The sequence below is a fragment of the Pelecanus crispus genome, chromosome 2 (assembly GCF_030463565.1).
Source record: "Pelecanus crispus isolate bPelCri1 chromosome 2, bPelCri1.pri, whole genome shotgun sequence".
NCBI classification, from domain to species: domain Eukaryota; kingdom Metazoa; phylum Chordata; class Aves; order Pelecaniformes; family Pelecanidae; genus Pelecanus; species Pelecanus crispus.
The window spans coordinates 76,759,824-76,904,002 of NC_134644.1; the positions used below are offsets into that span (position 1 = coordinate 76,759,824).

A 144,179-nucleotide genomic window follows, 5' to 3' on the forward strand; every position below is an offset into this window, starting at 1 on the left:
AAGATTTTGCTCTAGGGAAGTATTCCCAATAAATACCAATGGACTTTTGATTTTTTTGAAGCTATTCTAAATGCACGGATTAATGATAATTAATAATAAGAGTGACTGCTACTTCTTAGCACAGGTCTCAATCACTACAAAATTTCTGCCAAAATCCTACTAATTGAATAGGGGAGCAACTGACTGCTGCAAGTAATGTGGGAGCCCTGGCAGAGAGTCGGCTACATGTGTGCCAGCAGCACACACCGGCAGCGATGAAAGCTAGCAGAGCACTGGGCTGCACCAGCAGGAGCACAGTCAGCAGTTACGGGGAAGTGGTTATTCCCTTTCGCTCTATGCTCATTAGAGCATATCTGGACACCATGTCCAGTTTCACACCCCCCAGTACAGGAAAGACACCCATAGCCTAGAGAGAGTTCAGTGTAGGGCCACCACGATGGTCACGGCCGGAGCACCCAACCTGTGAAGAGAGGCTGAGGGACCAGGGCCATTCAGATGATGGCTTTGGGGTGATCTATCAGCAGCCCTGTAGTACTTACGAGAAGGTTGTCATGAAGACTGAGCTAGGCTTTTCAGAGGTGCATGGTGGGAGGACGACACACAAAGGTTGTACGTCAAGACATTGTACGTCATTTTCCCCATGAGGACAGCCAAGCAACAGAGCAGGCTGCCCAGAGAGACCATGAATTCTCTATCCTTGGAGGTTTTCAAGACCAACTGGACAAAGCCCTGAGTGACCCAGGCTGATCCTATAGCTGGCCCTGCTTTGAGCGGGAGGTTGGGCTAGATGAGCTCAAGAGGTCCCTTTCCCACCTGAATTATTCTGATATTCTCATGCTGTAAACTGTCATTTGTCATTAAAGGTATAGAAACATTGCCAGTCATCACTGGATAGCTCTCGAGAGCACACAGGACAATTAAACTATAATAACGTGTGGGCCTTCTCTCCAACAGCATGACATCCATTTAGTTAAAGATCTTCTGAGGCAAGAACTCAAAGGTTATTGCATTATAACTACGTGAGCGGTCACGACTAAATGCTGATCCATCAAGACCTGGTCTGCAGCCAAGTGAAGTAACTGGAAAGTTTGAGGGTACACATCAGCTGACTTGAGATGCAGATATCCAAACCTGAATTCATTTTTGGCAACTGAATTACTCCCCATGAAAAGACATAAGTCCACATCTTTAGGCAGAAAGTGAAGATAGGTTGGACTGATTAGTGCCAAAACACATTTACTCTCCCCTGACTACGAAGGGATTCTGACTACTCCACATATAGCTGCGTATAGTGCATACCTGTAAAGTTAGATGAGATGGATCCTACCCCTATTGACTTAAGCAGGGGACTGGATTATGCTTGGAGCCTATCAAGGTCAGCAGAGTCAGACACAGAAGTAGAATGTACAAACTCCATGCAGAAATACACTTCCAGTGCATTTTCCAATTCAGAGTTTTATTCCCACAACTTTGCGATTGTAACAGTTATTTATTGGGGACATATTTTCCTTCTTGACTATCATGGGTGGAACAGTCTTGAAGACTATAAGAAGAGACTGCGTGAAATTTCATAGTGAAAAACATGAGGAAGCAGAGGAGAAACATACCTGACTCTAACAGTACATCTTACAAGTTATGAATGTACTATGGGATCCAACAACTTTTTACTGAAGCCTACGTACATTGTGCTGGGCTTCTTCCCAAGTCCACAACACAGGCAATACAAGCCTGTCCTCATGTCCTGTAACAGTGGAAAAGGCTGGTGCCATCTTCCATGTTACCAGAGGAGATGCTTCCAGCAGATGGGGATGAGCTGCCCAGGGTGAGAAGGGCTGTGGGGAGCCTGAAGAAGTTAGGGTTAACTCTGTAGTTTCACAGCCTGTTTCTGTTGGCAGAAGCAGGAGGCCACAGGGTGAAGTGAATCAAGACGCCAATCTGGGTTAAAAATAACAGTGTGGGAGGGGAGGGAAGTTGGAGAGTGAGGAGAGGAGGGCAGTGGCCAGCTCTGCTCCCAGCTGGGCAAATGTCTGGGAGGCGGCAGTGGCCCCGACAGGAGCGGGATGAAGGGTGGGACCACTGCTCTCAGCAGCCACCAACTTGCGCTTGGCTGGGACCCGCTGTGGTGGAAACCCAGTGAGCTGAGCCTAAGTGAGGGAAGGCGGAGGAGGATCCAGCTGCTGCCTGAAAACACACCCAGTGGGGAAATATGGCAGAAAAGAGCAAGTGACCGAAAATGAAAGACAGTGTAGTTCCCACACCCTGAAAATGTGTTTATCCTGGTCAGCAATACGTTTAGGTTGGAAATTAGAATGAGGTTTCATTTCCTCTTCATTTCACTTATTTTCTTCAGTCTTCAGCATTTTTGCCTCCACAAAAAAAAACAATGCGCAAACCAGAATCCCTTCGGCATCCACCCACTGTCAGTGTTCCCTGAAAACCAACTTCTCTGTCAGCATCCTAGTGATAGGCAGAGCCACAGCGTAAGGATGCAAATGATAAACAGGTCTCAGAGAGAAGCAATAGCTTGCATTAGGCAAACTGAAGCTAAGAAAACAACAGACAAGCTTTCAAGTATGCAGGTCTGAAGAAATGCTACATGCCCAAATCTTACTTGTCTTCTCTTAGCAAATACGTCAACCTACTAGAAATTGTGGACTACTCCTATCAGCCTTCCCTCTCTTTTCAGTGTTGTTCAGTTTCCAGCTCCCACTGTCCACATTTCCATTTTACTTTACTGAGTTTTATAGTGGCTGATCACTCCATTCTTCCTATGTTTACTAAGCCACCTCCAGGCACCTACCACCTCTGTACCTACATAATAGAGCTCATGGAAAAAAAAAAAGTGTTAAATAGGAGAGAGATGATCAGGAGGGACGGCATGAGCTATAAAGGTCCTCCATGCAGCCAAGACACCTGTCTATTGTACTTTGGAAATCCTTCAATACAGATCGGTCCCTCAATATTCAGGTCTCATCTCTAGCTTTCTCCCTGCACGTTCTCCTCCTCTCCTCCTGCTGGTATGAGAGCAGACTCCCCAACACTTGCTCTCTAAGTACTGGCAGCAGCCACACAAGAAACTGTGGCCTGTGCTGCAGACATAGCCACAGAAAAACACGCACTGACAAGCCAAACACCTAGAAACACCCCCCACCCAAAGGAAAGTATTACAGTTACCATCATTAGCCACTGCCTAATGTGGTTCTGAACTCCCAAACACCTGGCAGAAAATTCAGATCCATTTCAGACCCTCTCTTCCCACTTTTGGAAAGTAGCTTTGCAATTCTTGTGTAATTACTCAGGAAAAAAAAAAAAAAAAAAAAAAAAACCCACAACCAAACAAATTATCTTCTCCTTGAGTCATGCCACTTGCTGGCTGAGTGCTGCCGAGCAGCAGGCTGAATTCCTCGACTGACCCAAACGAGACGGCTCTGTGGAAAGCTGACACGGTGTTTGGGAATGCCAAGCCAAGCAAGCAAACAGTTTATCCAAACAAGCTTTTCTAAATCTGTCCCATGAAGCAGAACAAACATGTGGGCAATGCCATTGCTATGAAAGGAAGATATGCAGGACCCCAGTCCTTAAACCTACTCTATACTTTGGCTCTAGCATAGCTGTGAAAAAGAATACATTAAAAAAAACACCCCATCAAAAATTTTGATCGTAGTGAAGGCCCCAGTGTAGACACAATCATACTAACATCAGAAGTTCTTCTTCTGCTGGTAAAGTTTATTCCATTTGGGAAATTAATCTGAGCTACAAATGGATGAAAATTCAAGGTTCTTCCAGACTCCCAAGAAGTCAAAGTACATCAGACAAACATGAGATGTGTTACTTGCTGCCTGTCCAAAAAGCCTTGCTCTGCAGTGTTTGCACTGGAAGCCAGAGGAAGGCCTTACAGAAGGAATCAAGAGGCTTTCTGAGTGTATTTGTGCTGCAGGCACTTATTCCTGGCCCATGGCACCTTAAGCAGGGTTGTTCAGGTACAAAGCACTCGCATACAGCATGGATACTCACACACACAAATTATACTGCACCATCACGGCTTACACATGCCAGACAAGTTTCATAAACTGCCTATACTGACCTCTGTGTTGGTGGAGGCAGATCACTTATGAGAAAGACAGTTATCTCTACATTCAGTAATGACCCTCTATGCCTCTCTCATTCAACTCCTGTCTCCCTGAGCTATTAGTGAGCCCCTGCCCCTCACTCCTACTTTACCCAACCACACATCATGCTCTCCAGACTGCAATTACTTCATATAAACCATATCATGAAGATAGGTGTGCCTGCTAGCCTGCTCCTTTCAGCCGCCTAAGTTAGCAAGGAGTAGATTTTCAGGCTGCATATGCTACCTAACATAAAATGCCTCCTCTTGCATAAAAGTGCAGCCAAATGTCCAACATTTCTGTTCCTACTGCACCTATGGAGGAAGGTTGGGGATGGTGATTCTTACTTCACATGCATACAAGCCAGTACTTCCAGTCACTGACAGGTTCCTGCTGTCCCAAAACTAGGATTCAGATCCCACAGTAGACCAAGAAGTTCATCCTGCTCTGGACCTTCCTACGTATATACGTACATCTGTTACCTCTCGGTCTTTAACGTATTTATGCACAGTTTGCCTAATACTGTGTTCTACATTATTTATATTCTGATGATATACCAAATTCAAAAACCAGCTGTAAGTTGACATAAATATTCAGTGCCTCACGGACCCATGAAAGAGCCATCCTGATATTTTCCTTTGTATTAAGAAATTTGTCCTTTCACTGCCCTCTTGAAAGGCTGTCTTCAGCTCAAAAAATACAGTGAAAAAGCTTCACCTTTACTCAGTATTTGCAGTGTTCAGAGGTACAACAAACCCAACAGTAACATCCTGGCTGTGGGACCATAAAAATAATTGGCAGCCCTGAGGTGAAAGGGATTATTAGATCCTGATTTCGTCCTTGTGTTCTGAACAGATTTGAGATACTGACACAAAGTCTGGCTTACCCTCTCTCCAGGGAATTTAATCACTGGAATAAAGTGTCCACAAGGCCAGACTTTCCTCTCTCAAGGCTCCCACATTGCTACCACAGAACCACCCTAGTGACCTTGTGCTGGGTCTTCTCACACGTTACAGCTCCCTAGTGCAGGATGCCCTTCCTCGAGGGACTGAAGGAAAGCAGCACTAAGTTAAGGGGACGGGGGGTACCCTGCCTGCTTTAACACACACCAGAAACAGTGCTGAGTTAGCAGATGAAATAAGCTAAACATAGCGTACCGTACGGCTCGCTGGTGGTTAGTGGCAGTGTCCTAGAGGAGCTTCACACTGCATGACACTGCTGCCTGCTCTGCCATTCCTACCCGAGATGCTCGATCAAACCAAGTTTCCCTTTACCGCTGCCCGCAAGAATCGAACATTTGATCATTTCCAGGCTTTCAGTGTTTTTACTCCAAATTGCTAAAATTATGTGGGAGAAATCAGTTCTCTCTGTCTAGAGCCACTGAAACCAGTAAATTCACTTAGCCTGACCTGACTATACCAGCCATAGTATTTTTATCCCACCACTTGTGTCTCACACAACCTCTTGTTTAGCAGCATCCTAGCAGCTTGCTTACAGACTTCATGCAACAGGCGAGCCCCACATCCTCAGTTAAGTGGTTAGCTGTTGACACTGAAAGCAAAAGGCATTTAGTTGCTTGTTTTCTAATCTGAACTTGTCCACCTTCAGCACCTAACCATTACATCTTGCTATATCCAGAGATAGTTTTCAATTATTAATTATCTTTTTGCTATCAGATGTTAGTGAAAGAATATAAAATCTCATCTTTGACAAAATAAATAGATTTAGCTTCTCTTGTCTCTCTTTAGATGGCACAGTTCAACCTATGCTCGTCCTGTTTGGCCATTCTCTGTTCTCTGCCCATCTGTCAACATCCTTTTAAAAGCGTAAACACCAGGAGCAGACCCAGTGTTTCAGTAATGGTCTCATTAATGCTGTACACATGGAAATATCACCTCCTTGACCTTTACTCAGCAATCTGCTCTAATCCAAGACAGTAGCATTTGCTTTCAGGTATACTGTATCACACAGGGACCGTGTATTTAGCTGCTTATTCATTATAACAACGAGCCTGACTGAGTCACTGGCTCCTCACAGTCAAATGGCATGACTCTAAAAGTACATTTTTGGTCTGCAAGTACCCTGAATTTGACTGAGGATTTAAATACACATTTTTTTGCATGAGATTAGTTTACCAGACAACCCAGAAGACCGTGAAGTACAGTTCTGTTCTTGACAATGTCCTTTATCACTTCATCAGCGGTTGCATCATCATTGTTGCCTTTGCCTAACGAAATACAACATGTGCTCTCACGTCAAACACCAAGTGACTGAATAGCTCTGAGCCTAAGAATGAGCTCTTTGGTATATCTGTCAGGAACATCCTTTCTGAATGCTTCCTCCTTTATAATTACTTTAGAAAGTGTGACTATTAGCCAGATTGCAATTCATGTGATGTCTTTAATTGGTCTTATATATTTATAGTTTTGGGTTTTTACTCAGAACATCACGTGGAAGAAAATCACATGCCTTATAGAAATTTCAATAGATGTATTTTTAAGTAGATATCAAAACCATTACCTCTACCAACCAAATAGGTGGTATCTTACAAAAATTACATTGCAATTATTTGGCAAGACAGTTTTCATAAAACTACATTGATTGCCATAAGTTTTGTTACCTTCTTCTAACCCCTTAAGTTCAACTCCCTATCAGCCTTCCTGTGATTTGCCCCAGAATGTATCAGATTACCACCTGCTCTTCAACTATTTGAGTCATCCCTCCCATCTTTTCCTTATTTGACTCAGCTGGCTGGTTTGGGCTTCAATGTCTTGACAACTGACTTCATTATTTTCCAATTCTTGGTGCTGAAATACGACAGAGGTATGGGTGCAGTAAATGAGAACACATTTTTCCTCAGACGGCAGTAGAGAAAATTGTAATATTGTCTTGGCCATTCTGACTTCCTCTACAAGTTGTCCCCTCTGCTGAGTTAGAAATAAAATTTCTACACACAAGGACAAACACAGTTGCTTTAAAAAAAAATAAAAAGTAGAAAACCTGGTTGCAACTCTCAAAACTTTCACCTTTGCCCTTCTTTTGGTCAGAGGAAGGAACCTGCTGTAAGAGCTGCAGGTGCAATCTATCCCTTCTCGCATCAACCTCTTACTGAGTTTACTTGAAGTGATGCAACTCCATCACTTCAAACCACATCATTTACTAAGCTTTGTGCAGCACCTACGACAAACAAAGCCCAATCTGACAGATCCCTTCACCAGCGTTGCAGTGCACATGACCAGTAACAAGAGGAAAACCCTACTGTCCTCCTTCAGCACCTTCTTTCCCTGAGAGGAGCAACAGGTTTACTCAGGGCAAGGAAAGGTGGCAGAAGCATTATGGAAAGAAAAAGCTTTCCTCTCTAAGCATCTCAGCTCTTGATTCCTCTGGTTCATTCAACATAACCTCTCTGTTGCACACACTAGGCAAAGGCAGCCACTGATGGTGGAAGGAAGGGACTACTGACCTTCAGGAGATGTCCATTTGTGCTTGGTGCATCTCTGTGCAATGTCATTACTCTGGGTCTGCCCAGTTTGTGCTATTTAAGGAAGGGATAAAGCTATGCTAATTTGAGATTGGCTGACTGTAAAATGATAGCGAGTGACAGGAATGTCCCAGCCTGGGCCCAGTAAGATGGATTAATAAAGACCAGTGTCCCAAATTCTAGGCCGGAGTCTGCTGCTGTTTCTAGTTACATAAATGGTAATGCAATGCTATGTATCAATTCACATACCGGTTAGCACTGCTACATCACACTAACTCACTGCTCAATGCCTGCAACAGGAGCTCAGGTGACCTTCCAAATCCAGGTGGAAGGTTTTAAGAACTGAATTATTACTTAAGGGAATAGAATACTCGGGGAAAGTAACTGATACCCTGACATGTCTTTGACTAATGTATTTTGTCTAACATTTCATCTGCTCCAAAATTGTGCCCAATTTATCACTTCTGGCAAGAAATAGGATCACTTGTGTGGCAAGCTTTACTGATTAAGGTTGAAAACAATTTGTACAATGTTATTGCCACCTGTATTGAAGAAGGAACAGCTGCTACCCCTCAGACCAACTTTAAAGGGTAAAGACAGGTTGCTAGAAAGCTGCATACACATTTGTGTGGGAAGCATGAGGAAGGGAAAATGCTGGCAAAACCCATGCTATAAGCACATCTGGGCTCAGAGAACAGACATCCACTACTTAAGGAATGGCTCCCTGATGCTCAGCTTTGAAAGTGGAACAAATATTTAGTGCTGGCTCTGAATTTTCCAGCTTTTGAATTTAAAACAACATGAAACAGCCTTTGCAGCACGGAGCCATTCCACACCGATTTGCTCATTGGGTTTAGCTTATGGGGCTACTCTGGGGATGGCCAGCCTTCGAGAGGTGATCCACTGTGCCTTGGCTGGCTCCAGAGTCAAGCCAGCAAAGATCAACTCAAGGTTTCTGGAGGCCCCAGTAAAACATCGTTTAACCATGATTTTCTTACTGACAGCAATACTTAGTAAACTAGGTAAGAGTTAAGGACTTCCTGGAATTAAACAGGAGGCACCGGGGGTGTGACAGAAGATGATTAAGGGGCTTTTGGGAGGTGGCCTTGTGCAAAGTCTTGGTCTCCACCTTCTTCTTCCTCTTCATCAGGGATATGCTTCCTCTCCCACAACCTGCCCTGGCATTTTCTCCTTGATGAACATGCTCACTCCCAGCAGGAAGGGCAGCGACAGCTATCGCAACAGGAGAGCGGCTCAGGGGCAGGGAAAACTTGCACTGAGCTAAGTTGTTTGACCTAAAGCATGTTTATCAAGAAGCAGCAGGCATGCTGACCTGCTGGAAGGGACCTCTTTGGTCAGCCCTTTTTAATTCAGGAAAGGGTGAGGACCAAGTGTCAGGGGAAGCTGGAGAGAGCATTATTACATGAAGCCTCTTTCAACCCAGTCCATGCTGTCTTCTCAGAGCAAGTCCTCCGGGACTTCCCCAGCAGCTCTACTGCCATCCCCCCAGCCTCTGAGATACTCCTCCAAAACTTTAAGTTGGAAATTTAAAAACTTCAATATGGAACAAGCGAATAATAAAAAAAATCGTGGAATCATAGACTAGAATCATAGAATCATTTAGGCTGGAAAAGATCTTTAAGATCATCCAAAAAAAAGCCTGTGATTGCAGCAATGGATGGATTTGCTCAGGCTCTGTTCATAGCAAGTCCTAGGCTGTGACTGTTCTCATCATTGGCTCTCAAAACACAAAAGCATTAGAAAGCAGGGGGGATAAAAATGGTAAGAACAAAACTCTGAAGGAGGGAAACACAGGGGAATAAAGCACAAAAGCAAAGGGACAGAGAGAAGAGTTCTTGAAATAAAGTCCTACAGGAGGTAGGAGAGGAGTAGGTCAACCTCCAACACTTACCTCCCCATCAGCAAACTAATCATCACTGCCAGAATCTCATCAGGATTATTCACAAGCCTGTCTCCCAGTGGTGCCAGCAGCCCTACAGACCATAGAATCATAGAATCGTTTAGGTTGGAAAAGACCCCATGTAGCATTACAGGTGGCTGTGGGACAAGCAGTGGACAGGGAAGGTGAATGAATTCAGCCCCACTTGGTGATCCTGGATTGATGGAAAAATCCTTAAATGTGGAACACCACTGGGCACTACAGCCTACTTGAAAAGCCTTATGTCCATCACAAGAGACCTCAAAGATGCTTCACCATACTGATAGACACCTTTTGCGGTGTGTGGGGGAAACAACTCTAGTTGTTTCACCCCACTCCTCAGCATGGCAAAAGAGGGTCTGGGCACAGCTATCGTGGCTGGACCCCCAGTTCCTCCCTCTCTTCTCCCTTCCTGTAGGGTGAGGATTTCTAAAGAGGCTGGAGAGGGAAAAAGACACTAGAATAAAGCAGAGGAGGTAGGAGGGGTGGAGCTCAACAAAACTCAGGTTTCATTTTGTCCACCCTCTGGGTACATGCTCACACATTCAATGGCACTCCACCACACAGTCCTCACTTCTCCATACTCCTCTGTTCAGAGATACCATGCCTTTTCTTTACGAGTGTTGCCTGGAAAGCATCAGAGAGAAAGCAGGTACCTATAATATCATGCAGGAATGGCCTCTGGTTTGAGTAAAAGGCTGACTGAGTCAGATTTCCTTTCCTCCTCAAACAATATTTGTAAGGTTATCTATTGTGGAACATGCAACTTTAGTACTGAATCCATAATAAACTGGACTAGAAAGAATCCTCCTATGCAGGGGAAAATATTTCAGGCTTTGGGAGAATTATTCTAAAGAAAAATCCAGATTTACAAAAAATGAAAATCTGAAAAAACTTATCCATTCTTTCCACCACTATATTTTTTTAAATCTCTGAGCCCTTCAAAATATGTTGATTTTCTTGTTTCAGGGTTCTTATAATTAGGTTAAGCATTAAAATGAAGGTAATTTTGAGCTAGTTTTTCTACCCAAAAAAATATCAAAATGAGTCCTTTTGAATAAATAAATAAAAAAACACTGAAGTTTTTACAGCTAAGTCTCTTAAAATTATTAATTCTCATCAAAAGGGCTCATTTTAGACAAAGTAGGATTATTTTTTTGGTTACAAAAAATGATCTGGAGAAAAACATTCCCAAACAACTTATCTCTAACAAGGCTGTCAAATGCCTTGTGTTCATGTCCCAGGGAAATTGTTTTGTAAACTGAAATTTACTGCTATTGCAAAAGCAGGAAGAAACTCCTCTGACCTCCACAGCTTCCACGCTTAGAAAAGCACGTTCCAGTGCCACCAAAAAAAAAGACCTGTCGTAATACTCCCTTGAATGCACAGTCTCCTCCTTTGTCATCTGTCCAACAACAACAAAAAAAAAGCTTATATACAGCTGTGAGTTTGTGACCACTGGCAAACTGAAGCCATCTGATGAACAGTAAACCCATCCTCTCTCCCAAGGTTTGAATCTGCTGCCAGATTTGATGGAACTGGCACAAGCCATGGGATTCACTCTTCTTAAGGTAGATGGTCCCTATGGAACCAGGGGATCGATTCAGGGAAAAACTGGGAAGTGGTGTTTTAGATCCACTTCCCATCTGTTGCATATAAGGGCAATCACACATTTATACAGGTGCAGCGAGGGCAGCTGAGACAAGCAAACTCATTACCATCTTTTCATTTGCTACTGACATTTTTCCTTTGAGATCAGTGTCAGCTGCAACTGAACACACAGTTTCCAGAGGCAGATCTCTGGAGGAGAGAAGCCACAACTCTCCACAGTGCTCCAGTAAGTGACTTTTTCCTCCACTGAACTATTTGCAATGAAGACATGACAGCCTGTTTGAAGTCTGCCCAGATTAGTTCTTCGCAACTATACTGCAATGCACCAAAGTGATCAATTACCAGATTTGTCTGTAGCCATGAGCCACAGTGCACAAAATAACTCTTCCACACATAAATTACTGCTCTAATTGAGTCCGAATGGCACAGAGGTCAGAGCAACACGTACGAGAGCTCCTATTCCCATTCTTGAAATAAGGTGGCTGCGTGTGGTCCTGAACACAGCAGGTGAAAAAGGATGGTCCTTCCCCACAAGACAAGCGGAGGACATCCAGCTCCTGGTCAGAGCTATGCAGCATACCACTGGACTGAGCCCTTAAGACCACTTTCTGCCATGCACCAACATAAACGTGAGGTAGGCTTAACAACCTGGCAAGGGAAATACTCCGTTTTGATTATTGGACTCTCTGATTGATTGCAGACTTGCACCGCTGTGGGCGAGAGCAGTCCCAGCCCCTTGCTGCGCCATGGCCAGGGCTCTCATGGGCTGAATTCCCCTGGAGCAGGCCCAAGTCAAGGTCAGGCATTAGTTCCTCATACCATCTCCCAGAGGTGGCACACTCTGCAGCAGAGCTGCTGGAGCATGAAAGTCTCTAGAGTTGCTTTTGTACATGAGAAAACTGTGAAAACCACGGTTATTTGCCCAGGCTGCTCAGCCACCTAACATGCCACGTTTCCTTAGAGGGCGGGCAGCCCCGCTTGCCTGCTCGTGGGTGTTCAGCCTGCACACCACCTTCTGCTCACTTCACCATCTTTGCCATGAGCTCATCTGACCCCCAAGCCAGCGCATTCCAGGCAAGCCTCAAATGCAACAGTGCAGACATTGCTACAAACAAATGTTTTTCATTATTGTTGGAGTTTAAGGAAAATAGCTTCCAGAACTTTGAAAAAAAACCCACCTTATATATATATAAAAATTTATGTCAGAGGCTTGCTGAACTCTGAGAAATGTTTGCTGCCAAGTGGTATGCCCTTCTTTCTGTCAGCAAACCCAACATATACATTTGGGCTTGGATGACTGTCTAACTGGTATGCTAGTGAGATGTTTATCTAGGGATGTAACTTGCTGTGATTGGGGGAATAAAAAAACCCACAAAACCAACAACACAAAACAAAAATGAATGGCTTAAAATGTTACAAGTGGTGTTTTTGTATTTATATCGATACTGAAAACAACTACCCTTTGGCAAATTTTGAAATTCTGATTATTTGATAGTGCGGCAAGTAAGCCAGGGGAAAACAGGCATGAAAGGGAATGAACTGATATTCCTGAAGCAGAACTGGATTGGCACCGAGACGAAAGCATCCCCAAGATAACCTCCAACTATCATATGCACATCTCATAACACAGAAATGGATGAAGAACTATTTATAGCGCTTCAAATGAGTAGTTGACTACTGACACTTAACTATGCACATCTAAATACGTATCTTTCTTAGGTAACTCCCACCTTTCACATAAACACATTTGGTTTCAATAAAAAGGTATGCTTGGGATTTTTTTTTTTTTTTTGAACAGATGAGAATCCAAACCAGTCCTTTTGTCTGTAATTACCATCCTTACAGCTCAAACCATGATTTAATTCATTAGCAGTCATTCATCTCATGAGACAAGTCACTAATAAACTACTGTCACCTGGGATGCAAGTCCCTTCCACTAATATTACAGTCCTTTAGGCAGTCCAACAAGTCTCAGCCTCGAATGGAAAATCATTCATGGCAGCTGAGGGAAACAGAATATTTTTGCCAGCCTGCAGGTATAAGAGCATTCAGTCAAAGGCAGCTCCACTGTAACATATGGTGTTTAGAAGACTGACTTTGCCGGCCAAGCCCCTTGTCCACCTTGTATAACATATCCCATCACTATGGCAGGCGTTTTTGTGCAAAGCAGGGGTGGCAAACATCTTGGCTAACAAAGTTACAGCTGAACAACCATCTGGCTTGCTCAAGTTCAGATTTAGAGCGGACCCACAGACTAAGACTTCATTTGCCTACTTTGTCCAAGAGGCCCAGATTAGTAGAGAACTAGAGCTAGTACTCACAGGTTTGCATAAAACAAAACTGGAGGAGGTTGTGGTTCTCCTCGTACCCTATAGCTCAGCTGCAATGCAAGGAAACCAATGTTTAATTCTGTTCCTCTGTCTCACTTGATCACCCATGCCTCAACTCTTGTGAACGTACTTAAACCACCCAGTTGTAAAGTCTCGCAGGAAAAGGAGGAGGGAGTACTCATCTGGCCTGCTTTCAGCTCTTCAATATTAGCTGTCTGCAAGTCTAGCCTCTCAACCCACCAGTGCCCTAGCACTCAGGCCAGAGTCGCAGAGCAAGTCATCACTGACACAGTACAAAACCAGGAGAGCCATGTTGAGCTTCCCAGTTCACCTCACGTGGTGGAGGGAACGTAGGCACCAAATTTAAATACTGTCAATTAGCCAAGTGATGAGATTAATCATTATCCTGCCAATTGTGGCAGTTTCTACATTTCTTTATAGTTGTAATTTCATGCTCCTTCGCCTAGAAAGTTCACATTAGACCAGACCACTACCCAACCCAGCATCTTACAAACAAAATAGTTAACGAGATTATTTGCCCTCCTCCTGTCAAGTCCAAGTGACATTTACAACTACTAATTCAATGAGCTGATGCATCATTGCCGAAAAAGAAATGAGTTGCAATGAGCTTTCCATGGCAATTGTAAAAATACTTCTTGAAGCAGTGCAATTGCTAATTACTCATCCAAAGCACATGATAAATTTTAAACTTGGATGCTCTGCTGTGGTTTTGCTAATTTTTCTTACATGCTCTGTTTAGAGTGTGGACTTAGGCAGCCAAGAAATCCCAAGAAAGCGGGAGAAGACAAATAAAAACAGGAGCTGGGAAGAGGTGAAGTCATAATATGGGAAGTAAATGGACCAGGAGGTCCACAGGAGTTTAAGATCATAAAGCTTTTAAGGCAGGATGAGGGGCTGGATCTAAGTTACATCTCCTAACACATGGCTTTTGAGCAGGTATGATGAACTGGGTGCCTCAGAGCTGTGGAAGAGGTCTGCATAGCAATTATTTTACCTCCCGTAATATAAAACTGGCGAGGCAAACCAGGCAAGGTCAGAAGTAATTTGCAATCCCTATGGACTGAAAGCTTCTTCCTGACTTGCCAGGGGCTGAGTAAACTTCAGCTACTACTGCTACAACAGAAATATTTGAAGCATGGCCCTCAGCCGCACACATCGGAGCCCAGCATCTCCCCCCTCGCACCAGCATTGACCTCAGCTGGCACCAGCATGTGAGGCTGTGAACTGCCTTGGAGAGAGGGGAGTGTGCTGCTTCTCTTGTCATCTCTGCTGCGGTGGCAGTAGCTTCTGGCGGAGGGGTCGGGCACACCAGCACAGGTGGCAAAATCATCATCTGCTGCTGCAACTAGACTTGAGAGGAATTGCAAGCCATGCCTCAAACTCCGTGTGGGGTAAATTTGTCTGGTATTTCTCTTGCCTTAACTCAGAATGGCTTGTTCATAATGGTTAACTCAAGGAGTGGGGTGGGTGGGAAAAGTCACTTCTTGGTAGCATCAGTTTTTGAAGCCAAACAGAGCTACTGACCTGTAACCTCTCCTGCCTTTAGCATAGCATAGAGCAAGCGTGCACTAGCACACGGTCAGGCAGAAGATCACAGCTGCAGTTCTGGGTTATGTTCACATAGGCAACAGACGTTTGTGATGATGACTTCCTCAAGGATACTGCCTGTATGCCGTGGGTGCCAGTCAGAATGGTCCCAATCCCCTCACAAACATGTGGGCTTGCACAGGATGGAACACCAACCTCCTAACGGCAGGCCAGGCAGAAACCAATGAGTGCCTGCAGCTCCTCTCCGCTGCCATGTCAACCTTTATTGCTCATTTATTGCCTGGGACCAAGCTGGTCCCTGATAAATTGAGCTTATGAGCCAGAGACTGCGGAAGGTTAGGGGCTGATGCCTGTCTACCCACTGGCAGACACCAGCGGGGCTCCTGGCGTGCTCATGAGAGTGGGGCTCTGGGAGGCAGCTACGGGCATTGTTTCACCTCTCCGAGACTCTGCTCTGACGCCCGTGATTAATTCTTCACTTCAGTTGGAACATGGGGACTCCTGCTGATGCACGCACTTCCAACAGGACAGCCAAAGCTTTATTTTCCTTTAGCATTTAACTACACTACTTTGCTTTTACATTAACTCATGTCTGCTTTGCCTGCTGTTTGTTAGGCTCTTTATTACCTCCTGTTTCATATGACTTACCTCCTCCTCCCGCCATACACAATTAAAGACTCGGTGGGTGGCAAACATCATACTTACAGCGCTGCGGATGGGATAACGCAAGTGTGTAGATTTGCCCCGGAGCAACTACGTGTATAGGTGTAATAATCTTCCCCAGGCAACTCATTCAGCAAGGGTACGGGTTTGAACCCTAGTGATGAGGTACGCCTCCAGCTTTTCCACTACGAGGTTGTGCCTCTTAAAGTGTGATGTGCCTGAACAGAGAAAGTGGCATGGCCTGTGCACACTGAGCACTTACTGGTGCAGTATTTGATTCCTATCAATCTCTTTAGCATAACTGTTAAAGGAGCAGCCACATTGCTCCCTATTTGCAAATCTGTTGAGACAGGCCCAAAGCAACAGATTATACCTGAAAGTTCACGAAACTGAAAATACGGAAGTGTATTTCAGAGCTTGCATCCATCTGTTGTAACTGCCCATGCTGAATTTCCCATTTCCGTACTGCTCTGACAGAAAGGAAAAAAGCTGCCAAACACTCCTAAGACTTAGCCCAGCTTGTTTTTTCTGAGCATTGAACCAGCGTTCCTTAACAACAGGCCCAGCATGGATTGCTCAGGGAGCCAACAGAGCTCAGCCCAGGAGCCACAGAGCACGCTGTTTACAGAGCGTCGACAGCACTTGCTGTGCCACACGGCATGCAGAGCAAGGCTGCAATGTCCACGCTCATCTGACATGGAAACATAAGTTTCATCCACCTCCAGGAGCAAAAGGCTAGAAAAATTAATCTTCAGTTTCATTTCCTTCCTCTTGCTCACCTCAGGCAAGGCAGTTCCCATACTGGGGCAAACTGTCACCAGAACCAAGCACCTTGCATCAGCAGCATACGTGCTGCCCACTGAGGGGTTTTTTTGTGTGTGAATTAACGAGGCTAAATAACACAGGCAGTCACCAAAACTTGTCCAAGTGAAGCTCCACTGCAAGTAGCTTGTCTGCCATCATACATGCCACACACAGCTGGTACCGCAGGGTTCTCCATCAGCCTTCTTGCTTGTACCTCTCAGGTCCAGGTCCCCACTCCCTCAGTTCTCTCCAGGCAGACAAAATACAGACCAATATGTATGTTTTAAATATGCATATACATCAAATCTCCCTGCCACATCTCAGTCCAGCACTCCTAGCAGCAAAAATTATTACAGATAAAAAGAACACTATAGCTACAAAGTCAAGTACTCTGAATCCAGACTGCGCAAATAGCCTTTATATCTGCATTTCTTAGCTCTAGTCTTCAGCCATATGCATTTTATCACATATTATTTTTCCATAAATCCCTTGCCTCATTCACTGCCAATAGTTTAAGTGTTAGGGGCTGTACCCTAGTAAGTACCCTGTCTAGAAGGCCCCTGCTTTATTTGTTGTAAAGTCATAACATGCTGCTGAAGTAGTGAACGCAGTTTGTTGAAAGAAAAATCACGGTCTCGTACAAAAACAGTTTCCATAGTCTCAGATTGCATCCATAACATTTGCATAGATCCTACAAAATGCCTATTACCTTATTTAACCCCAAGCTTTGAAAATAGATACTTCATATTCATCTACTTCCAGTTAATTACACTGAAACTTTCTTGGCCTGCTTTGCTGGAATGGTAAGCATGCACAACAGCAACCAAAACCAGAGAGCTATACTTAATCAAGTAGTATAAGAAAAATGTTATGTACACGTACATAACATTTGGGTTTCGGATTTTCTCCTCTCAATTTCACAGCTCGTTTTGACCTGAAAACAAATCTAGTTTTCAGTTAAGTGAGCCTGTGAGCAAAGTTGGGTCAAAGTAAAAAAATAGTTGTCAGCAAGTATTATCAGAAATTCAAAGATTTGGCTTCACTGTTTTCCAAAACAAAATTGTTTAAGAACACAGATATCTAAATTTTGGTAGAAAAAGCATGTTTTAAATGGAAATGAAAAGGAATATTTTGGATTGCATGTTCCATTCCCCCAGCCCATCCGTCCGTCCCCCCCAAATAATTACGAAAGAAGTAGACTTCAGCTGAAAAGAGGTTTGAGAAATGTCTTTCCCCATCCATTAAGAAGTGGCTCAGATAAGCTGCCTGATGGCAAGTGTAGCACATCTTGCTCTGGATGATGCTGAATTAACTTTCTGTGCTTCTCTGCTCCAGAATATCACCTCTCATCACTAGGCAGGTAAACGCTGTATGGGCACCTACAACAGCAGCACTACCTGACTGCTGAACATAAAAATAACTATGTAGTTCAGGGCTGAGGAGGACATACAGTATATACCAGATAATGCATGGAGCCACAGAGCACAAAAAAGAAACAGAAAAGAAGTGACTACACTGAATACTAAGGAGAAAAGTTTTATGATTTAAGCAACTTAACCTCAAGTAAAGGTCATACAGATGACTGCAACTTTGGCACTGATTCATTTTTAAAAGTACCATTAGTATCATCAAAAAACACCAATCAAATGAATAGGATGCTTCTAACATCACTTTCTTTATATTGTACAATAAGTATACTGAAACAACAGATTTTTGCTTGTGAAATGGGCTCTTGTGAGCAACATTTACACCTCTCTACTAGAGCTAGTGCAATAACCCATCATTATTCCCTTTACGGCCCTCCTCCCAGAAGGTGAGACAGACAGCTTCCAGTGGGTTTGCAGCCTGTTGCCGAGAAAGGAAATGCAACCCAGACCTCTGCTCCAAGCCCTGAAGGAGAATGACCTCTGGGGTAATTCTCTTCAAGCAGTTACCCTCCAGCTTGCTTAATAGATTGAGAGGTATTTATGGTTTAAGTATGGTGGTTAAAGTTGCAGTTCAGTAGCAGCCATCAGGTGAGGCCGATCCCACGCAGCCCCTGCAAGAGCAGCCCTTGGTTCAGGAACCGGGGCCCAGTACAGGATCTGTGCCTGTGGTTTGAGCCCAAAGCCATCAACCCATCTGGTCAAAGCCTGGCAGACACGTGAATTCCTTCAAGCAGGATCTTCCACGTGAGAAGCATCAGGAGATTCTCACTGCAGGTTACTCAGGAATTCGGGTACATTCCCTGTAGTTTAAATTAAATGCACCTCTGCAATCTCTCAGCTCCCACACACTTTCTGAACAGTGAAACTAAACACCCATTAATCAAGGTTTATGCCTCAGCCATCTATCCCAGCTCTTCGCCAACTTCTCCCAGCTCTCTTCACCCCTACCTACTAACACTTTCCTCTCCATTTCTGCATCTAGCCAGAACTCTTCTGACCAGTTCCCCCGTGAGCAGAGCAGGTTAGATGGTTATTTCCAGCTACAACATGGACTGTTTTCTGGGGTCCTGAAAATCCTGCCATCCAGCATTATCAAAGATGAGACCCTCCTATGATGCAGAAAATGTGGACATGGTTCCTAATGCCACCACGCATCTTCTGCCCAGCTCTTGTACAAGTCACTGCAGGTCCTCACAGCAGTGCTTGCTCGCTCACTGTTACTGCTCAGGTTGCAAGGGCTGCCTGTGTAGCCTGTCCCTCAGGCTGTAATCCCAATTAGAAACTCTCAACTTACTGTAGCACTTCATTCAGCACAGACAGGCATTTTTCAGTGCTAGAAGAGCAGATACCTGAAAGAGCAACTTTCAAAACACACTGGTGAAAATCATATAGCAAATAAAAGGGGAATTCAGTGTCAAGCAATAAATAATCTGTTTGTGAAGCAAAAGCACAGAGCGTTTGTTCATTATGGAGCAAGGGGGAGCCGGGGGGGAATGCCTTGTGGCAGATCTGGAAGGCATGTGGGTTGTACCTCATTTTCTTTCCTCAGTGCATGAAAGGGTACTAAGTAAAATCATGCAATACACAGAGCAGCAGTTAGCCCTTTCAGTACAATGTTGTCCTTCTTTAGATGAGAGGGGCTTAAGATTTTATGTTCGCCTTTCTTCCTTAAACACAGCTGACAAGGATTTCTTTAGTGTTTTTATTTTAAAAAGGATTTGAATTGGATCTGTCTTTCCATCATTTTTTAGTACTATGATTTACCCTGGTAAACCACGTCAATCACAGAAGGGTAATTTTGCTCTTGGTACCATTTGGCAAAACAAATGTTTTCTGTATGCCTCAGACTGTGCTACAGGAATGAACATATTAATTGAAATGTAAGGGTATTAATCCCAAAGCACTCATCTGAGAAACCCTGTTTTATTTCTGGAGTGCTATTTGGTTGCCTAAGCTATGAATTCAAGTGCTAACTGAAAGCTCAAGTATCCTGCAGCCTTTGGTTCACAGGATTTAGCACAAGCTTACTGCTGTCTAACATGAAAGCAAGTAATGCGACTCCCTTCGAGATTCTCTTAAGTAAGCAAGAGGGACGAATGCTGTAGGCACTTCATAGGCAGGTTTCATGCCTCACTCTGGGGCAGGGGAAAAAAAAAAACCAACCCATACCAACAGATGAAATAACATGCCAACAGACTTCAGACTCTTACCCGATGTCCTTTGCAAAAGGCCATCCTGCTTTACTCTGTTGTATGGATCCCTCAGCTAGTGACTCCCCCCAGCTATATAGTCCTTCCTGGGCTGACTACGCACCAGCAGGTCAGTAACACATCTCGGGAAAGCAGGGGAATTGCTTGGATCAAATACCTTGCCTGTCCTACCATATTTGAGAGTTATCGCTTCAGAAATAGCTCAAACAGCCTGAACTACACTCTTGATCCACAAGCAAAGGAACTGACGCTGGCATTACTGCAATGGCATAACTGCACCCTACAGCCATGCCTGTCAGATTCCCCACACCTAGACAAACCCCAGAAGCATCAGCATGTCTCCCAGGTCACAGGAGAGACGCACGTTCAGCAGGAACAAGAAATCCTGCATGAGTTGTTTGACCCCGTCACTCCCCTCATGGGAGACAAGGCAGGTACAAGACTGCCCTTGCTCAAGGTCGCACCTTGCAGAAGAAAAGTTGGCCTGGCAGGAAGACAGAGAGGGCAATAGCATTCCTGCCCTCCGCTCTGAGAGGAAGGACCACAGGCAGCGCATGGCTCACACCACAGGGGCTGGAGAGGAGGAAGAGGAGAGCAAAAGCGATTGCTATAGCTTCTACAAAACAGAGTCCAGAGAGACAAAGTAAGGCAAACACCGGCAGTCCTGCAGTGAGGCAGCACATACTGCTTTCACGAAGAGTCCCCCTGAAGTTGTCTCCCACCTGGCCAAACTCTTTGGCCCAATGTCTGATCAGAGCTCTGGATGCATATTGAGCTAATACACTGGGCTTGGTACAAGTCGCCTCTGGCCCCTTCGAACCTCAGGATACTTGCTGTATTTGACATACAGGGAAGTTTTTGATCCTGTTCTTTAAATCCTCTGCAGGTTGGATGAGTGGTGAAAAATTGGGTTCAACATGTTGACTGCATTTTAGAAGTTGGGGGGCAGGGGGAATAAACAACAACAAACACAAGCAGCAGCTGGCTGCTATTTGCACACACAAATATAATTCCTTTTTCTTCCCTGGGAAGTGCTGCTTCTGTGCTTAAGACCCAGACAGACAGGAAAAGTCCTTGCCAGGATATCAGTTTTCCTCATTTGTTGGGAGCAGAGAAAGGAGACTGCTGTGCAACCTTTACCAGCAAGTCTCGCTGTCAGCTGAAGGACCCTACAGCTTACTCAGTACCTTCATTATAAATCTGTTTTGGTTGGGAGTAGGGGCAGGTGTTAGTGCCATGATGTGAGCATATTTTAAGGCAGCAGTCATTTCTGCCTCATTTTGTGCAGTTGTGTCCTCTGTAATTTTTGGACAAGGCACCAATGTTGTCTAGAAGAATTTAGGGGCAGGGGGGACGTCATGCCTCCCAGGTTCTCCTCTTGAAAGCACTTTGAAGTTCAGGAGCCACTACCCTACTTCAGAGAGAGACACACACACCCCCCCCCAACAAGTCAAGAGAAACAGAGTCATTTGTGACAACCACTTTACTGGATTTGGAAGCAGAAATAGCGAAAGTTACTGAACTCTTCAAAAAAAAGTAAGTGTGCTCTGTTTCCAAGGTTTCCTTCAGATTGACTCTCCTGGCAAACGGAAAAGATCCCAAAGCCAAGTAACTCTACTCAACCTCTAGCTCATCCTGCATGTCGCATGCTAGGAGGATTACGTTATGGCTTACTGCAGCCGTACCCTGGGCCCATCTAAAACTTCACACCCTCCACGCATGGCATAAACTCTTTGCAGATTCCTTTAACTCACAATTTTCTCACAAGCTTGCTCAGCTATTTCCTGACAACTCTTATTGGTTGTTTTGGGTTTTTTTCCTGCAGTTCAGGTCTTTCTTTGAAACATGAAGTGTCTCAGAAAATTCACATGGAGGAACTGGTTATCAGTGGATAGTCACCTATATACCTGAATAGTCAGGAGGCAAATTCCACGCATGATAGCGTTTTTTGTGTTCCTTATCAGAATAAAGGCAGGGCCTCAGCAATGTTATGTTTGGGTTACTCAAGACAACAAGCAGGTTTAAAAAACAAACCAAAATGACCCCTGAAAGCATGACTGGTCATTTTAAAGCTAGATTAATGATCTCCAGTACAGATATCAACCCTTTGTTTTATGTTTGTATAATCCATATGGTGGTCTGGCTCTAGGCACTGTCCCAATATGAAGAGCAACAAAAACATTTTAAAAAAGGCTAAGCTATTCAAACATAAAATATTATATTTTCAATCCACAATTGTGGATTGGTTGTGTTTTGGTTTACCGGCTGCATTTCTCTCAAAGATTATTCAGTGAAGTCCACAAAGTAGCTGATTTTACCCTGGATAAGGCCTGTTTGACCTTTTGGTTCTCCAGCACAAAGCTGCAACACTAGGCTGCAGATCTGCAGATGAAGGAACTGCTGGAAGAAGCATTCCAGAGCTATTGAACAACTCTGTATATCACCCTTCCTGATAAATGCATTGGGAGCAGTAAAGTAAGGCCATGCAGTATGCATCAGTTTGTGATACCTGCCAAAATTCCTTAGCCCTTAACAGGGATATAAAAAAGGTCATGCTGCTGATTAAAAACACATATCACCAACAGTGGCAAAGTTATTTAATCATATTTTAGAGAGAATCAGAGTTTTTCCCTGAGGTCAGTCTTGTGCATCATCAGGGGAGGCGTGCAGGGAAACCCTGCACAGCGCAGGACTGTTTGAATTGGCAAGACAGTAAGTAAATGGAAAGACATTTTCCTCCTTTGTTCATCTCTGTTTCATTGACCTTTTCTTTCAGAAGAGGAACAAAAAAAAAACCCGCTACTAAGAAATACTTGGAAGAAGGAAATCCTGCAAGTGAAAGAAGTCCTACAACTGGGAAAGGCAAAAAACCAGCCGGTGTAACCACAGTGCTGGATTTCCTATGGAGATGACCATCACCGATGCACAAAGCTCCTGTGTTCCTTCAATTAACATACTGTAGGTGGAAGCCAAAAACACTGGATAATGGTAAGTTTCACTTTCTACAAAGTCAAAAGCTGTTTTATTAGAAGCATAACTGCCTTTCTTTTCAGTTCAGCAAGAAAATACTCTCTTTCTCAGAGGCTGACCAAACACCCACATTGTTCAGAGGTCAGGCACAGCATTCCTTGTTAGGTTTGGTGGCAACTAGTCTTAGTGCCAAAGCCAGCAAGAGCTGGTATCCTGGGTAGGGATAACGGTGCAAGTCTTGGTAGTAAATCTATCTTTACTGAACATATTGCCAGGAGGATTTTCTCTGGTAAAGAGGGGGGAGGCTTGTCTGTAGTAAACAATGTCTCAGGGGATTGGTACAGCCCATTGGGGTACAGCTTCCAAGTATTAAGACATGAGCGGCTTCATCCATCTCTCCATTAGAGGAGAACTTTTGAAGACTGCACTGATCACTTCTCATATTTAAGGGAAATTTCTAGATGTCAACAGGAAGAATTCCGCATCTCCTGTGGACAGACTAAGGCATTTTAGGAGGCCTTGTACCCTACCACTCTGAAACCTTCACAAGTTTCTAACTTCCACACACCCTGTTTGCTGGTCTGCAGCACCATAGCAGCAGAGTTCCCGTGCAGAGGACACCACCACAGGTAAGGCAAGTAGGCTCAGGGCTGAGACAGTGAAAGACAGGGAAATAAGAATGCTGCTGACCTACACATTTATGAAGTATTTCCTTTCTCTATCAGCATGACTAATATGCAAATACATAAGCATGTCTGTGCGTTACCATGCACCTACTCTCCAGTACTTGAAGTCTAGATGGCTCTTGAGGCAAGAGTCATATCACGCAGAACAAAGCACATGTCAACACTAACTCCATGCCATAATAAACATCTTATCAGTAATGAGACCAAATTGGAGCTGAACAACAAGCTTAACTTTGCTCCTTAGTTTTCACCCCCAAAGAAGTCTTAGAAGCTACATCCTTACATAGGCGATAGAAAAGATAAGGAAGCACATTTATGATGTAATTAAGTAAATCATGCCAACCTCCCCATAATGAATCCATTTCTAATTATCCTGGAGTCTTCTTATCTTGCATGTGCTGCTTGAACACTTGTTTAAGGTACTGCCAGGGTGCCTGTCATCAGTAGGACAGGGTTGCCAGTAGAAACTTTGCAGCAGAAACCTGAAGACAGGCTTGCATACCTGTCTCCTGGTCTCTAGCACCACATTCATCCTTGAGAAAACTATTTTAAAAGAAAACCACAGCATAATTTTGAAAGGGGTCTGGGTGAAAAAAATCAAACAAGAACTCAGAATCAATGATTTCATAGGCAACATAAAAGATTTCTTCACTTGTTATTGCTTTGAGAAAAGAAACATTTTCCAACTTTCAACATCAAACAGAGCCAAAGTCAGGTTGTTTTCTGGCTTGGTTTGATAAGGAACAGGAGGAATCTCGATGTTTTTCTTGGAACTCCTTAAGATCCCAAATCCAACCTGCATCTCTTCATATTCTTCAGGGATTCTTTTAACAGAGGTTCTTTTCCAGAAGCGATGCTAGTTTAAAGGTTTACTCCTTGTCCTTCACCGCATTTCTTTTCCTCACCTTTTACTGTTCCCACTGTAAACGAAAGTCATGGGTCTTTATGCCCCTTTTAAAGAAGATAAGTGCATAAATAACCACCAAAAATGTGCCTGGCATAAGTCATGTCAGTTATACAATTAAACATTTTCTCCTTCTCATGATGTGTTTTATTGAGGTATAAATCAGGACTAAAAGGCAATTTAGCACAGACAGGAATTTTATGGAGGGGGGTGCACATCCCCTGGGCTTGTCTGGAAAATGAGAAACATACTCATAGATGATACATCTCGCCGGGTGCAAAATTCACAGGAGCTAGAGAGCACTCCGTCTAGACTGAGATTTAACTTTCTCATTTAAATCAAGTGAAATAGGACTGTGTTGGATGCAATTGCATAAAACCTTTCTGTGTTGGATTAAGTAGGTTTTTGCAAAGCCCAGTCACACTGAAGAAATTGTGCGGGCAGAAAGGAGTGTTGCCAAATCACAGGGAGTAAGCAGGAGCTGAAAGGTAGCGAGTGACTCCCTACGTTTAGCAGGGTTTTAGCTGCGCTCACTTTCTTTCTTCCACTAAGCAGGAACTTTCCCTTCTCTCCTGTTACTAAGACAGGTAGATAGATGCTTGCGCAGACTTTGCTTTCTTCCAGTCAGGACTCTCAGATGCAGACCCTCCTCATTTCTCTCCAGGAAAGTATAAATTGAGGTCAAATAAGAAACTTAGGCTTGCTTGCATCCAGAGCATGCCTGGGAAGAGACAGCAGATACAGCTTTTTTTCTTACTCTCAGGAACCGACCAAAAACACTGCCCTGCACTTGGCCCAAAGTGCCCAGCTAGAAGAGAGAAGGGAAGTCTCTGCCTTGCAGTGCTGCCCAGCAGAGGTGAAGTACACATCTCATAGCCCACCAAAGACAGGAACAGGATCACTCCATCTTCAATTAGTCAACGGAAAGGGGGCAATCACATTTGTCTCAGTGTCTGCCCCTGCAGACATCCCCTCCCACTATATCCCCCAACTCCATATTCGGGATTTACAGAAGGAAGCATTGGTCCTTGGCTGTCTTGCTAGTGCCACAGTGTTTTATTTCTCCAGCCAGCCCTGCACCCAAGGATCCCGGCATCAGCATCCACCTCACCTAACTAGTAACCCCACCTGGGTAACCCCAGGTAACCCCACCTCACTAGCCTAGGCTGCTCTCTCCACAGTCAACAGATATTGGTATGAGACTGCATAAGCCCTGGAGATACCTAGCTCTCAGCATCTCAGCTAAGCAGGATAAATCTCAGCCTTCCTGCACTGAGAAATACAATTTGTACCTAACACTAGCGCCTTCCAAACAACAGCCAACTAAGCTCTGCTGCGCATCTTAGTGTTTGCATGGTAATGGGGCAAGGGCAACATTTTGCCCTCTGTGTACAACCCAACCCATTTGGCAGAGCCATGCCCATGCCTGGATCCAGGCAAGCTGCGTAACTAAATTAAATTGTCCTCTTGGCTGCTTATTTGGAGGTAGATGGCAGAAACAAGGCACAGCAGTTAGTAACAAGCTAAAACAAGCTGAGCTGCAGGCTCAGATGGCCCCCAAGCAAGTTATATTTGAATCAAGTACCTCCCTCTTGACATGCAGCACCTTAAAGCACACAGCATTAATATTTTATCCTTATGAGCCTTCCACCATCCAGCACTGCCAGCTCATGATACATTTTCTGGAGCACAAGACTCAGAATACGTGCTGGTTTCTATGGTACCCTGCCAGCTCCCAGATTTTGCAAGAATCCCAGCATTCAATTATTTTTCGTTTAGAGAAAGTTATATTCTTTTCACTCAGCCCTCAGTGCTTTTATCTGCTTCTCCAGTTCCGGCAACAAAGCCGACCCACCTGCTTTGTTCAGGCAGCTGCATCACAACATGCCCTTCCTGAGGATGTCCTCACCCCAATGCGTCATCGGGGATTTTTGCTGCACATGCCCTGATGCTTTGCACTACAGTAAACTGAACTGCTCTGTGACACTTGCCCAGCAAATCATCCCCATCCCCTGACCTCCTGCACAAGATCCTTGGCTTCCAGCTGAACACATACACCCTTCCTAATTATTAGGGTTTCCAAACAACAGCTAATCACAGGTTTGGCATCATCAGCAGGTTCTGAATCAGGCTTCAGTAGTATTGCCTGACCAAACACTGGCAAGGGGAAAGGCCCCTTGCCAAGAAGCGGGGGAAACTGGGATTCATGACTGTTTTAAAACCCACAAAGAAAGACTGGGAGGGCTGGAAGAAGTCCACATAAAGAGGGTGAGAGCTGACAAGAGAGCACAGTACCTTTCAACCATCTGTTTTGTTTTGTACTTTAAAGGTGCAGTAAAGCGTATTTATACCTGACTCCTTAGTTTACAAGGAAAGCAAGTTGCCTTATAGGTTTTAAAAGCAGCCTCAGCTGAGCAGCAGTTCTACTAGCCTGGATTTTAGGGATTACATGTCACTCTATGAATAATACTTTCATTCATGGAGCCATAGTTTTCCACCTATAGCCTCTACCTCCAGTTGACATTGATTGTTTATTTTCCACTCCACTGAAATATAGGAAGATGAAGGCCTGAAGTAGCAACGGCTTGAAATATACCCAGTTACAGAAATGTTGTGTACAGAGCTAGGTCACTAAAAATTACCATGGAGAAATTTGGGTTTAGTGTCCAGTGAAGCAGCAAGAAAAACAGAGTACCTCATAATGGATCTTGAAGAAAAATACCAAGTGCTTGGATTTTTTTATTTTATTTTTTTCAAAAAAAGAAAACAAGCTTCAGACTGGATTAGAAGTGGAGGCAGAAGAGATACAAACTTGTAATGTGATAGAGGTTTTTGTATGCTTTTCATTCATTTCCCATCTACAGTGCAAGTAGTTCATCAACACACATTGGCCATAGTTTATCTAAAGGAATCCTTCAAGGAAGCCTGGCCTTAGGAGCAGCTCCTGCATTTGCTGTTCTTCAATGCAGGAGTAAGGCTTCGGGGACAACTCATAAGCTGGAAGTCCATCCCCTAACAACCCTCACATGATAGAGTAGTCCTCAGGAGATGCAGACAGACAAAACAAAGCGTGGAAAAAAGCCTTAGCCCACCCTGTTTTACTCCCACATCCAACCCAGTAACTCCTACACTGCAGCCAGGTATGAGTTTAAAGCCAGCTTAAGTCCTCTCTCTTTTCCAAGTATGACAAAGTTTGAGGCACACCTCAAGCTCTAGCCTACTGCAGAGTAATGAGAATCAGAGATACAGCTAAAGGAGACATTTGGCTGAAGTTTGGATTATGGATTAATGCATCCTTGACCAAACAGAGAACGTATCACTGAGTTACAAGGATGAGTGCAGAAGGGAGAGCCCAGGGACCCAGATGCCATGTTCATCGGCTGCTGAGTAACCAGCTATTTAAGGGCTGGACCGTTCCAGCTTCAGTGACTCCTCATACAAGTGTTTAATATTACCTTGCCCAATTAAAGACAGCCTCTAGTCATTATGTTTCACTGTTGTATAGGGTTACCACAGTGTGTATGTGGATCACTAGGATTCGCATAAAAAGCAGCCAAAGTAAACACTCTTTGTAGCAATATATAGCATTTTTTGGATGGACATTTTACATAAACCCCTATTGCATGATCACCATCACTATTCTGTTGGAAAAGGGGGGATCCAGAATAGCAAGCTACATACAGATACATACAAAAGGGCTGGAATAGATCAGTGCTAACATTTAATGCTTGGAACCAACTTTTTCAGGGCCAGCAGCAGTCAGGCACAGGAGGAAAGTCAGAGAAATCCCTTTTGCTCTTCTCAGTTTTTATCTGGCTGAAGCCATTAGTGCTGAATAGCACGAACAGAAAACCAGAACAAAACAAAACCCCTTCCTTTCACAGTTTCTCTAACCTAATCCAAGCCAGAAATACTCAGATTTTCACAAGAAAGACCTATCTGTAACACGCCCAGCAAAGAAAGAAGCTAAGTGCGGTGAGGCAGGCCACCCTGCAAGCCTCCTGCGCGTGTGAGCAGGCCCATGCAGGTTAACAGGGCCAGCCACAACACCTGCAGGCTAGGCTCAGACTCAGGGTAAACATTTGCCTTTCAAAACAAAAACAAATGAAAGGCTTTGGGTTGCCCCAAATGAACATAAATATTTTCCTCCAGGAATTCTTCTGGTTTGGGTTTTGTTTTTTTTTTTTTTTTCCCCTTAACTAACAAAGAGCAGGCTAGAAGTGAAGGGGCTCTCTGAAAAGACCTGAAAGCTTTCTTTCCTTTAATCCTAAAGCAAGAGGATCTGACATCTACTTAAGTCCCATGAATACATGTATTTCTTATCAGCAGCATCTGAATGCCATTAAAGAACATAGATTCACCAGTCTGCCTACAAATGATAATGTCTTTACTTGCTCACAATGTCTGCTTATTTCCCAGAATATTTTTAAGGAGCCTTATTTAATTTTATTCCTTTTCTCATTCATGACATTGCCCTATGCTCATGATTATTTATTTGGCATGGCATTTTGTTGCAAGAGAACAGCCAAGCCCTGTGTGCATACGTAGCACAGAATTTCCACTTTAAGAGAGCTAGGTTTTGTAATTTACAGATGGCACAAACTCAAAGAGTGAATAACCTTAAGCCTAGAAAAGTTGTGAGGTATCTGTGTATGGCTTTTGGTCAGTCAAATCAAAGCCATATCATCACCTTCAGCTTTTGATGACTTTTGCAGTAGACCCTGATTCCAACATTACATCTTGAATATCTCTCTGCTATTGAGCCTGAAAAAACATCTTGACTATATGCAGCTGGCCTGCTCAAGGGGACTGCGATGCCATCAGCAGTTGCACCCCAAGCCTGCTCAAAGGAAGAGAGGAAACACATAAGGTGGCTTGTCTTGGGCTCTCTACTTGAGAGCTTAGAGGCAGCCCCAGCTCCATAATTTTCCCACAGACACCCCAAACTTCTCCCTGCCCCTGTTTGACTTTCTTCATGGTTGAACCCAAAGACATTTGCAATGGGCAGAAAGACTTACTCTTTTCACTGGGTTGCAGATCTTGCTTGCTGTTATTAATACACCATACTTGTCCAGGCCATACAGCAAACAGAGGCACGCTTCCCTTCGTCACGCAAGCAAAGGACGATGGCAGTAACACGGACTATTCCTGCCTGCCCACCGCTATGCAAACCCTCACAGCAGCTACTGACAGTGAGAAAAATAACTGGTGGCTGCTTCCCTCCCTGTTAATGAAACATTGAGCTATGGCCATTGTTTATTCAAGGACGTAATAGGAGATAACTGTGGCTATTTTCTACTTAATATCATTAGTTAAGCAAAAATTGATTGCAGATGGAGAACAGCATTGTGTTTTATTACCAATGATTTCTTTCCTGGCATTTAAGTGCAGATATAGGTTGGCAGATCTGTTCCCTTAGGCTGTAGTCACTGCAAGGTGTGGCCGCACTCTGTGTTTACAAGCTATTAGCACAGCTGATCGTTGGCTTTTTCATTTCCAGGCATGTCAGCAAGACTGAAAGGCACTGAGTGAGGGAACATGAGAGGAGTTTGGTTTGTCTGCTATCAACCAAAGATTGCTGACATGCTTTAACTATCTCTTAATAGAAAAGCTGTCCACCACAGGCAATCATTACTTGCTTTCAGCAGAAGACTTCAGCAGTCTTGAACAGACATGAGCAAAAAGGAACCTAAATGGCCTTTATACATTTTAAGTCTTTCAAATGAAAGACAAAAGATAGCCTCAACCTGCAAACTTTAGTTCTGCTGGGTCATGCTACTCCCCCTATGCTGAGCCAGACCAGAGCCATGGAACTATGCATGCAATAACTGGGATGCAAGCTTAAACTCTGTCAGGCCCATCTTTCTGCATTAATACTGAAATGCATGCAAAATCCCACTCAAAACTTTCAGCTGGTCCCTATTAAAAATGAGACCAAGCTAATTAAAACAAGCAGTGAGTGTTCTACCAAGCAAATATCTTCAGAAATCTTTACTGGCTCCCAGAATGTAGTGGGAAACAGTACAAAATACCACTGCTGAAAGTCTCTCAGATTTCTTTGCCATCCGATTTCCTGGTTTTTCTGGCTTTTCCATTTGTTCCTCAAATGACAGGTGCCCCAGGTTCCCATTCTGCAAGGTTCGCTGTACTCTTCATTTACAAGGACTGCAGTAAATGACAGGACTGGTAGTGTCTTTTAGGTCCTGATTCTCAGCATTTAACTACACTGTATATATATACAGCTATTGTAAGAAGTTACTGGCGGATCTTTTTCATGGTGTGCTTCCACCATCTGACAAAGCTTCCCCACCCAGCTTGACAGCTGGAGTACACAGGAACCACCGTATTTGATGCAACTAACTGTCCATCTAATCCATGAGCTGGTTTTGATGTAAAACTAGCTGCCTTGCCTAAGACACAAATAACCTAGCAGTTTCCCCAAAGGGGAAGTCTCTCTCTAACCTCTATCAGCTACAGGCCAGTTCGTGCCTCAAGTCTGAAAATTTATAGCCCTTCCAGTGGCTTCTAACCCACACCAACCATAAAGCCATCAGACACCTGCTGGTACCCAGATTACCACTGGGACAGATAAACTCAACTGAAGCAGATTGACAGATCCTCCTTCCGGACTCCCCATGGTCCACATGACCAATTGCTACCCTGAACCTTGCCATCCTCGCTCCCCATGACCATCCACAAAGTCATACCTTCATAAAGCCCAGAGATGGCAAAAGTGCATTTACCTATTTCTTTACCTTTTTGCCTCAAACAGAACATTTCAGGGAAAATGTTTTCAAAGGGTTACTGAGTCCACTTGCAAAATGCTTTCCATAGTGCCATATATAGCAGCTGATGTAGTTAATACCTGACATAGATTGTAATATTTTAAATACAAACTCAATGTTCTGCTGACCCTCCCTAATGTTATGTTACATTTCAGTCTAACATCTGATTGATGACCCAAATTCAGATCAAATTTGCAGCAGGTGATATGCAGGATATGTTTTCCAGCAAATCTAGTTAGCCCAACTAAACCCCCCAGATTTTTCTTTCACATGGTTATTTTCTATCCAGTTCAATGGTGAATATCAAGTGCCAAAACAGGAATTTTTCCTCATGTGAACCATTTTGTATTATTTCTCAATAATAAGTAGTATAAATAAATTATTATTTCTCAAGACTAAAAAGTATATCTGATGTCCCAATCTACACAATTTGGTACCGTTAATGAACGTGTTACCACTGCCTCCTGTGTGAGTTTGTACAATAGTATGGCATTTGTTAGCTTGTTCAATAGCATTACAATCAACTTGTAAATTCAGATTTCATGAGAGACAGTTTTTGTTTTTAAGCAGCAGGACTGCTGGCAGCACTGTGTATGTTGTTGTGTGCAATTGTGTGTGGTGTTTCGTGCAATATCATCTGCAAGATTTTATTTTAGATCATCACCCCTCTGCCCTCCCCAAAATGTGACTAGACTCTCCAAGAGTGAGAACAGATTTTACAGTAGATGATCACGTCCTAAAACTTCATGGGGCCTCAAAATAAAATTCCATCTGTAGAGAAAGAATAAAGAATCAGCTGCAAATAGAGTAAGATGAATGTATTAATCATCAGCTGGCATGGCACGCTCTGGGAAAGACGCTAATTAAAAGGGATTTGTGGAAGGTCATCTAGGATTACCTTCTACTAAGAGCAGTGGCAAGACATGTGGGTTCTCAGTGATTTTTGAAAGTTCTAATTAAGGTTCTAGAAAACAGAAGTTGTACCGAGAAACTGAGTCCTCCAACTTCATCTACACTGGAAACATGCTCTTCATGTTAGTTCTGCAAGCATTTATGGCTTTAGGAAGCCTGGAGGAGCAAAGACTGGGGTTCTGTTCTCTCTATAACCTAAATCCTCTTCCCATAAACTATCGGTGTAATGACTTCCATTTACATCAGTGACTGGTGGAACATGGCCTGATGAGGGAACGTAGTGAAGTCCTGCTGATTTTATCAGCTGAAGCATGTGATACGCAGCAAATTAAACTATCAACTAAATTAGGAAGCTGAAGTCCCAGCTCTGCCCTTCTGACAGCAACAGCAGGTATGAATTTTGCCCAAAACACGTTGTGTCAAGTTTTTAAGAAGAAAAGTAGAGAATGAGTCTGAGGGCACCTCCTTTTTGATCTCTTGTCCATTTGGAGACACTGCTGTGCACTTCAAAAACAGGTGTTTCATACGCCTGGTTTTACCTGCTACCAAGAAAAGCTAGCTCTTTCCTTGCATTCAGGGAAGGAAAGAGTTCACTTACAAAACATCTCTACGCATTATCAAAATTGTGTCTAACTGTTAACAAAGAGAGACAGATGCAGATATACGTGTTTTCAGAAGTAGGTTTCCTTCAGAGTGCCATCTGTAAGAAGAGACCCAGACTGTGTCACTGAGGGGGGAGCCACCTGTGAAAAGAGCTCAGGTGCTCCCTCGAGCCAGTCTCGGTCAATCACAAGTGACAGTGTCCGTGCAGGAAAGCTGCGTGCCCACACTTTGGACCATCATTGGACCTCCTGCCTTGGCTTCAGAGCGAAAGAAGCTGCATTGTCAGGGCCACCTGAGCCCACATTCCAGCTGAGGAGCAGCGAGGGGTGGTACAGAAGAGTGAATTCAACAGCTAATCCTTACAGAAAACACAAACTGTCATGATAGTCTCCTGTCTGGAAATGGAAGTGTCTTACACCCCTGAGCCAGAAAGAGTAGAAAACCTTCCTTACAGAAGCAACAAGGAATAAGACAAGGAGCCCTTTTTCTTTGCTCAGTAACAGCCAGGAAGAGAGATACTTCATCGGTTTGTAATACCCTGAGAGAGCAAACGTATCTTCATGCACAGATGTGGTTTGGTGGGATGAATGATGACGTGCATTTAATTTATATTTTGAGTTACTGAAGGATGATGACTAGAGAGGGTCATCAGCCATGAAGTTCAGATCCAGGTCTGAAACAGCTCCAAGCATTTAAGAGCACAGGGTCATGGGGATGGGGCTTGGGTTTTGCTTTGGGTCACTGGAGAGAAAATGGTCAGCTACACAATTTAGCTCTGGAACCATCCCTGAATTTGTCTAGATTCATGGCCTTGGCTTGGACCCATTAGCAGCAACAACTGTGACAGAAAGCACAAGGAAGGAAGAAAAGATAAAATAATGGCGTGAATTCCAGTAGCTCCTGGAAAAAATACATTTGACCTTTATTATCTACTAACTTCTAACTCTGACGCTTAGCTCTGGTTTTTGCTTTTAAAATATTGTCCCTGGCAGAATGGAGTCCGAACAGAAAATAGACTCTGGAAAAAGTGTGAGACTCTGGGGAGACAGTTATTTACTGGCAGTTTCAAAACCGCCCCTGCACTTCTAATGAAATTTCATTTGTCAAATTCAGTGCAACTTGGTGACAAGCCAAACTTATTCTGCCTGCCTTTTAACTTAGAAACATCTTTTTGGTCTCCTGCTCCCAAGCATGCCTTTATTTCATTTGAGAAAAAGAGTTGCAGCTTGTAGTTAAAAAGCCAGTCTCAAGCTCTCATGGACACGATTTCTTATTTTAATATGAAAAAGGAGTTAAAATTTTGAACTGGTGTTAACACCATGCGTAATAAAACATGCTCCTCACCAACAGTACTTCAAAGGGAAATATATTCAGCTTTGGCAAAAAACCCCCACAACTGGTTGTGATTTTATATGGACTCACCACTGTCTGGGATGAGGCCACCTAACAGTAGTCTGGACTCAGCATCCTTCCAATGTAGGATGGAATCTGTAGTTTCTAAAGGGGGCAATGGTTCTTACTTCTTATTGATGTTTTTTAATATGTGAGACCTGATTTGTGTACATAGCTTGTGTTACATTCCAGCGGTGGGTAAAACAGCTAAGCAATTTTGACTTCTCGTGGTTAAAATACTACTTTAAACCCACTGAAAGTTTTTGCATGTTTAGGTCTTAGGGTAGAGCTGTCAACAGAAATAGTCACAGGTTTTGTTTGGTTTTATGGAAAAGGAGAATTAAAAGAAAAGAAGAGTTAGCACAAACAAACTGATCACACTTCCCCCATTGTTCAGGAAAAAAAAAAAGAAGAAAAAAAAGACAGTGATTTATTTTAGACAGCCTGAATAGCTGGAGACAGAGCGCTGAAATATGGCAAGGAAATTGCCACCCTAAACAAGTTCCTTTGAGCAATTTCATGATTTTTTTTTTCTTTCTGCCTGAGTTATGAGTCCTTGGAATGCACATACCATTGATTTGCTTGGTAATTTGCACAAACAGCTCTTCCTGAGGTCCTAAAGCCACTGTGTATCCCAGAGTGGAAATATTAACATGATACAGAGAAATAGAGTCCGACTGTTTGCCCGAGTCAGGCTACCTAACCTTGTAAATGGACACAAGCAGCTCTGGCTTCTCCCATGATCAAAATGCATATCCATCCTGCGACTAAAATACATGTGCTGTCATGCACACAATGGTGAACATGAGGATATATATGCCCGCCTGCCCTTTGCTGAAGCTTGAAACTTCTGTTCTAAACTACTCAAATTCTCATGGAAGCATCATTGCTGTGGTATCAAACACCTCCTGGTTGCACATCAGGTGGTGTGACCACCCTCTATCACAGGGGGCCCCTAATTCTTCCTGACAGAAATGTTGTTTGTGCCATGAGCGATTTTCTTCTGGTAAGGAGGTTTGTTTGCATTTCCCTCTAAAGTATAACTATAAACAATATAAACATAAACAAACATAAATAGTCCAACACCACAGTTTGATGGGATGAGATTTGTGTGGGTGGTATAGGTGCCTAATTGCCATGTTCTGCACAAAGCCTGTGGTTTGCACCCTGAGAAACCAGACCTCAGCCTGGAGATCAAACCCCGTTTTCTCTTTCATTCAGCTCCAAACTGCTCTGTGCCTAATGCATGTTAAATACTAGTCCTACAGCAGGTTTGTTCATGACAACCACTCAAAACCCATGCCCAAGAGGAGGCTACAAGGACTATGCCTCTCTCTTATCAAGAGGACCATTGGCTAAAGCCTATTTCTGAGATACCAGAAGCGAGAGCTCAAATGTTTCTCTGCCTGATGTGAAGCAGGCACTTGATGCTGGGTTCCCAAACTCCTAGGAAGCCACCTTAGCCACTGTGTTACATGTTGTCCTGGAGTGGTCCTCCCACTGTCTCACTAGATGGACTTATTTCATTCTGCTCCCACACCTAAACTGGGACAGAGATAACGCGATGCAGAAAGTGAGGGAGTAGATCGGTAACACAGCAAGCTGGACGCTCACATGGGATGTGGAAGCTGGGCATTAAGCTGCCTTCCAGCAAACATTCAATTACATCAGAGATGCCCACCAAGTCTCAGTAGGGAATCAGAGACCCAAACCTTAGGACCCCTCTTCTTTCAGCCAGTTCTTGGTCTTCTTTCAACCAGTTCTTTGCCCAAAGAGTGGGCAAACTCCCTTCGAACTCTTTAATACCTTGCCAGTCTCAGAGGTCACTGTGATTGGTGTTGCTCACAGCCTCCATCCTGGGGATGTACTGCCAGCATCCTCTCATCTCCCTGTCTATCTCCTCCTACACCGGCACAGTTCTCAAACGGAGGGTCTGCTCTTACCTTTCAGGGTGCATGGTAAGCACCCTGATTTCTAGCAGTAGTGGATTAAGTTCACTCACTCGCACAGCTCAGCCTCCTGTCTAGTTTGAATTTAATCTTAGAACACTAGGGCTGAAAGAAAGACCTCATGAGATCATCTAATACCATTTTTTGCCCAGAGGCAGGGTCTGATATCCCTAGGCTAACCCCAACACATGTTTATCTAACATGCTCTGGAAAGCACACAAGAAAGGAGAGTCCATAACCTCATTCAGATACCTGCTTCAGTACTTTATCCTCCCAGAACTTATCTTTTTTATCTTATAGTCAACTAACTAATCTTTGCTTCAGATTTGTTTTCTTCCTCTCCCACCATGTATGAAAGAAAATATTAACTTGGTCTAGAAATACTGAAATGGAATTTCAAAGTTAAATCTTCCCATTGAAGCTAGTAGTTAGTAGACATTTTTGCAAAGCAAAATAAAAGGGAATTGCTAAAAAGAAGTAATCTCTTAATGCTCTGTCACTGTGTATGGGGCCTCCTTTTGGAGCTTAGCTGTGGATGTGGCAGCTCTTTGTTTATTTTGAGTGGATAAGTTAAGCAGTCACTCAAGGATGGGTAGGAAAAGCCCGAGGCTGGAGATTACCATGTAGTCTAATTAGACTGGAATGAAAATAGGTCTAAATCCATTGAGTATACAAAATATGTTTGCATACTCAGTAATTGATAATAATTATGGTTCCTTATAACAACAATAAATGCCAGTTGTTATTTCGTAACCTAAGGCAAATGAGTAGGTTATTTGTTTTACTTAAGCTGACAAAACTTGTAAAAGAGGCCACCACAATGACATTCCAGAGCACAGGGACAGCTGTCATTTTATCTGCTGGCTGGTAAAAACAAAATTTGGTTTCATAATGTTATCCTACTGAACAGCTGATGACTTGCACATCTCATTTGCTGAAAGGATCCAAGGAACTCAACATTAGCCAAACAGTCTAACTCAGTCCTACCTCAGTGCAGTATAAATAGTCATGTACACCAGCAGCAACAGAATGAGCTTATTCTTGAGAAACCCATGGAAAAGTCTGACACTCATTTCCTTTCACAGAAGAAATCACATAAAAGCAATCAAGCTGAGATTCAAAATACTTAAATACAGACACAAACTATATGATGAACATGTGTTAACTGTCAGCCAAAAAGTACCTAAAAATCCATCCTAGTCATCTAGGGAGAGAATAGGAAACAACATGTGGCCATTTTTTATAATGGATGCTTGTTAAATGCTGACCTTTTTTGTTGGGCTCTGATTTTAGTGGTCAGAACTCGATTATGCAGGAAGAGGAGAGATTTTCAGCTGCACGAATAGAAATTATGCAAAAGCGCTACCAAACCCACAAGTCCAGTTAACATGTAGAGAAATAGAGATTTGCAATAACATGTATGTTGAAAGCATTACAGCAACCACACATATTCCCTTGTGTTTAGTTCCGAAAGTCAGCTACCAATGCAGTCTATGTAACTGTGCGGCAGAACATAATAGCACTTCAGGGACCAGTACAGTTTGGTAAACTTGTCAAACTGATTCTTAAATTGATCTACAAAATGTCTATCTGTATGTGTGTGCACCTGTGGGGGGTGCATGTGTGCCTGGTTTCCTGAGGAAATGAAAGCTTAAGGGATAACACTCTGTGTATGTGCATGTATGTATGTATTAGAAAACTTCACCATGTGCATGGATGACCATTTATCTGAACTTAAGAAACTCACGATTCTTGAATTCCAGGGAGCCAAGGCTGGCAGCTCATCCAGAGTCTAGCCCAGTGAGATGAAATTCCAAATTGCCTGTGAAGTCCTTGATGTACATAAAGTGATATGACCATGAAAACCATCTCTTTGCAATGCAGAAATCCCCTTTGTAACAGTTATGCAGCTGCAAGTTGATTTTGCATATTGAAAATGTGGGGGATTTGTCAGGGACTTTGCAAAAGGAGATGATCTATCTGCACAAAGGAGTACCCCTGCACACTTTATGAGCCAGCTTCTTTCTGCACTTTTAGTATTTGGGATTAAACTTTGGCAACAGATGTGGTTTGCAGGTCTGGGAGATATTTAATTTATGGGCGTTCTCAAAGCAAACTGCTCAGATTTCCAAAGATTTGGAAGATTCATATGTATTTAAAAATACTTTATTGCATTTCTGTGGATGAATTCCAGATATTGTCATGTCCTGCAAATGCTTCTAGCTACCTCCTTTATGGCAGCCTGGATTTTAGATGAGGTCTTATTCACAACAGGCAAAGTCCTTTACGGAACTATCTGAGAAGGCAAGAACTGTTTTGCTAGGTAGTGGGACACAGCCTTAATCTTGTTTTGCAAATGTGAATTAATGAACTGCTTCAGCTGTAACCAAAGCTATGATGAGTAACAAACATGAAGTTTCAGTCTTCTTGTGGGTGGTGTTTACTGTGATGGGCACTCATAAAAAGATGGGTCTAGAGGAATGAGTGGTGCTAGTGGTCCATGCACTCCCTGGAAGAGGGAGAAGTAGATCAAGAGCTTACATTTCTGAAAGGATGTAGAACGTTTAAAAAAAAAAAAAAAAAAAAAAGAGGAAAACCCCCAGATATTATAGAGGTTTTAATCTCTCTCATTTAAAAATGCAGGAACATATTTTAAAAAGCTTAGAAGGAAAAGGGAATAAAACAGTCTTTCACACATCTATACTCTTTTCACAACTGGAAATGGGGTACTTCCTCAGACATAGAAACTCCACAGTTTCACCCTCCTTTTATGCATGAGAGAAATCAGGTAGAAATATCCCAAAATACAAGCATGTTGTTTCTCTTCCCAGAAACTAAATAATTACATTGAAATAAAGGTCATCTGGCTTTGTTTTAAAATCTCTGCCAGCAAAACTTCAACAATTTCGTGTAGAAAAACATGGTTTTTTTTTTCTAATCTGCCTCAGTATTGTTACCTGTAGTATACAGAATCATTTTGAATACACAGAACTTATTTGCCATTGTGTCACTATCCTCAGGATACTATGTTCATTTGATTTCATATACCAAAAATCTGATACACTGCAGTCACTAGCTAGGCTGTCATAAGGAGCTATGTGAATGCTATTTCCCATCCTATCTGCCTGCATTTTCAATATAAGGGGACAACATTAGTAGGAAATAAAATATTCTTAGATATAGCATGGAGCAGAAGGAAAAGAAGAAGTATTTTTCCCCATTGTCTTAAAGGCTTCCTTCGATAGTGAAGTAGGAAATAGATAAGGTTAGTTTCTGTAAGGTTAGTTTAGCTCATAGAAAAATATCTTAAAGCTAAACAGTTTTGTGTGCTAAAGTAGCAGCCATTTATAAATCTGCATAGAGGAACAACACAATATAGATATATTCCCAAAACTATGTACCAGTTGGATATGAGTGGTTCATATTCCAGGAGAAATGAAGACTTGCTATTCTAAAAACACCTGCAGAGGCAAGGGGAAATTCCCAAGTTCCTTAATACTCATTTTTTGCTAGGTGAATTGCAATTCTAAAACACTTTTTGAAGAAGCATGCGAAGATAGGGAACAATGACTTTCAGCAAAAAAAAATCCTTAGCTTTAAAGAAAACCTACAGAGGGAAAATGGTGACCTTCTTGATGTTTCCAGATCTTCCTTTGTTCTATCACCCAGAAGGGGATCAGGTTAAATTTCTCCATGTCCACTGCTTTTTAAATGCTGAACTAGAGTGATGGGAAGATTCATAGGTGCAACTTTCAAAAAGAGGGTAAGGGGGGACAGTTTTTTCTCAGTAGCCACCCAGAAGCCCATCCCATCAAGGACTAGAGACAGCTTCTGACCAGAAACAGCTATGTAAATTCCATCTGATTTTTGTCCTTTTGCAGAGGACTAGCAACAGCTGCAGAAGCCAAAGATCTAAATGGAAGTAGAAGGGAAATGAAAGAGAAGGTTTTTGCTCAAACCTCTAAGTAGAGGCAATCGAAAGGTGGGAAGCAGGGTGCACTAGATGTCTGGCATCTGTTGCAATCTAGTAGAAAGGCACTGACCATATGCAGTTCAAATGAACAGAACAGTCAGTCATGGATACTATGAAAGTAGAGGCCATTTCACACAGCCATTTCTAAAGGCCAGATCCTTGGTTAGTGAAGATGTGTGTTGATGTATTCAAATCAGTGGAACGGGGATGATTTGCACTAAGCCAAAGGACAAGCCTCAAATTTTTACGCTCACCCTTCAGTCTGCACTTGACACCAGGGGAGCTGTATTTATCTTTCAGATAAATCAAGTTTTAGGGGTTGTTGAAAAAAAAAAAAACAAGAATTTTTAGCCATTTCTTTTCCTTACTCGGGAGGATACCTTTTAAGTTGGAATCTCCAACTCAGCCTTTCAATAATCAATGTAATATGGCGTAAAATAGAAAATAAATGTGTCAAATTGAGTTCACATCCTTTTTCTTTGAGGTGCTTGCTGCAAAATTACATACCATATTAATCAACATAGGTACTTGAGTCAGACCTGGTTACTCTTTCTCAACCAGAATATTTACTTCTCAGTTGGACTATAAAAGAAGATAGACAATTTAAGATGAATGATTATTAACCCACGTGAGTAAAGAAAGGAAACACCAGTGTTTTGAATGAAGCATGCAGGCAGTACTTACTGACCATGTTAAGGTACATTTGTTGTATTTAAAAAGCAGGGGGATGTTTTACCGTATTATTTGTAAACAGGATAAACTGTAAAATTAGTATCATAGAATCATAGAATAGAATCATAGAATCGTTTAGGTTGGAAAAGACCTTTAAGATCATCCAGTCCAACCATTAACCTACACTACCAAGTCCACCCTAAACCAATCAAGGGTAGACTAGACTAAACCATGTCCCGAAGTGCCACATCTACCCATTTTTTGAACACCTCCAGGGATGGTGACTCCACCACCTCTCCGGGCAGCCTGTTCCAATTCTTGGCCACCCTTTCCGTAAAGAAATTTTTCCTAATATCCAACCTAAACCTCCCCTGGCGCAGCTTAAGCCCATTTCCTCTCATCCTATCGCTAACTACATGGATATAATTTGCCCATGTGCAGACATTTTAATATTCATTATCAATTAGAAACTAGATTACTGAAAGCAGGAATCCTTTTTAGAAGGTACAGAATCCAGTATTTTGTTATGCTCATTAAAAACCCCTCAGTTGATGAGTAGCATCATTGAAATCAGTTATGATACTTCACAAATAAAGTAGAATACCCCCTAGAGAGAGTTTTAATAATCTGGCCTATGTAAGACTTCTATAAGAGCTGCTGCCTGCATCACCACTTAGATATTTACATGCCAGACTGGTAGGAACACTTTGAAATTTAAGCCTTTAGAAAATATTCAGAGACAAGAATGACCTGGGAGCAGATCCTGAGAGCGCTACTCAAGGGGAAGAGCATCCAGTTCCCCTGGCAGCCTTTGCTCCTCATGAAATAAATGACACAATTAGCAGAACAAAACATTGCTAAATGTGTGTAGAATCAGGTGGGCTTCAAACTGTTAGAACCGCTTAGTAGAGTGCAAAAATGGAACAACACTGCTGGCTGTGTGGAAAGGTCAGGGACATTTTCATCTGTATTTGGTATTCTTTGAACTTAGAGAATTATATTAGAAAGAGACACTCATGTGCTAGTGCATCAAACTGCCTTGCTCTTAAACTGGGGGCCTGGCACATTAACCACAAGATCCACCCACGAGTGGGAGCCCCCTTGAAGCTGTTTCACTGTTCCAGGAAGAAGCTGCACAGCTGCAAAACAGGGCTGCAAATATTAGATTAGATATAAATATTGCATACTGCCATGGGTAGTTTTGGAAAAAGCACTGTGAAAATTCAATTAATGCAAGCTTCTAGAAACTTTCTGTTGTTGAATGTTATGAACAGTTCAGCAGACCCGAGGCTATGTTTGAATAAAAAAAAAATGGGCTGGAGAATGTATCTAGTTCCTCTGAGTTAGTGCAAATATGCCCTGAGCTAGCCCTTTGCTTTTGTATTCCCCACATTACCATGTCTGTCCTGACTCAACTTTTTTTTTCAGTATGGGCTGAAATTTTGCAGTAAGATCTTCTCTATGTAAAATATTACCTTCTGTTAGAAGGGTGAGAAGATAGCCGAGATCCACCAGCAATTACTCTCTCTTAAGTCATCACATGTTGTCTCCAGCACTACCAGGAGAAAAATGAGCTGTTTAAGTCAGAAGCCATTTTGACATCGTTGTGCATCCCATTAAAAACCCAGATGAAATCAAGATCAAAAGCAAATCATTGTGAAGCCCATGTTTCACGCTCAAACCAGATTTATGGGAAAAAGAACCCAACCTATGTATGATGATTATGCTCTAAACTTTTTTTTTTTTTTTTTTTTGAGAAAAAGAGAAGCCACTTCAGCATAAATGTGGTGGTCTGGAAGATTATTAAAATGTAATGCATAAAATTGGTCTAGTTATTTTAAGATCAACTTTTCCTTGAAATGAAATAATGATTTGTAGCCAGGGGGTAGTTTTAGGGAAGGGTCACTTATTTTTCAGTATGGGGTTGGAGACTGGGAACTATGCAACAATTTCAAGAGCTTGTCCTTAAAGATCAGTTTACTAGTTGGTTGGCCAAATATTTCCTTAAAACTTCTTTTTGGTAGCAGTTTAAAACTATGATTTTGAGGGATTTTTGATTATAAAGCTAATTTTTTTTGTTCTCTAAAGGAGAATAAAGATGGAGACATGATTTCAGTGCTAGCAGTAAAGAACTTGGTGCTAAGTATGTTCAGCAGTTCCAGTTCTTTCAAACGTGGCGGAGGTGCAGATTTACCAAGGAGCACTAGTAGGCATTGGCCCTCTGGCCCACAGCAGTGAGTACGGCGAATGCTCCCAGGATGTGGGTGGATGTTTTAATTGCACAGCTGTGCACATCTCCTAGTCACATCAGGGCTATCCTCAGCACCTAGCACAAGAGGTGTCCACTGCTTGCCAGTGAGTGGAGCAATGCCATTAATATGGTGAGCCCTTCTTCTTCTCAATTTATTAGCAAATCTATCAGGAAGAAGGACAGAGAACCTTTGGTCCTCATGCATAAAGACCCACGGACTGCTGAGCTCCCAGCAAAGACGAGCGTATCCCTCCCTGAAGATAAAAATGCACTGATGACAAATCATGACTACCTGCCAGCAAAAAGGAAAGATAATCTTCTTTTCTATGTTATGACATTTAGCAGGATTGTGTTCAGTGAATGAATAAAGCTTCTTCAGTGACATAGCTAGTCCCTGCCCAGCAAGCCCTATGTTCCTAGAAATGTGTAGCCCTTTTGGCAGAAGCTTCAGAGGAACCACTGCATCTGCTTATCCCCCTCATTCGGTTTAAGGAGCAGATGTCCCCACCTACATTTCTTCCATGCTCCTGGGAAGTCTGCTAAGCCTCTTATAACTGAATGAGAATCAGTTATGATTGATGCGTGTCCCTCTGTCCTTCTAGTTATTCTCCTATTGTCCTACTGTGCCCAGTGTGCACTTAAACCTGAGTCTAGCCTTCCTGGCAGGCTAGCTGCAGTTCAGAAGACTAAAACAGTGGGTTTCACCCTTTTGTGAAGAATAATGGTGAAGCATTTGTCACAGCTGGCACTACACAGCAAGCTTTCTCAGAGTCCTTTTTGGTGCAGCTCTGCATCACAACCTACAGAACAGGAAAACCACATCCTTTCTGAATGTGAGCATATGACCTAGAAACTCCCAGTGTGAGGTGTGATTTCACTCTAAAAAAACAGAAAGACACAGTTTGTAGCTGCAGCTAGCGAGGTAATTAGATTGCTGGTGCAAAGAGTAGGATATTAATGCAGAGGTTACTGAATCAGTAATGGATTTAGGGGTCTTTTTTTTTTTTTAAGTACAGCACAAATTAGTAGAAACAGAAAGCAACTGAAAAGAGTAGTTTCCCTCTACCATATCTTTGCCTTCTGTGTGCATTCCATCAAATGAACAGGCTTTTCGGAAGTCCTGGGAAAAACTTATTGGCTACTTTGAGCACTGAGATGCTTGACTGCAATGAATCATTTTCTGTTCCTTGCTGGACCAGGGAAAAGTCCACTTTGTATTTACAGGATAAAAGTGGCAGAGGTCATGGCCGCCTAAGCAAGCAGGCTGTGACAATTTCACAGTGGATGAATTCTCACTTGGCTGAACCTTATGGACCAGAAACTGGCCCAGATTTTTCTACTACTACCCCTCTGACTACCAAATCATTCCTGCTCCCAGAATTCCTGGACCAAAATTTTACCTAGAAACAGCTCAAACATATTTTGAAGATGTGATGATTATTTTTTTATGCGTTTTCTCCTCTGCATGTCTGGTTTCTGCCCCGCCTTCCTGGAGTAGCTGCTATGTGTCAGCTGGGATACCCTAAGATACCTGTCCATAGACTCCATGCTTAGGCAACCCAGACCCATCCCCAGCAGACCTGCATTTACTTTTGAAAATCTAGCTCTCAAACATTCACATGCCTAAGTGAACCAAACCTTCCGACTAGTTTCATTTTTGAGAAAGTAGGCCCAAGAGCAAGGGAAATCCAGCCATGTGCTCTTTGTAGCATTACAACACAGCCAAGGATATAATGACGGAGATTCAGTGAAGATACAGCAGCCCCACTGAGCAATGTCCATGCTCCCCTATTAAGCAATGTTGTCACAGCCAAGTAGCCAATTCTCCCTGCCATTCAGCTCATGGCTGCCTGTACCGCAGCTGTTTTGCACTTCTTGTGTGATCATGAGCAAATCACCAAGTGCCTCAGTTTTCCTTCCTACAAAATACTGATGATACTACTACTCTAGCTCAAAGAACAGCCAGCAGTTCAGAGATTGCTGACCTACCACATACATGAGGGAAAAAACAGTAGCAGAGGATGCAGTAAATTTTCTTAAATGCCAGAGACTACGTGATCAAATAGGCTTATCAAATGGCATCTCTGCCATATATAGTTCTAGGTCAACATACATTTAAACACTAGAAGATGGTCTTTCTTTTAACCAAAATTTAGCCACAGTGTGGTCAATAAACCATTGACAGACTATAATGTATGTAATCCTTCCCTTATTTTCCTCTGCTAAAGAACACAGCTAAATGAATCAACTTCTTCTCCAGTGCTCCTTTTCTCATGTTAGTCGTGGTCGAGAGATGGGTTCATATCAGCATCTCAGCACTTGTTTTCTAACCTCATCTGGTCCAAAAGTGTCACAACCAATTCATTTTTGAAACCTTGAAGGGGAATGGATCATAGAGTCATGACTAGCAGGAAAAAATTCAAGAGATAATTTTTCTAATAAAGTAGAGCCATGGTATGAGCAAAAAAACCCCAAATTATTTTGAAAATAAATTGGCCAACCTGAGAAATATCACAGATTGTTTGTAAATAAGTAACGGAGAGAGAAAGAAGCAAAATTCATCCAGCCCATACTAGCCATCTGGCTCTGAACTTTGGAACTTAATGCTCTTATGAAAAGACAGGTCCTTGATTAGAGAGAAGGTAGTTGCTGCTTTGAAGGCTGGACTCGCTGTTAAGTTAAATCTTCTCATAGCCCGACAGATTTTTCTGTATCTAACTACATCATTCATGGTGAGCATTCAGAATTCATCTATATGTAGTAAGTCAGAATTATTACCCTACACATACAAATGCAACTGTCGCCTACTTCAACATAAGCTTTATCAGCTGGACTGGTCCCAAGAGACAGTAATCACTCATAAAACTGAGCAGCTTCAGTATAGCTTGTGGGTTCTCAACACCATCAAGATCTTGCATGAATCAAAGACAGAGGCAGTCTTTAGGATGTATGGCTAATTTAATTAAGTGATTATATCATATATATCTATAAAAATGGCACGCCTGATACATTTTAGATTATCTGGGGGCAGTTGCTTACATAAAATACATCCAAAGTCTAGAATAAACATGTCACATGCGTGTTTGGTTTTGTTTTCTGAAATGCAGAACAAACCTTGCAAGAGAAAACAACATGACAAATATTAAAGCAGAGCTGAAAGCTGTCCAGAGCTGCAGGTGGAAAAATTCCTCTCTGCATCAGGTGTCTTTCATTTTATCACTGTGCAAGAAAAGGCTGAAAGATACAGATGCACTTTTTATTTACCCATCTATTTGGGTGAAGGAGTGATAAATAGCAAGAAGGGATATAAATTCACAAATTTTTAAGGAACTCTTTTATTCTTCTAAAGAGTGGAATAATGAAATAACCACTGTCAACCTCAAAGAACAGAATTGAGGTCAGCAAACCGAGCAGCCTCAAAGCCTGAGGGAAGGGGGTGGGAGGAGCACTTGCTACTCACCATATGAATGGCAAGCAAAGAGAAAAGCAGACCTGACCTTTCAGGGAGACCTGGAAACAGCCCCAAGAGCACTGGTCATTGAAACAAAACAAAACAGACAAAAAGGCATTAAGAAAACCTCACTCCAATGGGAAGAGGAAGTGGTTTAAGAGGATTAGCTCCCAAAAACCAAAGCTCTACTCTTCCTCAGACTGCTGAGGAGTCCCAGAAATATTCTTCTATAGCACTGATGGGGCTGTTAAAACAGACAAATGTTGGCAACTACTCAACAAATTATAGTAATGGGAGGTGACATCTCTGGACCTCAACCAGCTAGCACACAATTGTCTCATTTTCATGGTGTGTCAAATTAAATTTAGACTTCAGCACTTCGCTTGTCTTGCACCGTTATCTCCTTTCCAGAGCAGAACACAGAAGAACATTTACAACTTTACACTGACTTTGACCCACAAACACAAATGCCAGCCTGCAAAAACTACTGCCGAATCATTTCTTTTCCCAGCTGTGACCTTTTTACCCTCTCTCCCTTTCATGTCAGTCCATTTCTTCATGAGTGGCTCTCATGCATCTATATCACAGAATCATTTGAGGAGATTTCGTGGATTTGTACTTGGTGAGCTGCAGGGAAATTTTCTCAGCCAGGAGCCTTCTGTGGTGGGCAACAAAGACAGTTCCCCCTTTCTGACAGTCCTTCAACAACAACCGTAACAACCACCAAAACCACAACAGCCTAGTAACCTGTTTCACAAAACTGAAATGTCCCCAAATCTTGGGATGTTACAAGCAGACACAGTGGCAAGGCATTCATGGATACAAAATAGACATCAGTTTTGCCATGGCACTGTAAGACTGGGATAGCTGACTAAGTCTTCTCTATCTTGAGACTAAACGGATGATACGGTGGAGCCACAGCCAGCTAGGACTGGGATTACAGCCTCTCACTCTTCTACTGAAGTAACAGCCTCTTCAGCTGTGCAAACCCAACTCATCTGGAAGCACTACTATCGAGACCAGAGACTTTAAAATCATTAATGCTTTTTTGAAGCTGTCATTAAGAGTCTGATGTCTTGCTGCATCAAGGCAAAGAATATCAATACCCTGAGCTTCAAAATTATTCAGAGATTGGGGCTTTAAAATGGGAAGCAGTTTATGGACCCAAAACAGGAAATACGAGAAAAATTCCCTCTGTTTGTGGTACTTTGGCACTTCTGGGTTCAGAAGATCAGTGTACAGAGATGAATAAAAATTAGGGAAAGGCCTGAACCAGAGCTGCATCATAATCCATAAATTTGAGAACTCATTGCAGATGGTGCAAACTTTGTGGATAAGTTCAATGGCAGATGGACGCAGGAGGAAAAAAGCTATAATGACTTAGCGATAGGACGAGAGGAAACGGGCTTAAGCTGCGCCAGGGGAGGTTTAGGTTGGAAATTAGGAAAAATTTCTTTACGGAAAGGGTGGTCAAGAATTGGAACAGGCTGCCCAGAGAGGTGGTGGAGTCACCATCCCTGGAAGTGTTTAAAAAACGGGTAGATGTAGCACTTCGGGACATGGTTTAGTCTAGTCTACCCTTGGTTGGCTTAGAGTAGACTTGGTAGTGTGGGTTAATGGTTGGACTGGATGATCTTAAAGGTCTTTTCCAACCTAAACGATTCTATGATTCTATGACTTCTCAAAATCTCGAAAAACATAACTCTTCTGGAACCCAATTTTGTTGCACAAGCAGACAAAGACTCATCAAGGTCCCAGTTCAGTGAAACACACGCATACAAATGAATAAGGAAGGACTTGAGCACGTGCGGAAAGTTAAGCACGCGTTCAATCACTCTACTGAACACAGAGCATAGGTTCTACTCCCTAGCAGTCATTTCCCATTTGGAAACCATTGTCAGGGAGAGAAAGGGGAAGAAGGAGGGTTGTTTAGCATGATATTTTTAGATAGATTTTTAATGGAATATTTGTTAAGCTTTCTTCCACCCCAGCTCCCCCCTGCCCGCTGTCTGGGTTTTGTGTGTGTTTTTTAATGGTTAGCAATGCATCACAGTACGGCTGCTGTTTAAATATTTGCCTGAAAAAAATGTAGTCTGTGCTTAAGAAAAGTGGTTTGGCACAAACTGGACATTTTCAAACATCCATTTACCAGATGGATCACTTTGTTCAATTACAAAGAAAAAAAAAGATGGTGAAGAAGTTGAAAATCGAGTGGAATGTTCCTAAGCACACAGCATTGTTTACTATCTGCATGTCTCCTGGCATCCTGCGAGAAACTATCAATAAGCTCTTCAAAAATGTTCCTTTCCTTTAAAGAAGTCTGCATTTTTAACAATAATAAAAAGGCAGTAAATATACTCTACAATAGCCTGATGGAAAAATGTGCTAAAGTATTTCTATAAATCAAATGTAGCAGTTTGGCATTAGCTCTGAGGCAGTAAATTTAGTAAATTAGGACCAGATGATTTTAAAATAGAATCTTACATAACTTTCTAGCGTGATATATATATTTTTTAATTTAACACAAGTTTGTCTGTCTTCATAAAGTTATCTTGGCTGCTACCAGAATGTGGTTCAGTCTTTAAAAAACATATTTTTTGTTATTTATCAAGTGCAGAATGTTTTAAATATCAAAGTAGGGAGGGGAACAGATTTCTCAAAAGACAGAAAAGGCTATAATCTGTACTGATCCACGTAAGGTGTGGGGTGCTTTGTATCCCTAGTGCCCCTGACTATTTCTCTCTCATTATTTTGATTAATAATAGTCTATTTCTCTATCCATCTTCCTTCTCTTGCCCTCTTTCCTGTTTCACACAAATTCAAAAAACATCTCCCTCCATTTCTCCCCACAGTGGCTACAGCTCCTACAAATGCAACTTGGTCCAACAGACTTTTGTTTCACCCATGGGCTTAGGTCAGGAGTCAACATTTTGGACCTTGCATTTCTTATGCTTTTCCACTTTTGATCTCTGCACCAGAAGATCTATCTCTGAGAAACAAGGAAAATGAAATGATAAGACCAGTCTAAGGAGCCTATTCCACCAGCTTTAGTCCAAACGTTTTGACCCTATCTACACATACATACCTGAAATCTGCTCTCCCAGCACATCTTTGACTGTTTCTGTTGTTTCTGAGCCAGCGTTTACACCACTAGATAGCCATGTCAGCCCACCACTTATGTTCTGGGGAGAGGGGATTGCATACATACGGCCTTCATGGCCTTCTTTTTGGGCAAACACTCATCCATACCATGGTCTTTCATTGGAAGCAACAACTTCTGGAACAGCTACTGTGGACCCATCCCACAGCAGCTGCGCTCACTACGGCACGCTACAGTGCCTTACTTTTGAAAGCATGACTAAGGTCCTTTGACAGTGCCTACTTGCTGTCTAGAGAGCCAGAGCCAACACATTCTATCTCAAAACTTTAAAGAAGAGCCTCTCCAGTACCCTGACACTCCCAGGGACTTTTAGCAATGGCTTCCAGACATACATTCTCCAGGACCTTATCGCACAACAAATGAGCCAAGCCACTCCTCAAAAGCCATGACTACACATGGAGACAGATCTTTGCAGCTCCCAGGCACGGCTGAACTCTGAGGAGGTGAGGAGTCAAATCCTCATGTCAACCCTTATGACTCAAGCCCTCATCAGACTTCAGGAGCAAACACCATGAGTCAATTGGGATGTGAGGGAAAGGGCAGACAGAGAAGAGAACGTAGGTGTCGAAGGAGAGACCGACCAGCAAACGTTTGTAGGCACCCTTCCTTTCATGTGATCCCAAGACTGGTGCTTCTACCAGCTGTGCAAGTATCCAGACTGAAGCAAGCAGAAGAATAACTGTGGTGGATACTCGCGAGAGCCGAGTTATCTGCAAGCGCTGCCTCCCTCAGCAGTCTACTATGAGGAGCCAATTAACTCAAAGCCAAGGCTCGGGATGCTACACCGCGTGGGCCAAATCCTGGTCCCAGTGAAGTCAAGGGAAGCTTTGCCAATGGGAACATGTTCTGTCCTTTTCACCCCGTCTTTGGCTACCCTGTTGCTGGAAGCATTCATAGTTTGTGAACGATAGCAATGGAAAAGAGAGGGAACAGAGTTCCCACGTTCCTTCTCTTCTAGTATTGTTTCCTGAGAGTCCTGCAACACGCAGTAACGCAATGATCTTTTCTCTAAATGACATCGGACTGAATTGCTTGTTAAAAATAACAGAAGAGGAGGAGGGATTTGGAAATCAGTCATTTTCCTTTAAAGAATGATTTTGGGAGAGTAGACCATAAACAGATTTAGATGGCAGCAAAGATAACCATTTTTGGCAGTTTTGTGGAGATGCAAATTTACACCGAGTATGAGATGAGAGCTTAAACACCAACACCAAAGAAGAGAAAAATAAGTCTGACAGTGTGAGACATTTCATGTGCCGTTCTCTGTTGTTATGGATATCACCAACCTCCACAGATCTGGTTGAGGCAAAAGAGAGAAAAGATGATTGCTTTCCTATTGTATCTCCTCCCTCCAAACACCTCCAAAAGAAGCAAATTTCCCTGAAATTCCTCAAGCCTCAAAACACGTCCAGGCTGAGACTTCACGGGAAGCTTGGTGGTAAAAGCAAAACAGGAGTTTCCCCTTTGGATTGACTTTTTTTTTTAAAACCTTAATTTGCATTTTCTTAAATTTTCACTTTTGCTTCCCCTCCTCCCACTGGAAAGAACTGATTGCTGGCTAGTGGACAGCAACCGAGCTGCTGGCCCTACCAGGGAGAAATGCTTTTGGTGCTGTGAAAGAGTGGCTGGTGAGAGATGGGGAGAGGGAAAAAATGAGGTTATAAAATATAACGACAGCAGATTACCTTTGCCAAAAGAAGTGTGGGAGATATGCAACAAAAGGTTCCTAAAAACAGACAGAACAGAAATAACAGGCTTTGCAAGCAAAATGGACACAGTTGGCTAGTCCAGTCACAGGACGATTCCTTGGATGATGTGTAAAACTGATGGAGAATTTACAGTCAGGAGAGGTTGTATTTTAGGGTCAGTTTTGAGTTTTTGCCAAGTTCAAGTAGTGTGCATTTTGCAAATCAGGGGGAGGGGACAAGTATTTAGACAAGGGTTTCTTTGGTCCTGGCTCCCTGAGATGGGGCTAAGACGCAGAAATGCTCTGCACAGAGGATTCATGGGATTTCAAGGATTTTCATGCAGTGTTTTAAATCTATCTAATAGATGTGTAAGGACTTCGCCGCACACCCCTCTTTATATGCCATTTTGTAGCTTCGTGTTTCTGCACAACCTCCTTCCACACAAATTCAGAGGAAAGTGCTGGCACGTGTGTTTGGAAGTGGGGCTTTCCACGCTGTCGACTGCAGAACTGGGAAGGCAGGAGGAGGGGAAGGAAATGCAGGCAGGAGTAGGCAGGAGCAGGGCACCAGAGACTGGAAAGAGCAGAGCTGTGCGCTACCGTGTTCAAGACAAAGCTTCTGGGGATGGGAATTGCTGCATGTTACGCTGTGTGTGCATGTGAGGAGGTGAGAGAGATCGCACCTGCTGAGAAAAAAAAACTTACTGATGCTAGTCTACAAAACCTTATCTTTCTAGACATCAAACAAGACGTCACAGGAGAATGAACCTTTTTACTCCAGACCACTGTTTCCTACTTAATTGTCCACACTCACACTCCTGCTTTCATGAAGGAACTGCTTTGGCAAGGGGGTTATGTCCTATTTAAGTCAGGACTTCATTCCCACAAACCTACTATGCCGGACGCATGTATTCAAAAGAGCCTGGAGTGTTTCCAAACTGGGATCATTGTGCTGTGGTGGGCTGGTTGGCCTCCACCAAAAAAATAACCCCAACCCAAAAAGAAAAAGAAAAGAAAAACCTTACTCAATTCACTCCTATTTTAACAGTTTTAATACCTGGTGGAATAATGTAACATGATCCACGTGGATAAAATCTCAGCTCCAGAGTTTTGCCCAAACTGGGGAAAGTTCAAGTAGAAAGTTGAGGTAAAGATCTGAGCTTTTGGATGCCGGCACTACGACTTCTTATGACTGCATGAAAAGCTTAACATGCCTAAGCTTTGTGCCTAAGTTTCTCGTCTGAGGAAATTCCGGTTCCAATTCTGGATTCCTTTTATCTTAAACGAGCTGTGATGTCTAAACATACATTTCCTCTTGAGCAACCTCCCTGTATTACATTTATCGTATTTCATCCGCACAATTGTGAACCAGAGAGAACAGAAGCCTTTTGCAGTCTCCATAGTTGTGCTACTTCTCAGCTTTTCTTAAGAAAAACAAAAAAACCCCTCTTTTGGCATCAGTAGGTTGAATGGCATGCACGCCACACGTCTGGAAGCAAGCCTGTATTTTTTAACCCATGTATTAAAAATATTCAGTGCCAGAGGGGAAAATAAAGGAGTGTATTCTGCGAGCACGACTATTAGACCGGTTTGTTTGTTTGGGAAATGAATAAGCCTTTGACAGTACCTCTGGAAGCAATAGGCCAGTGCATGCTCCATCCTGACATTCTTTTCCCTCTCCAGTCTTCCCCGCATACCTTACATTCTTCTTGCCCTCCCAACACCACCGGTTGGTGGGCAGGCAAGCACTGGGGACCCCGTCCGCCACAGCCCTGCACCCATCTTGAAGCCACCGGCTTCTGCCATCTCTCCTACCCAATGCACCAATGTTATCTGCACCAGTGCAAGTATCGAGGTTCGCAGAGCTCTTACTTGCCTCAGCTTTGCAAAGCGCGCGTGGCAACTCAGCTATGATTGCTGCCATCGTCCACAAATTCCTTCCAATGCTGCTGAGAACGTGAAGTCCCCGACCCATGTGCTCTACGCCAGCCAGATGTCTGGGGAGGTGCTGTGCTGCGCCAACCTAGAAAGGCTATTCTTTTCCATTCTCATCTGCAGTTAGTACTCAGCATTGGACCAGAGATAAATTTACTTCCTTTCAATTTTACGTTCTCTCCTTTCCTTTCCCCAGGGTGAGATGGGTCCCTCATGCTGTTTTAGTAGTGATTCCACTGTTTCCCTTTCCCGTGTTCACTTTCCCCTGAGAACATGACAGTGGGCTTCTCATAACAAGTCAAAATTGTAGGGATATTTCTTTTCCTCCCTTTTTTTTTTTTTTAATGGAACAGACTTTTCAGTTTTTATTCACTGGGTCAGGCTGGTGGCTTAGTGATAGCCAGTGCCAGAATATCTAAACTCCAACTGCCTTCCATGATTTCTCAAGCTAACAAAGGCTGGATTCACTTTCAAAACCTTTTGGGTGGGAGGACACCAGTATGTTTCTTTCTGGCTGGCATTTGAAGCAAAACAGAGAGGACAGAGGGAGCTGCATTTATTCCCTTTATCTGAAGGAGGGTCACTAAACAGGGCCTTGATGGTTGACTTACAAAGTTAAATGAGCGATTCCTGACGAAACACTGCATAAGATACCCTTCTTGAGAATGTGAACAGCTTTTGTGCTTTATTGTGAAAGGAGGTGGGACGCCTGTAAGATTAGTTCATGTAGATTAAAGGAAATGTAGACTTCTAGAGCAAGGCAAGTGAACTAGCTCTGTGGTTAAAAGGCATCTTAGGTAGAACGGTGAAGGACAGTCAAATTTAAAAAGATGCTTCTATTAACAATTTTTATTCTCACAATTTGACCCTTGCATTTAAAACTGACCACTACAGCGATGGCTACCCACCCTTCTGTCTGCCAGGACAGACTTCTGTTACTGTTACATGGAACAGACCGCTTGTTTGAAAACATTTCCATCACTGGTCAAAGAAAAACAGAGCAGACTTTGTTTTGGTTTGCTGAAATGCAAAATATTCCCTTCTTTGGGTGAGAATGAAATCTTTTTCTCATTATCTCCTAGTGAGGTGGGAGAGGGGCCTTTCTGTGCAGACAGACACAGAAGCCTGCCCACGTCAGTGGTGAATTTTTGTTAACGTTCTTTTCAGGAAACAGCAGCGTTTCATCTTTTTTAACAGATTTGTCCAAGCAAGCAAATTCCACCACTCTGAGTGTGTATAAAACCATTCTATACTGAAGAAATTCCATCCACTGCATACCCACTGAACCAGTCTGGGTAGCATTATAGAGGCGGCAGGACCGAGGCTAATTACCACGACTCCTTTACTCGTGAAATGCAGTGGCACTGTAATTAAATTGATTTTAATCCCAATCCCCCGTCCAAGTATCACAGCAAGAAGTGATGCAGATGCCACACATCATTATCCAAAGGATAGTTAGGGCTTTGTGCAGGGGAAAAAAAAAAAAAGATAGCTCAGTGTTTCCCAAGCACAGAGCTCACAAGACCCTTCCTGAAAAGACTCTCTCAACTGTGAGGGAGACACTCTGCTGTGTCTCTTTTTTCTCAGGTTATGTCATGGGGAAATAGGAACAAGGGATTTTTTTTTTTTTTTTTTTTGAGTAACCTTCCAGAGCAGGATATCTGCCTTGTGTTCTTCTCCTATCAACTGTCACAGGGCAATAGCTGGCTAATTTGCTTCAACAAGTATTCCCTTCCCAGCCTGGCTGACAGCTCCGTTTCACGTTGTGTGCCAAGGGTTGTGGTGGACGAGCCACAGAGCCTGGCTGACAAGTAGTCCCTTTGGCTGCCCTACCATTTCACCTGCCACCGTCCCCCAAATCCCTCAGAACCCCAGCTAGCAACCAGGAGGGTACCGGGAAGACACAGAGCAGTGGTGTGGTGAGAAAGAAAGCAAGCAACAAGCTCACCAGGATGGTGTGTGAGAGTAGGAGACAAGCAGCAGGCTGCCCAAATGAGCAGAGAGTAATATTAATTGCCCTCGGCAAAAGCAAAGAAACAAACAAAAGCCATTCATGCAGGCACAAGACAAAGTCACAGAACCCATTTGCTACTCCACTAGAATTGCAGTGGAATAAAATACGAGGCGGTGAATCAAGCCATTGCTGTGCTGTGAAGCAAAAAGACACATTACATGAATTACCCTCCTGAGAACTTCAATAGCACCCTGTAGTTATAAATCCTGGTAATATAGCTCAAGTTGCCTCTACAACACAGACATCAGTAGCGCCAGGTCTCGGCTTCCTCATCAGCATGTTCCATTGTATAACTGAGCTGATTATCCAAGGCAACCAACACAAAACTTTCCTAGACTACGCCTAAAATACAGTATGACATAGTAAAGGCACGGCAGTCGAGAAGGTCATCAAGAACAGCAAAGTGCTGGCACTAACCACGAATGTGTGCTTGCCACAATCCTGACTTCTTATAGTAATGTGTCAAGGTTAGAGGATCATATTTACAAATCTCTCTTTCACGGTATGTCTAATTCCTGATATTCCTGACAGATTGGGGAGCTCTGCCACGCTGCTAGCTCTGCTAGAAGTGTTGCACTAAGTGGGCGTATTTCACCCTTGGGGAAATTAAAAACTCCCTCAAAGTGCAAAGAAAACCTAAGATGGTAAATGGAGCAGGTGCGAGAGGGGGAGAGAAGATATAAAGAATAAAATGAGCAGTGGGACTTCACTGAGGAGGTGGTGTGTGATGGCAATCTCTTTTTCTCCCTGTAAAATAACAATTCTTCTATCTGCTTCTTCAGAATTGTAAAAGTATAGCTATCAACGCCGATAGACTTTGTGTTTTCATGCCCAAAGTGTCATTCCAGTGGCATCTAATTAAAAGTTTTTAATATGAGTTACGGAGAGCGATAAAGGCAAAACAATATATACAAGGGAACAACCCAACTAGAATTTTACATTAACACATCTGTTACCTCATATTAAGATCAGTCAGGGACATTTTACATACACTAAAAGCAATGCAAGCTACAACAAAAGCAGAAGGCACAGCTTCTCAAATGTGCTTAGGTTTCATAACATAATTGTAAAGCATTCTGAAAAAGGAAAAACACCAATTACATGAAAAGTATGGCTATTGGTGGGTTGACTGGAAACCAGATGCTCTCTGCATTTAAATATAGGTGAAGTCAGAAATATGATTCTACTTTTCCTGGTTTTGTCTCTGATACTTATCTAGTTCTTACTAATGTGGTGTTACAATCTTTAATGCATTTATCTTCATGACAACGGTGGCACATAAAGAGATTATACAGAGCTTAATTCAGGGAACGGGATTTGGATGCTAGTCCAATACCATGCTAACACCTTAGCCATTGCTTCCTCTGTACTTAGGAGAAATTTTCTCCTTCCAGGAGAAATTTTTATCCTTGGAGTACAAAGGGCAAAAACACACAAAAAGAAAATCAAAGGCCAAACTCTACAGTGTTTCTTAACTTTGCACTCTCCTAATAGTAAGATGGCTATGCATAATCACTGGAAGAATTATTTTCTTAAATGAAGTGTCCAAGGACACGGCATACAAATGAGCTGTATTCTCTTGAAACTGCCGAAATTTATTTTGATGCTACACTTAAAAAAATACCGCCCCAAACTCAACGCGTATAAAATACTATCTATTTCAAGTAACTTCTTGGAAAATCAGAAGAATCAACAGCAACAACAAAAACAGAAAGAAAAACCCAGAGGAAAAACCCCTACGAGGAGTTATAGCTAGTGAAGCTACAGCAGTGCATAGGGAGCCCAGTCACAGCGGCGCGCTCCGCACTGCAGAAAGCAGATGCTCACTTTGCTCACTAATAACCGAGACATCTTTTGTACTGACAGGGACTCATACCGATGAACTATTAGGGCATGTGCAGTCAAGAAGACGGTATAGAAAAAAATTATTTTTGCATTCATTTAGTAGATTTGTATAGTACAACCACATATTTTATGCCGGAACTAGAGAACGGAGGAGATTGCAGATAAAAGTATGACATTCTTTAGAAGCCATGAAGCCATTTTAGCAATAGGATCCCTCTCTAGAGGGTTAGTCACATGAGAATTTAAGGATATCACTGTACTATGGAATGAAGTTATGTTTGTAATCTGGTTGTACAAGTTTACTCGTTTCTGTTTTTCCTTAGGCCACTAGAAATAGTCTTGAGTCCATCTGTGACCTAGAAATGTTGGGTAAGATCCAACTCGGGCAAAAAGGAGAGAATTTATTTCCTGTTCATCTAAACAAGCTGGAGTATGTCCCGTACACAAAGATTCCTATTATGTGCACTATATTAATTGCGCCTGATTACGGGGTCTGACTTAAAAAGCATGGAGGATCACTGCGCATTTATTTTCCCCCACTTTTTCCTGCCCCCAAGATGCCGGAGTTAATTATTACTCTCTTCCAAATAATCCTTATTTGCCACGGTCACTCTTTATAATGGCCACCTCTAGGTCATTAATGCCATCTTGGCCTCTGGTGTCTACTCAGTGTTTAAATAGCAGGCTTTCCCAGGCAAAGCGAACACTCGGCGTTTTGGTTCGGGAGGCAGCAGTTAAAAGATGATCTTTCGGGGACAGCCGAGAACAAAAATGGATCGCAAAGACAGGAACGGAGCAGCACAAAGCATTCAACCCCTCCAAAAGGTGCACAAGAAAAAGGCGATTACGGAAGGGACGGAGGGACGGACGGGGGTCTGGCAGGACTCGGGGGGCTCCCCGCTGCCAGGCCCCGGCCCTGCAGGCCCCAAACCAGGCCAGGCTGCCCGGGGCGTTTTTTGTGCCTCCCCACTTCGCCACTTCGGAGCCACTCGTCCCAGGGCTGCCTTCACCGACAGCCTGGGCGCTTTGACCCTTGGCGGGCCCAGGAACCCCGCAGCGCAGGCGGCAGCAGCCGGGGGGGCGGGGGGGGGCGGCGCACAGGCGGCCTTTTGTTCCGAGCCTCCCGCTTCATGCCGAGAACTCGAGGTGCTGCTGGGTCACAGCAAGCAGGGCTGTCAGCCCTCGCTCCCTGGGGGGCTTTCTCCCCCCCGCTACACGGAGGCCGGGCGGGGGGGAGGGGAGCGGCACCCCCCCAAATTTGGCCGCGGCCGCTCCCCTCGGCGGCGGCTGCAGGGAGGCGGCGGCGGAGGGGAGGCAGGGGGCGGGGCCGCGCAGGGCCCGCCCCCTCTGCGAGCGTGGCCAATGGGAGGGGCGCTATGCAAATGAGCGGGGTAGCCTGGCGGCGGGGCGCGGAGAGGCGGCGGCGATGCGGCGGTGGAGCGGCGCCGCGGGCCCCTGAGCGTTCCGCAGCCATGAAGTACAAGGTGAGCCGGCGGCCGGGCGAGCGACCGTCCCGGGGCTGGGGTAGGGGCAGTGGCAGTGGCAGTGGCAGGGGCAGGGGCGGGCGTTCAAAGTCTCACGGGTTTGCCAGCGGCTTCCCGGGCGGCCCTGGCTGAGGGGCCGCAGCGCTGACAGGAGGCGGGCGGCTCGGGGCTCCCCTCAGGGCAGGCGGGTGCAGCCGTTGGGGCGGGCGGCCGAGCCTCCCCCCGCCTGCTCCGGGCCTCCAGGCACAGAGACCCCAAGGGAGGTGCCCGAGGGGGCAGCGAAGCGAGGGGCAAACCGGGGGGGAGGCTCTGGGGGTGCTCGCCGTGGGGGGGAGAAGGGGTTTTTCTCCCCGCCGCCCCAGCGCTGGGGGTGCCCGGCCGGTGGCTCGGCGCCTCTGCCGCTTGCGCCGGCGAACGGCGTGAGGGCCAGTGGCTCGGGAAAGGCGGCTTCGTACGGGATGCCCAGCATCGGTTTGGGACAGGTATCGCTGCTTCTCCCCGAGGTGCAATTCACCCGTTTTCCAGCCCTTTGTGCACGTCTTGTTATCACAGTGCAGTTTTTCCAGAGTGGTCTGTTTGAGGGGTCACAAGCAACAAAAAAAAAAACCCCAAAAGCCCCCATATATATATATGTATACACACAACCGTGTATTTAAAAAACTGGGTAGCCTATCCCCCTTTCCCATGTTAAAGAAAATAAGTGATTTCAGCTTAACCTTTTACCAGAGGGTGGGTTTTTGGTTTCTGGTTTTTTTTCAGAAGACACAAATGCGGAGGCTTTCATCCTAATATTACTCTACTTAAAAATGTCTGGGCAAGGTACTGAATTGCCCACAGGGCGTTAGATTACTGTACAGACATACTGTAATCTTGTGTGATTGGAAAAAAAAAAAAAAAAGGGTGGAAGGAAGGAAAAATTTTCCTTCCTCTGCCAAAAATAACTTCAACGTCAATAAAAAGGTGATTTCCAAATGTCACACATTATATACTTACTTGGAGACTAGCTTGCTTTGGAAGTGAAGTCCATCTTATTACTGAATTTAGGCAGTGTAGCATTAAAGAGCTCTGATGCTAGAATATTGTATAAGGCTTAAAGGTGGGCAGAATGAGATGTGCAAGTGATACCTAGGTAAATATACAGAGATTTTTGTGCATTTCCACATATCTCTGAGCTCAGCCCAAGATTTTAGGATCTCTGATAACCAAACTTTGGGAAAGTTCAGAGTTAAGTTTGCAAAGCTGCTGCCAGTTTCTCCATCTCATGGTGGTTAAGAATAACCAGGAAAAAGAAATCATATAAGATATGGATAGACAAGGATATGTCAGGACTTTGAAAATTTTGATCTGGATTTGATGGCTTTTTTTTTTTTAAATTCTGTCTCAAACAACAGACTGATTTGAAGTCCAAGATCAAATTCATCTCCTATCCCTTTCTACCCCCCCTCAAAACAGTTCAGGTAGACTTTATACCTGCTTAGAAAAGCTGTGACTCTTACCACAAAGTGTCAGGCACTGGGGGGTAGAAGAGCAGCATCGCTGCTAGTCCGGAGCTCATGAACTGCTTTCCAACTGCCCATGGCTAAGCGACACTTGGATCCCAGTGGCAAAATAATGGTCCTGCATAGTTACACAGCTTCCTGACTTCTCGTATCTATCGTGCTGCTGCTACAAGGAGATCATGCTTCATATGTAGCAAAGTGGCACTGCAAGAACAGGGACTGATAGGGTGGCTCAGAAGGGGGAAGGCTTCCCTGCTCTGTCATGTTTCCTTTGCCCTGTCTGGTTGGAATGAGCATTTTGGTTTGGGTTTGTGATTACGTAATTCTAGACAGAAAGCTAGACAAAAGAACGAACAAGCCATTAGAGAGGAAAAAAAAAAAAAAGGACTGTGACTGAGGGTTTTGGCCTCAAAAACCTTGTCAGACTAGGGTGTTTACTTTCCCTGGGAAATGTGAAGTAGTTACTTACACTGTTTAACTGGGACAGACGTCATCCTTAGATATATTTCTTATCCCTGGAGTAACGTATAAACAAATTATCTGCTCATTCATTTTTTGTACATTTTCTTTCTTTTTTGTACATTTTCTTTCTTTTTTGTACATTTTCTTTCTTTTTTGTACATTTTCTTTCTTTTTTGTACATTTTCTATAGGAAAGCAAAAGTCCTGTAGCTTTTATCGTATACAGAAAATAAAGGAACAGGGCATGCTCGTGGCCAGCCTGGGGACATACCATCACTTCAGAGGTGGCTTAGCTTCCAGGTGCAGAGTTGGGTCTGTTTAACTTCTGGTATTATACTGGGCTTGTCATTCTTTACTGTCATTGTGATAGTTCATAAGATAAAGCCTCATTTAAAGAAATGATTGAGATGCTTGTTGTAGCTAATTAGAGTATTAATAGTTGGACAGAAGAGGAACTGACTCATGTGAGAGACCTTGAGTACATCTCTCCATCACTCCTGGCTTCACTTTCAGTGTGACTAAACCCAAAGTCATTTCTGGTCTAGAAATCCCTTCTGCTACTTAGTCTGCCCCTTTTTTTGCACACTAAAGGTTTTGAAAACTTGTTCCCTCTCTTCTTTCACCTAAGTTTTTTTATTGTCCATCCCACTCATTAAACAGTCTTCCAACATAATACTCAAGTCCAAGTCCTCTGAAAGCCGGGGGAAAATCCCTATGGATTTCAGCAAGTTCAGAATTTTACCTTATATATGTCTCTACACTTCTATCTTTTGCACACTGTGTGCAATTCAGTGAAGATGTGACTTTTTAAAGCAAAGACAAATGTGACCCCAAATTAGGTCCTGTTCTACCATTCATGTACTAATTAAATACTGGAGAACACAAAAGTTACTCTAACGGAATAGGAAATGTTAAGCATAACAAATACTTGTTGTAAGCATTTCTTAGTCCTACTTGTCAAAGCTACTTTCAGAAACAATTCCTGTAGGGTGCAGTTGTATTATGGCAATACCCCAGTTCTTCATGTGATGACAACAGCATCCTTTTGCGCTAAATCGCCATGTACCACAAAACTGCATCCCATCAAGTTCTCATAGGCTGCTATTCCAGTATTCTGTAATCCCGAAGGTAGGATCAACCCTTTCTGAAACCAAACCCAGACTGTGATTCCAAGAATGAAGCAGTTACAGCTAAAATATTCTATGTAGGAACCAGTGGGTTACCATGATCAGAGAAGAACATGGATGGGAGAGAATATATCAGGCCAGCAATTTCAGCGCCCTTATCTCTGGCAATAGAAGTGTGACAGAAGCAAAAGGGAGAAGACATTATCATAACAAGGCTTTTGTAGCTTGTTGGCTGATCACAAGCAAGAGAAAAAAAGAGGGGGAAGGAAAAAGAGGGACTTATCTGTTTACTAAAAGATCCAAACAGTTAGTGAAAGAGGAGAGGAAAAGAAAAGTACATTCCTTACCTCATTTAAGCCAAAGCAAATGACGTAGATGTAAAGTATGAGGTCTTGATTATCTATTTTTAGACAATTTGTTGGGCAAGGAAGAAACCTAAGTAAATAGGGTTTGAAATGCCTGCGATTTGTGCTAAGGCACAGTCCTATAATATATAGACTTGATTACAATGCCTGCATGCCAAGACAAACAAAATAGTGTCACTAGCAAGAAATACTATATCCCCAACCAGAAATGCTTGTGAAAAGCTGCTTGTAACCCTGGCAATGAAAAGCTTTAAGTGTCAGGCCCTGTCAAGGGAAAAGAACTGCCTGTACTTTACTAACCAAATCCTCTCCGTTTCATTTATTCCTCACAGTCCTCTTTGTTGGGTTTTTTTGGTTTGGGTTTTCTTTTTTGGTATCTCAGTAATCACAGGGTAACAATCAAACTTAGAAGTAAATAGGAACTGTAAAACCTTGTAAAAGGTAATACTAGAGGAACAAACCAACAAAGGGAGAAACTGTCCAAGTTTGTGCTGTCTGTTACCATCGTGAATTTGCAATGGAATTTTTGCAATTTTTTTCTCCTCTGTGCATGTATGGAGGGAGGTAGCAGAAGTCTAGCAGGGTAAGGCCTAAATCAGCAGCAGCACTAGTGAGATGTAGTGGTAGGACAGGCTCTTTCCCAAAGCTTGGAGGGCCACTGTCATGTTCAGATTCCTGCTGTTCTCCACTGTGGCCTCTGTGTGCCCTATACCCCCCCTCCCCGTAGACTTATGTACTACTGATAAGTCTCCAATTTTGGGTCAAGTATGTATTTGTATACTTAATAGACATAACTGCCTCAATACCTCAGGGTATTTGACAAACTGCTATGACAGAATTTTTTTGCTTTCCCAAAGACTTGGTAGGATAGCAAGATGCTGTTAATTCTGTTCTACAGATGGAGGTGCTGAGGCTTAGGGATGTTACAGGACTTGTTTCAGAGGAAGAAGAGTCATCACAAAGCATTACAGCTAACAGCATGCAGGGTTTTTTGCATGATTTCTAAAATTCTATGTTTTTATGCTAACAGCTGCTCATGAGTAATGTAGCTGCAAGTCTATTTCATCAAGAAACTTGGTAGTCTAATCTCTCTCTGTCCAGTTCCTAGTATATGATGGGGAAGCAGAACTGCCACATGAATGGTCTTCCTTATATTTTTGATAGTTCCAATTCAGTTTGACCCTAGATAGTACAAGAGGTGTTAGATACTAATCTGGGGGTTTTGTTTGTGCTTGTAAGATCCTGCTAGAGGTTGCAGGCACATTAAACTATTAGTTTGCCTTGAGGTACCTTGACCCAATACTAGTCATTCCAAACAGTGCCATACTATCAAAAGACCCGATCAGAGGGGGTTCCACTGGATCAGAGAGCAGGAGAACTGCCTAGTAGTAAGACTTTACGAAAACATCTTCTGCAAAGGAAAACTTTTAAGTACATTTCAGGAGAATTCTGTACCCTTCTAAGCTGATAACCACTATTTTGTAGAACACAGGCTAGCCTTTGGAGAAGTCTCATGAACTGTTGTTGTGAACTTCTTAAGTGTTGGACCACAATTCATGAGATCATGTACAAACTCACCTTTGGAATCTTATGATCCAAAGCACAGCAACAAGCAGCGTTAGCAAAGATTATACTTGCACTGATACCTTATCACTGAACATTGAACTCCTGCATGTGGTGGAGAAGTTTATATTATTGAACCGCCTGTGCTCCATTACAAATACCAAAGCCATTGCAGCAGGGCCAGGTGTGTCTAGTGACCCGAGTAAAAATTCGAATGAGGCAATTCTCCCAAGTCACACACACCTCCATGCACCAGTACTGGAATGGGTGTAGCTATTGGCTACTTTGGCCAACTTTAGAAACAGTAGGAGACAAGAAACCTATTTGCCTTCTTGCAAAGAGCTTGCACTCATGGTGGTCCTTGGCCAAGCACGAGGTCCTGCTTTTGCACCGAAGTGCAGGAGAAGAGGATGTTCCCTCAGTATCTGGAAACAGCAAACAGCCTTGTGCCTCTGTGCATACAAAGCATAGAAAACCATGACTGGAGCATAGGGCTTCCTCCCTGTCACACTGCTGTTATCAAAGATGTTGGGGGCATAGGAATGACTTGCATACAATAGATGGGCTTACATCACTTAGGGGCCTAGGTAAAGTCACTTTTGTTTTGCTTATTTTCTTTGGACTAGCTTATCGCAGACATTTAAGTACTTAAATCCCCATTCATACCAACAGCAGTTAGGAACCCACCTGTCTCTAAGATCTAGAGTTTAATTTAATTTTTAAAGCAGCGTAAGCACTTAAGAGGAGCATGCACAGATGTCCGCCTTAGCAGCAGCAATGGTGGAGAACTCTTATCTTCTACTGTTCCCATTTGTGGCCACACTTAATGGCAACAAGTAGCTGAACTCCTTGAGACATTAAAGTCCACATACCTCCGTAGGAGCCCACATTCAGTGATGTTTGGAGCCGTAAAGGTACAAGTCACTTTTCAAGATGCTTCTTTATGTAATATGTGCTCTCCAAGCATCCATGAAAAATGGACATTTACCGGTTACAGCAGTACTCTGACTGCTGAAAGATGCTTTATGCTAGGTCTTCAGTAAGATTGATCAGACAGTCCTCTGGGACTGTACTACAAAAGAATATTTATGGCATGTATTCAGCAATATTTGTGAAGTAGGGCTACTGCTGAGTAAAGCTGCAATTAGAGGTACTCCTTGCTGCCTGTAAATGGCTGCAACTCTTGTCAGTGAAGCTGGGTCACTTTACAGCACCTAAGAGTACAGCCCTTGAATGTTGCTGCCTGTCTATCACAGGCTGCTCTTGGCAAGCAACCTTTTTCTTTTGCCTTTTGGTCTAGACATTACAGTAGTGGAAACTGTCTTAATTTTAAGGAGTTCATTTTTCCACAGTAGATTTGGACGTAGCTTGTGTTTGACAAGAAACAGGACTGCTAAAGCTATAGTTTGCAATCCTAGAAACACAAGCATGACAAAAATTGTGTAGTTGTTTTTCTCTATAGGGATGAGGCCCATTCTCACTGTTCTGTTTTTGTATTTGTTTTAAAAACACTTCATTCACAGTCAGTGTGGATTAGCCTGCCTGGAAAAGGAAGAGTAATAAGAATGGATTTGCTCTACAGGAATGCAGTCAGCATATCAGAAGCCCCTTCTTAAGCAGGCCTCATTCATTAGCGAGGTTGAAATTTTTAGTAGGAGCAATACTGTGCATCATTTGGTGAAAACAAATCTTAGAAAATGATGAAGGATCCTAGGAGTAAGTCTCAATTCCTCCAATGAATGTCCTGCTTATCTGAGGGCAGGGGGAGGAAAATACAGACCATGAAAATACAATGATCATCTTCCAAAGGAATTTTTTGATCCACAGGGTTAAAGTACAAAACAACTGGAAGTATGCACTCCCTGTTTATCGTACAGCTTGCAGTAGGTAGGGTCATGAATGCCTTTGCCCTACGGACTTTATATCCAGTTAAAAATGCTTAGGGTGATAAACCAATTTTTACTGCTATACAAGGGCCTAGTTTACGAGCAGGTATCTTCTCTGTTTTCCCTCTCTCCCTGCTTATACTGCTTTATCTTGTTTACAGCCCAGAAACTGCACAAACCAATCTCTCATGTGACCAAGAATACACTTGAAGTTGTATTTCAATCCGAGACTAAGCATAGTAACTATAACTGGTTAAAACACACCCACATACTCTCTCTCTCCCTTCTTTAGGGGTACGCTTCCCTAGAAAATGTCCACTTGCCAAAATTGAGCTGTTCTGGGAGACGACTTGACTTTTGGCCAGTGCCCTGGGAAGGCCCTGACCAAACCTGGCAAGCCTCATCTGCCAGCCAGGCCCTGCTCCCCTGGAAGTACATCCAATTCACAGGCAACTTGCTGCCTGTCCCCCCAGCAGCCTGCTGAAGGCTGGCAGGAGCCTGGAAACATGAGTTCCCAGGCTTGTTTTTCTTCAGTAAGCTGGACTCTCAGGACATCCCAAGTTGTGGCTGCTGTGTAGTATCCCAGATGGTGACACTAAAGTGACAGAGAAGGGTGGCTTTCCCTTCTATGGAGAATTTTTGGAGAGACTTGGGGAAAGATGAGCATGTGCCAGTTCAGCTAAGTTCTAGATTTAAGGGGGAAAAAAACCCCAAAAAATCATACTTTCCAAAGCTGAAGACATCAGGCAGAAATAAGTTGGTGATAATACTGAGGTCCTATGTCTACATAGCTATGGTTTCTTGACAATTGAGTTGTGATTGTTTCCCCAGAGCTGCACAGAGAAGGGTTAAATTTAGGAGGAGGGTTTTTTTTTTTTAAGGAAACTTTGTCTGGGAGAAGACTAATCGCAAATGCCAGAAAATGGAAAACTGAGAACTCAAAACACACGTTTCAGGATTCTTTCTTTCTATTTTTTTCCCCCTCTTCTGCTCTGCTCCTTCAATTCTTAAGCATTCAACATCCGATCTCCTTTCATTAAGTTTTTAATTGCTTGCCTGAGGGAAAGAGGTTAGGTTTTCCATCTGCTTTTTGATTTTGATGTACTGCGGTTTAATCACAGTGAGATCATATTTACTCTAAGGCTATTGTTTGCATGCTTTATTCCTTCCCCCCCCCGATGTCACAGAAGGCACACAGCCCTCAGACAGATTTGAAAAGACCTTTTAAAGTCATGGAACTAGATCACACCCTTCCTTGGGTGGGGGGAAAGGAAACTGGTTACGAGGGTAAAACATATACAGAAAACTTTGTGAGTTAGGTGTGGTGGAATTTCCCAAAATATTAATAGGTCTTCAAGGTAAGTCAGGCGATGTGGTTTGCATTCCCAGAAAGAGCAAAGAAAATGATATTTCAGCACTCCTGTAAAACCCCAGAGACTCAGAGGGAAGGGGAATGTCAGGATATGTCATCAATGGATCCCTGCTCTGCTTCACTGTAAATGTTACTGTCACTAACCGTATCTGCCTTCTATGATAGTTCCAAAACAGGGTGGGTGGTCTGACAACACAGGAGCAGCGTGCATTAATCTCAGGGGTGTTCCCCAGGGCTGAGCAAAAGAGTATTACCTCAGATATGCCCTTTTTTAGCATAGCTATGACCTGTTGGGTCTCACTGCACAGACTCCAAACAGAAGGTTGCTATGTAGTGAAAGGGAGTTGCTGCTTCTGTTAAACACCCCTACACGCTCACCAAGTGCCTTAGAAGTTTTGTGCAATTCAGATGGTGTTTGTGACACAATACATCCATCTTTCACTACATCAGAAACGGAAGGGATAAATCAACTTCTTATTTAACATCTGACCTAAAATTATCTGTCTATGATTACCTTTGTAATGCCCAGGAAAACAGAGCAGCATCCCCATACCTCACATCCCCTCTAAGATACAACTGGCCAAGCCAAAAACCAAAACTCAATCAAGAGACCAAAGAATATCATCCAAACAAATAAAGCCTGGCTTATTGTCCTTCTAGCCGATGTAGAGTTACCATTTTGTTGCTCTTAATAGATATAGAGCCAGAAAACTGTCTTTTCAACTCACCCAGTGTGAAATGTCAGGCACACCAATAAGCTGATGCACTCAGTGCAGAATAATGACATATTTCATTCTCACAGGCCAAAGCTTCAGTTAAGGTCTCTTGCTCTAACCTTCATTTTCACATTTTTTCCTTTTTTACCACCCCCCTCCCCTTTTGTACCCTCCTAATTCCTTCTTTTGGATTCACACATTTAGATTCCTTCCCACGTTGCAGGTTCACCGCTGTGTCTCAGTTTCGCAAAGTACTTTGCCAACTGCCTATAAAAAACTGGATACACAAATATCTCCTATTTGCTTAAAATGGAACAGCTACGCTGAAACAAAAAATGTTCTCGGACTAGACAGCACTTGATCTCTCACATGTTTACGTTACATTTGAAGCCCAGTCTTGGGTGAACTGATGGACCATATCAGCATCTCGAGCAGGAGTATGAAGTGCCCAGGCTCTAGTCAGTCTGCTTGCTGCCTGTCTGCCACCCCTGCTGGGTAGAGTATTGTGCCTGCAAAAACTGACAGTGAATATATCCAGAGCATGATAGCAACAATGCCTACTTTGGCTTACCCAAGTGTGAACCAGTAAGGAGGGGACAGTCTCATTTTTCATCCTTACTTTCTGTGTAACTGGTAACACTACAAAAAAAACACCCACGCAGAATGAACTCTGAAATTCAGGCCTCTCAGGCCAGACAGAGGGGCTGGGACAGCTTGGTGGAACACTGAAATAAGACACTTGCCTTTTTCCCCTGCAGACCCAAGGTTTTCCACATCACAACCTCCACACAGCTTGGCATACTTTAGTATGACTTGCAGCCTCTGTTCCAGAGATATATGGAAACTAGACCACAAGGATACTTAGGGTGGATGAAGATATGTCCTCCTTAAGGCTCTGCTCAGGCCATTAACCTCATGGCTTGCTCTCTCATTAGCTGTAAAATCAGTCTTCCAAATCTGCGCATGGAAAACTGCCTTAATTTCCATCCAGCAGGACTTGTGCTTACTTGGGTTAGCATCACTTGACCAGAAAAGTACCTGCACTAAAACAAAATGTGGTTTTTGGTGGAAGAAAGCAAGAGAGTGCCTAAAAAGTGGAGTTGTGGGCTTTGCCTCTAAGTCAACTGAAACATTACTATGTTGAACTTTTGCAGCCAGGCTCCCTCTTTTGTCGTTAGCTCTGAGCCAGGAAAGCTCACAGCTTCCAGACCCACAGTCTAAACTAGATGCTAAGGGCCTTTCAGAGTCCTCTTGCTGAAGTTGTGGTAATTGCAACACCCTGGTAATGCAGCAAGCTCTTTCATAAGTGTTGTGGTAGCACTTCCTGCCACCTCTACATAGCCACCAAGATAAAAAGTAAGTATCTGCACATAGCTTGTTGCTGGGATTAGCTATTACAGGTCTGCACATGTGTGGGGGCTGTTAACAACCAAGCAGCAAAGCACCATTTCGCAGTCCATTCACCACATCAGTACCCACTGGGACACGTCTAAGAACATGCCAGTGCAGCTCTATGTGTCCTAGATACTGCCTTTGCTGTTCATGCTGCCTTCTTCCAGGTTTGAGGAGACCAGCAACAGACATTTTTCAAGGCAGGATTTCTTATTCAGTGACCTCTGTCAACTTGTATTAAGTAGCCTTCAGGAAAGGTTACTTATTATAGACAGACCTGTTACCTAATGTGCCTCGGTAGTTTCTTTCCTTGCAAACACAGCACAATAAATTCTTTATTTCAGGGGCAGCAACAGTGAGAAATAAAAAAGGAGATATGGGTTAAAAAGCACCAAACTGTCCAATGACTCTTGCACTGAAGCCCTTCTGTCAGAAGGCACAACAGAGACTGAACTTCCCTCTCTTCTACCAGTACTGCTTGTAGCCAAACTACTTCTCTCAAAATAAAATTCAACTCATTACTGGATTTTCAGATCGGTTCTTCACTCTCACAGGCAAATCATTACTGTTAGGCCCATTACAACCACAAGGGTATGTAAATGCTTAAGCTTACTTTGGAATGGCAGTGATCATTTTAAAGAGACCCAAAGCAGAAACAAGGGGTAATGGAAACCAAAAGGAGAGAGGGGAATCTCTATTAAAAATATTATGCAATGGATAAGTAAAAGAAATCCAACCAAAGTGAAGCTACTGGTTTGTGCATAGAGACTCCTTTGGGGGTGTCTCCCTCCACCTTCCCTTCCTTTGTTCCTCTCTTCCTTCCTTCTCATAAGCTAGCTAAACATAGAAGAGAAGCCATTTTGCATTTTAAGAAACAGTTTGTCCAATAATAGAAAAAAGGGATCCCACCCTTTTTCAGTTTAAGGGCAGAGGCGATTTCCCTGGTTCTATTTTCACATAGACTCTACACATAGGAAGTGGTATTTAAAAACAAGACAAAGCAGAAGAAAACACACCCCGCCGGCCAAGCACAGAACAGGGATCAGTATCCACAAGCGTGCGTGCTCTGGAACATCCTCATAGCGCACCTCTGAGGGAAGCGACTGAAATTCTTCAAGCTTATGGTTGGTTGAACCTTTTCCTCAAGCGTTCATTCATTGCAGAGCTGGCCGAGGAGTCAAGCGGGCAGCCCTGCACTAGGAGCTTGGCACCACAACACTCAGCCCTTAAAGAGTCCATTGTATTTGATCTCATAGCATATCACTTATTATTCCTGTGTTTGCTTCCATGGCTGCGGGCACCTCACACGCTCTTGTTACCCACGTCACTGGATGTGTTTACTCCAACAGGAGTAGATGTTTCCATCACTCTTTAACTCTTGCCTCTTCCCTCTTCTGCCACTCAGTCTCATCAACAAACAGCCTTTTCATCCTCTAAGCCACAAATTACAGAATTCTGTTAGTTCCCTTTGCTGCAGGGAAGGCCAACCAAAACAGATCATGTTTTTCGAAGTATTTTCTTATATCTTTATTCAGCTGCAGGCATGTTAACCATCAATTGCAGTCTGTTAAGGAGAGGGGAGGCACCTTTGACTCTTCTGTAATAGACCTCATTTATGCATCTGCCTGTAATCCCTTCAGCATCTGAGAAGAAAAAGAGAGTGTCTTATTTTTTTTGCTTCAGGTTCTCCAAGTAGAACAGCTGACAGCTTTCAGGGCAGCATCTTTTGCTCTCAGTCAGGTTTTACTAGGACATGTATCCTGGATGCAAAAGAGAAGAAAAAAATCTAAGGTGTGCAGAGAATATGAATTACATCTTTCTGGGGTCATCTAGTGGACTTGCAGCTGGCATTAAAGGAAAGTTCAGATAGAAGTTTCAAGCCCCAGTTCACTTTACCTAGAGAGAGCTTGAAAGCTTTACTTTTGTCTCAACCAGTGTAGAAAGTTGGGACCATGGGCACTGTAATCTGCATTTAATCTAGAGAGTATCCCTTTCAGTTTTAGGTTTCTTTAGACAGAGCTTCTGACACAAGGCATCAAAGTCTGCTGAGCCTTTTCCTGCAGCACGTTCCAGCTGAAATCCCCAGGCAGCAGTCATTAGGGTCAGGCTCCCTTTCGCTTGGACTTGCTGATGACTGGGATAGCGCTTTATTTAACAGAACACCGAGAAACTTCCTTTTTTTTTTTTTTTCAGTGATTTTACAGAGGATGCTTTCTACTGCACTTAGGAGTCCAAGGTTAAGAGGAATTTAAGCTTCTTGAGAACAATTTTTTGTTGTTGTTTTGCCTGTACAGAGTACTAATGTGGTAGGGGCCTGACCCTGGCTTCAACTTCCAAACATCCCAGTATTACTAGCAAGGCTTGAGGATACAAAAGCTGAACTAAATCTTCTCAGTCAATGGTTAGTTGCAGAGAAGTACTCATTAATTGAGGTATGGCTGCTGTAACACAGAGGGCTCAAGAGAATGGAGCTGTATACAGACCACAGGTACTTTCAGATTTTGAGGAGAGCACCACTGCACCTATCATGTAGCTAATTAATTGGACCAGAGGAGAGCAGAGACTACCATTCCTTATCTTATTAAAAGAAGGTGGCAGCTGCCAATATGTTCATTTTATGAAGCACAGCTGATTTCTATGGCAAACCAAAAATTTTTCCCTACCTAGGATTAGATCATTTCTCCCTTGCCATTACAGAATTTGAATTCGGAGTTCTGAATCTGTTGCCCTCCTTTCTTTCTTCTTTGTATTAGAAATATAAAGGGACTTCTGTGCAACTTGCCAGTTGCCAAAACAAGCTCCAAGACAAGTTTCTCATCAGCCTTTTCTCTATTGCCAATTTGTTCAGGAAATGGACGAGGGTTTTTTTAGCATTTAGTCATACAAAAAAGGTTACTGCTGTGCCTTTGCCTTCTCATACGAGATGTTAGTGCTGCTTTGGTGCCTATTTCACAGGCAGATGAGTGACAGATCCGTGCCTCCAAGGGCAAGTCCAGTTAATTCCAGATAATCCCTCCCCAGCTGATGAGACCAGTGAGAGGGAGTGTTGTGAGATGTAGGCTATGATGCCCACAGTATCCAAAAGTTACTAGAATTTATCAAATCAATCCAGATAAAGCCCACAAGTGTTGAGAGGTGTGTTCAACCAGGGCTTCTTTCTGTGTGTGGAAAAGTAGACACTACCATTTTGATCACCACAGCAGGTTAAAGGTACCTCTGTGGTTTTCAAAAGCTTTCATTTTTCTCAAGACTGACTCAGCTCACTGATGAAAGGAACAGTGACACTGTTGCTGAAGCTCCTACTAAGAAATCCTGTGAAGGAAGACTGAAGTCAGGGTAATGCTCAAGGCACAGAAGGTTTGCTTAGCAGGAACAGTGCCTATGTTGCTGGCAACAAGCAACAGGCTTAGTGGTTTTGGTCCCAGTGCTTACTTGGAGGAATATTTTGCCTGCTTCACTGCTCCGTCAGTGACTGATGCTGGTGGCATGGCTCTGGGCTATTTAAAAGGCCTTGGGGAAATTGCTGTGAAACAAGTGGCAGCCAATTAGTATAATTCACATGCTGGTGCCTGAGTTAACACTGACAACAGGAATCTGAAGCTGTTTGCAGCAAAGAAGTTCTTGAAACACATCCAGAAAGTATTAACATGCTGCACACCAGGTGGTGAGAAGGTCACTGGGACAGAGATAATGAGCAACTGGAAAAAAATTCACATGGGAACTTTTATCTGCTCTAATTCTACCACCATTCCAGCTTTGTTGTGAGAATTGCTTCACTGTAGAAGCTAATCAGGCTTTTCAAATACCTTTAATCACTGAAGTGTAGAAGAATAAGCATTTATGATTGATTTAGCCTGCCTGTTTTGTGCCCTCCCCCCATAATCTTCCTCCTCCTTTAAACAACATCCTCTGCAAAAGTCTCCTTTAAACAGTCAGTTGCACAGGCTGAGCTAGTCGTGTTAGTAACTTTTGCCTGTGAAAGACACATTAGAAGTGTAGAAAGATAAGAGATTAACTTGAATATTCAGACTAGACAGGACCTTTTCTGAGCTCCTTGGGCTCAGCTGAGCAGCCAACACAGCAAGAGCATAGCTATAGTGTTCAAGAAGAGACCACTGATTTTGACCGTGCTAAAGAATAGTTTTACAGTTCTGCCAAGGCATGGACAAAGTTGCTCCCTGCTTTCTCTCTATTCGCATTTCTTAGTGTTGTTGACTGATGAGCTGAGTAGACGTACATGCGAGAGAATGGTGGGCCCCAGTGCTGCTATTTACTTGGGAGTTCAAAATGGCAGTCCTGCTTTTCCAAGCCAAAGCTTAATTTATACTGACCTCACTAATGATGCTGATGAAAGGCAAAGCCAGTGTTTCTCATACATTTGAAAGATTATCCCCCATTCAGAGAAGAGAAAACTGATCTCACGCTTCCACCATGTCTTGGGAAAAGTATATTCATTTACCTTTTGTGTGACATGTGAGCTTCCCCTTTCTCCATCCACCAGTCAGCCCTTTATACAACCTCCTGGCCGTATGCTACACTTCAGAAAAGTTGAACTGGGCAAGGTCATATGGAAGCCTGCTGTCTTGATGAAGCACAGAGATGACGTGAAAACATCAGTGCATGTCAATGGGAAAAGATATAACAAGTGGGGGATTAAAAAAAGTTTTGATATGTCCAAGAAGGAGGATAAATATACCAGATAAAACCACTAAACTGTACTTGACACTGTCCCTTTAACCGAGGGAAGATAAATCTTCAAGGCAGCTGCATATCCTATCTTACAGTGGATTAGCACCATTTCAGTTTGTGTACTGCCTCCAAATACTTTAGCTAGAACACTTGAGATCCAGGGCTCCCTATATTTTTTCAAGTGCTTGCAATTACTTTATAACTGTCTCTGCTGACTGCCTTCACCAAAAAGCAGGCAGGCATGGAGCATTTACTGCCAACACATTTGGAAACATTACCAGGGCCAAGAAATTAAGTGTTCACGGTCTTTGTGAGGGGTCCAAGAATGTCAGTACAGACAGCCTGCCTACTTTCCACTGAATACCTAAGCTTGGCTGATTATTCAGAACTTGATGTGCCCTACAAGGCCTGCAAAGACAGACAGAAGGGAGCTGATTGAATCTGTGGGAGGAGATGCACTTGTTAGTAACACATCTGTACCTCACAGACCACAATCTTACATTAACTCAGAGTTGGCTTAAAATTTCTTAGCAGAGGTACTGCTGGTAGCATAGCCACAACAAAACAGAGGTCAGGGCAAGCTGCAAACCTTGCCTGAAACACTAGACAAATGCTTGGGAGTAGACCTGTGTGAAGTTTCCTGTATTACTGTTACTGCTCCGCTTGACATCATCAAGCAAAATGCATACAGGAATGCTTAAACTATCTTGACACAGGTCAAAGACACTCCTTGGCTGTCCTTAGACTCCTTCCAAGTTACATATAGACACACTCTGTGGTAACGTTTGGTACCTAAGTTCTTACACTCTTTGACATAGTGACAGGCCCACATAGATTGGTACAGTTTTCCCAATGGCAAAGGCATGACTCCAGCTGGGGTCACTAGCACATTATTTTTTAAATAATGTTCTCTTCCAGATCTGTCTGTAGAGTGGGACTCTGAGGAGCCTTGTCCTTTGTGGTTGGGTTTGGGTGTTTTTTTTTTTTTTTTTGTAATGGTGGTGGTTTTGAGGCAGTGGGGGAGGAAGAAGCTTTTTACCTATTAAGCTAGTGCTATGCTGTGCCGTGCCACACCACCAAGGAAGTTTACAGAAAGAATAAGGCAGCACAGAGCTACATACCAACATGAGCATCATAGCTCGAGAGCTGTGACATTTTGTCAATTTGTATTTTAGGCCGTTTTTTTCTCACCAGGTGGTCTACAGATCCCTGACTTTAAGGAGCCTGCAGGTGGCAGCTAAGAAAAGCCAGCCCACTGTCTTTACACTAATGGGATCTGCACTTCTAGTGGAAAGTCTTTTGGGACCCTGCAAATGTAAAAATGTTTGGAAACAACTGCTCTGGATTATGTCCCCAGGAGTCTTGTTCAAGGTTTATTTTAAATATCAGCTAGCTAGCTGTAGCAGTACACAGAGCACATTAATAGGGTAATCAATGTCAAGAGATGAAGATACAAGCCCCCAGTCACAGGAAAAGCATCTCAATACCAAGAGCAGAACTCTCCTGATTTCCGTCCAGGTGAATAGGCCATATAAAGAGCTTCTATCTGACCTAGTATTACTGGAAAAGTTCTCACTAGCAGTGTTGCTCATGCGTAAGCCTCTCATTTCTCCAAACTGGGACAGGAATCCTGTGCTTGAGGTTTTACTTTAATTTTTAGAAAAATTCTAGCTTGTTTGTTCATTTGTTTTTCTTGCCCTTCTTTCTCCACAGAATCTTATGGCAAGAGCCCTGTACGATAATGTCCCCGAATGCGCAGAAGAGTTGGCCTTCCGCAAAGGAGACATTTTGACGGTGATAGAACAGAACACCGAAGGTCTTGAAGGATGGTGGCTCTGCTCCTTACATGGCCGGCAAGGCATCGTTCCAGGCAACCGTGTGAAACTCCTGATAGGTCCAGTGGTACAGGACAGTCCTTCTGGCCAGGATATGTCCAGTCCAGGATTGATGCATCAATCCTTCAACCAGCAAAAGATCTACCAAGTGCCAAGCTCACATGCCTCAGCACGGGACCCTGTCTACCAAGTGCCACCTTCCCATCTGAATCAGGGAATTTATCAAATACCCACTGGTCATGGTCTAGCAGGACAAGATATTTACCAGGTGCCACCCTCCATGCAGAGATGTATTGATGGTCCAGCTTTGACTAACAAGGTGCGTGCATTTGCTTCCATGTTATAGCTCCAAAGCAGGTCACCTGTGCTGACCACCAGTGATGTGGTTAATGTCTAATGATAGCCTGTGGACTTCCTATATTTATCCTTCCTGTATCTTAACTGTATAAAGTTACTGCTGTAATTCTACTGCTGTGGGAGGGAAAGAAAGGCCTAGCCCTTAACAGCTTGCTTAATTCACAACTGAGATACACAGTAGAGTATTTTGGAGCTGTGCAACTGCAGCTGCTAAAGGTGAGGGCAAGTATGTGATCTTGTGTCCTCACAGGCTCCCCAGGGAGGCTGAAGCACATTTTGCCTATGGCACTCTTGCATTATATGCTCAAGAGAGCTACTGCAGTAAGATTAACTCTCCCACAAATTAATGAACAGTTACATCATCTGCCCAAGTAATTTTTGTTTAATTAAAAATTACGTACTGGCTTGCTGCAGAAGTCCCAATGGGTCTAAACTGAAAAGAGAAAGCAATGATTGATGAGACAAGGGCCATACTTGGAACAGTGAGGGAACAAGAGGATGATGATAATAAGGGATGTTTTAATACCAAACCTAAAGTTTGTAAGAGTGCCCTTGATGTTTATCTACAGTTAAATTTCTTGACTGAAAGTGGGAGCTGCAACAGCTCTGCAGTGCGGCCATTGTTGCAGCAGCTGAGTGCTCCCAAAGCACCAGTGAGAGGCATGCATTATGTGCCGCCACTGCCGCACCCCCCTGCCCCCTCCCTTCCCCACCCCCCCACCCCCCCACTTATTCCTTCTATCTCTCTCAGGCTGTCCCCATCTCCTTTCACTCCCTAGTTTTACCTTCACAGGGTACCTGCCAGGTACCCTGGTGGCACACAGTGCCTTGGTGGCTGAAAAGGGTTAAGGAAGGTACCTGAGGAAGGGAGGAGATACTCCTGGCCTTTCGGATCCCTTATTGCCAAGCCAAAAAGAAGTTCCTACAGTCCCTCCACTCCCAGCTCAACAGCTACAGCTATTAGCATCCTCCTTAACTTGGATATAAATACTATGCTTTAAGCTCTAAAGCTATGTGAGCAGATGATGTCTCTGTCAGGAAGTTCCTGACTGGTTTAAACTTTCATCTCCTAATTTAGATTGACAAGACAGTCTGTTTCAGGTTTTTCCCCCACCTCACCCCCAACTCAGCCTTTTTCGTATCAGGCCTTTGGAAGATGTCTTCTAATGCTTTTATTTCCTTGTTATAATTTTGTTTTCTTTGATAAGAAAGGATTTTTTTTTCTTTCCGAGCAAAAGATCTGTGAAATCATTCCAAGTCAAGTTACAAAGAGGTTTGTTTGCTCAGCTTTTCCACAATTATGCTTTGTAAGGCGTGCAGGAAGATAAAATGAGAAAATTGCACTTGCTGCACAGGTAGAGATAGGATCTTGGTTGGAGTAATTATGTGGGTTTTCGTGAGAAATCTCACATCTTTTCTCCTTTCCGTATAGACTAGATACAGTGAAATCTTTTTCAGGGGCAGTACAGTTTAGCTATCCACAGTAGCATTTATATACCCTCCAAGGTATTTAGTGAACACCTGGGAAGTAGCCTGTTGATGTGACAGCACAGAAGAGATCAGTTTTGTGTATGTCTGCATGAAACCTTACAGCGCTATACAGAGGTGCCTCAGCTAGTCAGCTTGGGCCACAGGAGATGTACCACACTGCAGAGCTGCACTGAAGTCTGTTGGGAAGCCCAAGGTACTAGCTCAGAATAAGTACTGTGTACTGTAATTTTAGGATCTGACCTGCCTAAATGACCATTGGCATAGTTTACTTAGCATAATGCAAGTGTGTGTGTACACTGCACAGTCTAAGCCCAAAAGGAAAAAGTTCTCCAACTGCATGCAAAGTCTCTTCTCCCTCCCCCCACCCTCTCCGGGTCCACTGAAGCTAACAGGACATTCTGCATAAACCTGGTTGCTACAGGGACTGTGTTAAAACCCTAGATACACTGAGAAAATTAAAACAAAGATTTCAGTTAAGTGCAAACTTCTTGATGAGATGCAAAAATCAGAGGCACTAAAGCACCTGTTTTCTCTAAGTTTCTGCCTAGAAATTTTTCAGCAAGTTTGAATATGCATTTTTCTGAATTCAAGTCACCTTCTTTAGAAAAATTAAGACCATTTCTTTGGCTGACTTAGAACTTGTTTCATTTAATTCCTTGCAACCTATGAAAGGTCAGCTATGCTGCATGAAAACAAATGACTACGCTGCCAACTGCAGAATAAACTAAACATGCACATTTATAAAGCATTTTACCCTCAGCAAAGTAGTTGCCAACCTGCTTAGCACTAACCAATTCTTGTTACTTAGGATAGGATCACTTTAATCTGGACTTTAAATTTATTTAGCCTAAGAGCCCTGAGACTCAGTATTCACTGTGTATTAGTGAAGTGTATTTGCTGGATGGCAAACCTTATGGCAGTGATCTGCTTCGATCAGAGGCAGACATGTGTCTGGTCCCTTGGAATTGCTCAGTTCTACACTAAAAAGAGCCAATTGGAATTGAAACCATGATAGACAAGAGAGAACTGTAGGGTTATTAGTAACAGAAGAGTCCGAGGTAAAATATACTCCATTCTTTATCATCCTAACCTTGCAAAAGCTGATTTTTACTGCTACAGCTGCAACTATCTGCTAATGCCTTTGTGAAAGAAAAGCCTAATTAAGGGGAAACACTTTAGCACTTGCCTCCTTTGTCTGAGGAGAGTCTGTCTTCCAAATCCTCCTCCTCTAGGGATCAATAAAACCAATCCTTAGTATTAAGGAAAGCTGGAAGTCTTGAAGATTTGATTTTGGGAATCTTTGCTTTCACTTCCAAAATGATGAATTTCTTCTCTCAGCTGTGTGACACCTGCCCCAGTGGCTTAAGTGAGCCACTCTGCTTTCCTCTGTCAGCAGAATCAGCTGGTTAGCAAGCTGTGCTTTTTGGCAGTTTTAAGGACATTGAAGGGTTTTGCTATGCAGTTGTCCTGTACATAAGCCTTCTTCCTTCCCATAGCTAGAGGAGACCACGTCCTCTAGATACCATTCTAAGCAGAACGAGCAGCAGTTTCTATCCTATCCATTTCTGTGCACATTGGCCTGTTTTCTTTGTGCAAATGTGTGGTTTGGATGCCATACAAGTTTTACAGGCAAAGCTTAGGAACTGCTGTCAGGCAGGAATTGTCTAGCCTCAAGCAACAGTAAATCAACAGCAGGCATGTTATAAAGCTGTGCTGAGGTAATACATCTTATTAGCAAGAAAGGCAAAGCAAGTCAAAAAGGAGTCCTGAGGCAGGTAATTATAATGATGAATTGATTCTGCCACGCTAGTTGTTGACAATAGAGCTGTATCTGCTCCTTCTATCAAATAAAAATACTGCCTTCTAAAACTCAGCCTACCAGCGACAGAGATAGCGAGGCATGGTTTAAAATTAGCCTTGGTTAGCCCCAAGCTTTTATACCTGTGCTGCAGGTTTAGTCACAAAATGGTTACACCCTTAAGCGTGAAGAGTGTCCAAGGAGCATTAAGATACAAAAACTGTATCTTAGAATTTATTCCTTCTTTCTGTGCTCTGCCTTCAAACTTACTCGCTTTTGCTGCGACCAGCAAAGTGAAGGAACATTCAGACAAATCTGACATTAAGGAAACCTGGGTTTTATCTTTGCCAGACTTCTGCTTAGTCTTGAGTGGTGTTCTTGCACCTCAGCAATCTCACCTGCAAAATATGTGGGGTAATTATGGAGGGAGCAATTATGGAGGGAGCTCATTCTGTACAGACTGCTTTGAGAGCATCCTTTGGGAAAGGTGCTGTCAAAGCACGAAATCTCTCTTGAATCTGTGATTAATCATTAGTTCACACATGAGCTTTAAACTAGGGAAAGCTACATGTAAAAAAAAAAAGTCACCACCATAATTTAAACACTTTTTCTGGTTCAGTGTTTGCCCTAACTGATGCATTGTGCTGTCCCTGCCATGCTGAAAATAGCATTAGCCAAAAATTTAAGGGAAACATTTCCTTGCTGGAGAACAGTTTTGACAAATCCTGAAAGCTTTCTGTAGGAACCAGTAGCTTTTAGGAGAACTTTTGATCAAGGGAAATCAGCACAAAACAGAATGAGGCTGATGCACCCCAGCTGTTCAACCAGGGAAGAAGCTGTACTGCAGGGGTTACCAGCCCTGAACTACAGCTCCCACAAGGCATGGACAAACTCAGGCAAACAGAGATTAATGCCAACTTGGAACACATCAGCTTTTTGTTTGTTGGTCTGTTTGAACTAGAACTTTACAGTTCAGGAAACACTCAGTTTTATCCACCTTTTAAAAGTGGATAAAGCACAATAGGAAAGGAGCTCACATTCACGTGTGAACATCCCTGGCCTATTTCCAAGTATAAGCATGCCCTTGACAGTTCCAGGGTTTCACACTCTGCCATCCTGTGATCTCCACCTTTTTCAGGAGCTCACTGCCTTCAGCAGGAGGTTTGGGTAAACCACGGCTAAGGGAACAGACCTTGTTCCCTAGCCTTTATTTATGTTAGAATCACATTGGTTGAATCCATGAGAAAGTGGAAACGCCACCCCACAAGCAGCACCACCCTGACAGTTCTGGCACAGACTTCAGTAGCAGAAGCTAGTTAGCCACGTTATGACGTTTTTCCTTGCAATTAAACAAGTACTGTCTTAGCTGGGAGGAAACAAACGGCTGCATATATCATTTGTTCCGGAAATAAGCCTGCCTTTACATTATTATCTTTTTTCTTGCCTGTTTTCACATTTATGAAGTAAGGAGAGACATAGATTAAGCATAGTAAAGAGCTGTGTGGCAGATACATTTTTGTCATCAGAAAGAATAGGAGGATATCTAACATTTTGCCAAACTACAAAAGACATCTACATTCCAAGGTAGAATAACGTCCCCGTTTACCCTCAAGTCTGAAATACTATGGCTTCCTGTGATATGGTTTCCTTAAATGGCCCAAACAGTCATCTCATAGTCCCTCTTTTCTTCTGCATTACAAATTCTACTTAGGGATTTTTATCCCTCGTAACAAAATATTGCTTCAGTGTTAAGTGCTAAACACACAGCAAATTTGCCGAGTGCAGCAGGAATGCCTCAACACTCAGTGCTGTTTCACAAAGTGCACTCTAAAGGATGAGATTTGCTCAAATTAAATGCAAACTCAATGGTAAAACCAGCACACAGCCTTTTCCTTAGACTCAGGGGTTTCACTTGTAACTTTCCATGTGACATTAATAGGAGAAAAGCCGTTTTACTGATAAAAAGCCTGTGCAAGTTAATCTGTCCTCAGTGGTCTCCATGAAAACAACTGAGTGAAGAAACCTTCACCCACAAGTCAGAGTAAGTAGTAGTTAGTCACTGATGTGATTTGTAGAGAAGTATTTTAAGAAAAAGACTGCATTTTATTAGGCTGAGCAAACATATGAGCTCAACATTACTCCCTGTTTCTCCCTAAGCACAGGGCTCTCTTTAATCAGTTCTATTTGTAGACCAGAGGCATGCATTTTTCCCCTGTAGTATCAGAAAAAAGGCCAGTCCTGCAATGTCATCCAACAAACCGAGGTCCCCGGGGACACAAATCTGCCTACACAGGCACAAGTGCAGGATCAAACCTTAGCTTAAAAAAAAAAAAAAAAAAAAATAATAATACTACAAAGAAAAATGCAAGCTTACAGGCTCTTTCTTAGGGATTAGAAACCTAACTGGACCTTTGGTTACATTTGAAAACACACTAACCAAACACTAAGTTTGGGTAATCTAAATTTCCCTGTAAGTACTAAAACCCAAGCACAGCAGCGGAGCATTTTACAAAAACACGAGTGGGAAAACTGATTATTTAAAAAGTGAATCTCATAGTAAGGAGCAAGTGTTGTTTCTGGAGACAGGAAATGGATAGAAGATGGGTTGGTTGCTGATGGCCAGAAAACATACTTCTATTGAAATCTAAAGCCTTTGCAGGCGTTCGATGATTTATACACGTTTTGTTTGGAGGAAGACTAATTAGCATCAGAATATCATCATTCCACATGTCTAGCATGAAACGTTTCCATTTTTCTTTTTCAAATAGCAGTGGCAATATTGCATCAGTTTTTTTTAAAAACTGCATCTAAATTAAGCTTTCTCCCAAAACAGATTGTTAGAATAGAATCAAAGTGAAATTAATGTAGTTGAGTTCTTAGGAGACAGAAACCTTCCATAAGACAGTCCATCCCTAATCCTTAAAAGACACTAACATATTCCCATTGGGTCTTATCATCACAACTTTTTTTATGTGCACAATCAGTCTGGTATAATTGTTATATAGATGCAACAGACAATTAAGGACGGAGTTTATATCTGTTTAAAAGGTTTCTATACTTGCCAAAGCAAGCTGTGCTAATCTAAACACCACTTAATAGGAGCACTTGTCTGTACAGCTGCCTTGAGAAACCCATACAGAAACGGAGCCAGAGAACCTTTACAAATCAAATTAAATTGAGCTTCTTCCTGATGGAAGGTTTTCTTTGCCTACTTCTCTCAGAGCAACATAGTTGCCAACCTAAATTATATAAGGACACTTCCCTTGTTTCTGCCCAAGCGTACCTCTGAGAGAACTCTTGTGGAATTGAAACTCTTTAGCAGTGCTTCATCTCAACCGTTTTTTTGCCCACTGGGGAATGCCAATTTACCAAAACTGAAACTGGTGACAGGGAAGGATCTGTTCTGAGAAATGTCATAAAGGAAGAAAGAAAATATTTGAAGGGAAACAAGAAGTCATGGAAATACCCTACTTCAACAATTCCCAAATGAAGCTCTTTTTTGTTTTTTTGTTCCCCCTCCAGCTTTCCAACTAGAAATTCAATACAGGAGGGAAGAAATAAGATTGAGCTCCTCAAAAGAATTAAAATGAATTGTTTGGACTGAACCAAACTGGTTTATTGTTTGTGAGCCTTTAGGATTTTGTGTCATTCACAACAGTAAGACTGCTCTCTGCCCTACCTGTCCCAGCATCTCATCCTCTCATCCTTTTTCTTAATTTCCTCTCCTCCTCCAAACCTGCCCTAAATTTAGGCTTCTGTCTTTGAGAGGAGACAGTCATAGTGTTACCAGCATAGAAAACAAGTGCATGTTTGCCAAATGGTTCTTCATGTGACAACCTTTTTAAAATGGGAAGACTAGACAGACTGGGATGGCCAAAGCAGTATGCTGCTTTAAGTATTTATCACGGGCAAGATACCAAAACCCTGAGGTGCTGAGTTTCGCCATAGACTTCTCATTAATCAAAACTCCAGCTCAAATTTAATCATGGGTTTCCAGAAAATGCTTTATCAGATAAATGTATTTCTCCACTAGCAGAACTTGTCACACAATAATTTGGGGATTTTGTTTCTCCGTAAGATCCATCCACAGACATTTATTTCAGAGTGCATGCCTCTTCTGTCACTAGTACTGTAACGTGTCAGCTCATTAGCCTTGTTGTCCAACACATGCAGAAATGGTGATGTCACTGTCTGTGTAAAAATGAGTAATTGTCATGGGGATGGCACTGGTAAAACTCTTAGCGAGAGTATTGGACAAGTACCCTCTTTCACACTTCTCTTAAAAGTGCTGATAATTTAATAACAACAGGTAGGTCTTGCTCATCTCTCTTGTTCTCTTCCTCTCAAAAAACAGGACATCCTCAAAAGTGTTGGTTTAACTCTTTTTAATCACATTTTGTAAGCAAGAATGACTCCACCAGAAGCTAGGAAATGCCCCTTCCCAGTCAGCCTTGCAATTCAAGGCCAGCCAGCACCAAACAGAAGTGTTGCTCATAACACAACTGGCAGAAAGCCCTAGAGTTGTGAGTGAGAGCAGGATCAGGTCACAAAAGCATCATTAAAAGAAGGAAAAAAAGCAGTAAAATCTTGTCAGTGACAAAATTGTTGGGCTTTTTTGTGCCTAATCCAAAGTACAGCTGATGCAAGTCAGCACCATTCCACTGCACTTAATACAGCCCTGTCATTTTATGCTAATTGAATCTAGGTCATTTATGTAACTCTATAGATTAAAAAAGAAAAGGTGTTTGGAAAGACAATCAACCTGCACTTTAGATTTAGGAAAAATACAAAACTGAAAAACAGCATAATGAACCTGGTTTTGTGTGCTGGTTAATGGAAAAGGTCACACCAGAAGTTGAAAAGTCAGGATTAGGCTGGTTGCAGAGCAGTTAGCTATACCAGTATCACCAGCAGTTGAGGGTTTGAATCAAGGCCAGCTCATGGTTTCACATTTTTTATTTTAAGTCTGTTTCACAACTTGTGCCCTACATCTTCAAGACTTACAACCCAAAACTTGCATAAATCTGGTTATGATAGTACAAAAGGAGAGGTAACACCCATTTTCATTACTACTTGTTTGCATTACAATACCATGGGGGCATTTTTTAGGACTGGGCATCTACTGGTGACGCACTTCACAGCCACATGTAAAAGTTCCTGTTTAAATCCCTGAGCCTGCAAAGTTAAGCATTTTTAATTTAACACACCATGAATCAGTGACACCTGGACATGTTTTAGCCCTAAGAACGCGTACAGTTAGAGCAGAAAAGCAGATCTCCAAGGTATAGATCTTGGACAACAAATGGACATAAAGTGTAGAAGAAAATAAGCAGGTATTTTGAAGATGGAATCAAGAACTATGAACCTGTTCTGTATCAGGGTAGTATTTGTCACATATTCTTATCTTCACAAATCTTGAATCTTACTTCTCAGAAAATTCACTGGGGAACACCCAATCGAAGACAAGCAGCAGTGCCACTCTGTGTGTTGATACCACATTTCTTTCCGCCACACATTAAAGCTGATAACTCACTCAGCCCAGGAAAGAAAATACAGTCATTTCTGTTGATTTCCTCTTGCCTTGCAGAAAGATTTGGGCTCATAGCACTAGAAACAACTCATAGTTGCAGCTATAAGACCAATGCATTAGAAGAAATACCTCTATAGGCTTCCTCCCCTCTCAGCTTGTGAGCCTTGATCAAAAGCTCTCCAGCGGTTCAGTCTTGGCAGAAAATACCCTACTAGAGCATTTTATAGTGGCCAGATGTTCATACATTACTTAGGTTAAAATAAAGTGTTATGATTTGATAATCCTAAGACCTATAGCAACTTAAAAAACCAAACAGTTATAAGAGCGAGTATCTAAGGATGCAATATCTAAGCACATGTGAGAATGAAACCCCAACCTTTCCTCACTGACAGCTAGGAAACGCCTTGTATGTCTTCATACATAGCAAGTGAGTCAGGGCTACTACTTCATAAAAACTTTTTTTAACAGCAGACAACACTGAGTGATGCAGTAGGTTCACTATCACAAAATTCATTATCAGTCACTAGAAATCTTGATGCAGCTTACAAAAGACAAGACAGGAAACACGATATACTTTCTGTAAAAAGGACAGAGTTCTAGCCACCTAGCCAGGTTCTTTCAAATACCGAGATTACCTTAGAGACTCTTTTCTATTTCACCACCTTCTTGCAGTTCAACTTAGCCACAGGACCTTTCCTAAGAAAAAACATTTAAGGAGACACTCCTAGCTTCCTAAGCACACGCAGCAAAACAGAAAGAAGGGCTGAGAGGTGTCTTGCTGCCTGATCCACCATCATTCAGTGGCTCCTGCCACTACCTTCCAAAGGACTAGAAGTTCAAGAAAGTAAGGAGTAGATTCCCCCCCCCCCCCAATTCTGTCTCTCTTATAATTTCCCCATATTTTCTTTGGCTGTTTCATTCTCCTTACAAGCCCAAGAGAGCCCAGGTACCTGTTGTATATCCACCTAAGAGGCTTAGGAACAGAATGTCAACAACTAGAGTTTTGTATTACATTTACAGAAATACTTCACAACAGAAAACAAACATGCTCTTTTTCCTTTACTTACATTTTGATTCATTCTGCCCACATCCAAGTTTTATAACAGCTGCATTTTATACACTACCACTTGGCCTCCTCCAGGACAGAACTCCTCCTAAGCAAAGCTACAGCTGATTTTAATACATACATGACTGACAGCTGAGATTAGCAGCAGTTGATGGCAGTAGCTCATCAACTGCTGGGAGTTACCCATGGGGTGAAGAGGAGAGCATCTTGGGAGCAACTATATTTTAATACACTTCTTCATCCAGATTTAAAATAAATACATAAAATTTACTCTCACATGCCTCTTCTTTTCCACCTCCAGAAAGCACTGATCTATTTTAAAAGCAGTCAGTATGTTCTTGGGTCCTCTGTCTGTCTGTGGTTTGGGTGGGACAAGGTGTTGCAGAGGTGCAACACACCTCTGCTTCAGTTCTCTCACCTGTAAAACTTGGCTTGTTTCCTATCATTCTGCATATCAGGCATTGTTGTCCATGGGAACAGGCCGATTTCTGCCCTCCGAAGTGCCGCTATAAATTCAGAGTAATTCTGTTGGTTTCAGTAGGTTTATTTGCTCTTTGTCCTTGTTAATGTAAAGTACAGTGTTGGGCATCTGCCGTAAGCACAAAAACTGTCTTGTTGCTGTCTTAGTTAGGAATGTTCTCTATTGCAGCCTAACATCCGTTTTGATCCTAGAAGAAATAGAATGGGGTTTTTTTCCCCTTATATTTAAGGAAGAGGGATTTAATGAACCACAGGACTGGATATTTTGCAAAGTACATGCAGATTCAGCTCTTTTTCTTGGTGAGGAACATGCCATTGGCATGGAAAAGACCCAAGTAATTGCTTTTGGAAGAGCATGGTCTTCAGCAAGAACAGAACAAACTTTCTGTTCAGTTGTCTTTGTTTTGCAGTACTGAAAGTTTGAAGTAGGCTCATTACATGTTTCACCAGAGCCAAACCTGGTGCCTGTTAGTTGCTCTGCATGGATTAAGTGGTTAACGATGTTTTGAAAATGTTGGGCTAGATAGTTTGTGGGAACACCATCTGTTTCCTTTAACGCGTAAACAAAGAAAATTGCTGGTTTGAAATGCAGGAATATTTAAACTCGGATGACCACAGGCATTCTTAAAAGAGAAGAAGTAAAAGGAAGAAGAATCCTCATGAGCTCTGAAGTTCAGTGACATTTGTTAGGAAATAAATTCCTAAGTACCAGAGGGGGCTGCCATCCCTGTTCCAGAAGTGGCAGAAGGGGAGCCTTTCTTTTGCAGCCACCTCCTTCCTTCTGAAGTCCATCTTCAAGACTAAACTGCCATCAGACATGCAAAACCATAAAAAATGGCTTAACAATGCATTGAAAAAGCTGAGCATCTCATTCAGAAGCAGCAAGTTCATGAAATGTATTTGTGGGTGAATACTTGAAATCAAAAGTTCTAAAAATACGGGATTTGATAGCTTTCATACTTCACGGACCAAGCTACCTCCCTCTTCCTGGTACAGAAGCAGCAGTGCAACCACATGTCCTGGCTCCCTCTGTGAGGTATTGGCGTCCTGGGGACATGAAAGTCAGAACAAATGCTCCACATATTCACTTTGTCAAGTAGCGTGGGTATTATTTTAATTACTGTTACAAAATGTTCACTCAAGATACGTTTTGGTGATGAGCAGCGTCTGTTCTGAATTGACTAGGAACTAGCAGTCCAGAGGGACGTTTAACCTAATGAAAAGTGTTGGAAAGGAAGAGGAGCGGAGGTACAACAGGAAACATTCTTGTACTCAGTGCAGACCAGATTAGCATTTGTGGAGGATTTTAGGTTGAAATCGCTCAGAACATGTTGTTACTGGATAATAATCCTCCACACAGGAAAATATACCTGAGTCACTGGGAGAAAAAGAGTTGTCTTTCATGTTACCAACAAACCTTGGGTGTTGCTGGGTGTTGCTGGGTTTCTTAAAGTCTTATTTTCTGTCTTTTATGTAGCTATTTCAGAAGCCTAAAAAGGAGCAGACATAAAAGCCTCTGATGCGTTTTTATATGGAAAATAAATGCCACCTTAAGTCAAGTGCACTGCTAAGCACAGCCCTGCAGATAGCCCAGGTCTTCTGTCCACAGTCACCTACGTAGGCAGGCTGTACACATGAATACCCAGAATCAGGCACTTGGTGTTTCAACCTCTCGCTTCCTTTCACAGCAGCCGGAAGCACCCAGAGCAAGGGTTTGTTTGCTTGACCACTACGTTGGGTTGGTCAAGTCTGGGAATAAGTGAAAGTGTCAAACTAAATCATAAAAAAAGTCCTGCAGCGCTGAGTGAAACTGGCTTCCTTCATCTGGCCAGCCTAGCTTTAGTTTAGTTATTTAGGATTGTATCACAATACGGTAAAGAAAAACTGCAGCCTTGTAGTAGTGTAAGCCTTTCATATAGCATCTGGTATGTCAGCCTTTTCTGAAAAGTGGGAACCGTCTCTAAGGATGAGCTACAAGAATAACTGCAGCTGCATGATGCAGCTACTGTATGCAGAGTGAGGGAGGATCTCTGTAAATACTAGGCACAAGCGCAGCTTCTCTTCCACATATGTTCCAGGCTCCATGGTGTAAGGATATCATCTGCTTTGCCATCGGGGCTTCTATTTTTCAAAAGCAAAATATCCTGTTTACCTATAACAACAAGAGCAAATGGTTTTACTTGTGCATGCCTTATTACCTGTGCTGCTTGGATCAGCTCCCTTTTTTTATATTAGAGGCCTGTGACTTTTCTTTCAGTTTGTTCATGGAAAGTCATTCTCTGAGCAAGGAGGGAGTAGTGGTGTCAATGTATCCTGAGTGACTTTAGGCATGAGATAGGTAGGACAGTTATTGCTGAGCCTGTGTAAAGGTGCTTCTCTAAACTGCTGTGCAAACTTTGGAGAACTGAGATGCCATAAAGCATCTACAGAGGTGCTACACATCTCCTCCATGGGCAGAACTGTAAGGAGCATCACACATCTGAGGCCTGGAAGAGATCTGGTCAAATTTGACTCCTGATCTGGATTTAGGATAGAGTTCAGCTTCTGGGATAGACCACAACTGAGCAAGAGTTTATAAAAATTTCAGACTAAGGGACCAATACCCATCTTTTCAGAGCCTGACACAGCCTGACTCCCAGCCTTGTGAGGTTTTACCTTACAATCAGCAGGTAAAGCGCATCCGAACTGCAGTGGTGCACCAGTCCTCCTCGCTTCCAGGGCTGGCCTGGGGCCTCTGGTTGCCCGCCATGAACAGCCTGTTTTTTTTTTTTTTCCTCTGGGAAAAAGTCAAGCAGTTTCCCAGCATATAAGCAAGCAGCCTAAGCCACAGTGTTCACAGTAGCAAAAGGGTTCATGGAGATGGGCTACCAAGGAAACAGCCCTCTGTTTTTACTGTGCATTGTCTGTTCTCCCAGAGGATCATTTTTAAACACGCAGTGACTCTACTGAAGCAACACCATGGTTGTAATTTTGGAGCCCCTGGAAGGAACCTTTGAATAAGCATTGCTTAAGCCCAAATCCTTCTGTTCCTGACTTGGGTGGAAAGCATTTGACTGGCAGCACCCAACTGAAAAAAAAGGATGCAAAAAACATACGGCAAGCTGTGCTAGTCTGATCACCAGCCCTCACTGACAGAAAAAGCATGAGGAAGCGCTGTTGATACAATTGAGAAGTTTCTCAGACTAACAACATAATCCCAGTATTACATGAGAATGGCCTGGAAGGGATAACATCTGGAGTGATCCATTGTGGGAACTTCCAGTAACTTAAGGGAGAATGTTTTGTCTGTAGATATCTTTTACAATGCAGTCGGTGACTGTGGGAGAGGAATGGTCTGTCATAAATTCATTACATTTTCAGATTCTTTTTAAAATACTTGTATGTATGTAAGCCCTATTAACCCCACACCCAGTTCAGCAGGAATTCTGTCATGGGCAGCGAACTGACCCAGTGCTTTGCAGACCGTACCGCTTCCAGTTCCTGTCTTCCCTGTCCTCTGATGCTAATTCAAGGAAAATCAGCTGAGAAAACCAGTGTCTTCCCCCACTTGCCAGGCGCGGATGTTCCTCCTTCACCTAAGGCACACACAGTCAGTGCAGCAGCTGGCGCTACCAGGCGCACTGACTTGGGCTACTCACATTGAATCAGACCTGTACTTTAAACTGGTATGGCAGTCACCTCAGGGGGAGAATCCAGTGATTGTTCCATGGTACAAGGCCAGAGATTACACAGCAATATTTGGGCAGCAAGTAAAAAAAAGAAAAGCCTGTGGTGTTAACATAGCAGAGTGGAGGTAGCAGGTAGCATCAGGGACTTTCCCTGCAGACCTCAGTCATGCAAAACTCATTGTGAAATCTGGCCAGGATGCTAGGATTCCTTACAGCAAAAGCTGTTACAGGATCTTTACTGAGCATTTGGACAGAATCTCTGTTCTACATCTTGCATACATGTCTAAAGACAGGTAGCTCTGGTATAGAATTCTCCCCAGCTGAGCACAAAGCCACATCTTATATGGGCATACGTAATTTGTCATTTTATGCCCTTGGTTTAAAGTATTTATATTTTTTTTTGTTAGAGCTAAGTAGCACCAGCAGAGGTTAAGGTGTCATCATTTCCACTATAAACCCAGCTCTTTCTGAGGGTTAGGTAACATTTCTTGTATAACACACTATACTGAAATTCTGCCATGCAGATGCTGTCCAAGACGTAAGGCATTAATTTTTCACCAAATTTTATTTGAAGACATTATGGTAGTTAATGGTTTAGAAAAATGTAAATTCTAAGCTTTTTTTCCAGAGGCTGTTCTTGCATTATATACTTCAAGAATGGCTTAACATTTCCTATCTCTTAGCCACTAATATAGACAAACCAAACGGAGACAGCATAATTGAATGTCCTGCTTTGGGAGGTTTAAACATAGCGTTTCTATGTAAAGAATGTCCAAAGCCAGAGCTCACAGTCAGTCATCCAGAATGTTGTGCTGTGGAGCACAATAACACTAGACATCCTGCTGGAGTAGGTGGGAAATGCCTCCACAAGCAAAGGGGGAAGACTCCCAGAGCCTGAACCTAGTATTTTAAGCCACTGTCAGTAAGTGGGGACACTCAACACCTCAGTTGGAGGAGCAGAATGTACATAGCTCTGATCTCAGTGAGTGGGTGGTGCAACCATCACATCATGTGGTCTGTGCTAATGGATAGTCAATGGGAAGAAGGGACCAAGCTCTCTTAGACCTGCTGGAAAATCTGTTCTTGACAAATAGAAGATACTGTAGCAAACAGACGTGTCAGAACTGGTCTGGAAGGGAAAGGTGGTGCGTTTGTACCTACTCATAGCAATTTTGCAGTGTTCAACTGTCAGAAGTATATGTAGACTTGTGTTACTAACATTGCTACATAAAAGCGCGAATTATAATCGTACTGGATTGTATACCCTGTGCAGTTACAGAGAGAACATGCCAAGATCCTCAAAGACTTATGTTTCCTCTTTTTCTTTTATCCCACAGGTAATAACTCCAGTCAGGTCAGGACAAGGTTATGTTTATGAATTCCCTTCCAAATACCAGAAGGATACGTACGATATTCCCCCTGTGCGCCCTCTCCAAGGGGTAGGTACCAATAAAACTGCCAACAGTATTGACAGGGCACAAAAGGTGATAAATTTATACCAGAAGTTTATGAGCAAAGCAAGTTCTCTCATTTCAGAGAGAAAATATGTTTTAATTAGATGCAGTGGCTTATTCACAGAGCGCAGAAGTATTTCAAAGTTGTATTTGATGTTGACTAAGGTTTGGCAGCACACCAAACACAAAAGTCCCATTTGTTTTCTGTGTTTTGATCAAAGAGTATATCTAAACAGAATAAACTTGCTGCCTGGGAACAATTTTTTTTCCCCTTACTTTGTTGTTGCATAGTTGACAGTAATTCACTCAGTAAGGGTAAAATTATCACCTAGATGAACAGCTACTATGCAGGGAATTGTTTTCACCACGTATCTACTGCACCATGTCACTGAACTTGAAATATATCTTTGTTCTAGGGAACACCCTTAGCATTCAATCCCCAAGACCACAGACATCTAGAGTGGATGCTTGCAGGACCTGTAACTCAACAACCCTGCATCTCTCCACGGCTTTTTGACAGAGTAGCTCCTCTAGGGAACAACATTGGAGCCTAATAGTACATAACACAGACTGACACCAAATGGCTGGAACTGTTGGGAAGTCTGGGTTAAGAGACATTCAGACAGTGGCCTTACACCATGTGCAAAACCCAGTGTAATCTAGGACGTGCCATGGGACACTTGAAACATCTGACAGCTGTACTTTCTGCTAGTAAGACAGCTCACACTGCACCCAATAAAGCAGATAGGCGATGCTGACGGGGACAGCCTTAGTTTCAGAGAGTTTTGTATGTACTTGTACAAGCTTATTCCTCAGTCCGTCTAATCTCTATCAGTAAGGGTGTGATCAGTTCTGGTCACATGAATATACTGCTCCCCTGTTCAACCCAGCAGGTATCTGTAATAGACTGGCCTTGATTTAACTCTCGGGATGGAAGTCAGCCATGACTTCATCTCTCCAGCCTGCTGTCCACACAATTGCCCAGAGGGGCCCTAGCAAAGTGCATTTCCTCCTAGCTGTCCAAAATACCAGGCAAATCCAAGCAGCTCTCCCATATGAAACAAAGTTGAAGAGCTCTGATCATCTTCGGGCTGTTTGAGAGGAAACACAGAAAACAGGAAAACTCATCTGAGATCAGAGCTTTCCTGAGGTGACTTGTTTCTGTAACCAGTTTATTCTTTCTTTAGATATACGACATTCCACCCACATCGGTTAAGGGGCCTGCGCTTCCAGTTCCCATGGGAGAAGCAAAAGCTTTAGGAGTCTATGACATACCACCTGCCAAAGGGGTAGGTATTACACTGTTTCCACAAGATCCTGTATTTTTATGTCTGACCAAAGACATGTTTAAACAAGAGTGCATGTATGATCATGAAGGAAAAGGAGATTCAGTACTTTAAAGATTTCCTTAGGTGTTAAAACTGGTAAAGTGAAGCTCTGCGTCAAAATTATTAATGTTATGTAGTGTGAATTGATAATTAGACCTACATTATCTTTGTGGTAGCATGCTGCCTTTTCAGATTTTGCTGCTTACGAGAATTTGCGTCAAGATGAATATTGAAAAGTGAGATATTAAAACTGACACTCGGTCAAACTCAGCATAAGGAACTGACTCCATGAAAGTCAATGATAGATCTTCCATCCCGGCATGTTGTAGGCCGCATGGAAGATGTAAAGGATTTTGCTATTCTAGCCAAAGGTTTCATGGTTTGCTTTCTGTGATTCAGGTCTATGCTACACCTCCGTCTGCATGCCGAAATGATACAGGCCTGAGGGAAAATCTGCAGGATTTTTCATCTCCAGTGGGCCACAGTGTAAGACCAGAAGGAGTATATGATATTCCTCCTCCTATCACCAAAGCAACTGGGAAAGAACTTAATAAATTTTCTCCTGAGAGCCTTTTATTGCCAGATGGAGTGCCACAGAAACAGAGTGTTTACGACATCCCTATGAACCATCAAAACCATTTTCTTGGGCAGCAAATTGCACCTCAAAAAGATGTTTATGATACCCCAAGGGGAATTGCATTCCCAGGACAACAGACAGGACTCGGTGAAAGTCTCATCCCAGAAGGAAGAGAAGGTGTGTATGATGTGCCACCAGCAGTCCTCCAAGACACTAAAGGTGTACAGGATGTGACTGATGGGATAAATAGGTTGTCTTTCTCCAGCACAGGAAGCACAAGGAGTAACATGTCCACTTCTTCAACAACATCAAAAGACTCTTTCTCAGCATCAACTGCACAGGACAAAAGACTAATCCTCGATCCAGACACTGCTATAGAGAGGCTTTATCGCCTCCAGCAGATGGTGGAGACAGCTGTCCATAACCTCATGGCCTTCACTACAGCAGACTGGCGGTCTTATGGATATATGGAGAAACACATCAATGAAATTCACACTGCTGTGGATAAGGTAGAGCAGTCGCTGTTGGAGTACCTCCAGTTTGCAAAAGGATCAGCAGCCAATGCTTCCTGCCTATCTGAGTTCAGCCTCCTCAACAAAATGAGGAGGGAGGTGCAAAGGCTGGAGGACTCTCACCAGATCCTTACCCAAACCAGTCATGACTTGAACAGCTACAACTGGTCTTTGAATGTTCTAGCTGTCAATAGACTGCAGAACAAGTGTGATGACCTGGATCGGTTTGTTATGGTGGCAAGGACAGTCCCAGATGATGCCAAGCAACTGACCACTACCATCAGCATCAATGCAGAGGTGCTTTTCAAACAGGCATTGAGCAGCTCACGTTTCAAAAACATACCAGAGAATATCGTGAACACTTCTGACTGTGTGTATGACAATCCTCATATGCAGCATCATGGAGAAAAAGCACAGAACCACTGCCGTTCCCTTCCTCCACTCCTGAGTAAAGGTCAGCACCCTCACAATACCACCAGTGAGAGCTCGGAAAAGAGCTGGATGGATGACTACGATTACGTTCACCTGCAGGTACGTAAACCTAACACCTTTGTCTGCACAAGGCCAAGTAGGAGTTGTTGATGCTTCTGCTTGCAAAAGCTGTTCGCTGGAAGGTAGCAATCACATTGTCACACTAATACACGTTCAAGAGTAATTTCACCAGGGCGATTACTTGCTTTCACATAGGACTGTTGCATACATAATAGCAATAGTCTTTTGCTCTGCCACACTAGCCTTTTCTTCTCCATACTCTCAGTGGTGCGCTACCAGTGAAAAAGCCCATACAAAGCAGCCTGTTATTTGACCTATGAATTGTCACTTAGCTCAGGAGCAGTTTGGTTTAACATGGTGTCTTCTTGTATTATGGAAAACAGGGGAAAGAAGAGTTTGAAAGGCAACAGAAGGAGCTGCTGGAAAAAGAAAATATCATCAAGCAGAGCAAAATGGAGCTAGAGCACCATCAGGTATGTTTGCTCAGGTGCGATAATCATATTGAAATGCAGTGTTCCTTGCACATAAGGAGTACTAGTCAAATAAAGCAGGAGGGGCCCTTCACTTAGCAGTATGCAACTGCTAGCATCATTGCTGTGAGGTGTGCATGAGTGCTGGCACATGCAGTTGGGAAGTCCCAGGTGCTAGATGGTGAAGACAGCAGGTATTAGGTCTTGACTAAATAGTAGGTCCAGATTAGTTTCTTTCCAAATGGGATTTGTGCTAGTCACACTCCACCATTAATGGTTTTATCAACACAAAGGACAAGGACACGCACTGTCATGTTCCAAATGGGAAATGGTGAGCATCAAGATTTTACCACCTTCCTGGGCCCATGCATCTGTGTAGGCAATTGCTTATGCCAGAGACAGCTTAAGTATTTATTGCAGAGTAGCTATTTGGAAGATCAGCATCTCTGCCCTGTTCATTTCCTTGCTACCACTTAGCAACTGAGTGGAAGCACAGCCATAGCTCTCAGTGTTTGGAATGATGTCTCTTGTAAGCCTTTCCCTTGAAAACAATTTCCAATGGTCTCAATTTAAGAGACCAATTATTTTTTTATACAACGCACTGTTGCGATGGGCCCAGTGCATACGCATAATGAAAAGCAGTCTCTGTCTCCAGAAGTTTACCACAGAGGAGAAACACACTTCTGCAACATCTCACAGTGGATCAGTCACAAAGCCAGCTTGAGAACTTGGCTTTCCTGACCTGCAATTCAGTGCCTTAATCACTGGACCACACTGAATACACATGCCACCTGCACATCTGTTCAGTGAACCTCAATACCATTAACTTAAATACTGTGCTTAACATCACTTTAAATGCTAAAAAAGCAGGTCATATAAGATTGAGGGCTATCACTTTGCCCTCGTATTAATTCTTCAGTATGTTGTTGCCATATCGTATGGCAGAAAACTGTACAAGCAATGTGGATGTGAGAGTTAAAGGTTTGTCATCTCAGAAACCCACATACATGGCAGCTTTTTAAAGACTGCGTAGGAGTCATTGCCACTTGGATCCATCTCTCTCGCTTGTGATTTCAGAATATTCCAAATGAGCAACAGCCTGTAAATTCAGGAAGTTGTTTTGTTTTGTTTTAAACACAAATAAAGTATTTTAGATGTTTTTCTCTTCTGAACTCTGTGTATTTGGATTTACGGTAACCAAAGCACTTGATTACCCCTCTCTTTCTGAAATAAAAAAATCTTAGAAAACACATATACTATTTTTTATTTAGCATAAGGCCAGTCTAGGATACCCAGAGGTGTCCTGAGGCATAAGGTGAAATTGTAATATGTAACAACATCTTACGAGAATATTCTTTGAAGAGACCCTTTTTATTTGCCTTCCAGATTAATCAGTTTCAACGTCTGGAGCAAGAGATCACAAAGCCAGTAGAGAACGACATCTCAAAATGGAAGCCACCTCAAGCTCTCCAGACTGCAAACAGCACCGCCACCTCCCATGACAGCCAGCTGCTTTTATTCTATTCTGACCAATGTGAGACTCACTTCAACTCCCTCCTAAATGCCATCGACGCCTTTTTCAGTTGCGTCAACGCTTCTCAGCCCCCGCGAATCTTCGTGGCTCACAGCAAATTTGTCATTTTGAGCGCTCACAAACTTGTGTTCATTGGGGACATGCTCACGAGGCAAGTGACGACTCAGGACATACGCAACAAAGTCATGAACTCCAGCAACCAGTTGTGTGAACTGCTGAAGAGTGTTGTTCTGGCTACCAAGATGGCTGCCTTGCATTACCCCAACACAGCAGCCCTACAGAAGATGGTGGACCAAGTAACAGAGCTGTCTCATCACGCACAGTTGTTCAAACTCTCGTTGGTCCAAATGGCATCCTTGTGAAACCCAGTGGAATCCAATCCATGAGCAGCAAACCCAAACAGCAAAAAAAAACTGGAGCTATTTTTATGTAAATGTTATCATTTATTTTTTTTAAGATATTTTTTATGAAGTATTTTAAATACATTTTTATGCGTTAGAGAATCTAATGAAATCAGGGATCTGGGAATATATCCGGTTCTGTATTATGTTTCTAATACACATTTAGATATGTACACACTGCATATATGTATATGTTGCTACATTCCCTAAAATATCAATTAAGCACCTTAAAAATTATGCGTTGGGTAAGCAGTGCGTATCTTTTGTATATACTGCCTGTTTCCTCAGTATATTTGTTAACTGGATGCTGCGCTCTTCTTGTTTCATTCCATCTTGATTTTGGCACATGGACTTGGTTGTGAAACCTACTTGTAGCAATCCATGAAGCAAGTGTAATGGTTCTCATAGAACTCCATTCCCTTCTTAGAAATTACTTTCTATAGGTTAATTCCATGAAAATTAACGCTCCTCTTGATGTTACTTTGTTATGTACAGCCTTGGATCATTCTGAGTAGCATATATGCGCAACTGCAACAAGCAACACATCAAGCAAAGCATACAGCATTTGGGAGAAAAGGATTTTTAGGCCATATAAGAAACAGAACCTTCTAAGGAGGAAGGCAGAATCTTATATATTTAATATGTTGTAGCATTCAAATTTCACTATGTCTAATAACTGTACAACATGGGATTTCAAAATGTGGATGGAATCCCAGCAATGTAAATTCATACACGTTTACCTTGTATGACCTTGCATTGGCAATTAAATTTAACAGTCAGGCTCAAAAGCCTTATTGTTCCTGGACTCAGAGTTATCCTGAGAGCATCCCAGGATCCACTGGGCTCATCTTTGAGGCTGCAGATGAGCAATGTCTCAAAATACCAGTCCCTTCCAGAGGGATTAATGTACAGATTGTAATTCATATGGAGAGAAAACAGCTTAATTTGAAAGAACAGATACTTAAACATCTCTATAGCACACACACTATTTAATGAAGATATAGCACTTAATTTTCTATGACATCTTCTTGGGAATTGACTGCATCTATTGCAATTCTGACTTCCATTCAACTATCAGGCTTTTTTCCCCCAATTCGGTTGCATAGGTGCTGGTCGTTCTGCACTACAGCATTGCCAAAAATGACCTCCCATTTTAATGGGGCCATTCCATCAGTAGGAACACACAATCCCAACCAGTAATTTTCAATATAGACCCTTAAAAATTGTTAGCAGAGTGGTAGACGCCTTTAGAAATTTCACATATGCTGGCTGCTCCAAAATATGTATAAACTTACTTATCTTTGTTGCCTTTTGTGAAACCCCTAAAAGTAAGGCACAGAACAGCAGTTGCCTCTGGTCCTTAGACTAGAAGCCACGCTTCAAAGCGGGCAATAGCTCAGGTAAATTCTGGGTGGTTCTGGTGTTTTTAAAAGCAGAAACACTACTGTCCTTGCATAATTCAAGGTAGTTCCACATTGATGTGTTCTGAGTGTTTGCAGCAGCAAGCGGATCACTGGTAAATACACCCTCGCAAGATCAGTAGCACCTAGAAAACAGGTGCTTCTACCTAACTTTTTGCTTTCCCAGTTTGTATCTAAACATGTGCCTTATTGAAATGGGATTTGTTTTCTTAGATAACAAAACCATTTTAGCAGCGTATGAAATCTTGCAGCCTTAATGTATTGTCTCAGAGCGAAGCTACCATAATGTGGCTTCCAGAGTCTGCAGAACATTCCGAGGAAGGCCAGCGGGAGCCAGCACAGCCTCAGCTGGCCCAGAATCGGCTCCAGGGCTTGGCTCTGGCATAACATCCAGAAAGGGTGGTTATCCTATTGTAACTGATAGCCAGTTGCCAAAAAGCAATCCACGTGAACCTGTTTTGTACTAGTGTTGTTTGGGATTCTTTTGGATTTCCTCATCCATTTTTTTCACTGTATATTCTTAGAAAGTGAAAAGGTGTTTTGAAGCTTAGTGGTTACGTTGATAGTTTGTGCTTTCAAAAGGAGATCTTTTATTGCAAGCCTGTATTGCAGTTTCTTATCTTGTAGAGAGTCATTTTAAAATTATTAAATTACTAGATTTTTTATATAAAAAGGCAATACTTGGGTCTTATTTTTTGTTGTTCTTAGAGTCCTCTGAGCATATTAAAAGGAATTATTGCTGCTTGCTAATACTATCAAAGCCGTTCTAAAATGAGGAGTTCACTTTCCATCTTTTCACTGATCAGTGCTTACAGCGTGAAGTGAGAACTTGAGGGTATAAGAGGAAAGGACAGACAGTTTCTCTGCCTGTCCAGAAGAAGTAGGTGAAGCATTTGTCCAACTCAGCTACACAAGGCATCAAGTTCAAAATACAGCCGTCAGGGTCTACAGTGCACCGGGCCACACTCCTGTCCCATCCCCAGTATCTGTTCCTGCTGCGTGAGCTGCATCCCAAAACTGCCTCACCATAGCACAGGCACTGGTCCTCGAGGTGAACGGGGCAGTTCCTCTCAACACTACCCCATGATAAGGTGGGGTGGCAGGACACCGCTGTGACTGTCCACCCATTCTGGCCTGCTCCTCCTCTCCAGCATTTACTGGTGAGGCCATGATCCACACAGGAACTGCAAAAGCAACTTTGTTCAGTGTAGCCAGCCTTCCCCCGCCAGCCCATTGGTATGAGCACCTCTCTTCTACTACATGCCAAGTTGAGCATTTTCTGGGTGTGGGTTCCATCTGAAACAACCACATGGCTTTAAGGATCAGGGAGCCTTTCCCAAAAGTTACTTTCCCATTTCACTGTTGCCGAGGTGCTGCCCTACCTCCTGTCAAACACCCTGGGTGTGCGAGAAGGAGAGAAAAAGCCTGGGACTGCCTCTGTGCTTACACCAGTTCTCAGCTGCCAACAAAAGACATTCCTGCTGGGGAGCATAAGTGCAATGAAAGCCTCGAGAGCAAAGTGCCTGGTCTGGCTCGTCGTGTCCTTGCAAGGAGACAGCCGGTGATACAGGGTTGCTTCCCAAGAGGGCTCCATTTTGTTCCTCTGCTAAATTTAAAAAGGTCAACTAACAACAAAGGAGGGACTGGACAACCAAAATGGTTCACAATAGAAACCAGAGCCTCTTTGCTCTCCTCCCTGAGCCACAGCATCCCCGCACAGTTGCCAAGAAACTGCTGCTGTTTGGCAACCAAGTTGATGGCCAGTGTGAAATGACTGCCTGATGTCCAGTGTGGAAAAAAGTCTGCCTCACGCTAGCGGCAAATGTGGAACACACTTGGCTCCTTACTGCAGACATTAAGTAAATACTAATTCATATTGACTGGACAAATGCTTCCTTTCTCTTCCAGGGTGATGAGCGAGGGAGAAAGAGGAGAGACAAAAGCCACCCTTGAAATGGGCAGGTTTTAGAGAAATTATCAATTCGTACGGATACAGGACACGGGACATACTTCATTGCGCCCCAAGCTGCACAATCCCCTGCAGCTACCTCTGCCATTTCTTGCAAGCCAGGGCTGCACAGCTGCTGTGCTTTCATTAGCCGTGCATTGCTGCAACCTTGGCAAACCCACTGCCTGCCATTCCAGCAAAGGCAACGCGGGTGAAGGAAACCAAGTTCCCACACCATCACCGGATGCTAGATTACACCCCACCATCTTCACATCCCCTGTAACTTCTAGACCCTAACGTTTCTGGCACTCTCCGACATGTACATCTGGGCTCTGTTGCAGAAACGTCCCTCCCACATCTACTGCCAGCGCTCTTCAGAGTATTGCTACACCGGTAACACCTTCCCTCCTCCCATGAGCCAAGCATCTGTAGCTGTTCTGCTCCAAATCCAGCTTTTCCCTGCTGAGCCCCACTTCCAGGCTGCCTGCTCCATCTTAACATGCCTCAGTCTCAATCAAAAGTCTTTAGAAACTCATAGGATTTACTCTAAAGGTAGCTCTTAACCCTCCCTTGACCCTTTCTCCTCTCACAATGTTCACAGCATTAGTCCACATTTAGACAGGAACATTTCCAGGGCAAAGACGGGGTCTTGCCAGTCTCAGAGGACGACACAGAGCGTTCCTCCCAACTCTGATACGTGCCTATTCATTTCATCTTAACCTGTTACACTGGCAGTTTCAAAAGGAATATACACATCAATCTTAAATCAATGGAGCCCTTTTTCTGCTAGAAGATTTTTCCATCTCAGAGATGGACTGTCCAGACAATGTGGATTTTTTTTTTTTTTTAAATCATTTCTTTTTGCTATTTGCACCCAAATTCCACCTAAGACAGCAGCTTTCTCTGTCTGAGGAGCCCTGGATATAGCTGTGTGGCTTTTCAACATCAGAGTTAATCTACAGTTATGTCTAGTGCTGCAAAGTCCTCCCAGAACTTCTTCTGACTCAAAGAGGACATTGAATCCAGGCTTGAGAGTACCTGGATAAAGTGAATGGCAGCAGGAGAAACATCTAATCCAGCCTTATCATAACCCACTGACTTCAGAGAGAACAGAAGTGACATGACACTTAACCTCCTGGGAGCTAGCATGAGAGCTAGCAGAGAGTCTTAGTAACTTGTACCACCTCAGTTTCCCTCCAATGAACTGCCCGGAGACAATTTTACTTTGATTAAATTAGAGCGAATTTTGGAGCGCAGCTCACATCATTAGCAAGCCCTGATCATGCTGTACATGCTGCCGGCTGTTGGAATCACTTAGGAAACACAAGTAGATCATTCTCCATTCAAAAACCAAATATTTAGTCTTCAGTGCCTGCGAGTTATGCAGGGCATGAGAGAGTCAATCAGCAGCCTGACGTCAGAGGAGACACCTTCCCAGGGCATTGCTTTATGCCTCTGGGGAGCTGCTGGGTTCAGAGCTAGGTGCAGTTCATCCCACCAACTTCTAGGTCAGTGGCTAGGACCACTTAGGTCCACAGCAAAGGACCAACAAGGAGAGTTTCAGGTCAAAACATTGGGGCATGGCTGGGCATGCACGCTGCTGGCTGTTGCAGAGCCCTCCTCTTCAGCCTCGCAGGGCAGCAGAAAATCAGGAGTTGGCAGTTCCATGGCAATAAGCAAGGAGACAAAAAGCTCCTTGTGCATCCCGATAAACCCATGTCTCTACAGCGACATGGTCTTGGCTCACAGTTGCCATGGATTTCTGAGCAGGAGAAGCTGAAATGCTCCGAGGGAGAGGCAATGCTGAGCAGAATGTGACTTTGGCACCTTTCTTGGGGTTTAATTTGCAATAGTAACCTCCTCACAGGAGTTTATGCTTTAGTTCTGTCTTTTCAGCAGACAGTATTGGGCTAGGCTCAACCAAGAATGGATCCACAGTTTGCTTTCTTCTTTCTGCACCTCTCTGGCTTTAACTTCTGGCCCTGCAACCCCCACAAGCAAAGTTCACCAAGTCAATATTCTTCACAGGAGTCCGCCTTGTTGCTATTGACCTCTTCATCTCCACAAGTCCTCTGAGTCCCTGCCGAGAGCAAAGCCTGGCGCCTGGGAAACCTGCACCCAAGGAGCACTGCTGCCGCTGCAATGGACTCGGCATACGTACCACCTCCCTGACACGGGTTTCTTTTTCTCTGCTGAACACCAAGAGACACGGTATCTTTTTCTGTACAAGCAGCAACTTGATACATCAGGCTGACTACAGCAAAAATGGAATGGGGGAGCACAAAGTATCGGGTCTACAGAAGATACATAAAGCTCATCTCATCTGCAACGCGCTGCCTTGGCTTTGCGGCACAAGCAGCAGCGGCCGCCTCCGCACGCAGCAGACTCCCAGAAGGTTACACATACCATAAGCACAAACAAAACCCACAATTCCCTGGTTCCATGCACGCTTGTGCCCATGGGGTATCAGCTTCTGTCAGCCAAGGGAGGGATGTAAAAATCTTGCTGCTGGTGGCGGGGAAGTATCCCCTGAGATCAGGGGGATTTTTTCTCCTTCCCTGTAATTTCCCTTCATTACAGGAAAAATGATCAGAGCTCTTTCCTTGATGCAAAGCTGCAGGAAACCAAATCCAAGAGATCTTTTATAGCTTCCTACTTAGCTAGCTTTATCTTGCTCAACACTGCAGCCAGGGCTACCCAAAGCATTGCCAACCAGGAAGGCACAATAACAATGTCCCAGAAGCATCTGCTATTTATATGAAGACAGACTTAAGCATGGTTAAATGAAGGTTACAGTGAAGGACAAGCAGAAAAAATCTGAAAGGGGAGAGCAGAGGGGAGGGAAGGAAGGAAGGAAGGAGGCGGGGGGCAGGGGAAAGCCTGTACTGGCTTGAGATTGTCTTGCAGAACAGAATCAGGGTATATCTTAAAGCTTTTTGGGTAGGTAGAAGGCTCTAGTGCATTTCCCTGTGCAGTGATTCAAGTCTGCCTTTATTCCCAGTTGATCTCAAAGAGAAAAAGCCATAAGGGTGAGTGGCCATGAACAGGAAAAAGAAAAAAAATGGACTTTTACTCTTTTTTCACTTTGTGCTTTGTTTTTATGAAGGATGGTAGGAGCAGCCCACCCAAAAGCCTTTTATCTCAGGAGGTGATTTGAGCTGGAAACTGGTACCTGTAATTAACTTGCATTCCAGAAGGGGAGATGTTAACTTATTTGGCTTTTCTTCATGCTGCATTTCAAAGAAAAATTAATTTTTGATAAATGAGAATGAGCACGTGCATCCTGTAGTGCATGACCTGCAGTTAGTTTCAGGCCTCACTGCTCAAGACAGCTTTCGGTTGTCCACTCACAGATTTACTTAAGGAATGAGCACAGCCCTGCTGGCAACCTATATCACTTTCACAGGAATTGCTACGATGACCAAAAGGACGCTCCCAGAGCAGGGCTGCACTGCACAGGACACCTCATTCACCTGCATGCATACACAGAAGTAGGTGGATGTGGGATCCACCATATCCATCCCGCAGCAGGTGGAGCTGCCTCTGCACACTGAGAAGTTAAGGTGGAAATCCACATGTCCCACAGACACCGGCAGCACACAGAACCACCAGCTCCATCCGAGGAGTAAAGCTGCTGAAGACACAGAGATACACAAATGACAAAGGCTCTTTCTTACTCCCTCCTTTCTTCTCTGTGGGGATGGTGATGCTCAGAATTGCCTCAATTTGGATTAGCCCATCTCTGCTCCCAGTGTGAGACACCCTGGATGCAATTCATCCCTCCCACCTGAAGACATTTGCATGCGAGATATCATCAGGATCCCCTTTGAACTGAATAGAGAGAAATAGGCTCAGTAAAGACTAAGCCATGGGATTAAATCTACTTTAAGATGAGCTAAACCCTCCCCAGGCTGCAATGATTAGATCTCCTTAGGTTTTCAAAGGCAAATGACGATATCATGGGCTCCTAAACTTTGCGCATGATGAATCCTACCCACAGACCCTACACGTGCCTCATGAACGTCGGTGCAGCTGCGTACACAGGTCAAGTCACAAACTGAACACTGAAACACCTTAGAAACTTGTGGATCCCTCCTGGCCCATCAAGCCTGAGGCTGGTATCAGTACCATCAAGTCCTGAGGGCTCAGCAAGCCAGAGCAGTCCTAGAGCCTGAGCCTGCAAATGTCGCAACCCACATCCAAGCTGATCCCCCCAGTCCTGCCACCTCCCCTGGCACTCATGCAGCCTCCAGGCTTTGGGATCAGACCCGACCCTAGAGTCCCATCAACCAAAACGTGACCCGACCCTAGAGTCCCATCAACCAAAACGTGCTCTGTGCTAGACAGAAAAAAAAAAAAAAAGCTGGGCACACAGGTAGCTCACACCTCTGTGCCTCTGCTCTCCCAGCAGTTTCCTTGTCAGCCCTGGGCTCATAGCAGAGCAGAGTCCAGGTAGTTACGGAGGGCTTGCTTAGGAGCTCCCAGCCTACAGGCACTCCTTGGTTAGTTTGCTTTATCTCATACCAGATCAGAGAAAGACAGGGGACTGGACAGAAAAAATCAGGTAGATGTTCTTAGAGTCACAGAGACGGTTGTTTAGGTGATGTTCAGCTCCTCTTCAATAAGCAATCCTGCTGGAAAAGCGTAATACACAGCTTCAGCCACTCATTTCCAGGGAGAGCGTGTGCCAGATGTGGAGCTAAGTAGCTGTTCATCTGGAGTGGGTGTCCTTTGGCATGGGAAGGGCTTGAATCACGAAGGAAAGCTAAAGGATCTTCATGTGATTGAACAGCATTTAATTTTGAAGCATGGGTTTCAGAAAGATTTTCTGACAAAGTGAGTCTGCTTTCTTTTACTAGTTAGAAACATTTTGTGAAAGATCTTTTTCATCTACTCTGACTGCTTCTCCACTACCAGCATATATGCTCCATCCCATTTTTGTCTGGTTTTTTTTTTTCCCCTCATATGGGGACAAGGGACAAGTGAAAACAGTAAGTACCTTACACAGTAAGTACATACATCCAGCTGGATGAGTTTTCACTTCTACAGCAATGCTTGCACATTTTTGTTTTTCTCTTCAAAATATTTAGGAACAAACTCTCAAAGAGCCTATTCTCAATACTTTACCTAATGACAAAAGTAAAGCCTTGTATCAGCAAGGAACTGCCTGTGCAATGAACTGCAGGGGCAGCTGGCAGCACAGGAATAAACAGCCAGGTATTTGGGCACTGCGCTCATTAGCGGTTAACCAGACAGGGAAGCACCAAGATATTCACAAGCTGCTCCTGTACCACAAACCAACAACACTACTATTGGAAGAAACAAAAGCACCCACTTGGAGGCCAGCACGAGACACCAGACGATCACCATGCAATCCAGACTCCTGCAGCTTACTGGTTTTCCAGCAGATGAATTGGCCTCAGGCTGTGCTACCATAGAGGGTAATCCCACAATTTGCATCTTTCATACAGACCAGTTACATCTCATCAGCTCCTTATCAAAGGGTCCCTGCTACAGATAACTTTGTCTGCTCAGGGTCCCACACTAGGGCAAGTGGCACAGGACCCTGTGGCATCTCTTCCACAGCAAACCAAAATCTTTGGAGCAGCCCATCCAGCCCATTTTACATAGAATAACTTCAGTAGAAAGTGCCAACCTCTGCTTCCAGGCAAGGCAACAGAGAATAAAATCTCCACGCCCTGTGAGCATTGCTCAGTCTCCCATCTTTTAGAAAAATAATTGAGTAGAAAAGTGAAATAAGTGTTTTGTACCTGGTTGTATCTATAGCTTCCCAGGAGAGCACTTCAGCAGGCCCTCCATTTCCTTCCTCAGCAATGTTTCTTTTTCACAGGCACAAAGATGAAGGCACAAGCCTTATGTGCAGAAAAGCCACAGCTGTGGCCCCATCATCAGCTGAGATGCCCCTATTTTTAAAGCTCATTCCATGCACTCAGCAGCGCATCCTCCAGGCCTGGTTTGTCTCTAGCCCTTACACTTTAGGTAAAGAACAAAAATAATAATAATAAAAAAAAGGCTTTCTAAACCCTACCGTTTGCACAAGTAGGAACCAATTAGCTTTTCACAGCTTCCTTACGCAGGTGAAAACAACTACACGGTGGGTGGGACAGTCTCGCACCTGCTGACTGCAGCACAAAGCCCAAAAGCAGAGCCCAGCATCCCTGGCCACGAGTAGAGGTGGGCAGGAAAGGCTGTGATATCTCATCCCATGTGTTGCACTGAATGCTGGTCATTTATAGCAGTAAACACAACAGCTATTTGTAAAACAAAGGGTTGGGGTGTTTTTTCATTCTGGACTTTGAAGACCTTTTTAGCTGGGGGGATGTGCGTGTGTGCAATATTCCATTGCTTTTGTTCTCTGCGTATCTCTAGCTATCAGCCTGCCAACATTGAAGAAGGTAAGAACTGTGCTGTTGCATCAGGCTGCAGTGCACATAGCCCCGTATTCTAACAGGGGCAGAAATTTTACACCGTAGGTAACGAAAGCCTGCAACCTGCTGCCACAGGATGTCATGGAGATATGTTTGTGAACCTGCAGATACAGGCTAAGGGAGATTTCCATGAGCAAATCCCAAGTTTGTAGGATAATGAGAGATATAGGCAGGGCTGTATTTCCTAACATCCCCGGTCCAATGATTATAAGCACTAGGGACAGCCAGGTTTGTGATTTTACCCTGAACAAACAGGGTAAAAATTCTTTGCTGTGAAGACAGAAATCCTTGAGAGAAGCAATGAGATGGAGATACAGTTGGAGCCTCATTGAGATACCCCACTGATGAATCTCTGTGTTTGGGCTAAAGGAAAAGGAGGGAGCACTTTGTTGCAACCTGTTTTCCCTTTACCGAGCCCTACTGTGTGAAGTGCATTTATTTATCTACATGTGGGACATCTCAAGAAACCTGTCCCTGCAGCCACCACTGAAGTACTTGGCATTCCTAGAGAAAACACTGCTCCTGTTATGTACCTGCACCTTGAAACAGTCCTCGGCCTATTGTGTCCTTTTCCCAGAGCAGGAAGCACACACCAAACCCCACCAGCCCACACTCTCCTCCTCCCGGCACACCTCCTTCCTTTCCCTAAGACAGGCTCACCCCGCTGTCCCTCACACTTACTTTCGAAGCATCCTCCAGTCCTGGTTAAAGTGCAGATGATGAGCACGTCTCACCCAGCGTGAACTGAGAGGAAGAGTATTGGAGAGGGGAGGAAAACTGGTGTGATTGTTGTGTTCCCTGACGTGACGGGTGGATCCTGGCTCATCAACCTCGGGGTGGAGTCCGAACAATAAAAAACCAGAAGCCCTGTCTTGTTTCGGACCTAAATAACACATACGCAGGAGGCTGGCTTCAGCCGTTCCTCCTGCTGGCCATAGGGCCAAGGCTTCTCCCTCCTGCCCGAGCCCCTGCAGGGCGGGCCGGCAGCCACAGCTGCAGTAGTCCACTGCATGGGCAAGCAAGTCCTTTCCAGAGGTGGCCCCATGCCCCCAACAGCGCTTCTGCTCCCCATGGAACTGCCTGCTGTCAGGCAGAGCTGCAGTATCGGTGTCAGTGTCAGCCCCAGCCCTGCTAGGCGATTACAGACAGCCCAGTTTTTAATCCCAACGCATTTATTGTCACTCATGAGTCTGACAGTCTCGCCAAGCGCTAAAGATCATTAACACAAGAGCAGCAGCCCTCCAGACCCAAACAGCAGACAGACTCCTCAGGCACACACCTGCACAGCTGGGAGAAGCCTTGTTTTCCTGGCAAGCCACACGGACCGAAAAAAGAATTTAAAAAAAATGAACGGCAGTAGCTCTCTAAGTGTAAATGTTAGATCTGCTAATGGGGACTGGCTGTTACTCCTAGGCAATAAATGAGGGGCTCAGTGAAGGGAAAACATGTTTCCCCAAAGCCTTGTGCAACAAAGTGCTCCCTGCTTTTCCCTTAGCTGGCATACAGAGATTTATCAGCAGGCTCTCTCAACGAGGCTCCAACTGTATCTCCATCTCATTGCTTTTCTCAAGGATTTCTGTCTTTACAGCAAAGAAAATGTGACACAGGCTCTCTGTCCCCCAGTCTAATATTAATATTAGATTATTAACATTATATTTTTTATATTAATATTAGACTACTATTGGTCTAATATTAATATTAGACTTGGGGAGAAGATTTTAAAAGTGAGCTGATCATGAGCCTTTGTTTTACCTGCCCGGTAGCCAGCAGGATTTAGACCAGCTCTGGTTTTGAAGAGATCTGGATGGCAGGCAGCTTGCCCTTGCGATTAGACAGGAGAAACAAAGCCCTCGAACCCCATCCATTTCTTAAGCTGCTGTTCACAATGTTACAGTATGTTTGTAACCCTGAGACCTGAAAAGTGTTACTGTGGTGTGTTTTGGGTTTTTTTTCCTTAAACATGGTGAGACTTAAGAAAAGCAGATCCCTCTTGGCACTTTTGAGATCTCCCTTCTTGGACCAGATAATTTTTGAGGTCACTCTCCTTTACAAAGCAAAATCGAGTGTTCCTCCTGTGCCTCAGAGCAATGCGCAAGCCCACCTAGACACGGGACTCCACGCGTCCCACAGCGTTTTTGGCGTGAAGCATAGGGCCAAACAAGAACCAGGCTCAGCCCTTGCAAGGAGCTGCCCTCGTACTTCCCAACCCCGCTAAACCCCAACAGAATTACAAAAAACTGTAACAGCAAACGCAAAGGACCTCAACAGCGTTGGCCCTGATGGACGCTCAAGGTTTCTCCTGCAAGGTGGACCTTGCCGGCAAAGCTTGAAGACCCGTGCCATCTAGTGGTGAAAAGCCACCCCCCTGCTCCCTTTCTACCCAGCTTTGAAACTAAAATCCTCCGGGGTTTCACGACTGGAGCTACACTGCGAACAATTCACCTGTTCAAGCAGCCAGGGGCAAGTGCTTATCCCTGGACTATCCATGCCGTCATTCCAGGACTCAGGAGAAATGTGGGGACATCCTGGAAATCAGGACAAGGAAAAGCAAAATCAAGTCTGCCCACAGTATCCAAACGGTTTGAAAAGTGTAAAAACTAAGGCTGCAATAAGCATCATTGGTAATACTTACACCTTGCAGTTGTTAAATAAACCTCGTGATTTCAGAAAATAAAGAGGCTAACACAGAAAGTCAGCAGAAGAGCTACATATCAGAGCCACAGAGTGAAATTTCCAGCTCTCTGCCTTCTGCCTTTGCATGCCCCCTCCGCTGGTCTGGAGGAAGGATGAGCATTTTCCGATGCAGAAGTACCTGTGCCGGTTGTTTGTGAACATGCCCCCACCCCAATGGCACCAGTGCTCTTCCTGGAGAGATGAAGGTCAAGTTGTGCCACGATCAGAAGTCACAGCAGATGTGGTGCCATCCAGCCACAAAAAAAATCCAAGCCGGCTTCAGGGTTTTTTTTTTTGCTTTAGAGGATTTATCAGTGTTAGAGAACGCAATCGATGACTGCATACCTGGTGTGCCTGACCTAACCCTGTCGTCAATCAGAGCTGCCTGTTTCTGCCTTGTGGACACCAGCACCCTGCGCCAAGCTCAGCCCTCTCGCAACAGCTCAGATCCCCAGGCAGCGTCTCCCGTTTCTTCTAGGACACCCTCAGTGCAGGGTCTTACAGGACTCAAGGGCAATGACTCTTCACATTCTTAAAGCCAAAACCACTCACATTGGCAACTGGTGTGCAAGAGACTTATTTTGACGCGTTCTACCACGGCAAGGATCTTGCCTGTTTAAACACAGAAAAGGATAACATCTGATCAGCTGGCATTGAAGGGATGATTCAAGACACAGGAATGGCACTAACTCAAAATAGGTGAGCTCTCAGAACAACAGAAGGCTCCTGGTTAGGTCCTTAAATAAGGAGTGGGGCACTGTGCTAGGAAGTTCAAGAACGATTGTAATAAAAACATAGCTCTGGTGGTTCAACCTAGCACAGAGTAGTAGCAAAACTTGCTTCAAGCCAGAGCTAGTGTTATTTGTGAACAAATGCATTTATTGATAGGAGGCTTTCAACTCCCCATGAGACATTCAAATCCTCTAGCACAGAGGAGAGGAAATTGATAGTACATTCAGCGAGCTACCCTCTGCTGCAGCAGTTCCAAGGAGGACCTATGGTACACATACCTTCTGGTTCCGAAACTCTGCAGTCATGGGTTGCCCAGCACAGCAGTCTGCATAGAAGGCTGGAGGTTTTAACAGGGGCTAGAAATCAGCCCCCTGAATTGTATAGCACACAGACCTAGGCATGAGGGATTCACAGATAAGCACCTCTCAGGCCACAGCTCCCTGATACAGGACACACATCAGTTTATCCTTCTGCATTCAAGTACGCTGCCAGCATTCAGGAGGAGCCCCTGTGGCAGTACGCACAAAGCACACTAGCAGAGGGAGGTACACCACAAACGGTACGTGTGCAATACATGACAATGACCCCAAAGTGACCACATGATGCCCTGTGCCATCATCCCCCAGATATTAGGGGTCTCTTTGCTACCGAAGTTAAAAGGGGCATTCGTATTAGCCATTTTCTGTGGTAGAAGCTGAAAAGCTGTGAATAGCAGTAGAGGAAAATAAAACATAAGATGCATTTCATATCAGTGTTCCCCTTTGTAAAAACCACGACGTTTGCCTTGTGAAAGTTTCGAGTTCTGTTGGTGAAAGAGGGCTCCTGCCCCAGCCTTCCATAGCGGTACCTCCTCCAAAGGTGGCTTTACCTCCCAAGAGCTCTCAAACGTTAGCGCCAGTTCGTTCTGCTGTTCACTCCATGATGCTGCTCTGTCCACCCACAGGTCCACCTGGCCATTCCTTTTGCCTGAAGCAGGGTCCACTATTGCTACATGTCAGCACCCCGCCCTAGGCCAGATACAAACCCCTCTCTTCCCTCTCACACAGGCAGTCTACGAAGCAGTGTGAAAAAGTCTCCATTCTGTCCAGCTTTCAGAGATAACGCTTTATTGATTATAAACACCCACGGGGAGAACGGAGACACTCAAAACAAAAGAGCTTCTGATCTACATGAAGAATACAGCTAATATACATGTCTTTAAGGTTTAATATAAAACCCAGTGTATTTACACTGCCAACTTCCAGTCTAATCCCACATAAAAAAAAATCTTCATGTAAGTACTACAAGCAAGATGAAACACTGCTTGTGTTTTACAAAGATTGTGTATTTTCATTGCCTAGGATCAAGGCCACAGGAGAACCCCCCCGAGGACAGCACACAAGTGCCCACGGAGAAGGAGCAGCACCAGTTAAAACAGCCTTGGGTGGAAGGTCAGGCAGAGCAGAGTTGTACAAGGGCACCTTTACCCATTCCACTGGGACAGACCATGAAGCGTTTCCTTGGCATCAGTACCAAAGTAGAAATGCAAGCATGTGTTTTACAAGCACCTCACACCGGTAGCCCATCACTCCCACTTATATTACCCACCCCCTCAAACAACTCCAACTTTTTGAAGTCAAAAGACCCAAGTGCTCAAGTTACAGAATGCCACGGCATTTTACTGTACTCCATTAGTAGTCCATTTTTATAAGTAAGACAATAGCAAAACAGCTCATTCTCTCAAGATTAAAGAGATTTTATCTTTTTTTTTTTTTCAAATTCTTAATCTCTTATTTTTCAGTGAAAGAACCCAGGATTCAATTTATGCACTTTACTTAACCGAAGCAATCAGGGATGAAACACATTCTCATTTCCTTCTCTTCATTTCCAAACTAGAACTTCTTCCTACTTTACCAACATACTTACTTTTAGACAAGCTACAAAGTCTACAACCAATCTTAAAAGTATCAAGAACACAGGAGGGAGGAGGTGGTTTGATTTTTGTTGGCTTTGTTTTGGGTATTTCTTAATTGCTAAAATGAAATTACAGCTTTCAAGGATAAGGCAGAAAAACCACCTTTAATAACTACTGCTGTGCAAGAGACACACTAACCTGTTCTTTAAGTCATCTGTAGACACTACACCAGCTAGAATGTGACTTTTGACAAGTCTTCCTTTGTAGTGTTGCACATTCAAACTAGAAGTCTTATTCTACAGGCAAAATCCCATTCAAAAAAAAAGCCAGAAAACCACTCAGGTCAAATATTCATATCAAGTCTGGTTACTTTATTTTTCATCTGTGCAGTCAGTTAAAAGAACAGTTAACGGTGAAAATGGACAACCACAGAAGCTTTAGATACAGTATCTTAACACTGAGGAAGCAAGTGACCACATTGAACACATTCTTTACACTGGTCATTTCCAAACAAAACAGAAGTACATACACAGGTCTAGTTCAGTGTAAAACTTGATATTAAGCAGCAAGTTGCTCACAAATTGCAGCACAGTATATGGCATTTACCGCAAATAGCTACAGCAGCAGTGCTTAGTGGATGAACTGCATAGAATTAGCCTCATGGGCAAACATTAAATCACCACGGTAATAACCTTAGTGGCTCCCTAACAGGTCTGAATTATGCAATTCGGCATGAACAATATTGTTTACATGCCTCAAATTTTAGCAACAGCTTTTGTATTTTTTTCCACCAGTCTACACTGTGTTTATTCCAGCCTTCATTGCAGTAACTGTCTTCAATTAACTGTCACATACAACATAGGTAATTACTGCTTATTCAAAGTTACACAGCCCCTTCAAAGGTGATATGACTATATTTAAAATAAGAACCCAAAATACATTCAAGAGAATGGCTGCAACAATAAGGCAATAAACAGTTTAAAAAATAGATCCTACTAAGCAAGACAAGACCAACTGTGTAACCTGTTGCCTTCGTGAGGTTTCAGACTTGAATGGGTCAATTCAAAGTTAAGTGCTTACCCACCAGCAACATTTCAGAAGTACATTGGTAAAAATATTCAAAGACATGAGTATATTGGACTGCCAGCAATCACAACCCAGGTCTTATCACAAGTATGCTTTCACACATACAGCTTCACTTTTACAAATTTGCATGAAGTGCCCCGTACAAAGATTCTACTACAGACTCATTCAGAAAAAATTATGCATTGGCAGAAGACATAAGCATTCCAAAATTCTTCCAAACGGCATAATATAAATAAACCTTTGGCCTGCTACTAATAAGATCATTAAAGTTATACACTAGGCAGACAGCATTATTGGCAGCTATGTCACAGCAACATTAGAAAAATAGCATCAGCTGTTTAAAAAAAAAAGACTGAAAATAACTTTGGGGAGTGAAACGTACACCTACACACAGCAAGGAAGGGAGAAGGAAGTTGTTTGGCTAGAGCAGGTGAGCTACCCAGAGGTTCCATGTCCATCTTATTGCATATTTGATCAGTGTCAGCATTCAAACCCACATGGGTTCTTCCTTCATTAACTTGCTCCAGAGTCTTGATTCTTGCACCTTTAGAGCTACCCTGATTAGCTATGTATATTGCTGTAACTTCACATTTCTTCACAGCTACTAGAAACAGAGACCAAGTTAAATGTTACTGATCTCAGCTGGGAATACTATGAGCATCAGCCTTTTGCTATCTTCTGTCCGCTAAAGTCTAAGTAAAAGTGAAATGCAGTGGAGTGTCTGTATCTTATGTCAGTACCAAAAAAAAAAAGTCTTTATTTGTAAGCCTATATTAGCAAAGCTCAAGACAGAGATGCTAAAGAGGTTTCTTAAGAAAAATGTACCAGTACTTGGCTAGCACTGCTAAACTGAAAGTCTCATCATGTGAAGACACATAGACACAAGAATATTGTGACATTAGGTTGTGCAAGGCAAACAACTGAAAGCAGCAGGGAATAAAATCTGATTGCTTCTGCTCAGTTTGAATAAATAGGAATTTTACCAATCAAAAAACCACCCCATCATTAGGCATTCCTTGCCAGCAGACAGGACAGAGGAAGGAGACTATCAATATTTCTACGTGCGTTTAAAGGATATGTGCCTAGCACTGCCTAACCATGCTTAAAAATGTAACCCTGTAATACAAAGCATGCTTATACATACAAAACAAAGACTTTTAGACTCCAAAGGAAGGTCAGGGCTGATCCTATATATTTTATGAAGTGAATGTTCTCACTAGCTTTTGAACAGTATTCACAGATGACAAATTAAAACATAAAGGCACTAAACGAGTGCTGTTTTCTGAGATGTAGGCCTACTTGACAAAAAAGCTAAATGTTGCTGCTTTTAGCCATATAAATGAACCAAACCACAAGTTTGGATGTCATAGGTTTAAATTTCTCAACAGCTCAAAGTACAAGACCAATTTTGTAGTCCTGTTTAACAGTTTTTATAGAGAGAACAATGATCCAAACACCACCACTTGGAAAGCTTTGAGAGAAAACTGAAGCTGTTCATGACAAGACACGTTGGCAGTTCTCTCTCATACACACATCAGAGGTGGTACACGCATGTTCCTCCTCTTTCCAAAGATCTCACGCATCAATCTTCAGAGCTGCTAGATAAACAGAAGTCAAGCTCTTCATTCTGAAGTGCAATGTCAAAATAGCTGTATAACTCATTCTCAAAGAAAACAGGAGCAACTGCTTGTTACCAGTAAAAATCAGTAAGTCCTCCACCAAACATGAGGTACCGAATTCATTGCTATAACACTATCAAAGTGTTACAGTGATGTCTACCAAATTGGTCAGAATGCCTTAACTGGTTCCAGGAAAGAAGTTATGTCAGGTACCATATACCTGATGTAAAGGTGTACAAAGTGAACTAAAGAAGTGTTTCGTATCCAAAACCCAAATATGACACTTCAGAATACTAAACAGTGAGTACATAACCTAGGCACCTTCCCCTCTCCAACACAAGTTGGACTTAGAGTAAAAGGTTCAGGAGAAACATACAGAAACCTAGCAGGACTGTTTAACCTGTAACCCTTTGTATGTCAAAACGAAGTAAACAGGTCTTACCACCCAAATCCTTTTTTTGCCCTTTTTTTTTTTAAGGAGATAATAAAAACCTCCAAATCAGGTGCATGTAATATTGATTTTTCGTATTTTCTTTACACTTTTTATATATATAAAGAATGTAACTAAAAATCTCACTTTAGAATACTTTCTAAAGCAGGATATTCTTTCAACTGTTTTTCAAGTTCACATGCATTCTCAAGGTTGAAGAAAAAATATATTCATATATAGCTAAGGAAATAAAACTCAATTTCACTATATGTAGTTACAGTGCTGTAAAGAAAAAAATAATTTAGAAACCATTTCAAGTCTGAAATGTTTACTATGTTCAGACTAATGCAAAGGCTAAGCCTATGGTCCAGGACCTGCTTTTAATCTGTGTGCAGAGATAGGAGCTACAGCAGCTTAGTATTTTTCCAATAGAGATTTCCTTTCTCCCAGTATTCTATGACTTGCTGCTGAAGCCCTCCCTGAACCTCTACCGAAGTAGTGTACATTGGTAGTTCAGAAGTAAAGGTCCACAGGTATTAATACTACCTCTTAAGTCAGTTTTTCAGTAAGATCAAACCACTGAATGACACAGTGCAGAGGTGCTTAACCATTCATAGTCAGAAGTTCAATGAAGTACTTTAAGTTGTGTCTTCTGTAGGTGCCCTTCGCTGCCGAGCAGATTTCTGTCTACCTCTCTGAGGCGAGGGTGGAGTCTCCTGTTCAGCTTCAGTCTCCAAAGGCTCGTTGTCTCCCTGTTGGGACCCTGTATCGCCTATCAATTCTCTCAGGAATTTGAATTTAGATAAAAACAATTGCCAGACCACGTACCAGCCTGCAGGAGAAAGAAAAAAAGCACTGCTTAGTTACTTCATACAAACTGACAGTCAGCTCTCAGGCAAAGTATACCAGAAAGTGAGAAAAGATTTGATCATCTGTCATCCTCTAATTGCCAACTCTCAACCCCAACACACCTCTGCAACACACCCACCCCTTTCTACAGTCCCATAAATACCAATTTGATTTGATAAAGTTTGTCCTCATCCGGAAGCAAACATTTAAGCTCCAGGCAAGGACCTACACATTCCAAATTGTACTGCGACAGCAAGCAGTAGGTGGGTGATCACCATTGCACAGATAAGGGTCTTAACTGTCAAGAGAAAAAGGAATTTCTGTGGTTATACCTAAAACAAGGAGTTAGGATTCATTACACAGGCACCATAAGAAGGTAGCACGTGGGTTTCTACCCTCACTCAAACACATCATTCTGAAAAATCACATTTTAAAAGCTGCATTACATAATCACTATTAAGCACGCTTATGGAGGTCTTGAAATTAATACCATGTTTTATAATAAATCCTATTCTGACATGCACAAGGTCTTCCTTATCATGTTCACTAAAAGACCACATCCCCCAAATTCAAGGTGTTCCCTCACTATGCCCAAATCCCATTAAAGTAAAATTAACATTCTCTGGTAAATATGTGTTCTGCTCTACTGCTAGAATGCTCTGGGTCCCAAAACTATGCAAGTAAAGAGTTGAGATGGTCACATTTCTAGAATATGTCTTGAAAAATATTTAAGATCCAGCTCCTCCAGTGTTTCTACAACAGGTAGCCAAGGAACTTAAAAAAAGCAGATATAAATATATCTAAACCTAAAGAAGAATCTTCCTTTTAAAAGGTCTCCCTATCTAAGCATTTAGGTCAAGAGAAACTGCAGTTTTACCCAGCTGAGAACTAGTGATATCCCTTTCCCTCTAGCTAACCAGTGAAGTTACATTCCTATTTTGTGGATGATGAAACTTGTCTGTGAAATACAGTTAAACAGCATAAAATTTAAACAGCTATTTGAAAACATATGCTAGCTATGCATCATTTGCAACACCAGAAACCATCTGTCTTGCATAGAGCTATAAATTAATACTCCCATTCTCTGTTCAGAAGGTCTTGCTAGCTGTTCAAGCCTACACTGCTGACCTACACGAGCATTAAGAGCCCCATTTTATAGAGCTAGGGAAACCCGTCCTCCCAATTACACAGCTGTCAGCAGAAACAGACTTCTGAGCATGGACAACAGGGGCATATTAGGGAAGGGGAAGAAACACTAACAAATGGCACTTGTGTAACCACAGCACCACTATTTTTCTCCCTCTTCTATAATCAGTCATGCCAATACGAGCAGGCCTTTTTAGGACAAAACAAGATCCCACCCTTCCCCTCCCTCCTGGAATACTTTTCACATCCTGCAGACTTTTAATTTCCATAACTTCTGTGCTGCTGAGGACAGTTGGAGGAAAACTTTTATATGACAATCTTTTATGGTCTAAATTAATTCCTAAAGCCTACACCAAGTATTCCCTTTTTCCATTAATACCTAAACCTTTAAACGACTTGTGATTAAATTGAACCTGATGTCCCACAAATGCCTTAAATCGCTCTGCACCTAGCAAAAACCTCAATGGCAGATGTCTGGCTTTGGCATCTTTTTTTCTTTCAGATCTAGAAGTAAAAATTGAAGTAGCGTCTCTTTGAAAGTTGTTTCCATTGAGGGGAATTTCAGGTCTCTGGAAGCTTCAATGCCTTGTGCATTCTGAAGACTATAAATCAATCCGTTCTCTTCATGGGTCTAAACATCTTTAAAAGCATTCAACTTTCCAAAAGCCATGCTCATTCCTAGTCCAAATGGGAAAGAAAATGCATAAAATATTCCAAGTGAATAAAGCAAGTTTGCAAGAAAGTGAGACCTAAGCAGAATATTATTACAAGCCATTTAAAAATGTCTTCAACTCCCCAATTTGTTGACAGAGCCAAAGCTTGGGACACTAGACTTAGAAGTGCATGAAAAGCATGCAGTACATTCTACTAAATCCACTTAAGCATTGCGGGGGGGGGGAAAGGATGGACAACACTGTTAGCCACAGATTGGTTGGTTGGGGTTTTGTTTGTTTAAAATCCTACCTAACACACCTGCAAAGTGAATTACTGTGAAACAGACACATTACTTCCAGAGAACATCGGGGCAGGGGGAAGCCAAAAGTATTCAGGGCTTGCCCAAAGAAAGAGTTATAGGGCACTTTACAGAAGCACAACTGGAATATATGTGCTATAAATAAATACCCCATTAAGGGAGGTATTTTAACTTAGGCTAGATAAATCAGACCACATGCTTCCTCTATCATGGCAAACAGCCCACTTAACACACAGAATTACTATTGGGGGGGGGGGAGAGAAAGAAATGCGGAAGAACATTCCACTTCATTCTCAGACACTCTCAAGAAAAGCAGCATTAATTTTTTTCAGTGTTTGGTTTGAGTTAAAGCACAATGGTCTGAATATTCAAAATACCAAGTGCCATAGGTCCGAATATTCAAAATACCAAGTGCCATAAACAGACTTCAGAGCTCTCCAGCTCAAGACAACAAACAAGACAGCATAAATAATCAGCCAACAAAATTGGTTATAGTCAACAAACAACCAGACCAGATAATAGACAGGTAAAACAAACCACAATGCAGTGCATTGAAAAGAAAATTACAACAGGCTTAGCCAATGATAACAGTAGGAAAGTAACCAGGCTTGGAAACCAGAGTTTCAAAACCTCACAAGATCTCCCAACCTGTAGCAGAGACATTTAGGATAAAGGTAATCAAAGTAGAAAGATTTCTTTCATTTGCTCTAGTTACAGTGCCAGCTTGGATGGAAAGTTAAAAAAAAAAAGATCCCCAAAACAAACACACTTGCCTGAATCAAGTTAAGACTGCCTCTTCAGCTGAGACTCCCTGTCGCCTCACTGTTACTATACACTTAAATAAGAATTTCCTTGGAAATAGCCAGACTACTGAAGAACAAGTTATTCTGGGCAAGAGAAACTCTCTCCAGCAACAATATCAAGCAAATACATCATTAAACAAAACCACACACACAAACAAAGCCTGGAGGCAGATTCACAGTACTGAGTTACTTCTGAATCAGAAGACAATGCATTTTCTATTAATTTCACAGCCTCTTAAGAACATTGCAAAACCTGACATCATGCCATACTGAAGAACTGTAAGTTACATAATAGTGTATTTCTAAAAATAAAAGTAATTTAAAATACACAAAAAAGGAAGGTGGGTGTTTCCATGCATTCTTGTTTCTGCAGCTCAGTTTAGCTTTGCAACTATTTTGCTGTAGAACTCTTCCTGGACAGGTAACTAACACCACCAGTTTGCATCTCAAATGCTTCCACTTTGTTCAGGCAAGCCACTCTCAAAAAAATCCTACCGGTTTGACTTCACCACACAGAAAATACTTGATTTGAATCAGTCTTCCAGTGCTTACTTTATTTTCTCTAGCCACTTGCTTTACCTTTTTTCACATCATCCTTAGCTTGATTGAACCTGTGAAAGTCAAACAGCATACGCACCATACGTCTTCAGCGAACAAGCAGTGATGACATGCAGACTATAATATATATTTCTGCATTAACTGGTGAAAGATGCCTCTCAAATAAGTAAGCCATGTCCAACAGTACATCACTGCAATGCAAAGCGGGGGTTGCAGCTCTAGGTGTAGCAGATACCTGAATCCAGAGAGAGTAGGGAAATCCTGTCTACCACAGACAGTGTTTTTGCATTTAGGCAAAAGAGCAGCTCCCAGCCTCTGCAGCATTTAGTACTCAGTAAAAACTGAGAGCCACAGTCTCACTTAAAATGCCACAGCCAGGTGCCATCCAAAGACATTTAAGCCACATTTGGCATTGTGCAATCAGTGTGTCAACCTCTCTTATAAATCATGATGCAATGTGTTTGTGAAGGTAGGACCATGAGTCAAAGCCTCTTCTACCAACTCAGATGTATGTAACATCCGTGTGATGTATGTAACATCTATGTAATATTAGGATGTTAAATAGTTTTTATGATTTGACTGTATTTCACTGGAGCTGCCTTTTCTGTTATTTCTGACACCAGCTCTTCGTTCTTTATAAAGGGGAAAGAAACAAATCCAACTACAACGTTACTCCCCCTCAAAAGGTGAGGGGTACAAGTCTCAGTTCCATGTATTTCATTCACCTTATACTGGCTTGTATGCAAAAGCTAACAGAAGGAGGGTTTTCTTTACTGGGGCACATTTTCCTTTTCCATTTGACTCAGGAAGTGCAAACAAAACAAAAAACCCAGGGCTACTATGGAGTGCTATGGTAAAGCAACCTGATTTTTTTTATGTGAAATACAAGTGAAACCAAGAAAGGAAGGAAGGTAATGCAGTAATGGCACAAGGCAGAGTCTTAAGATCTGACTTCAATTTCTGACCCTACTGTAGGCTTCCTGTGCGGTTCTGCAAGATCACTTTACCTTTGTGTCCCTACTGATTCAAAAATGGGATGCTACTACTCCAGCACATGAAGACTAATTTAGAACTGGGTTATCACCAAGGTGAATGTTGCCTATATTCTAACACTGAAGTGTCCACCACAGAAAATCTTAAGCAGCTATAGTGGGGGGTGAGTGAAGCACAGAGCTCTAGATACTAACCTGAGATTTGGGAGAACAGGGTTCTCCTCAGAGCTCCGCATCAAATTTCTTCTGTGACCACGGCCAAGTCACTTTAATGCTGCACCATTTTTAAGATGTAGTAAGATGTAGATAATATACTGCCCTAGTGGATAGCTTTGCTGTGGAGAAGATCAGACTGAAGGAAGCATACACTACTCATACTGGAATAACAGAAGACATCAGGTGACACAGTGCTTGGTTCTGCACAGCTCCTTAAACCCGGTCCCATTTAATGCAACACTACCACATGCTCCTTGCTGACCAATTGCAATGAAACTTGCTCTCTTCTGATCTCCCATTTATAACAGTTTCAAAAGTCAGTTTCAAATTAAAGGGTATTTTCTCTTTATTGCTGGTCTAATCAAGCATGATTTTCCTCATCTTTTGAAGTATTTTACAAGATTCACTCATTTAAGATAGTTACAAAGCTGTTTAAAGAACGTATTAAAGTTATTCAAGTAGAATTTAGAGCTCAAGCGTTTTCCCATCTGCAACTGAATTCAGACTTGTGAAGCAAACCACACACTTGTTTCAGTGCTTTGGGTTACATGATTTTTGTTTTAAGGTCATGTCTCTCAAACCACATCTCATTAGCTTCTCTTGCCAAAAAGAGGTGAATGTTTCCATCTGTTCCACTGAAGACACTTCTGCAATTTCACATGGCTCCATGCATTACTATATTGGGAAAATAACAAATACACAGCAGTAAGCAGTGCTAGAGTTCACCTTGGCTGGAATTTTATCTTGTCTTACATCCTTGACTATGCATGAATTCCTCCCATCTGGAAAGGAACATGGAATACACAAAAGCAGCAATAAGACCCCCAGAGAGAAAGCAAAGAAAGGAAATCAGAAAAGGTAGGAATAAGAAAGTGGAAGCAAGTTACCTTAGTCCTACTTTTAAAAGAGCAACTGAAAAATTGCTGTTTACAGTCCCTCAGTGGTTTCTATGTCAGATGTGATCAGTTTGCAAATAGAGATGTTGCTAGCCGCAAGACTTCCATGCTCCCTAACAAATTCAGATTAACACTGAAAGTAGCAGTTGCAATCATCCAGAAATGTTTAAAAGAAATCAGGTCATTTATTCAAAGTACTTCTGTAGACATAAATGCCTAATTTGGGCATAAACATTTGCTTTTCACATGGCTGAAGAACTGGTCCAAATAACTTCTGATAGTTTGTACTTCAAATTTTGTCTTTTTCACTTCAGAAACATGCCAAAATGAAAATTTTCCTCATTACTTAAGTTTCCATAGCACTTACCACATCATATCTGTGATAAGCAGCAGAAATCCACATGATCCTAGGATGTTTCCTGGATATTTAAATCTATTGTTCTCTGCAAGCATTCACACCATGAGTCCTTTTATAAGCCACTCAAAATCCAAGTTACAGCTCTTTAGGCTCTTGACCCTGTAAGTCCTTTTCATAAGGTTGTTTCAATACCTCTCATCAGATGGCTGTAAAATATTCTCATCAGATTAAGAATACTCAAGTTTACATCCAGCCATTCTTGTGTCAGGTTTGTCCATTAATTTGTATGTCTCACTGGCTGGCATTTACTCATATCCTGTCATACACAGCACTCGGTCTCCCTGGGAGTCGAACAGGCTGTAAAGAATAGAGACCTGTAGGTAGGAAGGTGGATAAGAAACTGCCTATCACAGCCATAGATAAACAATTAAATTGGAAATAGCCTGTACTCAGTTTTTTCCAGCAGTAGTCTTGACACTGTTTTCCTTGAATATTTTCCATTAATAATCATGGAACAAGAACTAGAAGTGTGCCAATATTAATGAATGCTGTATGATGGAAAAAATAATTACCAATACTAGAAATCATTACCAAATACTACTGAGTCACTTCTAACAGAGTAACAGTCCAAATCCCCCCCAGAAAACAATGAATGTCTCAGCTTCCTGCATTCAGTATTTTTGAAATCTAGGTGCCTTTTAGCAATCATTTTATAAGCTCTGATACTGTTCAAAGTAAAATACAATGAACGACTCAAGCGAAGTATTCAATGAATCCAAACTGAATGTACAACATGGAACTCCAAACTGCTAAGTATTTAAAAGTGATTTAAAAATAAAGTCATTTATTAACTACTCTTGCTCTCTTTAAGCAAGAAAGCGCTAGAAAGATGTTTAAGTTAGCAAGCAAAGTTAAAGAGATCCTTAGTGTTTCAATTCCATTTGTCACAAAGACAAAAGCAAAAAGGCCTGGAGAAAGTGATCCTGGTTTCTGATTTTGAACAGCATGTTGCAAAATCAGAATTATCCTGCTGTATTTGGTGTTGGTGCAGCCTCACCTTGAGTACTGTGTGCAGTCCTGGGCCCCACAGTTTAAGAAGGATGTTAAGGCCCTTGAATGCGTTCAGAGGAGGGCAACAAAGCTGGTGATGGGGCTGGAAGGAATGTCCTGTGAGGAGCGGCTGAGGACTTTGGGCTTGTCTAGTTTGGAGATAAAGAGGCTGAGCAGTGACCTCATTGCCCTCCACAGCTTCCTGAGAAGGCAAAGTGGAGAGGGAGGTGCTGAGCTCTTCTTCCTGGTATCCAGTGACAGGGTGCATAGGAATGGTTCAAAGTTACATCAGGGGAGGTTTAGACTGGACATTAGGAAGCATTTCTTTACCGAGAGGGTGCCCAAGCCTGGAACAGGCTTGCTAGAGAGGTGGTCGATGCCCCAAGCCTGTCCGTGTTTAAGAGGCATTTGGACAATGTCCTTAACAACGTGCTTTAACTTTTGGTTAGCCCTGAATTGGTCAGGCAGTTGGACTAGATGATCATTGGAGGTCCCCTCCAACTGAAATATTCTATCCTAAAATCATTTTAATCTTCCAGCACGAGTGTAAGTAAAGATCGTATATGCATACTCTGAAAACATAAAAACCCTAGTAAGTACCACGTTTCACCGTCTAAAAGATGAAAAGTGGCCAGAAAACACCTAATGAGCATATAGAAACTTCAATAAAACACACACTCAGAATACCTATCCACTTAAGTCACCATTTAGTCTGTAACAATGGACAGTACAGGACACAGAGGAAAAGAGCACAAGACCAGGGAAAGTGTACAAGGTGCACCCTCATATACCCTTGCACTCCCAGTTATCTGTATTTCAGAAGTTTCCTTCCTTGAGTATTAATACTATGGCTTAAAGATGTTGACCTTTCTTCCATGAACTTTAAATGATAAAAGTTTCAGCATCCAAAATATTCTTTGTTAATGAGCTTGCAGTTTATTTTGCCATTGTGTAAAAGAAAATGTTTTAAGCCTATGCTTGATCATTTAACTTTATGCACTTCAATTCCTCCATAATGATGAAATTTCACAGCTGTTCCCAGTTCACCTTTTTTGTTCTACTCAGTTTTATAACCATCACCTTTCCTCCAGTCATCTATTTTCCAGGCTAGACAGATCTAACCTATTTAGAATTTCTTCATGCAGTAATCATTACATAGCTCTCACCATCCTATCTTTTTAAAAAAAAAACTAGGATTATTTTTTTTAAATAAGGTAATACACTTTAATAAGAAAAAACACCGTTTGAGCCACAGGCACATGGTAGATTCCTGAAGCAATATAATGACATTTTCTATTTTATTTTAAGCTTCCAATGTTTGATTTGCCTATTTGCTTGCTACAAAGCATTAAACAGACATTTTGGGGAAATGCTCGCAATTACTTCAGTTAATTGTTTCTTTGGGATACTAACAGCTCAGTTTGAAGCTATTGTGTTTCCCCACATATATGCATGCACATATTTCACACTTTTTATTTGCATTACTCCATACATGTTAATACTGGATTTCACCTCCCATTATCCAGTCCCTTGATATTGCAAAATCTTTTCACAATGCTTTCCCGTTTTGACCACAACTAACAATTTTTTTTTTTTTTTTTTAAGTATTAAGTGTCAGCTGACTCTTCACTTTGCTCCCTCGGTTTTCAAAAGTCACTTATAAATCCACCTGGCATTCGCTTTTTATCTCACAAGCCTTTCACCACAGGCTATGGCATAGTTTGAGTTTGGTGGCGGTGATTTTTGGGGTGGGTTTTGCTTTTTTTTTAAAGCTCTAAGTTCAGCATATTGATCACAATACCCACACGCAGTACGCTGCCAATTCCTTCCAAGAATTCCAACAGACCTGCAAGTCACGCCTCCCATGGAAATAACCATTCGTGCTGCATTAAAAAACAATACAAGTCTTGGATCCACATAAGAAAAAAAGCCCTCCCAAGAGCTGCTCTCAGTCTGCCCTAGCAAACGGATGTCAGAAGCTGAGGAGTACCAAGTAGGAAGTTTACTTCTTCCCTTCACTGGCCTGTCAGACCCACGTACAAGCTGCACAGAGTGACTGCTCAGCGGTCCCTTCACTGAGAAGGCTGTCAGCTACAGACTGGTCACCGAATTAAGCTCTGGAAGCATTTCAAGGACCAAAATTATCTGGAAACAAAGAGAAGGGGGCGCTCTGAACCACACACGCTCCCCCACAGCCCGGGGCATCGCGCCCTTCCATTTTCTTCAGTCAATCTGAGCAAAGAGGAACCACCAGAGATTGAGAGAGCTGGGGGGGGGGGAGGGGGGGAGGCGGGCACTGCACGCCCAAACCAGGCCGGCCCTCCCGCACCTCCTCGCCCCCCCGCCGAGGGGAGCGGACAGACTCACCGCACAGCATGAAGAGCAGCACGCAGGCCAGGGTGGCCACGATCACCAGCAAGGTCAGCCCGATGCTCTGCCACATGGCGCCGGCCGCCTCCCCCCCGCCGGCGGCAGCGGGGGCCCCTCCTCGAAGACGCCTCCCCGCCGCGGCAGCCGCTCGGCCAGGCTGGGCCCAGCCCCACCGGCGGCCGTCAGGGCCCGCTCAGGCCTGCGGGACGGGCACCAGGGGCGGCCGGAGCCCGGCTGGCCACCCCGCAGCGGGCCGCCTCAGGCGCCGCGGCGCTGAGGTGAGGGCAAAGGCCCGCCGGCGGCGGCTACAAGGAGGAGGCCGCGCCTCGCATCGCTACCCCCGGGGAAGGGAAGGGGCAGCTCCGCGGCCCAGCCGGGAGAGCGAGGGGAGCCGACACGACCCGGGCTGAGCCGCCGGCGGCCCCGTCTCCTCCCGCCGCTTAACAAGCCGGCGCGAAGAGGCACCGTAGAGAGACGGGGCGGGCCTTCAAGCACGCCGTGGTGAGGCGGGGTGCAGCGCGGTGCATGCTGGGAGTCGTAGTTCGCCTCCCGTTGCAGCGGGCGGGCGCCACCGCCAACGGGGACTACAACTCCCGGCGTGCCCCCCGCGCCGCCCGGCGCAGCCCTTGCCTCTCGGGCGGGCGTGCCCGCCCCCGCCGCGGAGAAGCTGAGGGGCGGCCGCTGCGGAGCTCCGGAGTGGGCCAGGCCGCCCGCGGAAGGGCTGAGCTCCGCAGGGGCGGTGCTCCCTCGGCGGGGCAGGCAGCGCTGGAGGCAGGGTTCGAGGCGGGGTGGGCTGGGCGGGGGCCCGGGGCCCGGGCAGGGGCCGCGGCCTGTGACGGCTGCGTGAGGAAGAGGGGGGAAGAGGCGGGCAGGCCGCACAGGTGCGGGCACGGCTGAAGCCCTGAGCAGAACAGCAGCTCTGCAGGACAGATTGCTTCCTGTGCGGTGCTTTAGAGCACTCATAAGGATGGGGCAACCCGATTTCTGGTTCCTCTTTCTTCCCCTCGTCGTTGCGGCCCGCCCTTCCCGCCGTGTGATCCGTAAGGGGACGGCGAGGCTGCCAGGCCTCAGCCATGGCACCGTTTTTACATCTGTGCCACCCCAGTGTGGTTCAAATTCCACGTGACCTTGGCGCTTGCCCTCTGCTGAAACTGTAGCGATACAGCAAAGCTGGTTTCTTCCTCTTAAGAGGAACCTGAGGAAATAATACCTTCCAGGAATCGTGAGATAAGTGTGAGATAATCTTGATTCTCATACAGACTTTGCCTTTAGTACTGGAATAAGGTTATAACTTTACTTTGTTGTGTAGGAGACGCTGGTTAATGTTTCTAAAACTACTGAAAATGCGTGCTTAAACCACTACTGCAGAAGCCTTATTTCCCATGAAGATGTCACCATGGCAGTGAGACATCAGGGAAGGCTAATCCAGTTCTCCTTCGTGTTTCTTTTATGGATTATTTAGCTTCACTTAAAAGGGGAGATTTTTTAAATTCTTACTGGTTTTCCCGCTCGTGGAGCGTGCCACATGCCACCTCCTTTCAAGACACCTGTAAACCAAAATTACCTGCACATGCAGTCCCCCATTCACAGCCTTATATTTGCCATCACTTCACCAGATCAAACCAGTTTTCTCTTTCCATTCCTTCTTTCCCAATATTCCCCGCCCTGTTTAATACTCTGCTTAACCCACTCATTGTGTCATTTGCAAGTATCATTTCACTTGAAACATCTTTTTGGTCATTTCTCAATAACTTTGTACTTTGACATGTTTCCAGATCTTTAAATATCCCTCTAATTCTAGCATAAGCAGTTGTTACACATACTTAAGCAAGGTTTCTTCTGTATTGCAAACAATGAACCAGTAACATTTACTACCATATTAACTTTTGAAAAATATTTAAGCTCCCGCCTAGCTACACTGTTCTGTTTCTCTTTTACTTACCGTCTATAGTTTGAGTAAGTTCTCTGGGTATGGGACCATCACTTTCCTGTAAAATAGCTGTTGCATTTTAGGGCTATTAAAATATTTCATATACATTATCCTACGGTTCCAAACTGTTTTACTAATAGTAGTTAATTAATTCACATCCCCAAGCATTGCAGAACCACCCAGCATCCATAACTGAATAAAAAATTACCTTGGAATGAAGTTTTGGAGTGATAAATATACATGATCAAATACACATGATACCATCCAAGGCAATATACTAGGAAATAAAGGTGAAAACAGGTAGCAATTACATTTCTCATACTACACTGCACAGGTAGAGGGCCTTTTAATCCATGTATATTCTGTTTTGAAAACCTTTATTTATTTAAGTGTCCTTTTCTCTAGAATGTAGAGAAAGTGTCCCTTCTCTAGCTCATCCACCGAGCTAGTCACCTTGTTGTAGAAGACCATCAGGTCAGTTAGGCATCATTTCCCATTCATAAACCTATGTTGACTACTCTCAACCACCTTCTTGTCCTTCATCTGTTCAGAGACGATTTCCAGGAGGATTTTCTCTGTCACCAGGATTGAGGTGAGGCTGACTGGCCTGTAGTTCTCCAGATCTTCCTTCTTGCCCTTCTTGAAGATAGGAGTGATGCTTGCTCTTGTCCAGTTTTCAGGAACCTCTCCCAGTCACCACTGTATTTCAAAGATAATTGCTATGACATCAGCCAGTACTTGTGGACACAACCTGTCAGGCCCCATGGATTTATGTATTTCCAGTTTGTCTAAGTGCTCCCTAACCTGTTCCTCCTCCACCGAGGGTAAGTTGTCCTTGCCCCAGACTTTCCCTCTGGTCTTGGTGGCCTGAGACTGCTGAAGGCCAGTATGGATGAACTACTGTAATTGTCCTCAGGACAGACAACAAGCGAGTAAAAAAGACTTTCTAGTATAAAGGTTGAAGCATTATGAATAGGAGGCAGATGTTCAAACCCCACAAGCATAAGCGAGGGGTGACTGCGGGTGTCACATTCTAACCAAGCCGTGAGATAAAAGGAGAAACACTTCCTCCTCCAATCATTTGGTGAAAACAATCTTTGTTATCCTATTTTTCCTAATACATGAAATAAAGCCTTTTATTTGGGCCACTTGAAACACGTTGTGTCAAATGAAACAGATATACAGATTTCCATCTGAATGAAAAAACCTGAACATAATATTATTTGTATTTTATCTAAGACTTCTTAAGACCAAAGTTAAATTATATGTACACATCCGTCCCACTAGATATCATTTCATGTACTAATGTGCCGGAAATCTGTACCAATACCAGTGATGATGCATTGGGGATAAGTGATCTAAAATGTGGGTATTGTTATTTTTCAAAAGCCCGTGAAATCCCACAAAAGAAAAAAACATTCATGTTGGACAGATGAGGTTTTCTAATCACCGAAGTTCAGAAATAAGGTTGTTTATACAAATCTAAGCTTGTTCTATCCAGTTCCTTATCTATTTATGTGCAATATGGAGTTACAGAATTGAATATAGTTCATCTGTTCCCTGAAGATGGAAAAACTCACTGATGATGTCATTATGGTCTTTTATCCATTATCTTGCAACACTTGCTTGCTGCATATTGTCAATATTCTGCATTTAATACTTTTTCCTATGATGCTCAACACTGACCAAATTTTTCACATCTCTCTCAGTGTGTACGACCGCCTGTGCGTTGAGATATGTTTTGGGGGTGGAGGAAAGAGGATGTTCAGGTCATCAAGCAACAAAGGGACTGCAGCACAAGCAGGCATTGAGAGGGCCTCTGCCGAACAGTGCACCAGACCACAGGTCAGGTCAAAGCAGCAGCATTTGACCAGCTTCCACAGAGCAGCAAGGCCACGCAATGCTGCGGATAAGAGAGCTAAAGACTAGTGACAAGGGAGAGCTGCGGACGCTGAGGGCACAAGCCTTATTTTCAGGGTGTGAGAGCCGATGCATCTAGACTAGCCAGTTGTTTCACAGCAGTTAGTTAACTAGTGTTTGTGTTTGCGTAGCAAGACAAGGTGAGGGATGTTATTAGCCCTAGTTCACCAGGGAGAGGACTGAAGCTGAAATATACATTCGAAGTATCAACTGCTTTTGGATGTGCCCCTTTTGGCCTCCTTTTCGGCTGGGATGTGGGGAAAATATCATGTTTCTCTTGCATTTAATTTATTTGTAGCACAGCTTTCACTGGTGTCAGGTGCAGCTGCAAGTGCTCAGCACTTTGACAAATCTACATTCAGTTACCCCGAGGCAGACAGCAGAAGGGAGAATAAAATCATTGACTAGCTGTAGAAAAAAGATACTTAAATGATCTCCCTGTAACCACATGGATATTATGTTATATAAACTGTGTATTCTAGTCCTGAAAAAGAATTTTAGCCGCTTTAACAAGATTACCTTTTCTCTTTTTCCAGCCCCTTGCATCATTCATGTCCTCCTGTTTGTTTATTATCATCCACACCATACATTGATGAAGCAGGAGTCTTTCCAAAGGCTATTAGTATAAATAAGGCTTATTAAAATGAGTATGCACAAGAAGAGCAAGTTAAACTAATCCAGGCAGTTTTTGTTCTACGGTGTCCTAATTTTTTAATACTTCTCTTGGGACATACAGTATCTTTGAAGGTAACTGGCAACCATTACAGCAGCTGGAGCCAAAACAATGTAGAGGAGCTTGACTGCCTATCACTTGTAGCCCAGAAGCTAGCTAGGTAGCGATAGTTCATGCGGAAGGTGCAAAGTGTAGCCCTTTCTTCTACTCAGAACGCATCTGGTGACCTCCCTCCCACTACCTTTCTTTTGGCATTAATACATTACTATTTCCCAGGGGAAGGATTCTGGTGTAGGTCTCAACACAGCAAGAGCATCATCCCAGACTAGGACCTCCGTATGCCACCCACACACTAAATACCAGTGGGTATGAAAGAGATCATTCAGGTCCATCCACAATTCACAGCAAATTAACACCACCAGACTCCTCAGAGGACACATGCAGACAGTGAGGAACAGCACATCTAAATATGGTCTTTTGTAGCAGCTTAGCTTCAGTTTTTAGTTCGGAGCCATCAATTTTTTCCCAGGTCTTTGCTGACTTAAACGAACAATACGGACTATTTAGATAAAGATGATAAGCATAAGAGGGATGAGCAAATTCTATTTATGTCAATTTAGAAAATACCAAACTACACAACTAAACCATACCTGTGACTGCAGCCAGGGACTTTTCTTGGACCCGTTGCAATTGCATTCCAGCTTCAGCAAAGCCTTTAAGAGTAAATACTGGCAGTATCACTTTGTTCCAAAAGAGGGTGCTAAAACATAATATTTATTACAAAAACGGCAAAGCTGTGCAATTGTTCAACTCGATACTTCCTCCAACATAAGTTTATTGTGGCTTAGTTTTTATTTTACATGCTCACGACTGGCAATTTAATACAAGTTTTAGCTTTAGCTGTACAGACATATTACACCAGCTATAGCTGCAAAATCAAAAAGCATGGAAAAAATGGCATTCGGGAAAGAACTAACCATACCAGAGAAAAACAAGCGGACAAACTTTCAAAGCTGTTTTGATAAATTACAACATCTTTTCCCTTTAGTGTGGTTACTCAGATTTGTTTCAAAGCAGTTTTATTACTGAGAGTTAACAAAAATTCTGTCACATTAACCTCGTAACTCCCTGCGATGTCACTAGCAGAACTGAGATCTTTAGGTACATAACCATTGTTCTGTGCCAATAAAATTAGAAAATGAATGGATAACAGAAGAAAGATAACCTCTTTCATCTGAGCTAGCTGCTCAGGGAAGGAAGAGACGTTTTGACGGTGAGTTGGAGAGATGCTACTGACACGACTGTTCAGTGAAACAGGCAGGTCCTGAGTTTAAATGCCAAGTTTTGGAGGAGATCATGATCAAGAGCAGCCATTGGTAATGGGAGACATGGCTGATTTCACTTTTCTTTCCCAAACTAAAACTTTATCCTGATTGAAACTTAGCAGGAGCTGGGGGTTGCTGATAGCTGGATGATCAGTGGTACCGTGCCCAGCCTGTTTCCCGCTGATCTGCAAACCCAGTGGGACCTGGCAGCTCTGAAGTCATTGCAACTCAGAGGCGCTTTTCCTAAGATGGAGAGAGATTCAAAACCTGACTGAACACAGCCCTGGGCAAATGGCTGTAGGTGACCCTGCTTGAGCAGGTGGGTTGGACCAGATGACTTCCAGAGGTCCCTGCCAACCTCAACCAGTCTGTGATTCTGTAAGTTAGGTAGCTTGCCATGAGGTCCAACCTACAACAACCCCTACACCAGCAGGACTCAAACTAATTCCCTGTGGTATTTCACTGTGAACAGTAGTTGTTGTGTAACAGCATCGCCCCAGAATGAAGTCCTCTTTTAATTGTCTCCACTTACTCTCCTTGTTTCCAGGGAATTTCAGCTGGAACTAAGCAATTCCATTTTTCCACATGTTAACTTATTTTTCTGCCTTTCCTCTCAGCAGAACATGCTGTTCAGCAACCAGTCAAAGCTAACATGCATGGCAGAGGCCTGCTGTGCTCAGTGCCCGGGATCCAACTAAATACATGGCATCGCCCTCCATACAAAACAGATGAATCCAAATCCTGCCACAGCCCTTAAATCTCCAAATTCAGGTCATTAGATAGGTGTTAAAAATATCCATAATACTATTACAGCTTCCTTTAGATGCCACCAGAATCCTATTTGGTTCCTATGTGTGACTTCATTGGAGACACTGTTTTGATAAAAAATAAAATTGCTACTATAGAAGGAAACTACACTAATTAGTATTGATATCATGTGTCAGGTACAAGGAACTCAAGAAATTAGAAATGGTATATCTTTACCAAACTTGAACATATGTTTCCTTTCTGGTTTAGACAAAGAAAAGCAAGAATAAAGAAAAAAATTATTTGTATTACCATGTTCTTAGGTCTGGATTTGGCTTGACACGCTAACTCCAGCCTGTTTGGACTAAAAAGAAATCAGAATAAAAATTGTGAGGCTGAAGCATTCCAATGCACTGTCACTACCCTATTTCTCTGTCATGTTTCCAAACTGCTCCTTGCTCTGCAGCACCTAAAGAATCTCTAGGACAAAGAGGACAATTTTCTGCTTGGAGAACAACACCTCTGGGGACAGAATGGATATCAAAAAGTATTTCTCTTCAATATTTCAAGATGGTCTGTAGTGACGCAGAAAGAATTAAATAACTAACCTATCGAAAAGATGAATTAGAGGAAAGGCTGGCAGGTCAGCCTCAGGAATTACGGCAGTTCAGTGTAGACTAACACACCAGAATTTGGATGCTCAAGCAAACAAGTCTACGTCTATAAAAGTGGGCTAGAAGTTACAGGAGGACACGCTTTCACATGAAGCTTCTGGCAGTATCGTTTCTGGGCAGGCAGGCAGCCCTGGTGTGCTGGTTTGGGCCTTGTGTAAGCACTGCTCATCAATAAATAAAACATCCCTCTGTTATCAACACTGTTTTCAGCACAAATCCAAAACGTAGCCCCATACTAGCTACTATGAAGAAAATTAACTCTACCCCAGCCAAAACCAGCACACGTGGGAAGATAGCCATTCTCACAGCCTTTGGAGTACCTCTGCATCTAGATTCAAGAGAAAGCATAGGGAGAAGTAGTACGTGGACAAAGAGCCTACCAGGGAGGAAGGCTTGAGGTTTAGAACACCAGCGCTACATTTTGGACCTACGTAGCCCATCTATACATCAAGTATGCTTTGGGTTGTGAAGATGTTGCCTGTCGTGCACCACAAGTGGTCCCCTTAGCTTATTTCCACTGCTTGTGCCACTGAAACTGGGAAAGACTGTTTGCTGAGCTGTGGTCAAGAAAACAATGGATAGAATTGAGAGGGCAGCAATGGGAGCACATGTATGAACACATCATTTCTGACAAGTTTTCATTTAGAAAATAAAATGAAGAATTTTACTCTTTTAAGAAAGATTATTTTGATTTCACATGCCAAAGACTGCTTTATTAAAAACAGGGAAAAAAAAGCAGGACATTTTCAATAAGCTTTGATAGTTTAAATAAATGTTTTATAGGAGATACAAGGCTTTGTTAGCATTTAGAACAAAAGTCAGTTTTGAAGGCATGAAATTTTGTGCTTGTTCCACCACGCACAAAGCCTCTCTTCTTCCCTGACCTTTTTCTGTTTTATATCAGTGGCAGAGCTGCGACAGGGTCAGTAACTCCTGCTCTGTGTGAATTTTGCTTCTTCCATCTTAAAGATCCTTTCCAACCGTAGTGATTCCTAGTTTTACTTTCATTAAAAAATAATCCAGCCGCCAAGCCGGGAAACATGGAATTAGTTATTACTCTACCCTTAACTGGTTTAGTGGTGGATGTGGTAGTGTTAGGTTAATGGTTGGACTGGATGATCTTAAAGGTCTTTTCCAACCTAAACGATTCTATGATTCTATTCTCTATGATTCTGTGATTCCCTAGCCCACCTAAACAAACATTTGCTTATCAATTCCTCCCTAATAGTCGGATCTCCAGGGAGATGCCACTGTTTGGTGGTAGGGCGACGCTGACCTCACTTTGGCATGGCGCGTGGAATCACAGAATCATTTAGGTTGGAAAAGACCTTTAAGATCATCCAGTCCAACTGTTAACCTAAAGAAGATTCAGGGCTTCAGGTCTAAGAAGATTCAACTGCAAATAGGAGTGCTGGGCTATCGACCGAGCCCTCTGTTAAATACAACAGAGACACGTCAGGTAGCCAGCCAGTGCCCCCGTCTACTCCCAAACCGCCCTGCCAACCGGGACCCCTCGGAATTGAACCTTCCCAACTTTTTTGTCCGAGGCCGATGGCCGCTACCCACCGTGACGCCTAGGCCGGCGGTGGGGCAGCACCTTTAACCCCGTCCCCACCTCAGCTACGGCATTCCCACCTCCCTGCCGCGGCTCGACGCCAGCTCCCGCGCCTCTTCGCACGCCCCTGCTCCCGGGGCGCGGCGGGGACCCCGGGCAGCCCAGCGCTCCCGGGAGCCGCGGCAGCGGTGCCGCCGGGAGCCGGGAGCCGGTAGCCGGGAGCCAGGAACCGGGAGCCGGTAGCCAGGCACCGGTAGCCGGTAGCCAGGCACCGGTAGCCGCCCCCCCCGACCTCCCGCCCCTCGGGAGGCGGTGCCTGAGAGCCCGGGCGCGGCAGAGCGGAGCCGCCGATACCCTGGACAGCGCCCGGCCGCCGCCCCGCCGCCATGGTGAGTGCCCCCCGCCGCCCCCCGCTCGCCCCCGGCCCGGTCGCAGCCCTTGCCTCCCCCTCCCCAGCGCCGGCCGCGAACGAGCCCCCGCCGCTCCTCTGGGCCAGCTGCAAGCGGGGTCCCGCCGCTCACCCTCCCCCCCCCCCCACCTCGCTCCCACCGGCCAGATTTGGGGCGTGCTTTTTTCGGGCGGGGGGATGCCCTCAGCCGCCCCCCACCCCCCCCCAACCTCGGGCGAGGGGCGTGCGGGGACAGGCAAATGGGGGAAGGGGGTCGTGGGTGGAGGGAATAAGGTATGTGCAGCCCCCCCCGGCACAGGGTCCCCCGGCCGTGCCCCCCCAGCCCCCGGGCCCTTCCCCACTCCCAGCAGCTGCATTTTTCTCTATTTCGGGGTGCGCTTGAGCACGTTACATAAACAGATTATTCCCGGCGGTAGGCTAACAGAAGCCCTTGCGTTAGTCATACAATCTGTAGTGGAACGCTTTCTCTTTTTCCATGTAATGAATGAACAATAGAGTTTGAGGTTCCAGCTTAGCACTTAAAAGAGTCAAAGTGGAACAACGCAGTCACCTATTTAGCGACTAGGACCCTTTCCCCATGGCACAGCATGTCTTTGCAGTCATAGTAACATCCCCAAAGGAGCCCATCCTGTTTATAAACAGCAAGGCGTTAAGTGTAACGCCGACCTTACAAAGTAGGACGGTATCATACAGGTATTTTGCAGCCTTAAAATCTGAGGTACAGTGAGGCTGAATAACTTGTCCAAGCTTGTCGTATCAGAAGCTCAGAACATGATTAACAACAGAACCTAGTTTTCCTTTCATATGATTTAACAAGAGAAATACTTTTTTTTCAAATGTCTTTGCATCATATATAGTAAATTCTGCCTTCCTTACATAAAAATCAATTTGAAATTCCCTCCCCCCTGATTCAGACATGAATAATATTAAAATAGTCTTTCCGTGAATTCACTTGAGTCCTCTTCCTAACAGTCATGTTATCCATGTGCTGTCAGTTTGAAGCTATTTCTATTGAATGTGTTTGCAATCAACTCACACTTGGGGTGATAAATAGGGAAAGACGCTATTGAAAAAGACCAGAAATGGTGCAGTAGTTTATGCTGTCTATGATGCCCCAGAATGACTTTCCACTACATTATTGAATTCCTACTTCTTATCATGTAGGGTGGGACATAAATACAAAATATATGACTAAATTACCATAACTGCACAAAGCCTAAGTTAATACCAGCCCTTGATAATGTCTTCCTTACAATATAGTGAAGGCAGTTACAAAGACACCTGGTGTTACAGAAAGTAATGTGCATTATTTATCAATAACTGGTACAGCTAACAGCCAGGTGCTCAGAAGTGCTGAGTCAACTGGAAAGAAAGTTAAAATTGCCTGAATCAGTTCAAATATTTCATTTTGACTCCTTCCAGGACTGAGATGAAGTCAGTTATACTGGTGCAAATCAAGGAAAAATTTGTTGGTAACATAGGCATTGGCAACTCTGTATTTGTACTAGTGGAAATAATAGCTGAGACTTATCCTTAACCTATTATTTCTGGTTCGTAGCGCTGTTTAATGAACCTGAAATTATTCTTGAAACAGCTGGCAGCCATATCCAGAAATCACCATTCAGTGCTGCGCGTGGGTTTCTATTAGCAAGTTTTGCCCTTCTGTCTCTCCAATAACCTCAATGTTGAAAAGTTGCTGAGATTTCACAAGCCTTGTTACTCACACATACAGGCACTCTGGGAGGAGAATGGCGGATTTGGGAAGATCCTTCAAGTGGTATAAAGACTGAAGGTTGCTTTGGCTCTAAGAGTTTTAGAGTGTCCTTGGAGCATTAGCTACCAAAAATAAAATGGAACTTTTGATGAAAACTGCTGCAGTGACACTAATGCAGGGTTAAAAGTTACAGCACATCAATGTCTAGGTGGACCTGGAGCTTGGGGGTGGGGGGACACACAGACGTGGGAGGATACTACCAAAGGTATCAGGAGCAAATGAATGACAAACAGATTTTTGGACCAAGTAGTGGGAACGGTATTTTAGTGCCCCCTTCTCTAGTGGCATAGAAATAAGCAGGTGTATGTTGCTAATGTCCCTTCAACTCAACTGAGAGAGTTTCCTCAGCATCCTGGTTGTTAAACCACTATTATTTGTAGACAGTAGCATAAGGAAACATGTTTTTTTGAAACTTCCTTTCGCTGAAGCAGCAAACCGGGGCCTTCATCAGGTTTTAAGCATTTCCTTGTCATCTCCACCGTACGAGGGCAACCACAGTGGGACAGTGCTTCTGTTTATGTCGTTTGTTGCAGCTCTACTTACTTCAGTGAATCTAGGTCAAATTACACTGGCTCAGGATTTGGCTGCACCCTTGAACTTTAAACCGATTATAAATTTTGATTTGTCAGTGTATTTTCCATGGGGTCAAATCCCATTTTTATGGAGTAAGAGAGTGTATAACCTTGCACAGTGCATGGCAACTAATGCTTACAAAGAGGCTAGGTAACACTAAGGTAAGCATAAACGCGAGGACGGTGTGAAGCTGTATTTAATAGGTTCAAGTATCTGTACCTCTATGATAATCCAGCTGCAGAGAGGTTATATAGACAGGAGCTAGAATATTTTTTTTTAAATTCCCTAAGAGACTTTGATAACCGGTGTAATCTGAAATCAATGAAGAAAGACACTTAACTCTTCTAAGCATTCCTAAGCATCATGGCCACCATATCAAGGTACGATGATTTATGTGGGCATACATTGATTGCAGGACATACAGAAAAGGCCCTAGACAGCACCAAATCTCTCTTCTTTGTCAGTAGTAACCAAAAGAAAACACTGCATCATTATCCATTAGTATTTGTTAATTGCCATGAGCACCTCCTGAAAAGGAGTATTGCAAAGACAATGTTCCAGCCCCTTCCTTTGGAGTCCCTGGACATTGACACACAGACTGGAAGAGAAGATTTTCTGTAGACAGAGATCACTCCAGCACAAATCTATGACTGACACAGGAGCCAGTGCTACAGCACCCACTGCCAACAAGATCTCTCCTGCTCCATCAGAGCGAAAAGGTAGCAGACTTCAGCAGCCCTGCCATCCAGAACCCCAGCAACAAGCCAGGGTTGTGCCAGCTGATACAGAATTAAGAAACTATGAGAAAACATGCTCAGAAGCTGCATATAGAACAGACAAGGGGACATAAGTACTTGCATAGAAACTCAAGAAGACATGCTGAAGCTATTTGCACATGGTGCAGTGACAAGAGATTGGTTAGAAAAAACCTCCAGGACCTGAAGTAAGAGTCCAGTGTTTCATTTGCATAGTTACTTACAGATACCTGCTTATAAAAACTGCCATGCTGGCCTTGGTGTTGATTCCTTTCATCTCTAGAAAGATCCTTTGATTCTTTAAGACTGATCATTGTATCTTCAATACAAGCACTCTGACCTGTGAAAAGAAACAGACTCCTGTTGTTCATCAGGCACTTGATTTTATGTTCATTAAGTTTAATAGCACCTCTTGATTTTATTAAATAAAAAGGTTAATCAGATGCAAACACTTTAAAACTGAACATCTGACTCAGTTAAAAGTTGGGGGAGAAAAAAACCCCCAAAACCTGCAGTAACATTTTCTTCAGGTATTACTAAACTCCAGATTAATGTAAATATAAAGGGCTGTTTTATTCCCCGATTTAAGTGTAAATCAACAGAATCACATCAGGTAGGAATTTTGCCTGATGTTTGCATGCCATGCTAGATGAGAGTTTTTGTTAATCACTGCCTGTAAAACTGATTTAGAAGCTGAGGCATTGACAGGCATTTAGAAACAAATCTCATGCAAACTGAGTCTGAAGTCCATATTCAGTGATAAAGTAATATGTCACAAGTGCAGCCTGACTTGGAATTAAAGAAGGTAAAGGAGAAGGGAGGGAAAGTAGGAAGGTGAAATTAAAAGTACCACTGGTTGTTCAGAGCCAGAAAGCTGTTAGGATGAGTCTGCCTTGTGAGACAGCGGTGGAAGGGCACGAGAAGGATTGCCCAGTTGCAACAGAGAAGAAACACCTTGTGAGACTGGGGCTTGCAGCTCTGCCACATTATAAATGCCACGCTTCAGACTTCAAGCATATGAAATTTATCAGCCAATTTGCAAGTGCCTGGCAACAGCTGAGCTTATAAATCCATTATCTGCATAAAGCCCCCATGGCTTGCCTTATCATATGCTAAATACATGGGCCACAAAATCTGAGTGATTGCATCTTTACCCACAGGACTGCTTTGCAGCTGACAAGTAGAGTTCAATATGAAAGTAAATGAATACCTTCATCTTCTGTGAGGCTTCTTATCTACCTAAGTAACAGCAAAAACCACTTTAGTTTTTAAGGGCTAGTTATGCTCAGATCTAGGAGGGTAAGAGAGAACATCTTACATCCTACATCTTCAAGAATACAATAATTAACATTATATTGGCATTAATACTGAAAGTACTCTGATTAGATGTCAATTTAACAACAACTGAGTGATTTTTTAAACAATATGAAGTTCTTCCAGCTAATGCATTTTCTCTTCCTCAGTCAAAAATGACCATGGTAAAATAGTAAAGGTCAGATGTCCCAAACTGAGGGAAATCAAGCCCCACATGGCAGAAATTGCTACATGAAGATGTGTAATTAGAGAATAACAAATTAAGATTGTTTTCATCACTGTTGGGAGACATTTTGATTTTTTCCCCTAAGAAGGACAGATACAGAAATGAAAGTAGTAGTACTTCATATTTTGTGTCGTTATTTGAAAGCCAAACACAGCAAGAAATGGAAGTTGGAAGTAAAGAGGCCAAGTTTTAAATAAATATCCTAAAACCAAGCATAAGGAAGCTCAGAAAAGCCAGTCTTTCCCTAGTTCTTAAAGGCCCCCTAAAGTATGCTAGTCAGTAGTAACCATTCACAACACTTTGCAGCTAGCAAAGACAATGTGGTACAGCAACCTAACGGGGAGAGTAACTTACGTGCGTGAAGAAAAGTCTACAGTTGTTTTAATTTCCCCTATGTGACAATAACTGATGCAGTTTACAGACTTTTTTTTGTCATTAGGGCCTTACCATGCAGCACAGTCATTAGCATTTTTATTTTGTTTTGAGGAAAGCATCAGTCTGGGTGTTTCCATGGTATAATGGGTTTAAGGGGCTTGGGCTTTCAAATTCCAGTTTTATGTAGATTAAACTCTAGGATACCTACTGTGGGGGTTAACGGAGGAAGGGAGCTAATTAGCTTGTGCACCCTCTTATCCTGTGCCAGCAGACTGTGCTTTATTCTTGGGGTTCCATAGACTTTTAAGAAGAGGTGTTCTTGGAGTTCATTAGGCTGATTTAAGGTTTCAAAAGAGGTAAATTTAGCACTGTTTTGGAGGAGGAGATGTAAGAGAACTTCCATACTGTCTTTCTGTCTTCCCTGCTAAACTTGAAAACCAACTGCCATTTCCTTTCCTCTCCTCACCCAGTCTTCTTTAGTCATGATTGAAGTCCAAAACATGAATTAGCATTTGAAATCCAGGTTTTTGCTCTCAAGGATTTAAGGGAGAAATGGAAGAAAAAAAAAATTAAGGACCAGTTAACAGAACAAGAAGATATTTTCCTCTTCAAATGTCGTTTTGTGTTCTCAAGTGACACTTTGGAAAACAGGCATCAGATTCTGTTTCTTTATTTCCGTATATTACACATGCATTTTCACAGCCAGCTTGAAGTAAAAAAATACTTTGTTTCTTGCATTTTGCTGTGAGCATGGATAAAACCGTTCCAAAAAGCAATGTGCCTTCAAACTGGCAGGGAATAAATGGTTGGCAAAGATGTCGAGGGTGATTTCCGTGTCAGGGAATTGGCACATCTTTTGGTAAGGCAGTTCTGAATAATACATCCACACCCACTTTCCCTCTGATTGCTGGCTGCAGCCAGCCAAGTTACTTCTATTGCAGTTTAAGAGGTCAGGTGTGAGGTCATGCAAGTTCTGCATCTGCTAGAAGTTGGTATTTGTGGCAGAACAGTGTTTTATTATGTACACAGTTTAATTTTTTCAGCATTTGTCAATAGTCCGTGCAATTCCATGGGGGAAAACCATGAAGGCTATTTTCATATTTGCATGCTTGTCAATCTATTATTCAAATCTCCTTATGTTCAAAGTAGTTTAATCAGTTTGCACTATGGACTGGCTACTCAAAATTACCGTACTCTCCAGATTCAGGAGCTTTTCTAATATTCTAATGTTCTGTGCAATGCTTATAGGAACAGCTGCATATCTCCTCTCAGCTGTTAGGATTATGCCCTTTCCTGGAGTAGCATTACAGAGTCACTTTGCTGTTACATCAGAGACTGAACTGTGGCTTAAAATCTTAAAATCAGCCCTCCTTACCTAGGAGTCTTGAGTAGACTTCTTTCAGAGATGTATCTTTTAATATTGACAGAAAGCTATGCATGAAGCCAGACAAAAGCCTCATCATTTCAAGTTTATGGAGGAAAAAGAAAAATCAAAGACATCAGAAGACAAGCATATCAAAAACCAGTTCAGATTAGCAAAGTGTTTATAAATTCCTTTCTTCTTCCCACCTTCTACTGCTGCTGAAAGCAGAAATGAGATGTCTTCCAACCTGCCAGTATGCAGGTGGCTTCAATTTCAGCAGTTGTTACCACTCTCCAAATAGTAGACACCTTATTTTATATGAGTTACTTAAGAAAACCAAATCTCCCCCCAAAAATCAGGTCCTTCCATTGAAAAAGGTATTAGAAGACTCTGGATCCACCCCCAAAAGCACCCTTGGAAATTTTGCCTCTTCAAATACTGGAGCTACTGGCTTTATCTGGATGCTTGGTGATTAAGAGCCATGAGAAGATAGCACTGAATCAGTCCATGCCCAAAACGAGCCAAGTCAAATTATATCATGTCTTTAGTTTTATGGCATTCTCTTCAATTTCCAGAGCTCTCTTTTCTGGCAGAAGGTTAGTTACATATCCTCTCTAAGATTTTTTTTATTTTTCTGATATGTGTCAAAAGCATCAGAAGATGTTCATGCTCCCCTTTGAAAGCTGAGATACAGCTGGTGATTTCTTGGCACTAAAACACATTTGAAACTTGGCTCAAAACCAGGCAGTTTGCGCAGAGAAATAAAAAAGGTAGCGTTTAGCTTTATTCCTCTGCAAAATACCAGTAGCTTTCCATTTCAGTGAAAAGCGATACCAAGAACCTTTTGGTATTAATGCAGTTATTTCTTCCTTACTGCTGGAAACTTTGTAAGCCTGCATTTTAACAGTATCTGCAAAAAAAACCTTGAAAGATAAAAGACTAGATGAGAGTTATTTTGCTTACAATAACTAAAAGAAAAACTCAGAAATATCCTCCATGGCCTACCCTGGAGGGAAAAGCACTTTTTCCCCCTTTTACTTTTACTAAATTACCAGCATAAGTTTATTTCAAATCAGGTAGCACTGAAATATCCTCTCAGGGCTACATTTAATACAAATTTTTTCACAAAATAATTTGTTTTTCATCAAGCAGGAAGTCATATTTGCCAGAAACCTTTGGGAGATGGCAGAATTCAGATCAGAAAGTGTTTTGATGGAAAGGTGCAAAGTTGAAAGCCAAGCCAGAGAACAATGTCACGAGGATGGGTGTAGAAGGGAGAAAACACACAGCACTATCCCATTTTGCCTCCAGGTGTGGTTTTGTGAGTTTAAAGGGGTGGAAGTGTTTCAAAAGTCTGGCTCATTAAACCTTAGGTCTTGCTGAAACTTGGTACATGTGCTGCAAGCACTCAAAAATGCTCATCGACTTCCAAGCGCTCAGTAGGGTAAGGAACATCCTGATCAGCTGAAAGCAAGAACCCCATACCAGTTTCCTAGTCTTAAGCAAATTTGGGTGTTCGTGTGTTCTTGTTTCTTTTACAAAGTCATCCCCCCTAACCCTCACTGCTCCTCCTCCAAACATGAAAGGCATTGATAGACACTGATGCAAATGTGATTCTCAGCGGTTCTTATTGGATGCAATAAGGCAGTTTTCTAAGTGAGGAGGATACAATATTGTTGAAGTAATAATGTCGTATAAGTTAACTATGAAAGTACTCACAGCAGCATGGACCTCTGTGTTCCAGAAAGCAAAGTGAGCTCATTAAACACCTATGATGATTTCATTCATCAATCCAGAATTAGAAGAGGTTTGAGAATTGACTTGACTCAATAAGCCAATTTGGGATATATTTTGACCAACATTCAGGTTAATACAGCAGCTATCTGAGTCTAAATTATGTAGGTGTCCTGGTTTCAGCTGGAATAGAGTTAATTTTCTTCCTAGTAGCAGGCACAGTGCTGTGTTTTGGATTTATGATGAGAAGAATGTTGATAACACGCTGATGTTTTTAGTTGTTCTAAGTACTGCTTATGCTAGTCAAGGACTTTTCAGCTTCCCATGCTCTGCCAGGTGCACAAGAAGCTGGGAGCAGGGCACAGCCAGAATAGTTGATCCAAACTGACCAAAGGGCTATTCCATACCATATGACGTCATGCTCAGTATAGAAACTGGGGGGGGTTGGCTGGGGAGCCGCAGTTGCTGCTTGGGCACTGTCTGGGTATCGGTCGGCGGGTGGTGAGCAATTGCATTGTGCATCGCTTGCTTTGTATATTATTATTATCATTATTGTATTGTTATCATTATTGTATTGTTATCATTATCATTACTATTTTACTTTATTTCAATTATTAAACTGTTCTTATCTCAACCCAGGAGTGTTTCTCACTCTTACTCCTCCGATTCTCTCCCCCATCCCATCGGGGTAGGGGGAGTGAGCGAGCGGCTGCGTGGTGCTTAGTTGCTGGCTGGGGCTAAACCACAACAGTAGGAGAAACGTGTACAGTCTGAATGAAGGAGATGTTAAATTCAATTAGAGGCCTCAAATAACACAGCGCTTAGACCTCGCTGGGAAAAGTACCAAAGGACATCTTCAGACATCTCCTGGTTTCTTTCTCAGCATCTTGCTAAAAGACTCATTGCAAGTAGATGGATTTTCTTAAAAACTAGTACTACTTTCATTTCTTCTGTTTTACTTGCTTACTTAACTCTCATGGCTATTGCACATTTGCTCCCTCACCACATTTACAAGTCACGCAGACTTAGAGATGTATATTTCTTGCTACAGTCTGTTTTCTAGGGGAAATGTAAGTCTCATGTTGCTGCTTTTTTCTGTAACCCCCTAATTCTCTATGATATTTAATAACTGTATTTACCATCATTACCTTTGCCACTTCTGTCAGACAACATGTTTTGCTGGCAAATAATTATTCTGTCTGCCAGTCAGTTCTTCTTCCCTGATATTTTTTTTTTTTTTTTGTAAGGAGAGAAGCTTCCCATTTTATCTGTCTTTAAGGGTATCTGTAGTGATACTTAAATCAGCTGCTGGTGCCATCAATGCTACTTCTAACTTGTCCTGTAAAACAAATGTATTTATTGCATTTACTTGTAAGAAATTGTCATCTCTTCAAATAGTTATTCCCAACAACTCACATTTATTGCAAAATAAGTAGTGATGCTTCTCCTTCTTTGACACAGTAGTAAACCTGAAGAGACTTGGAGCATCT

The 144,179-nt window shown here is 43.0% G+C and overlaps 2 protein-coding genes across 2 annotated transcripts; one reads left to right on the top strand and one right to left on the bottom strand.

The window, feature by feature from the left end:
- The first annotated feature begins 23,108 nt into the window (after positions 1-23,108).
- NEDD9 (neural precursor cell expressed, developmentally down-regulated 9) lies at positions 23,109-96,884 on the top strand. The gene is made up of 7 exons (XM_075705554.1): positions 23,109-23,131; positions 75,600-76,040; positions 91,449-91,550; positions 92,753-92,854; positions 93,293-94,513; positions 94,858-94,947; positions 96,331-96,884. The coding sequence occupies exons 1-7, from the start codon at positions 23,129-23,131 to the stop codon at positions 96,838-96,840; spliced, it is 2,469 nt and encodes an 822-aa protein (XP_075561669.1). The 5' UTR covers positions 23,109-23,128; the 3' UTR covers positions 96,841-96,884.
- An 18,395-nt stretch (positions 96,885-115,279) lies between these two features.
- SMIM13 (small integral membrane protein 13) lies at positions 115,280-125,415 on the bottom strand. Its single transcript, XM_075706269.1, has 2 exons — positions 125,340-125,415; positions 115,280-115,963 (listed from the first exon to the last, which is right to left on the bottom strand). The coding sequence occupies exons 1-2, from the start codon at positions 125,413-125,415 to the stop codon at positions 115,770-115,772; spliced, it is 270 nt and encodes an 89-aa protein (XP_075562384.1). The 3' UTR covers positions 115,280-115,769.
- Between the last annotated feature and the right edge of the window lie 18,764 nt (positions 125,416-144,179).

Excerpts from the sequence above, each read along its gene's own strand:
- NEDD9 (XM_075705554.1), top strand. Across the intron at positions 91,551-92,752 it reads CTGTGCGCCCTCTCCAAGGG|ATATACGACATTCCACCCAC; the intron begins GTAGGTACCAAT and ends TTCTTTCTTTAG. Across the intron at positions 94,948-96,330 it reads TGGAGCTAGAGCACCATCAG|ATTAATCAGTTTCAACGTCT; the intron begins GTATGTTTGCTC and ends TTTGCCTTCCAG.
- SMIM13 (XM_075706269.1), bottom strand. The coding sequence starts at position 125,415 with ATGTGGCAGAGCATCGGGCTGACCTTGCTGGTGATCGTGGCCACCCTG. Across the intron at positions 115,964-125,339 it reads GCTGCTCTTCATGCTGTGCG|GCTGGTACGTGGTCTGGCAA; the intron begins GTGAGTCTGTCC and ends TTTCTCCTGCAG.